We start from the raw sequence: 142,958 nt of genomic DNA on the forward strand, positions 1-142,958 counted from the left end.
GACAAAACGGCCAGCATCGGCTGAACTCTCCTAGTTTATTTCCCCCCATGTTTTGGAAAAACAATCGCAAGTTCAGAGGCTAAGCAACTTGCTTTGGTCAGCATACCTAGCGTCAAGGTATGTTGTGAACAAAATCCAGTGTGGAAATATTAATCTGAGTAAACGAAATAAGTCATATTGGTTCATGAGCTCGTGTTTTGCCTTACCACCTGTCTCCCTCTCCCTTGCCTTTCCTTCTTGTAAGCCTTGAGGGAGGGCCTGTAAGCCTTGAGGAGGGGCCAGCCCCCCCGACTTCTGACCCCCGGCCCCCACCTTGTCCTGTCCGCTGGCAACGGCCTTTGTCTCTGCGCCTCCCACTCTGGACCCTTCAGGGTGCTCGGGCGAGCCCCAGCGCAGCAAGGTCCGAGTGCCCGGGAAACTAACTAGTAGGTTGTGGCTAATAGTTAGTATGAGAAACTATACATCACAATACATCACACATGGAAATGTTTTTTATGCACTACTCTCTTGATTCTCAAATGTAATTATCCTTTTTTTTTTTTTTTAACATTTCTGGAGTGAGGAGGGGATAGGACTAACAACCGAAGGGCGCCGTGCACCTGCTCTTGGCCAGGTGGTAGTTGACACGTGAAGTGAGTTGTGAGCCCAGGTGCCTGACTCCGTCACTGCACCCACTCGTCATGTTGGTCAGCCAAACAGTTAAGACCAATTTAAGGAAGAAACAAGAAGCTCGGTTGTTTTCCGAAAGCCTTCTGTTGACACCTGAGATAAAGGAGGCGCCACCATCAAACCTCGCTGAACGGATGTTTGCGGCTTGGGAGGGAAGCCTGGAGATAATTTTAAAATGCTTCATCAAACATATAGTTGAGGGCACAGAGGGAAAACTTAGATACGGACTCGAAAAGTTAGACGCAGTGTGAAGATGTTTTGGGAACACCAATACAATGAACTTCGCTTACGTTATAAAAAGTATTTAAGTCTAAATAAACAAAATAGAATGTCCAAGTGACAAGAAAGCGTGTTCATCATTTGATGCCAGTTTAAAAAATGGGACGTAAAATAACGGTGCCCCTTATAATCAACGAGTCTTAGATTCACTATAACGCAGTGTATGGGCTTAGTAGGCCACAGTGGAAACACTTACTAGTGTCACAGTGTAAACACAAACGGGCAAACGAAACAGGTCTTTCTTGATTCCAGTCTCAATCTCTGTCCCCTTGCAAGTGTTTCAAGATCTGTCTGTACCTTTAGCTCCACTTCCCACTTCCTCATCAACTTTTTACTTTTAGAAACATTTAAACGCAGTGATGTAAAACTTCTTTGTACGACCCCACGAACAGGGCTCAAGTTCAAACGGGTAACACCCAGGCATCCCTTCCCGGTCAGGAGCCCTACTCCCTCCTTATAGTTTTTTTTGTCTTTGGACACATACTGAAATATACAGTTAGTTTTGTTTGATTTGAACTCTAAATGGAATCATGCTGTAGGAATAACTTGTGTTTCTCATCACTCCGCACTGAAGGTCCCTGCTTAATTCCAAACGCATAAAAGAAACTACGAAACTATTACTCTCGGGAGCATCTGAGATCTTGTTCCCCTGCCCCGGGTTGTCAGTTTGGCTCAGGTAAACTTTTACAAAAATTCTCAACAAAGCCAAACATTGGAGGTACATCCCTGTTGTTGCTTATAGCTCTAATCTGTCCATTTTCCTTGTAGGGTTTGTCACGCTCTGACTACTCAATAACGCGTTTATCTTTTCACGTGCATTTAGTTTGGCTCTGCCTTTGGGAAATGATGGGCAATGTTGCTGTGGATTTTTGTGCGTGTATCCTGGTGAAGGTAAGCGTGTGTTTCTGGGCCTATGGCGGGACTGCTGGTAAGGACAGAGCACGCCTTTGCTCCTCTTTGCTGGGTGACACCACACTGCCCCTCAGCGCAGGTCACAGGTCGACATTCTCGCCTCCGTAGGAGGGTCACGCTGCGCCAGCACCAGGCTTTGACAGGCCGGCGCGATGCTGTTGGTCCGATGGGTGTATCTCACTGTTTTAAATATGCGTTTCCCCAAGTAGGACCAGGTTAAGTCATTTTTAATTTGTTTGTTGGGCCTTCGGGTTTTTGTGAAATGTTTCTTTCTCCTTAATACTTTTGCCCTTTTCCCCTGTTGACTCACTGATTTGTTGTTCTTCCTGTGTTTTAGAATTCTGGAGTCTGTTAGATGCTTGTCTCATGGGGTTAAATTTATTTAGTTTATTTTTATTTTTTAAAGGTTTTTATTTATTTATTTTTAGAGAGGGGAAGGGAGGGAGAAAGAGAGGGAGAGAGACATCAATGTGTGGTTGCCTCTCGCGTGCCCCCCTGCTGGGGGTCTGGCCTGCAACTCAGGCATGTGCCCTGACTGGGAATCGAACCAGCAACCCTTCGGTTCATAGGCCGCCGCTCAATCCACTGAGCCACACCAGCCAGGGCTCACGTGGTTAAATTTTAATGAACAAAATTTAAACAATTCAATTCCTCCAGTACATCATCCGTATTTTGAACGCTCAGTAGCCCCACGGGGCTGGCAGCTACCTCCCTGGGCAGCAGGGAACTACGGAGCGCGTTCGTGCTCACGGCCCTGTCTACCGGACGAGACAGACCGGCAGACATCGCACTGCATGGCCGATGCCAATGCTCAGGGCTGCTCCAGACGTTCCTGTCGCTCAGGCATTGCATCTGTCTTCTCACATCCATGGCCTGCCCAGGACTTCTTTTTGTGGTTCTTCTGATGAATGGATGTTTTTGAATTTAATCTCTTTTGATTAGGGCTTTCTGTTTCTTTTAGGCATGTCTTCCAGTCCCAAGGTCACGAGGATAGTCTTTTGAATGGTTTATACATCTGCCTTTCACACTGAGGACTTTAATTTACCTGAAATTTACTTTTGTGTCTGGCGAGGTAGGGGCCCAATGCCACTCTTTCCTTCCGGATAGCCAGTTGTCTTAGCACTGCAGTAAAGGTCTGTCCTCCCTCCGTTACTCTGCGTGTCACCTGTTGTAAATGAAGTGTCCACATTTATTTGCCTTTCCATTTTTCAGCCCATTCAGTGCATTTTCCATTTCCATCACTCAAGCGTAAGGGCCTGTCCTAAGGTTGCCGGCCACCTCCCCGCTAAACCTAAGGGACATCCTCTAGCCCTTACCTGACTTGAATTCTCAGTACATCAACACAGCAGACCACTCCCATTCTGAAGTACTTCATCCTCTTGGTTCCTGGGATGGTGCCCTCTCATTTTTTCTCTTTGTTGTCTGGCTGCGCCTCTTCTCTGGCCTGTAAATGCTAGAGCACCTCAAGGTATCTTCTCCCCCGCCCCATGTTCTAATCCTTGGTGATCGCCTCTATCCGCAAGGTTTCCAATTCCAACTTCATGCCACTTCCTCTCGCCCTTGTCAGGATGTGTGGTGATTGCCAGGACTAATCCAAGCTGGAGAGGTCTGATGGCGCTTCTAGGCTTTCCCCCCTTACCCTTAAGTGAGAGGAATAGAAAGGAAGCTCACACGCCCCCTAGAGGTGAATGAGGGGTGTCTGGCCCTCGTTGCTATCCGTAGTCCCCCCCGCAGCCATGGGAAACACCGCCTGTGGTAAACCCAATCACATGGTGGGGCAGAGTGGAAGCGCAGAACTGAGAGGAGACCCTTGGTGAGTCACGCATGAAACCCACCTGACCTCTGCTTTGTTACATGAACCACCGAGTGCTCATTTTTAAAACCACTTGGAGTCAGATTTCTGTCCCTGGTGGCATGAAGCGCGCTAATGAACACAGCTCCCAAAGGAGCACGTCAGCCCTGACCCCTCTTCTGAGCTGCAGGAGTGTCTCTCCAAACGCCCATCCAAGTTGGTTTTCCTAAAGCTCCTCGAAGTTAAGAGGTCCAATGCTGAACTCTTGACCTTCCACCCAAACCGCTTCTTCCTCTAGTATTGTCATCACAATAAATGGCAACCGACCCACTGCACTGTTCATGCCAGAAACACATAGGTCAGCCATGATTCCCTTTCTCCCCACCCAGCCCAATATGAAGTCCAGCCCGATCCCCTTCTAAAATAGTCATCGACCTGTCCACTTCAGTTCCACTGTGGCCAGTCTAGCCCATGCCACCCTTGTCTCTCCCCTGGGCAGCTGCGGTGTCCTAACTGGTCTCCTCATTCTCACTCACACACCTTTCATCGGCTTCTCACAGCTGCCAGTGATTTAAAAAAAAACAAAACCAGCCCTGGCTGGTGTGGCTCCGTGGATCGGGTGCCGGCCTGTGACCCGAAAGGTTGCTGGTTCCCGGTTGGGGCACATGCCTGGGCTGCGGGCTGGTTCCCTAGTTGGGGGTGTACAAGGGGCAACTGATTGATGTTGCTCTCTTACATCGATGTTTCTCTCCCTCTCTTTCTCCCTCCCTTCCTCCTCTGTAAAAATAAATATTTTTAAAAAATCAATCATTATTTCATTTTCTATAATGTGGCAGTTAAAAGAATAATCTATGAAGTGGGACAGATGGGCTAATTATCTATTGCTATACAAGGAAGAACTCCAAACTTTAATGACTTTAAACAACATTTAATGTCTCCCAGTTTCTGTGAGTTGGGAATCTGGGCAGGCTGCACTAGACGCCTGTGTCTCATGTCGAGCAGGGCGCCGCCATCGAGACGCCAGCGGGGCCGTGGTCGTGCCTGAAGGCCTGGCTGGGGCAGGTGCACCCGGGCTCATTCGTGCGGTGGCTGGCAGGACTCAGGGAGGCCTGTTGGTTGGAGGCCACTTTCAGGCCATGGCCCCAGGGGATGAAGCGTCCACTGGGCAGCTCAGCACATGGCAGCGGGCTTCCATCACCAGCTGTGCCCTGCCCTGCCTGGCACAGACTGGGTTCAGTGGCTATTGCTGAGCTATTCGGATGCTGAATTCCAGTCCTAGGTGTGGAGTCTACGTCGTCCTGTGGCGACATCCCGTCCTGTGGTGGGAATCGGGCTGCGTCCTTCCCTATTCTACCCCCTGCAATGGCTTCCATCCCGTCTGGACAGCGCCCTGAGCCTGGCCAATTTCCCAAGTGCCCGTCACCTGCCCTGTTCCTTACTCACACTGCTCAGCCCCACGGGACTTCCCTGAGTGTGCAGGGTCTTCCCCTGTTGGGGTCTGGACCATTCCTTCCCGAACTCCGCCTGGCTAACCCTATTCGCCCTCCAGGTCTCAGCTTCACTCTTATTTCTTCGGGGAGGCCTTTGAATGCTTAATCCAAATTAGATCCCTGGATATATTCTTCCATAGCATCCAGCACAGCACGCTCACAGGTGGTTGAAATTCTATAATCACGGTATCATTTGATTAACATCTCCCTCCGTCTCTGAACTATAAACTCAGTCCACGGACTGTTGTCGGCTTTGCTTACCACTATATTTCCATCCACTAACACAACGTGCGAGGGTATGATAGTCATGTTTTTAAGATAAAAATACTTCTTCTTAGGCATTCCAGAGAATCATATGGACGTATCAAGGTTGTCTTTTAATAGATCAAGTTGACAAGGAACATTTGGATTCCTTAAATTCTATGATGAAGATTTTGTTTACCACAAGGCAGTTTCAGAGTCATCTGGCCGCTATGTAGGTGTTGATAATATGAATTTTTGGTGTGGGCTGAGCACAGAGTTAATGGACACTTTTCTAAAACATGCAACTGAAAGCCAAGTTGAAGTACAGACTAAGTTTTTAATCCATATACTTAAATACCAATCTGGGCAATAGCAAAATGAGAAGCCTACATACTCAAATATTTTTTATACAACCAAGACATCTTTAATACACAAATAAAACAAATGAAGAGCTAGTAATCATATCCTTAGAAGCTGGACCTTGAATTTAAAAACGTTAAATTGCTTCCTGTTTTGTTCATTACTTTCCTTGATCCTAATTTTCTTCCTTTCCTTTGACCAGTCTACTGCTAAATGAAAGTTACAGTCAGATTTTCTGAGCCTGACAGTCTAAGAAATGTCAGCTCTTTCCCCTCCCACCTTATTATACACACTGCAGAGATTTATCACTGTGGTTCAAAATAACTGAATATTCTAAAGTTTCTTTATTCCAAAAATAAATAATATAGCTTTCTCAGCTTTAGGTATTTCAAATACAAAACGGTTGCATCGCCAGTCCCGTCTGCAGCACTGGGTCGCTCTGAAGACGAAGCGCGCGAGCGCGTGTGCAGAGGGCGTGCCACAGCCTCTGCGCGTCCTGGGGACACCGTCGCACGCTCATGTCCCTTACAGCACCTCCTAACATTCCGGGGAAGCTGTGACAGGCATTCTATAAAGTTCAATGACCTCACATTAAAATGAGCTCACAAAAGAAGGAAAAAAAAGGCCGAATACACAGATCATTAAGCGCTTCACCTGATTTCACAAAGTATATACATGATCGAGAATGTGAAGACTGACCAATCTATTACATTTGTGTTTAATCAAAGAAATTCTGCATTAAGACAAACACAAAACCTTCCAGATCAGTGATATCTCCACTTCTGAGAATGATTCAGTCCAATCCATAAATTTCATTATTTCTAGCAATACACCATACAACCTAATTAAGAATCCACTTCTTAGAGCTAAGAATAAATTTTAATTCTAGGCTTTTTCTGTAGACCATGTGGAAGGTGACTCTGTCTGGCTAAGCTGCCACGGGATCCTTCTTACAATGCCTCAAATACATGTTTTTATCTATAAGAAACATTTCCTATTATTTAGCACCTTAGGCTCAAGTAAAAAAGTTTTTTGGCACAAAATCCTAGAGTCTTCCTATTTAATTTTCTGATAATTCTGGTGTCCTTGCAGAATATTACATATTTAAGTACATTTTAAAAATTCTGGCATCATTTAAATCTTTGAATGAGTCCATTATCTGGAATTGTTCAATAAATAATCTGAATTAAATATCACAGTTCTTATGCCCCTTGGCGATTTTATAACGTGGCCTTTAAAGAAAACTGGCAGTGGAATCTTATCAAATAACTCCAGATGGCAAAAGATATGTCGTCTCCGGTCAGCAACCGGCAATCTCGGATGTATACACAGCGTTAAATGCTATTAACAATCCACCTGGATGCCAAGGGGATCACAATTCAAAGCCCGCTGAGCGGACTGCAGAAGCAGGGAAGAGCGCGCCTCCTTCGGGGCTGGTCCGACCTACGTCCCCCGCTGCTGCCCAGGAGAGGCACTGCACGACAGGCCACACACCCCCGCTCTCCTCACCGTGTAAATGAGATGCCAACACCTTTTTTTTTTTTTTTGGAAACTAAATACGTTTTAATAGAAAACAAAATACAAAATAACAGAAATATTTAATCCTTTTCCCACAAATTAGAGCTTGCTTCATCCTCAAAGTTCTGTAGGCGTTCATTCGTCCGCACGGTCTGTTTCACGGAGGGCTGGTTAATCTGCTGCTGCAGGAGGTGGGAGCAGGCGAGCGCAAGGAGACAGAGACTCACGGAGCCGCACCGCGGAGTAAATGCTCATTTGGAAGTTCGACGTTTGCTCATTCTGTCTTTTGACCTATCGCCTCCAATTATTTTAATTTCTTTATGACAATATGGCCTTTCAGGGAGAACTGTTCACAGAAGTGTGGCCACGAAGGGGATCTTTCTTTCCCCCCGTCACTGCAAGGGCCCAAGACTTTCTCGATCAGTTTGCCCACCTACAGCTAGAAACACGTCAGCGGGAGTGACCAAGCCGTCCCCCAGAAACTGTCCCTTTCTCACAATACACTGTGCTACGAAATCCTCTGAATTCCCTGAACCTCAAAAATTCCAAGTATCAGAGCCAGTGTCCAGGAGCCAAACCTGAAAGATGGGAGCAGAGAAGACCGCTCTGCCAGTGCTAGGTTTCCTCTTCTCAATAATAATAATAATTACTATAATTATAATAACAATAATAAAAAAAAATCCTGTTCTCTGTAATTACGGGAAAGACTTTTTCCAGGGCGATCCTGGCCCCCTTTCCTTGTCCCCACCTCTGCGCCCCTGCACCAGTGGGGGTCCCCTTCTGCCCGGCGACGGCCCACACGTGAGCCTGCTGCACCGCGCCCCCCCGAGAGCCCGCGGCGACCGTCCTGGGACCACCCCCCCGCACCGGCCGCGGCAGCAGCGTGGCGGTTTCACAAAGCGGGAAACGAGACAGACACGGAGGTGCTCGCGTGAGGACACGGTGGCGTCTTTGTAAGAACCTGCCATCTGACCTCCGGAGCATCTCCGTTCTTGAGCTCAGGTCCACGCATCACCCTCTGTCCTCGCCCCCCTGTCCTCTGACGCTGGGGGGCCGAGGGACGGGGCGACGTGCTCAGGGAGCCTGCACAGGAGGAGGAGGAAGCGGGGGGTCTTTCACAGTCACTCAGTGATTCAATGGTAAGTAAGACTTGAGATCTGGAGGCCTCTGCCCCACGGCTGCCCCAGTCCGTCACAACGAAGGTAAAACAAATCAATGTTCCTGATTTTCTTGCGTGATTCCAGTCACTAGCAGAAGGTTGCAGGCCATGAACTGCACGCTCAGCACGTTGCTCATCTGCCCGGTGTACACGCCCACGAGCTCGCCCGAGGAGCCGTCGGCTGCCGCGCCGCAGTGGGCGTTCCTGATGTCCCAGACGCGCACCGAGTTGTCCATGGACGCGGAGGCGATCAGGCTGCTGTCCGGACTGAAGGTGAGGCTGGTGATGTTGTCCGTGTGGCCTCTCAGTTCTTTGTAAAGGGTCCCAGAGGCCAAGTCCCAGAGCTTCAGCCGCTGGTCCTCACCGGCCGATGCCAAGTACTTACCGTTGGGTGAAAAGGCGAGAGAAAGCACAGGGCCGCGGTGGCCTGTGAAGAGCCTCACCGAGTTCCCCTGCTGAGCGCTCCACAGCCGGACGGTCTTGTCGGTTGAGCCTGTAGCTAAGTAGTTTGAATTAGGGTGGAATTTGACACAGTCCACATCTGCCAGGTGTCCTGCATATATTCTCAGCGGGTACGTCCGATCAAATGACCACAGCCTTGCGGTGCGGTCATGGGACCCGCTGGCGAAATACAGGCTGTATGGGCTAATGTCCAAGTCCCACACGGGGTAGGCATGTCCTTGGTACAACACAGTGTTGGTGAAAGTCCCGAGGTCCCAGTACCTGATGGACATGTCTTCGGAACAAGAGAGCAACCCTGAGCTGTCTGCGAGGAACCTGGTGCTGTACACTGGTCCACAGTGTCCCCGCAGGATCTTCATCTCTGTGCCCGCAGCGTCATCCTCGTCATCCTGGGGCCGACGGGTGGGGGCGCAAAAAAGACAGAGAAAGAACATGGTTAGTGGCCTGCAAGGAAGACAGAACCTCTGGGGGGCGGGGTGACGCTGCTTGGGAAATAGCACTACCCAGTAAATGACAGCGGTCCTGCCCCAAGGGTGACGCCAGGAGACCAACAGCCCCTAACTGTGGGACTGGGGGGAAAACGTCCCTTACAGCTTACACACTGACTTCCTTAACTCCATTCTGCAGCCAAGAATGTATCAAATCAAAAGATACAGTAATGACTGCGGATCTTACTCCTAGGTCGAGAATTACAGGTTTCAAAAGCTGGTTAAAAGGCAGCCATCCCACAGTAATTTTCGTTGTTAATCCTGGTATCTGCCGCTTGAAAAGATTTACTCCTGCATTTCTGTTCAGTTCTTAGATTCTTTGATTCTACAGACTGGTCAGGTTCAGCTGCTTTATAAGCCACGCTGCTCCCCATTTCCAGCCTGCGAAGACCGATCGGACATGCTGACTGCTCCCGAGCTTGGGCTCAGGGGTGAAGAGGGTGAAGGCCGACATGGTCGTAGCTCATGATTAACACAGGACCACTGTAGGCGTTTAGCCGAGATACCGCCTGGACATGACCAGAATAGTAATCAGTAAATTACGCTCCCACCCTGTGGCCAGGCATAAGCTGGCGGTGTCCAAAAAAGAAATAAAGATGAAGTTCGAAAACCATGACTTTCTGGAGGGTCTCACACATTTCCCCGACGTTAAAAAACAAGGCTGGATTCAGAGTTGCTTGAAAGCCAAGTGACTCATGGGAGTCTTAGAAATGATTCCTGTGTGTGGGGACAGAAGAAGAGACAGCTGCCCGTGGCACTGGGGCTGAAAGTCCCCTTCGTCACCCTCTTTCCTGCAAGCACAGTCTGTGTTCCAAGCCCATCCTCCCTTTACCCTCTCACAGGCCTGCTCCCTAAGACTGCGGCCGCCTCTGTCCTGGGACTCATCAGCTAAAACGGGCTTTCATCAAACACTGGAAGAACGAGGAGTAAGATGAAGAGTCTTAAATCAACTGGCTTTGTTGGCTCAGAAACAACTATCTTTGTGAGCTTTAGATTCTCGTCTAGGAAAATGGCATCCTTTTAACTTCTATTTTAAAACTTTTAAATCCAGAACAAAACAAACAGCTCCAATGTGTATGTATTTGAGAGAAAGTTAAGAGAAATAAACATGGATGTCCATGAATATTCAAAATGGTTATTCCAGACACTCGACATTAAAAATACATAAGCATTTGGGAGCTGAAGGCTCTACTGAGTGTTACCAAGAATATTAGTAATTTTCCCTTCCAAAGAGGTTACAACAACACTTTAAAATCTCAAGAATGACTCATTGCTCTACACCAGAAAGTTTATTAAGACCTGTGGGAGCAAAGAACGACCCTGTGAGGATTACACAAAGGTCCTTTGAAAGGTTACAGTGGAGCAAAGGGCACATTACTATCTCTGAGGCGTACACGGTCTTTGTTTGGAGCAGGTTATGGAAGTGACCGGCAGCCGTTAGTGGGGACCTAAATGGCGTGCTCAGGGATGGGGAGAGGGCACCAGGAAAGGAGGCAAGCTGGCCCTTCCCAAGGGTCTTTTTTTAAAGAAGGAATTAAATAAAATTACTTATTGATTTGAGAGAGAGAAATATCGAGTAGTTGTTTCACCTATGTATGCATTCGCTGGGTGAGTCCTGTATGGGCCCTGACTGGGGACTGAACTGGCAACCCTGGTACATCGGGACGACGCTCCAACCTGCCACCCACTGAGCCCCCCGACCTGGGCCCCCAAGGGTCTTGCTGATTGTTGTCACCAGTCCATGGAAAGATGCCCGGCTGACTCTACAGACCAAGAAATGGGGAAACCAGAACGTTCCTGTTGGCATCAGCTCTTTGCCAGGACCGCAGCTCGAAATAACCAGCTCTGTTTTCTCCTGCGGCTCAACTCAGCCCCATGAGGGCCTCCCTCGGCTCAGTCAAGATGAAGCCCTGAGCCAGTGCCGGTTCACACGTGCCCAGCCCCACAGATTCTCTCTCCCCTTCCTCTCATCTAACCGGCGCTACGCCCCGAAACGCCTGCACCTGGCCGAGCCCTTCCCAGGAAATGGGCGTGCATCCCAAATGGGAATTTTTGATGTGTAAAGTGTGTTCGTGTAATAATAAACTGTATAATGTGCCTTATAAAACATGCATAAAGTAGAAAAGACAGAGAAGTAAACAAATCTTCGAATACTGTTTGAGGTGCCCCTGTGCCATCGGTCGCAGACCCTAGCTCTAAACCACGTGGTCCCTAAAATCTCAGACTAGTGATGTGTGTCTCCTCCTGGGCGAGCGCGGTCCAGGCGCCTTAGTCCCCAGCCTCCCCCAGACCAGGAGTACGTGGCTGGGGCGTGGGAGGGTCTGGGGTTTAGCCTTGGGCTGTTCTCCAATTAGGGGCCAGTGGGCCTGAAGGAAATGAGATGCGGTGGGGCCTGGGCGTGGGCTGAGACTTGGAAGCAAGCGAGGTGCCGCATCTGTGTGGGAGACAACAGCAGCCTGAACTTGGTCAGACGCGGTGGCCACGGCTGGCTGGCGTGGATGGGCGTGCGCTCTACATGTGAACTACACACCAGATTTCCAAGGCTTAGGGCAAAGAAGGAGAAAGTGCCAGGTTTTGTGAATAATTTTTCATACTGCTTATGTGTTAAATGATAGTATTTTTGCCATACTGGATTAAATAAAATACATTATTAAAATTAATTTTGACTATTTCCTTTTACTCTTTTTATGTGGCTACTAAAAATTTTAAATTACATATATGGCTCGCAGTGTAACCTCACTGGCCAACATAGATCTAAGAGACAGTTTTATATGAAAATTAGAGAACTGAGTATGACTGACAACACGGAGTTCTTTATTTCTCAGACTTGAAGATTAGCAGACTGGGGGAACAACAGTGCGACGTTACACACAGGGGTTGTGTCGTTAGGCTGAGGGGGCGGGGGGCGGGCAGTGGTGCGGCAGGTCGTGTACAAAGGACTGGAAAGGAGAGCCAGCCCCTGTGGTTTTGCCACGTTGCTCACACATTAGGAACACGCAGCTCCCAGTCAACGGTGAGAAAAGCTGGATCTCGTTCCTTCCCCCGTTTCGTGTAAAGGCTGGGAGCGCAGGCCTCGTTCTCCCCCTCTGAGCGTCTGCAGAAGGGGCTCCTGGCCCGCGGGGGGCACTGCTCTGCCACCTCACGGATTTTCAAAGGTTAATCTAGACTATCTTCAGGTTGGACACAGCAGGAGCTGTAGGGCAGAGCTGTAAACCCAGTTTTATTTGGCAAAATTAACAGGTTTTTTTTTGTGCTTACATAGACCTTTTGATTTCTCTTCGATTCTTTAAAAAAAGGGAGATACAATCCAAATAGTATTAAATTCAATCTTTTAAAGTGTACAGTTCAGGGGTTTCCGGTGTTTTCAGAGAACTGTGCAACTACTGCCGCCCTCTGGGCACAGAACACTTTCCCCACCTCCAAGGAGGCCTTGCACCCACGAGCCGTCACTTCCTCAGCCCCGATCTACTCTCTCTGTCTATGGATGTGCCTGTTCTGGATATTCCCTATAAATGGAACCACACAATATGGGGTCCTTTGTGATTGGCTTCTTTTCCTAGCATAATGCTTACAAGGTTCATCCACATTATGGCATATGATATATCATGGATCTTCATTCCTGTTCATAGCTCAATAATATTCCATCGTATGGGCATATCAATTTGTTTACCCATTAATAGCTGATGGGCATTTGGGTTGTTTCCATTTTTTGGCTGTTACGAATAACGTCTCCACGAACATTTGTGTACAAGTTTTTGTGCGGACATACGGTTTCAATTCTCCTGGTTATATACCTAGAGATGGAACTCCTGGCTCTAATCACTGTTTTAAATGCCTACTGTTAAGATCTTTTGTCCGCTAATTTGTGCAACAGTTAGTACCTCCCAAAGATTAGAGCAGAGGCTGCAAACCAAACCGGCTTTCTAACGTGGTTCGCACGGGGCTCTCTTAGTTCCTACCGTCTTCGGTCCCGGCGGCTTTGCCATTTACTTTTACCTGCCTGGCCTCCGCGGGTATGCGAGTTCCTGGCCTTTAAAGGAAGGGTCTGATTTTAATGGTGAATTCTTCAAGGAAAAAATGAAGTCCCAATTCTCATGGAAGAAACATTAAAAACCAACTACCAGAACTAATTTATCCCTTGCTTTGCCACGAAATACTTCTCGACAGAAGCCAGAGAGAAAACTTCCCCAAACTGCTGTGACACAACGGGCAGGCGGGGGTGTGGGAGTCACGAACAGGAAGCTCCTCAGGACCAGAATAGGAAGGTCTCAGCTGTGGTTCTAAAGTTTAAAATAAAATTTGTTCTCAAGGAGAGAGGAGGCTAGAATCTTCACCACTTTCAATATGGATAATGATGAATAAACCAGAAAGATACTTAACAACTAACTGCTTCTCTGATGTCCTTTGTGGCCACCCCCCTGCCCCCAACACACTCAGCAGATCAAGCCTGAGACACGGCCGTCGTCCTCGACCCTTCCTTCCCTGCTGCCCCTCCGTGGGCCCGGGGACTGAGCTCTCGCCTAACCTGCCCGCTGTCGCTGCCCTCGTTCGGGCCGCCATCACCTCCCGCGTGGAGCGCGGCACCGCGTTGCTTCCTGCTCTACCCCTCCCTACTCCAGCCGCCGTTAATTTGTTTTGTTCCTGGAATTCATCGTGTTCTTCACTTCTGGGTCACCACATACATGCCTTTTGATGACTGGAAACCTTCACAGAACAAGTCACAGAACCAGCGGAGAACCGTACAATTTCTTATTTTAGGCTAATGCTCTTTCCATCTTTGTATCTATCTTTGCTATCTTCTTTTCTATAAATCTTTAATGCCTCAAATGTTCCCTAATTCAGTATCATCAAAACTAATAAGCGGGTAGAAATATACTTTTTGTATTTACAGAGAAATGCAAGTAAATTAGGACAGTATTCCTCAGTTGCATGTGAAGAGCCCCCAGAGGCTAGAACTGTCTCCAAGGAAAAGAGAAATCTGATAATTCGATACGGATGCCACTAAAAAAAAGGTATTTTAAGGGTACTATAAAATCCTAGAAATCAAAGTTCGTATATTGAAATTTGGACTCCTTATGCCTCTTAACAAACTCTTCTAATTATACTGTCTCAGTTGTAATAAACAAAATTGCAAAGGATATTACTACTAATTGGAAGGTGACAAAGAGAACAGGAATTGGAAAAAGAGTTTAATTTGTGCATCCAATATTCTTAATATCCTATCAGCAACTGCAAATTAACTCAAATGATTTAACAAACGAAAAATCCTTCGTTTTTCAATCCCGTGCAAAGAATTTTCCATCCAAAATGAGTGAGGCACAGCTACGTGAACTGTGACCAAAATAACATTCGGGCCCTCAGCGTGTGTGGGCCACTCTCAGGGACAGCGAACTCTGTGAAGTTCAACTGCTATGTCCCTGCACCCACATGTTCTCTAAGGCAGCAATTCCCTGAGACCCGAAACTCAGGCCGCCCGGCCTGGCCCTTTCAACGACCGCCCCCACACAAAGCGAACGGGACCAGTATACTGACTGATGGGTGAAACGTCACCTATACTTTCTGTGCACTTTTCAGAGCGGGGTTTGGAACAGCCTGGGCCCATGAAGCCAGAGGGCGCACACTGCCTCGCAAAGGGGCAGCCCCTGGGGGTGCTGGGAGCACAGAAGCTGGGGTCTCCTTCACCATGGATGAAACTGGAGAGTGGCGCTCCGTTCACGGCAATTGAACAGGCATTTACTTGTCATTGTTTACATTTGCACAAACGCATGCGCCCATGCGCTAACTGTAAATCTCTCAATATTAGCTAAAGGCCTTCAATTAGCCTGAGCAATGCTATGCACATTTCAGATAATAATCGACTCTGACCATTCATTAGTAACGTTCAGTTAATGTTGCTAACACTAGTTTTCACCTTTTCCGAGGCTGGGCATGAGCAGGAATTCAATGGCTACGGGTCACGTGGCATTAGCCTGGCATTAGCTACAGGATGAAGGACATAAAGAAGTCCATTCTCCACCAGGTCAGTCAAGTTCAGAAGGAATATTCTAAGCAAATTAATAGGGCAGGTGTAAGGGGAGAAAAAAGGGTATTCATACCTCCTCTTCCAGAATATCACAAGCCAAGTGGATGCGGGACACGTCTACTTGATGGGGTTCTGATTTTAACTTCTTGGATCGTAAACTCCATAGTTTTATGCAGGAGTTGTCAAACCCAGCAGCAAGCAGCTTGCTGTCGGGGGAGATTTCTGCAGTGTTCAACAGCTGCTCTGTGTTATAGAAGGCATAGAAACAGATGGTGGTGAGGGAGGGAGGGCCGTCCTTGACGCGCTTGATGCTCTCCTGCAAGACCTCCAGGGCAGCCTCGTTCTGCAGAATCGGGGCGGGCACGTCAGTGGGCTCTAAGCCGTTGCCCTCGCTTCGTGAGGAGCTGCCGCTGGCGTAGAGCTGGTAGTCTGTTCTCTTGGCAGGCTGCACGTCCAGATGGATATGCAAGGTGAGGACTTTGCACAGGGCGGTGTTGTTGTCACTTTGGAGGTAGCGGATAAGGTAGTTGTAGCTGTCTTCTTGGAGACGGACCACGTACTTATGATCTAGGAATGCTCGAAGCTTGAAGTTGGACAGGATGTCTTGGATGGTTTGAGTGGTCTGGAGCTGCTCAATGACATCCTTCTGGCTAGCGTTCTGCAGAAACATTCCATGGAAGCGACTGTAAAAACTTTCCACTGTGCTCTTCGGACTGTTCTGGACCAGGTTGAGGTGGAGGTAGACAAAGAGAGGATAGAGGAGAGGCATCACTTCGTGGCTGTGCTGGGAATCAGAATCTGCAATGAGAAAGAGCGAGGGCTTCATAGGCAGCATAAGCTCAGAGAGCAACGGGACCCCCCCCACCAGGCTACGCGGTCTTGTCAGGATCCTACTTTCTGAGGCTAAGGACCAAAATAAAAGCCCAACAGAGAATTCTGGAAACTCAGAAGGCTGAGCCCTTTGACGGAGGAGGGAACAGCATGGGCCCTGAAGCCCAGCAAACTTGGTGGTGACATCGGCCACGAATCAGGAATGTGATGTTCGGGGAGGTTAAGTGATTTGCCTAAGTCCTCACAACAACTGAGAAACTCTTACCCAGATCTTCAAGGGGTAGTATTTTTTTCACTTGTGTTTCTCACCTTAGGCCTCTGAAGGCCTGCAGGCGCATTCTTGGGAGACTACCACAGAAACTTTTGCACTTGAAAATTGAAAAAACAAGTATCTGCAGAATTATCTGGGCGGCGCTTTAGCAGTTAAGTGTTGACATGAGATTTTAGCGCTCCATTTTGTTCTGCGATGACTTTTGGCATCCAACACCGAGCAGTATCAGCTACCAAAGTACTTATTTGAGTGGGTTCCTGTCGGGTTAACCCCGGCGGGCGTGTCCTGACGCTAAGATGACAACATTCACTCACAACTGCCCCGTATCTGGACGTGTCCTCCTTTTGATTTTGGTGGCTAAAAAGTAAAACTTCTCTTCTGCAGTGATCAGTTACAGACCAGACATTTTCACATCATTAAGCCTAAACTATTTGCTCATGTGAGACTTTAACACCATGAAACTATGGGACAAAGCATGTTCCCAAAAGTGTACAGCTTCCATTGTCATGGGCTGATGAGAAAAGCACAGAGGTGTGTTTGACACTTTAAATAAGTGGCAGAGAGCAGGGCCACCGCGGGGCACAGCCAACAGCGCCATCCCTATGCCCCGCAGCAAGTTAGTTCCGGCAAAATCCATCCACCACACTCACTCACTGCTAACTTCAACTTTATTGCGTTTGTGCGTTTTGCTTATGCTTTATTTGTAAGTGTTTAGGTTTCATACAGAAATGTAGTAAGCATTAAAGGTTTTATATCTGGTGTAATGTTTGCACATATTTAATTAAATTAATAAAAGGTGCTTTGTCAACACTTAGCACTTCTGCTGGTATTTTTTGTTTTTTCATGAAAAGAAATTCATACATTGCCCAAGATCTAGGAACGCTGCATTAGGGAATCCTGCCTCCCTAATTTGCTGATAAATGTTACCAGCAGCCTATCTCTGCCTAGTACCTATTTTATCTTATCACAGGTGAATTGTAGAATATATGCACTTTAGAATAAAATTGTCCTCACTTAAATGCCTATTTAGAGGATGAACTTTAACAATGATTCAACTGGACTGGAAGCTGAGACTGTCACCCGGCCACTTTGGGCTCCTTGTGCTCCTGAATCAACAAAGGAGGGGACGCTGCGCTGGCTGCTGTGACCGCTCCTGATCCCCAAGGGAAGCTGGGCGGTTCCACAGCGGCGGCGAGGAGGGGGGTGGCTGGGGTACAGGACATCCCCGAGGGTGTTTCTTAGCACCAACGTGCCCTGCGGGTCCGGTCAACGGGAACTACAGCAACCCAATCCAGGCAGGACAGCACTGGCCCAGACCCTTCCAGGAGAGGGGCCGAGTCACCCAGCAGGGAAAGCACCATGACCATCTGAGGTGCTCGCTGGAGGCGAAGGGATCGGAAGGGGTAGCAGAAAAAGGGAGTTATAAACACCAGCCAGACCATGACAAAACTGATCATAACTGATTTTGTTATCAATGTATCTTTGTCTATATCCAAATATCTTTGCTCTTTCCCCCCGACCCCCTTATTGTGTCACACAAGTTATACTGACTTCGTATTGCAGTACTGAAGTACTGCTGACTTGACAGCATAGCATTTAAGTAAGGGGATATCGGGAGCAGAGTAAGCACCACCCGAGGACTCCGCTCCCTCGTCTGGGGAGGGGTTACCGCACTTCCGGTTGCGCTCAGGGGAGCTGCGCTGTGCTTGGGGAAATCACAGCCTCGTTAGCTGTCTTTCCTTCTAGAGCGAGCACGCTGCAGGGAGATGGATGCGGGGGCCACATGGACGGGGGCTGCCTCGTCATGGTTAACTTTACGTGTCGGCTTGTCTGGGCCACCGCGCCCAGACACTTGGTTGAACATTCTGGATGTTTCTGTGAAGGGATTCTGTTTTACTTGAGATGAACACTGAAATCAGCAGTCTTTGAGTAAAGCGGATTGCCCCCCCATCATAATGTGAACGGGGCCCATCCGATCGGCTGCAGGCCTTAGAGAACGAAGGCTGACCTCCCGGGAAGGAGCGGGGACCCCGCCACCCCCGCCCCGCCTCGCCCTTGGATTGGGGCGGCAACTCCTCCCTGGGCCTCCAGCCTGCAGGCTTGGACCTGCTAAACTGAACAATCCCCCGAGCCAATGCCTTAAGATAAATCTTTCTAGTTCTCTGGAGAACACTGTCTAATACAGATTTTGATATTTCTTGAAACACTGTAATTTTTTAGACGACCTCGGAAAAATTTCTTTTCCAAATGCTAATTAAAAAAAAGGACTTTATCCTTACTGATTAGACTTCCTATAAATTCTATTGGGTTGAAGGGTTGTTTTCAACTCTTTAAAACCTTAGTCTAGGCTTATTTTCCAAACGGGAGGCGCTTTACTTTGGTGAATGAAAGGGGGAGGCCAGCTTTTCCCACCGCTAGGCTGCTCTTCTCGCAGTTCTCCCGGCGGCTTGCGAGCTGCCGGCTTGCAGACACTCCCATCTCGCCCAGTAGACATCTGGCGCCAGCCACCATGGCCGCCGGTCAGACTGACCTTCCAGACTGCTCAGGACTCAGTTATCCCCATTCACTCGATAGCTCGTGGCTTCATCGAAGTCCGCTCCCATCTTGCGCAACAGACATCTGGGTCAGCCACCATGGCTGGGGGCTGCACCTGGGGACAGCCTGGCCCTTCGCTTAAGCCCCTGCCCTGACGCGCATCCTGAAACCCTGAGGCAACAGGAGAACAGGGGACTAACCCCGTCCTTACTCCCTCCAGCAGCCTCAAACTTTTTCTTTTAAAAACCCCATTCTTGCTTCCCTCTGGTGCTGCAGCCTGCCCAGACTCAGCTCACCAGTGAAGGCCCTGGACCTGATCATCTGGCTCCTCGTGTCTCTATCTCTCCGCATTTCTAACAGTGACGTTTAGGGGAAAAACCCTAGCCATCAAGAGATAGGAATGCATGCTTTTAAAAGTTACTGAAATTCACTGTTTCAGAATGGTTTAATTTTCTCTCTTGTCTGAAGAGAACGGCCCATTAGGTGTAAAATAAATTTCAATCCACCTATCCTATAGGGGGAACAAAGTGAAACTTCCACAGGGAGCCTTAATGAGGGAGTCTTAACTCTCATTTGGCCTCTTGCTTCAAGTATGTATTCTTTTTCTAATTACAAAGTAACACTTCCTCTGCAAAGTGTGCTTTCTCTTCCATCCGCCCACCTAGACACTGACTATGTAATAAATGTCTACTTGGCGCTCTACTCTGCTGGTGGTAAACCTGAGAAAGATGGAGTTTTCATGGAGTTTGTAGAAATTCGTAGGGAAAAGGACACAAGCTAAATGAAAATGGAGCTCGCCAGCCCATTTCGCTTCTCTGCAGGGTTGGGCCTCACTGAGCACACGTCCTGGTCCTTCCATCTAATACCTACACGCCCCCTTGAGCTTTCACCTTCCCTGCCTCCACCTCTCCACTTTTGGGCTCCTTTTCATTCTAAAGAACGAGCACTGAGTGCGTGCCCCCCTCCTCGGAGCCAGACACTTGGCGTCCACGGGGTCTTCTTTCCATTCGGCACACGCCCGCCCCCTCCCGGAGCCTCGGAGATTCTGCCTCAGTTGATTTACAGGAAATCCAGACCCTGCTTTCCATTCCCATGACAGGGCTGGGTTCTGGCCCTCATTCACCGCTGAGGACCGCAGCGGGGTGCAGGCTGGCTTCCCGGGGAACCCCTCTCCCCAACGCTCTCACAAAGTGCTTTCGGACCAAGAGGTGCAAGGCTGTCCCGCCGTGCAGGATGAGGTCAGGCTGCAGTGAGGGTGACGCTGTCTCCAACCCGGAAAGGCCCGTTCGCAGCACACCTGGCCCCTTCCCTGTCCCCGCAGAGCAGAGCAAGCGCCGCCTCTGCCGGCCGGCACTCTGGCTCCCACCTTGCCCTGGGCCAAGCGCTCTGACTCCCCTCCGCGCCCACAGTTCACAGAAATCCAACCCCTCCTGCAAGCGCTGCCTCAAAGCTCCCCTCGCACGCAGGGGGCCTCCCGACTCCCTCCACCTAAGCCATTCTCCCCTTTCATTCCTAATGCAGCTCCTCTATGCGCAACGTCCAGCAACGGATTTCTTCGCACTAGTCTGTGAAAACACTTCTACGTTCAAATTTACATTTTATTTAAAACTTTCACTTTTAGACTTCTTATGCTAGAGTTAGCGTCCAATTTAGGTGAGCGACTACATGTTACACTTTATCTTGGTGCTCGGGAAATACTTGTTCATTTGACTTGGCTGACTGCACCTCACAGGCCTGAGTGCAGAGCCAAATGTCCCGGGAAAAGCAGTCTGTAAGGGAAAAACATATATATTCACCCCTTCCCAATAGCCTGGGACCAATGGGCTAAAAAATGAAATTAGCGAGACTGTAACAGACAACTTTCTCAGTTTTTAAACAAGACATGAAACTGCAAAGAAAAAGGCTGACATTACAACATATTGAAATGTAAAGTTCTGGGTAAGAACAAAGAGGGGCCGCATGTTAGGAAAAACATGGCACCATCCCCTTCACTGTAAGAGCTCTGCCAAATATTTAAGAAAATCATCAAGAGCCCAAAAAAGAGAAATAGGAACAAAAAAACTTCACATCAGGATAAATCCCATTAGTGATCAATATACTTTATTGCAGCATCTAGCCTGGCAGGTGGTCAGCACAGACATAAATACAGGCTGAATGAATGAATGAGAGAGAAAGGCTGGCAGGGGCCAGGCCTCCGTAAACTCTCTCCCTCCTACGCCCGCCTCCCCCGCTGGCGCCGTGAGAGAAATCGATCGTGGAGACACAACAATCATTTTTTAAAAACTAAGTAAATTAGCGCTCTAAAAACGGCTTTAAAAATTTAAGAACTGCTTAAAGCTTTAAAAACCGACGTCAATGATTAAAGATAACTCGTTATTTTCCAGTTCTTGCTTACCTCTGAATGAAATCTTTCTTACAAATTCGATTTTTCTTTTTTTACCCTTAGTGGGGATGGAAAGCAGCTGACCACTGTTCTGAGACATTTAACACTCATACAATATGAGGATCTGGATGGGATTTCCTTCTTTCCGGTTCAACATAATCGACTCTTTTTTATTAAGCCTTTAATCTCTATGATTTTGTTTTCATTTTTGTAACTATTTAACAGTCTAGCCTGTACTTATTAATCCCATCACTTAACAACTGTGAGATTGGTGAGATAACCCTCTCTAGGGTTCTATTTTGCAATTTATTTCCTGTAACGTTTTGGTGATTTCCCCCAAACAGAGAAATGCAGGTTCTTGCCTTTAAAATCCTAACCTTCATGAGGGTCACGTAAAATTAGGACAACTCTAAACATGTGTAAAACTAGGTACACTATTTTGGTTTACATATTGACACCTTATATACATCTTTACCATTAAAAGTTATTAATATAAGGATTACTCAAGTAAGAAAAGAAAAAGAAAACTCAAAGTATTTTAACTATAATTTCCCACTAACCGACACATGCTAATTATTCTTAATCCTTTGAGGGCAGAGAGTATTTTGTATTTCTTTCACCTCCAGTTGCTCTATATAAAGAAAGTGCTCAACAATAGACTCTGATTAATAACTAGAATCAACATGGTCTCTCTTACTGCAATCATCTTTCCAGGATTAAAATTATAATCAGTCATTTTAGGACTGGATGGAATCAGTTGGTTTCCCCTTTGAAGTTCCTTCTTCATTTCACATACGAGGAAGCAAAGGCCCCAGAGAGGTCGAGCGACTCCAGTTTTTAGAAAAAAGCGATTAACTTAAAAAGTCACACAGTGATCGGAAGCACTGATTAGAACTCCTATCTCCTCATTCTGTGTTCCAGTGGTCATTACACCAACAAATTGATCTGAATTACATCTTCGAATTTCTTTGTCCCGCCAATTCATGAAGACTATTGTCTTGCACTTTTGGAAATAAGGGGAAAGGCCATTGTGACATATCCTACATCATTATTCGTGACATCAGTGTCCGTTTCGAATATGCTGCACTTAAACATGCTTCTCTACGTGGCTGTTTAAGCTTTCACTGACTCAACACAAGCCACAGCCACTGTGAAGGCCATGGATAAGACAGCGAATAAAATGCCCAGAGCTCTAGTCCTTGCAAATTTCAACCTTGTGATTGAACCCCACCCCAAATTCCCACGGACCATAAGTTTCTGGCAAGAACTGAGTTAAACTACCTTTGAATCTCTAGTACCTAAACACATACCTGGACTAGAACAGGTTCTGAGGGAAATTTGCGTTACTCCTTCTTAATAAGAAAAGGTTCCAAGTGCTGGGTACTTACCGGTGAGAAAATTCCGCAGTCGTCCAAACTGTACTTCATATTGCTGGGGCTCTGTCTGACATGGGGCTGCAGACACGATGTTGGTACAACCAGATTCTGTTTGGACTAAGGAGGGAAAGACACACAGGTGGGGGTGGGAAAGAGAATTATTAACCCAATATATGGCAGGCTGGATGCGCGAGGGTGTCGAGTCTACATTAGTATAGCAACTGACATGCCAGCAGATTTTCAAAGTATGTTGGGCTTCTCGTTCAATATGCCATACCATGATACACATCTATCTCCTCTCCCCCTGATAAAATGATAGCAGGAGGAGGAAAAGGTATAAACTCATGGAATAAATTAGTTGAATGAAAGAGGGCAGGCCCATAAATTCATGAGAGACTTATCCAGAAGCATCTGAGCCCCCGTTCCGACATCTGACAGGAGCGTGCCTTGGCACAGGTCTGTTTTCAACCATTGTGCTGGGCACTTACGGGCCCCTCTCAGTCTGGAAATCACGTCCTCCTGTTCTGAAAATTCTTCTTGAATCATTTCGTTGATTCTCTCCTGCATTCTCTTTCTGGTGCTCCTACTGCTGCTCCAGGTTAAATTTCCTGAACTGACCCTTTAATCTTCTCTCCCAAATTCCGTTTTTCTGCTCTGCTTTCTGGGAGGCTTCCTCAACTTTCAACAATTCTGACTTTTCAGTTTTACTATTATGATTTACATTTATAATTTTTTTTGTTCTATGAATGTTCTTTGTTTTTTAAAATAACATTCCCTCCTCATGTCAAGGCTACCAGCGATGGTATTTTTGAAGTATTCGTCTATTTGCTACTTGCTTCCTGCAAGTTGCTTTTCACCGTTTCTTTCCATCTCTGCTTTTCACACTAAGTAGGTTAGCTCCTTCCGGGCCCGATCGTGCCTAGCCATCGGCATGGAGCTCAAAGGCACCGCAGAGCTGACAGGACCCCACGTGGGTGCTCATCACCCAGGATGGCCCAGATGAGCAGTTTCCCAAAGCCAGTGTCTTCAGGTTTTTCTTTTGGGCAGGCCACACTCTCCAGGGAAGACTCTTATAAATGTCCCCCAGGAGGTGCACACCCAGCTGCTAGTGTTCTGGGAGGAGGGGTCGGGGGGCAGGACTGGGTTCTCAGTACTGAGTACATACACAGGCACTTAGTGTCCGTCCTGTGAGTTTATGCTTTCAGAAGGGAAACACCTGACCGCCTCACCCTCTTTGCAGGGGAGAGGAGTGCTGGGACTGAGAGAAGCCATCTTCAATAATCTGGATGAGACACGAATACATTTTGGAAGACAGGACTCGGAAGCAGGAATGGTAATTAGCGCGGCAGGACTGAGGAAGTCACGGCCTACGGGGGAGGGGGAGGGGCGCCAGAGAGACAGCCGGACACAGGAGACTGTGCTGGAAGGCTGTGCGCGGAAGGGGACCCCTCCCGCTCCCCTGCGCTGCCCCACCCACGTGGATCCCTCACCCAGGCCTCCACTCCGAACCAACGTCTCCCCTCCACTGCTGTGAGCACATCTTGTCCTTCGTGCAGGCTGCTCGCATTTCAGGCTCCCCTGCTTCTTACCTGGTGTCCCCATTCAGCAGGGTCCTGAGACCCCTCTGCCATTCGCACAGGACACCCTCCTCCAACTGGCCCCCCTGGTCAACAACTAGTCATTCCTTTGACTCTTTACTGACTTGACTGTGTGCGAGGAACAGGAGACCTTTTGGGAAACCCTCCTGGACCTGCCAGGCTAATTTAGATCCCCACCTCCTTTGTTCCTAGAGAACCTGAGGCGTCGCCCTGCGCTGAACTTCCTCCCCCACACCCTCCTAGGATGGCTGATTTATCTGCCTCATTTCCTACTGCCGCGTTAAGCTATTCAGGAGCTGGGATCACATCTTCGCTCTCTCTAGAACTTTTCAGTATGGCCTACAGCAGATGTTCAATAATTATCTGCTGAATGCATAATTATTCAGATTACTGATTAACAGAAAGACCTAGGACAAGAAATTACGATACATTTCCTGGTGGTTTTTCAGGAGCAACAATGACTCTCTGAATAAGCCACTCGAAGGAACTGAGGCAACTTGGAAGACGGAAGTTCTGGACGCCTGCTCAGCAGCGCTGGCTCCGGTTTCCCATCTGCACCAGCAGAGTCACTGTCCCCAGGTTCTAATGAGCGCAGGGCAGCAGGAGATCCTTCGTGCGCATCAAAGCCATGATGGCAGGTTTAGAAGGAATCCCTCTGGCCCTGTGAACTGGCTGCCCCACTGGAAACCATGAGGCACTGATGAACTTATCCCAGGCCCATTGCCTGGCCCTGTTCGTGGCGAGCAGGACAGGACCCAACGGAGCCTGAAGAAAAGGAGGAACGAGGTGGCTTCAGTGTGGAGGGGCACAGCGCAGATGCCTGACTGCGCTCCTCCCACTGCCTCCGGGGGTCAGGAGCCACCCTCCTGAGGACTCCCTCGGGTGTGCACTGATCCTGCGCCTCTCTGGAGCCGTGGCCACACCCCACGGAGCACAAAGGGTCTGGGCGCAGGACTCCGAAGGTAACGAGAGGCAGCTGCCGTGTCAGCTGCTACCAGCTCGGAGGCCAAAACCACTAAGAGGCGGCGAGAGGTACTTAGAAAGGCAAAGTGAAGCACGGGAACAGAGAGAGGCGGGAACAGTGAGCAGATGAGAGGAACCAGCGCTGAGCTGGAGAACGCACGGCTAACTCAGCTCCGCACATTCCCGCTGAAGGAGGTCACAGCCACCCCAAAAGCATTGCAGTGAATTTTTTTCCCCAAAATCTCCAGTGCACAAATTCATATAGGAAAATTATATCCATGTAAAAAAGCTGAACTCACGAAATAGCTCAGTGACAATTATTTGTTACTCCAGAGCAGCGAGTTTCGACCGGTGCACCGCAAGAATTTTGAAACCATGCACTACCTATTTAGTCAGGGCTGCTGACCTCTTTTCCCTTAGATTGTCAAATAAAAAATGACAATAGCCAACACAGCAATAGCCATCTGGTGTGACTGAATAAAAAGTATACCTTTTTTTTTTTTTGGTCAGGTTGGCAAAATATATATTTTTTGATGTTCTGCAGAATTTTAGTAATTAGTTCATGTGTGCCATGGGATGAAAAGGAGTTGGAAATCACTGCTCCAGATGAAGTCAAGAAAAACTTTTCAAAAAAAAAAATCCAATTTCCAGACAAAGAACCAAATCCCCAAATTAAAAAAAAAAAAAAAAAAATCTCAGGAACGTATCAATGTTGCCAGTACGTCCAAGCGCTGATCCCAAGGTCGCCAGTCATTCGCCAGGCCACCTGACTTCTGCAGGCGAGGCTCTGGGCCCCACACAGGAGGGGGACAGAGACCCCGGCCCTGTCCGGCTTGTAGGTTAAGAGTTTACAGGAGGAACATGTTGCACAATACATCAGGCACGGATACAATTATTCCACCTTCTGAGGAGGGATATACTGCGACGGAGGTTTGGAGAAGAGGCATTTGAGCACAGCCTTGAGGGACAGATAGCGCCTGGGGGGCCAGCGCTCCCCCCAAGGTTCGGGGCAGCCCGCCCTCCGGGCGCGCACCCCAGCACAGAGCAACAGCCCCTGGGGCTGGGCAGCAGGTCCCTGCTCGGGCCGGCCCGGGAACGGCCCCCCGCTTACCTGTCAGGTTGGCTGCCATCTCCTCAGCAGTCTGTGACAGCCGCAGTCCTTGCTTCAGGGGACCGTCCGAGTCCACGTATTGCCGGCGTTTGAGGTAGCAGGACACTGCCATCTGAATCTGCTCGGTGCGCACTCGTTTCATGACCTTGGGGGCGGGCGACCACAGAGCACAGAACTGTAAGGGATCAGGGGAGCGTGCGCTCTGCCAGGACACCACACCCGCCGGCGACAAGGGGCAGAGAAGGACGAGCCCTGTGCACTGTGAAGACGCAACTACGTTTCTTAACTATCAACCTGCGGCTCTCCTCCACTGTATTTATTTTCCCAAAGACAAGCAAGCCAAGGTCAATGAGAGGAAACAGAAACATAAACAACGAACCCCAAAGATCAGCCCCCAACTCCAGTTAAGGCCAAGATTTCAATCAGCCCCATTGAACTTTCTGTCAGAGATGCTATCAAAGAGCAAACGCAACGGACCAGTTGAATTCCAGGGTCTTTAATTTCTCCTGCCTACTCTGTGAGACAGGTATTGATTAGCAGCGAGCCAGCCAAACAGCAGGCAGGAGGCAGTCCAAAATCAAAGACCTGAGAAATTCAGGACCTGGATAAGTAGATGTTGAGGAAGTGAGAAGTTAATAATAGGGAAGGAAATGCTATGTTATCTCTTGATAGCCCGGAAAAGGCTGCCAGCACGAGCCAAGGACTGGAGCAATGTGTTCTCATTTTACTCATATTATTTACCTCTTTTGCTCTATTTGCAACTGCAAGGACAGAAAAGCACTAAAGCGGTAGGAGGGTGTGTATGTGTTAGAATATGTCTCATAAATCTTTATTCTTTTTTTTAAATCGTCACGCCAGGATGTGTTTATCAATTTTAGAGAGAGAGGAAGAGAGAGAAACATTGATGTGTGAGAGAGACATCGATCAGGTGCTTCCCGTACACGTCCTGACCGAGGATAAAATACACAATGTTTTGGCGTAGGGGACGGACATTCCAACCAACAGGGCCACCTGGCCAGGGCCGTCTCATGAATTTTTGAGAGAGAGAGAAAAGGGAAATGGTAGGGAGCATTCAATGGGGGCAAGTTATTTTTGATAATTCAAGCTAATTTGAGGATTCCCCTGGCACAACAGCTATTTTCCTCAACTACTAAATTTATTATCAAGAAAGACAGGAACCCAGATACTGCAGCAAACAGATTATTCCAACATCACTGGCAAGTAATCTTTCCGACCTGATTGCTGGTGGCCCCTCTAAAATACACTTTGCAGACCTACTTTCCAATTCCCTAAAAGTCACTGACCAGAGCAAACAGTGAGGGCTGGAGACACACACACACACACACACACAGAAGCATACAATGTTAGGTCATCGTAAATACGTTGTTTTAAGCTATGTGTATAGAAAGAATATGTTATCTACGCGTTTCATTTCTGGATTACCAACGAGAGTATGCAATGCTTGTTTAAAGCTACAATGGAACATATTAATAAGTTTCCCAGTACTGAAGCAACTTTTCATTCTGCATTTGCACCACTTGGTTATAGTGTATTGGTCTCCCACTGCATTGATAACATTTTTAAAAAATAAAGATTACTTAGTTGCTAATAGAAGGATTCGGATAATTTGAAAGAGGGGATCCCTGCTCCACGCATTCATCTGCCCACCAGCGAAGACGGTTTGATTGTAGCGTGATCCTCCATGGCTCTCTAACCTGGCTGCACATAAGAACCGTGTGTGTGTGTGTGTGTGTGTGTGAATTTCAGCCCCGAGATTCCGATTCAATATTGTATTTAGAGAAAAAATGAAATGCATACAGAGACTGAGACACTGCTGCCCTTTCCCAGTGTGGCCTGAAGTTAGGACTAGTCAATCCACGGGCTTTGCTCCCTCCCACTCCCAGAGCTAAAGGTGCTTTTAGTCTCACTTCAAGAGCTCTTAGTCCCCAAACTCTTCCCAAGCAGCCTGATTCTCATATTTTAGCTGAGACTACAGCTTATCCAGATTTCCTACTGCCAATCTCTCATTGCCATGGGAAGGAATGCTTGTATCAACGTGTCTCTCAGTGTTCCCAGTAAGAGGGGAGCAAGAGCTCACTTCTCTTACGGAAGACAGGGAAACCGACAGAAGACAGACCTGCAGCGACACAGTGTCCTCACGCGGGACAGCGTGCATGCACGTCTGAGGAGGAGGGAGACAGGAATGTCACAAAAGAGTAAGCAGAAAGGAGTAAAAATGAATGACAGTAAAACCTGGTTTGTAAATATTAACTCTAACAAATTTGCCCAAATTAGTTGCCCCAAACAGCAGTCTCTCTGGATCCATTCCATTGCTTAGAATGGGGATCTTCCCCAAGAGTGGGAGGCGAGCCAAAGGCAGGACAAGGGTCCTAGGGCAGGAAGGCTGGCGTTAACTCTCTTTTACAGCCACGCTCGCTCGCCTAAAGCACCAGAGGCTGCTGCAGCTGAGCACACCTCTCTCCAGTGAAATGACTCACTAGCGAGAAGAGCTCGGCAGAGGGCGCCCTGGAGCGGGTTCCCCCTGAAAGGGGGCGGGGCCGGGGCCTGGGGAAGGGCCTGGCTCTCGCGGGCCCTCGCTCCGCATTCCTAGGTGACTAAGAACCTTCGCGGGGTTGCCCGAGGAAAAACTTTCCCTAGGGACAGCAACAGCATCGCTCATCTGGAGACCATGCACGGAAAGGCTGCTTCTCCCTGGAAGTTTGCTCAGACTGCAGATCCCAAAATTCACACGAAAAACCCTGCCTGTGGGGCCAACAAGGACCACCCTGTCAGCCTCCCATGTATAGCTAAGATGGCCAAAAATAAGGATCCTCTGATACTTCTAAATTAATCTCTTGCATGCGCAATTAGAAAGAGCCAGCTTTAAAATTACGCAGAATGATTGAAAAAACCTATTTAACTCGTCTCTTGAAACTTCAAGAGAGGATTTAGATCAATTAATCAACCAATGATGTCCTTCAGGTAACGACCCAATTCTTTGAGGTATTGAAAATGGCTGTCCTTATTTTAAAAGGGGAAGGTCACTTGAACCTTGACTTGACAGGCGCAGATGTAAACTGTAAATGCCTGCAGGGCAAAACCTGCACCCAATTGTTGCTTTATAAACTGAGCTCCCAGGAGACAAAAGGCTTTAAAGATCATCTGACTACTTACCTGGACATTCTGTTCATTGGAAAGGACATCAAACAAAAGACACTCTCCAACCTCATTGGAAGGGACCTAATTGCATACGGACATCTACACCTGTCTATGGACATACCAACTCTAGGCTGAGAAGCCGCTGACAGCAGAGGTAGGCAGCTACCCCAAGACGTCAACAATACACCTATGGTACTGAGATACTGAACTCCAAATCCATTCTGTTTGATAGTCTTTACCTGCCTGCTAATGATCAGCCATAGTAATAGTTATACTTGTCCTTTGGGTTTTTCTATATAGTCCAACTATTTATGGTTGCTGAACATGTGTAACTGTTAATATTCTTTTTGTGGCTTATGTAAATGTAATACTGATGCAGAGAGACCCGATCAGATCACTGGGGAGAAGCACGGAGGGGCCGTAGGAGGGTGTCCAAGGCTGAGGAGCAGATGCCCCCAGAGCTCATGGAATTATGGGTGAGGAGCTTTGGAATAAAAGAAGGGCTCTCGGGCTCTTTTTTCTCCAGGATGCCTAGAGGATCACGCTGCAGCTGCCTGCGTTTCCCAAGGGATGTATTTTGAATGGGAAGGAGCTCCGGGCTCAGCCTAGGATCGGGCTGGCCTGGCAGAGGGGGGCAGGGCTGTCCTTCTCTGGGTGTTCTAGAGGGGACAACCTCTGAGGCAGGAGCCTGCCACTCTTCCAAAATTGTGTAGCTTTTGTACCTTATGTTGTTTTAGTTTGTAAACTAACACTTTAGCAATCAGATAATTAAATCTAACAAGGGGAATGATAGAGAACTCAGGTATTAAAGAGTTTAGCCTTAACTGATAGGCTTAAGTGATTAAAGCTGTACCTAAAGAATTAAAAAATTTAGCCTTAATTGATAGGCCTCAGTGACCAGGTCATGTGGAAAAAGCTGTTATTCCAAAACTGTGAAGCTTTAACACAAAGACCCCTTTCCTTTATCACCAAATGTTGGCCTCTGGAGTTTTGCCCAGAGGGTGGTGGCAGGCAGCTGGACCCTGCTCGTTCTTCTAGTACCACCACGTACAGAAATTTGAGCCAGAAGGCAAAACTCGGGTCCCAACAGTTCATAGGACAGAAATGACCCAGAGTCATGCCCCCACAGCCCCCATGAAAGCCGTAAGCCCTGGCTGCATCCCACCGGCCTGCCCTTCCCATTTCGGAAGAACTGAGCCTCAGTTCTGATCCTAGGGCTACAGTATCACCCCATCCAACGCCAGTGGTCAGTAAGATGCCGTGAGGACGGAGGCTTCCTAGGAATGAGCCTTCCCGCCGCTGCGAGGCCACACTCTCGGACCAAAAGGTTGTCCATCCGTGCGCCCTTCAGACCCATTTATGATCAAACGGGGGAACGGGGGACAGAAAGAACAAAAAGGGTTCTACAGGAAGTAACCTCCCGGGTGACCTGGGCAGGTCATGGGGCGTGTCACACCCCAGGCCTGTAACTTCTTTAGAGAAAGGGTTCAAGCCAGTTCTGCCCACTGTTCTGGTGCACCTAGGTGAACACACCTTCCACAGGCCAGGAGCGATCTATCCCTTGAAGTGGGTGTTAAGCTCCCAGAGAACACTTAAATCTCCGCAAATCCCTTTCCTGCCTGGCCTCCTCCCGCCTCTGTGTAATCTTCCGCACGTCCCCTCCTAAAATTTGAGATGCAGAAAAGAAGCTGCAAAACTGTTATTTTCCAGAGCATCTGAGATCTTCTTCCCCTGGCATATGTTGTCAGTTTGGCTCAAATAAACTCTTATACAAATTCTCAAAAACAAACAAACAAAAAAAAACAAAAACAAAACAAACAAACAACAAAAAACCACCAAACCCGAACTGTGCAGTGAAGTCAGCTCCCCACCCCCAACTGATTGCCATAGTACTAACAGCCGTAAGGGAACACATTAAAAAAAAAACAAAACACTCCTTCAAATACACCTGTCTTTTGAAAGACTCAGACATGGGACAAATACTGGAATTTCAAGTTACCTGCTTAGCTTTTTAATTATAAAAGTACTTTAAATTTAAGTTGAATTTGGATATTATATCTTTCTGAAAATCTCAGGATTTCCCATAATTTTCAAGTTACACGAAACACCAACCTTTAAAGGTAAAAATAGGTGATCACATACCTTGTTCTCTTTGTGTCACATTGTTAGCATTTCTGGAATTGAAAATGAGGATTTGGGCACACCACGTCTCTCTCATGTATCAATAGCTGCCTACTGTTTCACTAAGACTTCAACAAAGTTACTATACAAAATCAGGACAAGATTATTTTCCCATTTCGCGGTAACAACCGTGCAGAAAAACCCACAGCCACGCTCTCAATATTTCACTACAGAAATATGGGGATGCAAAGACAGATGTAAACCAGGCACATGTCAAAGGTGATGATAACAGGGGACCGCAGCTGCGGAACTGTGTTCCTCTTCCCTGCATCAGAACCCCACCTGCTATGTTCACGTGTGTATGACCCTGTTGGTGGAGAGGCGCTGGGCGAGACACCTCCGCCCACGAGCTCAACGGCTGGCTACCGCCCAGCTCCACGAAATGCCGACAGAGCAGTATAAGGCCAGCACCTGCGCGAGGCAGGGTGGCGGCTGAGTATGGATGAGTTTAAAACAGATGCAGCAAACTCGCCACCCCCATCCTTCAATCGGCATATTGACAAGAAGCTAAAATTCTCTGTTATTGCTGTTTTGTTTTTTGAAAGTAAAAAAGTATTTTTTTCCATTGTAAATGCATGCTTAAAAACAGATTCAGGGCAGGGGAAAGTGGTGGCGGGAAAAGGGAGACAAATGATTTTGAACAGTAAAAAAATTTAAGAAGAAACAGATTCAAATTATTTTGTATTTTTTGTTGCTAAATGAGATGTCACGCAAAGTGCCTACGAGGCACTCAGATACTAGTTCTCTACTTTTTTCTTGTAGTAGTCTAAATGGCTGAAATAGTTATCGGAAGGTCATTTGAAGTAGGACCTAAAATCCTAAGCTTTTGCATTAATCTTCATGATAAAGTGTATTCAATTAGCTTTGTGAAAATATAAATCACAGAAGAAAGCTAAATGAGCCATACTGTTCCAGTTTTGGTCATACCTCATATAATTTTAGAATTATGATGGCTTTTTATATTCAATCTTCCCTCAGACACAGAACGCCATGAATACATGTGTCCTGACACATAAATGGCATGTTTGTAGCCTCAGCACTGGGGGCTCAGGGTGCAATGTAGAGCCTGAAGGGTTTTCTTCTGGGGGGGAGGGTAGCGTAGGGGGAGCAGAAACCATCCAACCAGGCAGACAGATGCCACTAGAAGTTGATTTTTCTCCAACATCAGCTGCAACCTGTGATATCCCAGGAGTAAAGGCTTCCTGCTCCAGCCATTGCAAACCTGCGCTCGTCTCCTCACCCAGCCAGCTGACCCTTTCTCTGACCTCAGTGGGCTGTTTACTAAGAACTGAGCTTTCTCAACTCTTGCCAAATCTAACAATCACCTTTCCACTCTGTCCCAAGGCCTCCCTCCCTAAAACTCCCTCCCTCGGTCGCTCCCCCTGCAAGCATGTCTTCTGTCCCCCCGCCCCCATTCCTGGTCTTATTCTCATTCAGGTGACCACATTCCCTTCGTCATGGCACTCCTCACGCAGGACGTACACGGCCCCTTGTCAGGTCACCTCCCTGAGCTCAGATCTAGAAGGCATTTGCACCCGGATGTTGCAAACACCTGCAATTTTATGCTGCTTTAAAATCTCTCCCTTCTCGTTGTCTTGTGGTGCCATCATCTACCCCTACAGCAAAAGTCATCGTCTTATGATTCTTTTCTCTCTTCGTTCTAAGAGGACACCAACTCCTTCTATCCTACACACGATTCTCTGTCAGAGCCATTGCTGCGCCTGACAGTCCAAGTCACTTCTCGAATGGGCCGTATGCCAGTATCTTCCCACCTGCAGCCCTACCTGAAACACCCTTTAGAATGCAGCCGGAGGAAAGGACAGATCTGACTGTTTTAGCCCCAAGATTAAAATCTACACTCCCCTGCAGCGCAGACCAGCCTCTCCTGCCGTCCTCGTTCCTCAGTTTCCCGGACACTCAGTCCCCAGACAGACGGAGAGTTCCAGGGGACAGGGCTTCTCTTATCTTTGAAACTCACCTTGAAAATAAAGTGAGTGTTGTCCAGCTTTTGTTTGGAACTGACAATTGACTTGAAGTTCATAAGTTCTCTAGATTTTTATGAACCAAAAAGCCACACACATTTGATTCCTGCTGCAACACTGTTTCACGGCACAGAAAATTATTTCTGTACAAAACCTCATTACCATGAATGAGTACAGAATGATCTATCTGCAAAATGGACATCTATGTTTAATGTGTGTTGACCTCATAAAGAAAATTTTCACGTTTGGTCTATTTGCAAACACCACTGTAGACAAAAAAAAAAAAAAAAAAAAAAAGGATGTTTTATCCTCAGAGAATAAGGGAGAATATATCTTCCTATGTCTATCATTTTCCCTGAAACTGATTAAAAAGCAACAAGGGAGGATTTGGAGATACTTTAAATCTCTGAATTTTGTAGGCACTTTACGTGACATCTCACTTAACAAAAAAACCAAAATAACAAAAAAAATAAAATAATTTGAAATCTCCACAGTGTAGGGGTGGGGAAAGGAGAGAGGAATGACGTTCAATTTTTCATAGAGCAGTACTGTCCAATGTGACTTTCTGCAATGATAAAACTGTTCAAGGTCTACACTGTTTAGTATGTAGCCAACAGCCGCAAAGTGCTATTGCAACAGGAACTGAATTTTTAATTTTAATTAAATTAAATTTAAGTAACTACATGTGGCCAATCGTTACTGTATTCAACAGACTTCTGGAGCATGGTATTACTTTGTGAAACGATGCATCAGCATTCTCGCTTACAAATGTTAGCTCACAAAGTTTTGCAAAAACACTTCTGATTACTACATTATCAAATCTCCAAATGTGAATGCTTAGTTAAAAAAAAAAAACAAGAAAAAAAACTACCTTTTATTATTAACAAACACTGTAAGGTTACTAAGATACAGATACATTTCAATACATTTTTCCAGAAGGATATTTATTAGACTGCTAAACAAAGCATGAATGGAAGTTCTCTGTAGTGTTTTCTAAATCTTTCCAGTATACATTCTTTAAACCTCCTTAAAGTTAAAAAATGAGACAGGAAAAAGGAATTTGCTTCAGCACAGTGACAGAGCAGCAGTTAATTTCTGTAAAATGTCCAATGAAAAGGTAAGCTCGAACCTAAGACAATTTCACCCTTGCAATAAGGAAATTAAAAAGAAAACTTTAATAACAAGAACATATTTAGGATTGTAGATAAAATAGCCAAATGTCTGCCTTAATCTTTAATTGGTCAATTTACATATATGTATTTTAGAGTGTATTACATAAGGCAATACGTATATTCATTCATGACAGAGTGTCTAATGACACCTTCAACATCAGGTTGCTGAAGGTCTTTGAGGTGACCTGAGCCACTGAATCATCAAATTCCATTTTCCAAAGCATGTCACCTCTGCATCTACCAAGTCAGCTATGACAGAGCATTTCCCGAATCCACACAGATCCTCAGTGGAAATCTTACCCCAATTCATCAATACCCGTGCAGGTGGCATAACTTTTTTCATTCATCACTAACTAAATCAATTGATTGCATAACTATTCCAGACTGGCACCCACTGAGCTTGTTTTAGCGCAGTGTGTATTTCCCAAAGAGCGTCTTGTCGGAAACAGGATAATTGAGAGAGTGACCTGTAACAGGAGAGACCGGAACATGTGGGGACATGAGGGATAACTGTCTTATATTCAGGCATATACAGTAGACACGGGAAGATAATTCTTAAGAGGGAAGGCTGCCTGCAGTGGTCTAGGGTTTCTTCATGCCTTCTGTAAGCGCTCTCGAGGCTTCCGTGTGGATTAAAGTGTCTGTCTCTGCTAAGCAGTCATTTTCCTTTAGGGTCACAGGCAGACACGAAGCTGCCAGGACATGCGGATGGGCCTTCTCCACTTTCAGTCCCATCTCACACGACTGCAGGCACTATTTTTCCAGACAGCTAATCTAATGTCATCTGTGCTCCTCTTAAAAACTTCCTGCAGCTTCCACCACTGTGCAGAATGAAAAAAGAAAACCAAACTCACAAAACTCAACCTGCATTGTTCATTTGCTGGCCTGGCTGGTGGGCGCCAGCCGGCACTCTCCCTTCAGGGACTTGGGTCAGGCGCCTGCACTCACGGAAGGCGGCCCCACACTGGCTCCAGCCTGGCTTAGCTGCGTCCTGCTCAGGCTTCGCATCTCGGCTCAGCTGGGCCATCGCTTCCTCCCAAAAGCTTCCTTGAATATGGCCTCCTCCACCCACAGGGACAAACGTCTCTCACGGTATTCGTCTGTTTCCTACAGCTACCAATACCTAATGCTTCCCGGGTGTACACCACTGGGAAGAAACTTCTTTAGGCGCCTCATTTGCACACCTCACTACCACCCTGTGAGCCAGGTACCTATCTTCAGACGGGAAAGGTGAGGCCCAAAGAAGGCAGACAGGGTGCCCAAGCCTCCACAGTGCCCCAACGGGAACTCAGGCCTCCAGACCGCTGGGTCTGAGCTCTTACTTACCTCTTCGTGCTCTGCTGCTCAAAGGTTTCTACATTAGATAAGGGGCTTTTGGGGGTGATGCAATAGGGAAGGCTTTCCGGGTGCTTGTGAAGAGTGCTCAGAACAGTCACTACCTGAGAAGCTGCCTGTCACATGAAGAGAGGCGGGAAACCTGATTTCTAGTACAGTCCACTGAGTAATGCTGGCTTGACAGAGGCTCCCCAGAGCTCCTTCCAGTTAAAGTGAATTGTCAAAAACGAAACCCCTTCCTTTTCTTCAGAGATGCTCTTCATAGGTTTGCAAAAATACCCCCCCGCCAACATCCCCCTAAACCAAAAATAGTTACTGACAAGCTAAGACCTTTACCTAGTTTTGGAGTGAAAGGAGCACATGTAAGTAAACCTCACATCTAGAGGCAGGAGCAACAGAACTGTTCCAAAATGCACTAATATGTTTTACTGTTGATCACAAAGAAAAATTCAAGGCGAACTCTTCTCTTGGTTTTCTAGTTTAACACTGATTTTCAAAGCAGGAAGAATTTGTTGTTTATAAAGAAAAATCAAAGTTAGTTTGCTTCACATTTTACACAAAAAATTTAGGCCTACATGGACACTTGAAGGCATTTTGACAAAAAGGAAATTGTAATAGCTAATAGTTTATAGCTGCAGAGTGCTTCCTATATGTCAGGCATCTACACACACAGCATTCCTATTTCTTTCTTTGGTGCCTTTTAAAACCTCCACCTAAGTTATCAATTACTAATTCCCTTTTACAGAAGAGGAAACTAAGGCTTAGAGCGGTTACAAATAGTTACATGGTTTCAACCTCAGGTCTCTGTAGTTACTAAGCCCCCATCCACTACACTAGGTTTCTCCGAATTCAAAGGCATGGCACAACCTCCCCTCCCCTCCCCACTCCCCCGTGCTAGCAGGACTGTCACCTGGGCTGGGGAACCGGGCAGCGCCCGCCCCCCACCCCACGACTCAGGTGCAGGACACACTTGTATCACCTAACAGAAGACAAACTCCGCCCTTGCTGTGCCTCCCAACAAGGCGTTAGCGGGAGTTACCATTCCAAGATTTCAATTTACAAGGTCAGAGTTTAGTTCATTGAAGACGAGCGCCGCATGGGATTTGGCAGACTTACCTTCTGATCCTCGAATCAGACAGGCTGCGAGATCCGCATTATAAGAGCACTTTCACAACTGACGGGAGAACCGCATACAGCTCTCCTGTACCCCACTTCCGCTAAGTCTAAAATGACACCACTATTCTAACCATCAACTCACTTTGGACCAACGCCTTCCCTAATACATGTTCAAAAGCCTCGGAGCGTCGCGAGTGCCGCCTGAGCGCCCAACTCTTCCATGGCTGTCATGAATTAAACCCCGCAAAAGCAACCTTGCAGATCGGTATCCTCCAGCAACAACTACTCTAACTCGAGCTCTCCCCTGTCACAAGCAGAGGTCGATTTCTCATCCATCCGCCCACCATCACCATGTGCGAAGTTTAATCGTGAGTTCGGCCAAAAGACATTTCCTTTTTCCGTAAATGAAAAAGAGATCTGGACCGGTGCCCCTGCCTGGCTGCCCAGCGCTAAGGATCCCTTCCCGGCGCGTGCCCCGGAGCCGCCCCGGCAGGACCCACCCGAGCAAGAACGCAGAGCCTCTCCAGGTGTAGCCGCCGAGTGCAGGCCACGCCGCCCGCGGCCGCCTGGGACTCGCAGGCCGAGGGCGGAGGCGCGGCCGCCGCGCCCGCGCACAGCCGGCCCCACCCGCCCCGCCCCCACCGCCCCGCCGGCGGGAGCTGCGGGCGCGCGCCCCGCCTAGGCCTCGCCGCGCGCCGCCCGCGCTCCCTCCTTCCCGGCCCCCGCCGCCCGCGCGCGCTCTGCTCGCGACCCCCTCCCCAACCCTCCCCTCCCGCGCGCCCCGCACTCACTGAACATCCCAGGCGGCTCCGGCTCCTCCCGCCGCCGCCGCCTCCGGGATCGGGTTGCTTCCGCCTCCGTCGTCTCTGCGGCAGGGTCTCGCTCCGTCGGCCGGCTCAGCCGGGCCCCCGCGCCCCGCGCCTCGCCGCCCCCGCCGCGGCTCTGGGCGGCCGCTCCATGACTGACTGACACGGAGCGGGCCGCGGGCTGGGCCGCTCGGGCCTCCAACGCGTAACCGTCTCCACCAATGGGCGAGGCGCCTCGGCGCTCTGCTGGCGATGCCTGGCGTGCGCGCCGCCCCGCCCCGCCGCGCCGCCGCCGTCGGGCGGAAGAAACGCGGGGGCCGGTCCCACGTGGTGGGGCCACCGGGGAGCCCCGACTAGTCGCCACCCTGCTCTGTCCCTGCCCGCGGTCCGTATCCCGGCCGGGCTTGGTGGTGAGCTCCCTAACCTGGGAGCTGCTCTCCGTCTTCGCCCGCCGTCCCTATTGGCGGCGAGATCAGAGGCGAGCCCCTTACTTGGGGACCACCTATAGGTTGGTCCCTACTCGGGATCGGCTAGAGGTGAGCACCTAACGCGGGGACGACTCTGCGCCCCCGCCGGCGGCCCCTACCCAGAGTGGACCCCGAGGTGAGCTCGTTCCCTGGGGGCGACCCTCCGCCCCGGGCCCAGCCCCTCCCGGAGTTGTGCGCTAGGCAAGAACCCTCTGGGCTCGTCCTTCCGCCAAAGTCCGAGAGTAGCCACTCTTAAGCATCCTTTGCGTGAGAAATATCGGGGCTTTGCTGTGCGCCGTGTGCCCTTCGCACCCCGTGCTGAGACCGCTCGGGGGCACCCTGGGCGGGACGCGGGTAGAGCCGGGAAGGTGCCTGGGGCATCTTTGTAGCCAATTCTGCAAATACTTTTTAAGTACTTTGTAGCTGTGGCGATGGCTACAGACATACTGAACTTAGAAATTAAGTAACTAGTTGTTAGGTATTGGACATTTTGACAAAAAAGGAAAATGGCAGCGCTTGACTGTTCCTGGTCTCTGTAGTAAAGCGAAGGATACGATGCTCAATGTAAGAGTGCTTCACCCGGTGTTTGCTCATTCCCCGAATAGTCACCCGTTTACGTAAGTTTCGAAGGTGGGTCTGTAGGATTTCAGGCCCCGTAGATTCAGAAAGTGCGAGCGATCCCAGCTGAAAAATTTTTAGGTTTGACAGTTTATGTTAGAATCATGGGACTGCGATTTTCTTTTGCTATTTCCGTTATCTTATTTATGATAACTTTATTTCAGTATTAAGTATCATGAAACATTTTTCTCTTTTGAAGAACTGACGAGTACTTTCATGTAATGACAATGGCTTAACCAGATATGTTTCCCCTTTTTACTATGACTTTTAGGAAACGCAAAGCTACATTTACCTCAATTATGTAGAATTACAGGTTGTTAGTATGTTTGCTTTCCTTCTTTGTTCATGATTTTATTGTATTCTATATTTACAATCTTAGTTATGTAGCTGTATTTTGCAGCCTTTTTGGAAGCAGTCTTTGTAAATTTATACATTAACAAATAAAGTTATAGTGGGTAGTTGCTGTTGCAGCTGAAATAACAGTATTATTAAGAGTGGGTTTATAATACTATATTTCTTTTCCACTTGGAATCTTACTTTTTCTAAATACTGTTTATTTAGCTCTTTGAACTACTTAACGGAGCTGTTTCAGTACATAACACATAGTGTATTTTAGGAGACTTGTACAGAAACTTAACCTTTTCAGTCGAAGACCATGTGTGAATGAATCCTCTTTTACAAGTAATTTGAACCCTTTGCCCAGTTGAATTCATGCACATTCACCTTTGAGGATGTGATGTTTAAGCACAGCAGGAATACTTGTACCCGTGTGTGTAATCCATCTTCTGCCTGCTTTTGCCTGAGTTTCTTGGACCCTAGCAACTTATGTATAGATTTATGCCCAACAATTCTGTTGATGTGTTTTAATTCATTAAAGGAATACACACACACCCCTATGTATGAAAATAAAATGTGTAGTGTTCATTTTCTGATGCCTGTTGAGTTTGACCTTAATATAATTTTTCCATTGTTTTATATTGTAGATAAAGTGTAGCAATGGCTGCTGTTTATTCCGGCATTTCCCATAAGCTTAAAAGCAAGACAACTTCCTGGGAAGATAAACTAAAGCTAGCTCACTTTGCTTGGATTTCCCACCAGTGCGTTCTTCCAAATAAAGAACAAGTAAGTTTAATGGGACCCTTACATTTTTATTACCTAATGTTATTTATCATTTATGTAGATTGCATGTTGACATTTAGTTAAAATTTTAAAAGATTTAGAGGACAGGTTGGGGAAGGAAACATGGCTGGAAGTTAAAGTAGTGTCTGAAAAAAAGTAATGTCAGTTGTTTTATTACCAAACTTTTTCTGTTACAAAACCTCAGTCAGCATCTCTTATAATCCAAATTAAGTATATACATTAGTGAACGAATTGGGAATTAGGTTACAGAAATTAGCTTGTGAGTGTGTTGGTAGGTCCATTTGTTTGTAAATCCAAAATGATGCTCCATATGCATCTGCTTGTTGGAATTTGATGAGTTCAAGGTCGGGAAGTAGAGAAGCTTTCTTATTTGTATGAAGCCATTCTAGAAATGGATTAGGGACCAAGGAAAGCATCGTCTTTTACTAACATTTCTCAATCTCAATTTGGCTAAGTGCATTTGGATGAGCTCGTGAAATTGGGTTCACGTACACCCGAATGCTAGTTTTAAAGAAGACAGCACAAAACGTGTCAAAGATGCGTTAGGTTACATCTGTTAAAATGATGATGAGGTACAGTAGGTAGAACACTAACACATCTAGTAGTTTCTAAAACCAGCTGCACCTGAGGTTCTTGACAGCTCGATAGTCACGTGGCAAGTGCTACATGAGGTGAGAGGAAAGGGGAAGTGATGGCAGGCACTTTGAAAATTTTATGTCTCAATTACAGTTGACATTCAGTATTATTTTTTTATGTTAGTTTCAGGTGTACATCTCAGTGGTTAGACAATCATATGATTTGCAAAGTGATCTCCCTGATATTTCAAGTATCCGCCTGGCACCATACATAGTGATGACAATATTATTGACTGTGTTTTCCATGCTATACTTTGCATCCCCGTGACTGTCCTGTAGCTACCTGTTTGCTTCATCCCTTCGCCTTTTCCACCCAGTCCTCCAGCTCCCCGGCCCCCTCCCCTCTGGCAGCCGCCAGTTTGTGCTCTGTATCTATGAGTCTGTTTCTTCATTTATTTTGTTCTTCAGCTTCTGCATACATGTGAAACCGTAGGTATTTGTTGTTCCCTCTCTGACTTCTTTCACTTAGCATAATACCACTTAGGTCCACTCACACTGTTGCAAATGGTAGGATTTCATCCTTTTTTATGGTCTCGGCAGGCAACTTGACCAAGCTCTCTGCTGCCCTTATCCTGAGAGGGTTTTCCCTTTTAGCATCTGTCATTGTTCATACTGTTGTTGCCGGTTTTGGTGCTGTGAACAGAGGCCTCGCCACCTTCCCACGCGTTTACGAATAAGGAAGCACGTCACAACAATGGAAATGATGTATGTCCAACACGCCTTCGCGTAGAGCACTTGTGCGTTGTTTCGCAGGAGGCACTCTCTGTCTTCTAGATGAAGTCAATAGGTTTTGAGATTAAGCTGCAGATAACATGGGAAGCCAGAATGCAAACTCCTCTGTCTTTTAACTCTGCGTAGTTGCTTCATTTTGTTGCCATTCTGAGCAACTGTTGTGTTTCTAACTTTTGGAATTTAGTATAACTGTATAGAAAAGTTAGAAGAAACCGTCAAAGTTTCACTTGAAACTTTTGATTGGCTTCAGATGAAGACAAAGTTGTTTCTACTCTACAGTAATAAACACTTTAAGATAACAAAACATTTAGGTAATGTAGCATTACCAAAGGTGAGTTTTAAGGGAAAGTTTTCTCCCTGGCAATTGGATTTGATTGTCCATAGAATATCTCTGTAAATGTCCAGGGTTTTTATTTATTGGTCAATAAATTCATTTATTTTCAGAGTATATTTCTTCCAAATTTAGGTACTACTTGATTGGGCAAGACAGTCATTAGTTGCATTTTATAAGAAAAAACTTGAACTGAAGGAAGACATTGTTGAAAGGCTTTGGAGCTACATAGATAACATTCTGCATAGCAAAAAATTACAGAATCTCCTCAAGAATGGAAAGACAATTAACCTTCAGGTTTCCCTAATCAAGGTAATAGTTTCTTGTGTTGTCCTGTATGTATTACATGCACTGCTGTTGATTTCCTGTCAGTGTTGAACGCTTACTTGTTTTAAGGTTAATATGTGAAGATGGAGGAAATGTCAAGGTAGAGAAGAAGGAAATAATGTTAGAGTTAAAATAATGACTGGTATGCATCGAGTGAGTATACTCTGCACTGTGCTAAGTACTTTGTTATTTCATATTCAAGAAAAGCTCTTAGACCTTTTCACGAAGTGGTTGTTGGTTACCTTTTTAATTGGAAAAGATAGCCAGCAAATGATGCTACTTTGTGATTTTCCCTCCCACCGCTCTGTTGGCCTGAAGGGGGATCAGAGGCCAACGTCTAGATAGGCATTGCCCTTGATTCTTGACTCAAAGTGATTTTGAAGCCTCAAATCGGAATTATGAGCTTCATTGTCAAAGCTGAGTATTTGGAAATACTCTGAGAATGGCCGGTGACAATGAAAAGCACTAATAACGAGCACTGAGCCTCACAGAGGATAAGTAACTTGCTGAAAGCCACCCAGCAGGTGAGTGGCACAGGCGGCCTAGTAACCGCCTGTGCTCTTCACCGGCACGCGGCCTCACCCACACGCGTGCAGGAAGAAAGGGAAAACCAGTACACGCTGGGAACAGAAGAATGAAATAGTTGAACTGCCTGATGGTTCACAGGCTTTAGTGGTTCTTGAAATGATGTTCTAAATTGCATGTCACTTTCTAGAAGAATAGACTCGTGACCACTGAAGTGGTCATTCCGAATGGTCTTTTGGGAGAATGGGGAGAAAATCTTACAACATCTCTGCATGTTTTAACAAAGTCATTTTAAAATTTATGTGTGCTTTATAATTACATAAGATATTAATTCTGTAGTACATGCATTCATTGGATAAATAAACTACCCTTATTTGGGTATAAATGTGGGCAAAATGTTGTAGTTGAGTCAGGTGATCAGAAATATTGAGAGGTCACTGTAGCAGTGCATTGGCATTTAAGTATTTGGCATTTTCGTTCCAGCAGTTACTTGAATGGAGATGATCATACTTGTCATTGGGCTACTGATAATTTAGCACCTAGGATAAATTTGATTCCCAGATGCTGTAAGGCTGGGAGCAAGTTACTTAGCCTATGAGTGAATTTTGGAGTCTGTTCAGCTCTTATAATCTCTGTTGTTTGGCCCTGGCTGCTGTGGCTCAGTGGATTGAGTGTTGGCCTGCGAACTGAAAGGTCGCTGGTTCGATCCCCAGTCGGGGCACATGCCTGGGTTGCAGGCCAGGTTCCGTCTTGGGGGAGGTGTGAGAGGCAACCGATCTGGATGTTTCTCTCCTTCCTCCCCCCCCCATAAATAAATAAATAAATAAAGTCTTTAAAAAAACTTGTTTGTGGATTTCAGAATTTTGGAAGCAGTACACTATGGGTTTGCTGCATAATCTGTAGTAACTGAAAACATTTGCTTTCCTCTTTAAGAGTGCCTTTTGCTTTGGCCCGAAAAACTACAGGATCACAACACAGGCCACTATCCATCCACCTGTAGTGTCTATGCTGAATTGCAGGTTTAAGATCTTTGGAGTTTAAGCCTTATAAAACCCGGCTCTTTAAAAAGGGGCAGCAGATTTACAGAGGCACTGCTCTGCTCCCTTTTGTGAATTTATATTGGTAGGAGAAGGATGTGTGAAGGACTCTGGCATTTTTCTTTTATCAGGATGAGGGCAAGGGGTGAGTTGCTTGACTCTGCTGTGTTTTTTGTGTGTATGTGAGGGTTTGGGGTCAGTAATGAGTTTTCTTCCTGTCTCCATGCTCAGGTCATAAATGAGAGAATAGCTGAGCTCGCGCTCTTGGGATCCCAGGGAAACATCTCCGCTGTGCTTAGCTGCTGCCAGGGCATCCTCTCGACGCCTGGCCTTGCTGTCATCTACACGGCCAGACAGGAGCTGATGGTGGCCTTGCTGAGCCAGCTGTGCTGGTCGGCCTGCAGGCAGCCAGAAGGAGCCGTGGTAGCCCTGTTATTCGAGGTCATTCACCTGGCCCTTGGCCATTACCTCTTGATCCAGAAGCAGCAGGTGAACCCAAGGCGCGCCTTTGGAGAGCTGACCGGGCATCTGCTCCAGCCCTGCCTGGTCCTGAGGCAGCTGCTCTTGGGGGGCACGTGGACGCAGGCCGGCCAGGGCCAGCTGCGGCAGGCGCTGAGCCGGGACCTTCGGAGCCAGATCGAGGCCGTGCTTCGCGGTGGCGCCTTCCAGCCCGAGCTGCTTTCCTCCTACAAAGAGGAGCTCCTGGACCAGCAGCAGGGTGACACGAGGGCGGGGGCCATGAAGAACCTCCTGGCGCCCATGGGCACCGTGAGTGCCGGGCTGCTCGATGCCGGCTACTGCGAACCGCCCCTTCATGCTGCGGTCGTGGCCAACTCGGTGGCCTTGCTGTACAAGCTCTTTCTAGAGTCTTACTTCAAGGAGGGGAATCAGCTTCTCTGCTTCCAGGTGCTTCCCAGGCTGTTTGGCTGCTTGAGGATCTCCCGCCTGCAGGGGGAGCAGCTGCAAGCGCTGCCCACAGCGGACTGGACCACGGAGCTCCTGGTTGTAGAGCAGCTGCTGAGTTCCGTGGCGAACAACAACATCTACAACATTGCGGCCGATAGGATCCGGCACGGGGAGGCCCAGTTCCACTTCTACCGGCGCGTGGCCGAGCTGCTGATAAACCACTCGCAGGCGTCCGTGCCGGCCTGGTTCCGCTGCCTCAGGGTTCTGATGTCGCTCAATCATTTGATCCTGGAGCCGGACCTGGACGACTTGTTGGCTTCGGCTTGGATCGATGCAGACGTAACAGAGCCTCGGACCAAAAAGGCCCAGGAGGCCCTCATCCACACTCTCTTCCAGACGTATGTCAAACTCCGACAGGTGCCACGGTTGTTCGAAGAGATTTTGGGGGTGATGTGTCGTCCAGCTGCCGAGGCGCTGAGGCAGCCCGTGCTGGCCGCGGGCCCCTCCGGGGTGCTCTGTGAGTGCCTCCTGGAGTTGCCGCCAAGTCAGATCTTGGACACGTGGTCCCTGGTGCTAGAGAAGTTCCAGTCACTGGTCTTGCCCTGTTTGCGGGATGATGCCGACATGCCCTTGAAGGCGCTGTCCCTGAGCTCCCTGCTGCACTGTATCATGTTCAATATGAGGAGCCTGGACAGCAACACCCCCCTGCCTGTCGTCAGACGGATGCAGGGCACAATGGAGAGGATGCTCCGGGAGCTCGTGCAGCCCCTGCTGGACCTTCTCCGGGACCCCCCGCGCCCAGAGCCAGATCTGTGGCTACAGAAGGTCAGTGACTCTGCGCTGCTGCTCGCCCACACCTGGGCGCAGGTCGACACCATGCTCAGTTTAAACTGTAGCCAATATCACGCTGTGTCTGGGGCTCTTACAGGTGTTACTCTGGAGATCTCGACCCTCCCTTTGTTGCTCCCAGGTGTAAAAGTACACCATTGGAAGAAGATAGAAAAGGTCGCAGCTCAGTTTGACTCCCTCGGCAGGTATTGCTTAGAACAGCTCTACTTGCAGAAAATGAAAAGGACTTTGATGCAGACTGGTTTCCAGTCTGAAGAAGCCCTCCGTACATTGAGGAATGATGCCGCCTACATCCTTGCTTCTGGCAGAGGAAGCTTGACCCAGGGGATGCCAGCTTCCTGGGATGGCCAGGTGGGGACAGTGAGTGCCACCACCTACCCCGTGGCTCACTGGCACTTGATCGTGTCGAATCTCACCATCTTAATATCCTATCTCTGTCCAGATGATGTGAGATACCTGGCCAGTGTCCTCCTGAGAACTCTGCCAACGAGCAGAGGCCAGGAAGGCTCGGCAGACGAAGAGCCAAACATCACACTTGACAAGATATCCGAGGCCATGTTTCGCAGCCCTTTCTTTCCAGAGATGCAGTCCCTGTACTCTGCGTTCTTAGGGTGCCTCACGGAGAGGTGCGCCAGCATTCTGGGTTCTGGCGCGCAGAGCGGCCCGAGGCTTCTCAGTCGGCAGCTGCCCTGGCTTTTTGAAAAGGACCCCATGGATGTGGCTCGTTGGGAGTCCAGATTCGCCAAAGTTGGACCGGAAGGTGCAGAGTCAAGAGGAGAAATTGCCCAAAACTTACTATCCTTGGCCAAGAGTGACTTCCCTATCGAGCTAGAGGAAGAGCAGTTAGAGAGCATCCTGGGGCTTTTGGAAGTCGTTTCTGCCCTGCAGCTGGACTGCCTCGCAACTCCCCACCACGTGCACTGTTTCCTTCTGTTCCTGACCACGGCCATGGCCAAGCTGGGCCGCTCTTGCTCTTCCTCACAGACCCTTAAGTTTTTGGTGACTTGCTACCAGCTTCTTGGTTACCTGCAAAGAGGGAAAAGTGCCCGCTCCGTGCTCAAGGTCATGTACGTTAGTGATATTTTTGAAATCACACTGACCTCACTGTTCAAAGCCAGTAGTGGGTTTCGCATTTATAGGGATGACCCGTCTTGGCTGGAATTCCTCCAGGTGCTGGGGACGTTCTTAGAACAGCTCATGCAGATGCTGGTCCAGATGAAGCTCAGCCTCGTGCTCAATTTTGGGAAAATCATTGAATTCCTCACAAGGTGCAAAGTGCACACTGAAGCAACGTCAGGCCAACAGGGGAAAACCCAGAATCCTCTGGGCCGGCAGCTTCTTCTGGTGCCTTTAACTGCGTTGTGCCAAGTCCTGGGGCCTTTTGTCAGGGAGCGGAGGCAGCAGCCCGAGGCCCCGGAAGTGCTGCTGGGGCTCCTGCAGCAGGCGGTGCTCCAGCTGGGTGCCCTGCTGCAGCTGGGCGCGCCTCGCGGGGCCCGGGGGCTGCACTCCGCCTTCCTCTCCTCGGCCTGCACGCTCTTGGAAGCGGACGCGGGCCAGCACTCCAGGCCCGGGGGGACAGAGATTTCACAAGCGACGGACAAAGCGCCGCTCTCCCATCCCGCGTTCTACCAGCGGGTTTATTCGCAAGTACTGGCTGCGTTGCCAGCCCTGGCTGGACACTCCCAGTCCTTCCAGGCAGCTGTGCGGTTTTTAACCCTCTTCTCTCTGAACCCAGAACTGCACCCCAAGAAGGAGTCTGTTTTTACCTCCATGTTCCATTCTGTGAGAAACGTCCTCGCAGGTAAGACATTTTCTCTCGAGCTAAATCTGTACTCTGCGGTTTTTGGTAAAAGCTGGCAAAAGGGTCCTCACGGTGCGTCGCTGTCCCTCCGCTTTTAGGAACAGGTGTTCATTTCCAAAGGTGTAATGTGTGACTGGTGAGGAAATCTCCCTTCCAGGCCCTCAGCTCCCCTCCCCGCATTCCTTTCCAGTCTGTGTGTTCTCTGCGCTGATTAGCGTCACCTTCCTAGTGTCCCTGTGTTCGACACGCACAGTAGCCTTCTAGGTATGGGCCTTAGTGTCCTGGTTTTTCAATGATTTTGGAGAGAGTTCTAGTTTTTAGTTTTGAAATCTCTGCTTCTCTTTCCAGCTTTTATCTGTTCTGGCCCTGGATGGTCAACAGAGATCATTTCATTCTTATGAGCAGACTCTTTATAGCAGATCCTCAGTGCCAGCAATTGAGTTAATAAATACACAAAATCTGCCCACATCTGAAAAGTGACAGTGACTTAATTTATAGGAAACCTCATAAAATTAAGCCCCCTGGGTTTCACGGTAGTGCTGGCCGTCGTTGGCACCGTGGGTGCCAGTTGGCTCCGGTCGTGATGTCATCGCGGTGTTTTAGAGGGATGCACGGGACTGCAGCGCCAGCCAGGGTCTCCCTGCACGGGGATTCCGCATCTGCCGTCCCCGAGGTCATACGAAGGTTAACGGGCCAGATTTTTTTTTTTATCCCTGTTTCAAGACAGCACATAGCACGTGCTGCAGCTGGCGTGCGTTTGTTTTCTTTTCGTTTTGGTTGTTACTGGGGGTTGAGGTTAGGACGGATCTTCGGAGGTGAGGCTGGGGAGTCCGTCGGCCAAACCTCACCCTCAGGACGCATGGCAGCGCCTCCGCTTCCCAGTGGAGAAGCCGCGATGGGTGAGGAGGAGCCCCAGGCGCGCTCAGATACGAAAGTGGCAGAGGGGGCCTTGAGGAGGGGCAGCGCCTGGGCCAAGGCCAGGCTGAAGCGCGGAGGCCTGGGTAGAGCTGCTGGTAGCTCCCTTTCAATGGCCTTTCTGTCTCTGCCTTGATTGTGGGTGGACTGAAAGGTGGGGGCGACATCGCCCGTCTTGTTCTGTCAGCGACGCTTCGGGAACTGTGCTCACCTTCTGAACGGAGGCTAAAATTCAGCCTTTTATTAACACTCAATGGACGTCCTAAGAAATGACAGCTGGTAGTCTGAAGCTCTGGCCCTGTGCCCCTCTGTTAAATAGGACACTGTGCCCTCCTGTGTCCCTCCAGCCCCACGAGTCCAGGTGGTCTCTCAGCCCTAACTGTGTGTCCCAGGACTTGTGGTACCTCTGACCTCAGGCATGGAGCGTTGTTCAGGGTGGCCCAGAGGCAAAGCCAGCCACTCCGCTGCCCCCTCTGACCATGGCCAGGCCTCACTCCTGGCTGCTAGGCTCCATGTGGGGAAGGGACCAGAGCGGTGAGAGGTCTGGACGGAAGGCCAGCTGAGGAGCAGCCCGAGGCCCGGGGTGGGGAGAGGGAGTGTTAGGGTGTCTGCGAGTGCCTGAGGGGCGGCGACCTGTGTCCTCGGGTGATTCCGCTATGTTTCACCCCTAGAAATGACAGCAGAATAGACTACCTTCATTCCATGACAAAAACCGTCACTGTTAAAAATGCTTCACACATGGAACCAGATCCTATTTGGAGATGAAGTATTGATTTTGATCTAAGTAAACAGATATTTACACAGATCGTAGGAATGACTCAAATTATGTGACGTGAGCCAGGCTGGGATGCGGGTGGGGAGTGTGCCCGCGGGCAGAGCCCTGGGACGCGGCGGCGGAGGAGGGAGCGGGGCCGGGGGGCGCCGAGCCTTCCACGTGGCCCGCACTCCGGGGCCAGCCACTGCGGCTGCTGCCGTTGGGTCCCTTTCACTGGTGAGGGAGTTGGGGCTCAGAGAGGCCACGAGTCCAGGATCTCACAGCTTTAGGAGACCGGCATCCAGGTCTCTCATGGTCTTTGGTCCTTCTGCCATCAGTGCCACAGACAGTGAGTCAATACTGAGGTGTAGGGGACCCTTGGGAAACAGGCCACCGTCTGGGAGCTGAAACGTGGCTGGAGAGAGAAGCTGTGGTCAGATGGTAAAGGGCCTTGGGTGTCCTAACTTGGGGGTCAGTAACGGAACTGTGGGCCAGGGGACCCAGGGACACTTAGCAGGCTCTCCTGCTTTGCGTGGGAGACAGCCGGGTGGCCACCATCGGCAGCGCCCGGACCTTGAGGGTTCCTTCATCGCTTCAGCACGCCCGTGTGTTTTAAAAGTGCGAGCCTGCCTCTGCTGGTTTTATAAGAGTTCGAGGAAAGCAGAAAAAGCCAGAAAGCGAGCAGCAGCCCCCTGTCTTCCGCGGTCCAGAGGGAAGCCCGGCTGAGCGTTGTTGCTGCCCTGTCCGCTCGGCTCGCCTCTGCTCCGTGTGCGTGAGAAGCGTCAGGCTGCGAATGCGGGTGCCCTGCCCTGGGGGCATTTCCATGTCCCGGGAACAGTGCTGTGCGCGGCTGTGCACTGTTTTATCCCGGGGCTGCTCCCATTTATTTCACCTCCCCTCATCCATCCCATCTTAACGGTTTTGATTTCTTTTCCACGCAGATCCTGCAGTTCCGGTTCAGGTAGTTCAGGATATTGAGCCTCATTTGGGAGCCTTGTTCACCCACATGCTAGAGGCAGGGACGACCGAGGACTTCAGGACGATGATGCAGTGTCTTCTCCAAGGGCTGGACGTCAGGAACGCGTGGAAAGCGGACCAGCCGGTGGGTCGCCCCGCCCTCCCCTGTCTGGCAGGCGCATGAATGATGGTAGCAGCTCAAGCGGGAAACCTGAGATGCGTGTCGCCCCTGTAACCAAACACAAAACCCAACAGAGACTCCCGGCAGAGACGGGTTCGTGGAGGGAGCACAGGCTTGGGGGCCCTTGTTTCCAAGGGGGACGTTTTCAAATTGCAGCTGTGTTCTCATTACGTGAAGCACTAAATATTGCATACTCAAAATAAACGCATGAATACAGTTAAGTCCTGCTCATCCTTTCCCAACATACTTTTTGGAAATTTTACTTGATTTGGTCAACAGTCCAGATCCCCTTTGAGAATCACTCAGGTTAGCAAGCCGCCCTTCTGTGCTCTGCACCTCTGTTCATTTGGTATGAAATACGTTCAAATGGTAGAAGCCCTGTGTTGAGGCATTTGGGAGAAGCATTTGGCGTTGGTGCTGTGGAGAGCCTCTGTGTAACCCATGGGATGGCATTTGGTCCTGTAAGTGGCCCTGAGCACTGGACTGGCCCGATGTCCTTCTTGCACAGGAGGAGAGGGTCACAGAGCCAGCTGTCACGGTGCCAGAGTTACAGGCCGGGTTTTCTGCTGCTGAACGTTCTTTGCCTCCTGAGCGGCTTCTTGCTTCTTGCTTGTAATCGGCACAGGGACTGGGCTTGATTTGGGTGGGAGGGGAGCTGGAGAGGGTCCTCGAAGTGAGACTGGGGCCGCAGAGAGAACTCTCATCTCTTGCATGTGAGTTGGAGGCCCGGGCTGGACCGGGCCAGCTTCTCTGCCACCCGCCGCCCGGGCCCGTCTCTGGGAGTTTTCGCTGTGCGTGTCTGCAGTACGATTGGGCCCTGGCTTCGAGGAGGCCTCTGGGCCTCCTTCCGGCGAGTCAAGGAAAACCAGACGACAGCTTCGCATTCAAACCAGTTGGGTAGTCAGAGAAGAGTCATGGAGGCGATGGTGAGACCTGAGCCCAGCAGTTAGAGATGGAGGCGATTTGGGGGGGTGGCCCAGAGCGGGGGGACGTTGCCAAGAAGACAAAGAGGAGGCTGGTGTGGGCACCACACGGTGAGCAGAGGATGTGTGTGCGTGAGAAGACGGGTGGGCACGGGAGGTGCGGGCGGGCGGGAGGTGGGGGCTGCCTCTGGTGGAGGAGAGTGTGCCTCGACCTGTTTGCCTTCCCGTCCGCACCCCGACTGGGGATCGAACCCTCAACCTAGGTATGTGCCCTGGCCGGGAATCGAGCCTGCGGCCTTTCGGTGACTGGAACGATGGTCCAACCACCAGCCGGGGGTGACCCCTGGGCTCTGCTCTGTGCCTGCAGCACCAGTGACTGGCTTCTTCCCAAGGTGGGCTTCTTCAGAGAGAGTTGACTATTTCTGCTAAGTTTTTTCTCTTTTTTCCTTAGGCCATTTTGTCATCTCTGACACTGATCAAGTTGCTCCTGAACTGCCCATTCGGTGGTGAGAAAGCAAGCCTGTTCTGGCGCGCGTGCCCCCAGATAGTCACGGCCCTGATGGTGAGTGCTCCGCCCGCCCCCTCCTCCTGGCAGACACGAGGCGGAGCTTGCTCCTGCCGCCCTCGGGTTTGTGCCCTCGAGTGTCCCGGGGGCTGCGTCCCGAAGGCGGCTGGCAGCCGAGGGCGCTTCTGCCCGTGGGTGTCCTGCTGCCTGTACGCGTCAGGGTCATCGTAGCAGACGCGGGTACAAGGGGTGTGCAGGGCCATCGGGGAGCCTTAGGAAGCATTGGCTTTTGATTTGTGCTGGATGACAAATCCAGTGTTTGTTGGTTGTAACGGTATTAACCCCCAGGAGGTGACGCGTCAGTTCTGGTTGGTAACTGTCCAGGGGTGAGAAGCCCCTGTCTCCCCGGGCCAGGCCGTGACCCCCCAGACAGGCAGCAGCAGGAGGGATGTGGTGACAGATGAGGCTGCCGGGGAGGCCTGTTTACATTAGATGAGATGGGAAGGAATTCTGGAACTTTCTTTGTCCCTACAAAATTTTGTGATCAGGTTTGTGCATTCATTTATTCTAGGCATGTGTGCGAAGTCTGATACAGTGAGAAAAAGAAGGCTCTGTAGATCGGTATAGTAACGTCGTAGACAGAGTATTGTTACGGTCCCACCCAAACATTATGTATTGGCCTCTGGTGGCATTGCACAGTGACCAGAGGACTTTTTGTTTCACTAGAGCAAAAGCTGACGTGAGATTGGGACTGTCTCAGGGTTTCTGTCCTCTGAGGAGTCTGGTATCAGTATTTTACTTCAGTTCAAAAGATCAACATCTATTTTACCATTGTTATCAGCTCTGATGCCAGCTTCTGCTACCTGAGAGAATTGTCCTGGGTTAGCATATTCTTAGGGAATGGGGTCTAGAGAATAGACTTACTCTTTCTTTAAAAAAAAAAAAATTATTAATTTTAGAGAGAGAGGAAGGAGAGGGGGGAGGGAGAGAGAGAGAGAGAAAGAGGAATATCAATGTGTGAGAGAAACATCTATCGGTTGCCTCCCATATGCACCCTGACCAGGGATCAAACTTGCAACCTAGGCATGTGCCCTGACTGGGAATCGAACCCTCAGCCTTTTGGTGTATGGGACAACACTCGAACCAACTGAGCCACGCTGGCTGGGGCGTGACTGAGTCTTCTCTCTTGTTCTTCTGTTTTGTTGCTTAGTTGTTTCCCTGGGAGTCTATGGCAGTAGGCAAATCCCTTCTCTCCCTGTGTGTGTGTCGGGGCGGGAGGGGCGGTGGGTAGAGTTGGGGAAGAGGAGCCGCGTGGCTGGTGGTCAGTGCTGGCTGTGTGCACAGTAGGTCTGCACTGAAACACACGCCAGGCCAGAAGTGGCTTAGATAAATCTAAACGGGGTAGCACGGAGCCAGCACAGCCAGAGGACCCAGGAAAAGAGGAGCGTCGTGAGAGACGGGTCCCAGGAGGCCTCAGCAAAGGCGCTGTTTACAGATGGCTGCGTAGGAGGGGCGTGGGTCACAGGCGAGTGCTCCCAGGTTCCCAGGGAAGAATGCGCCAGCCCTCGTCTTGAGTCTGTTCTCTTTGTGACCTGGAACAATAATGGAACATCTTCAACTAGAGCTGATTGTTAAGAAATGTAACAAATGGAGTTTAATTACAGACACATAGAACTGGTGCTTTTTTTAGGAAAATACTGTCCTGTTGTGTCTGATGTGAAGTTTTCTTGTTTCGAGAAACTAGATGAATCAGTTCTCTGATAAATTACTTCTCATGGTAGACGAATGCCACCAAAAGTGTGGCCCCAAACGGGCAAGTCCATAGTGGTCACCCTGGGAGACGGGACACTGGCCTCCTTTTCACCTCCAGCTCCCCATGGATCACGTCACATCAGTGCGTGTGGCATTTTGGACATTCTTCTGTCACTTCCGCTCCTCCCTCTGTTGGCTTCAGTTTTTGTCATTTCTTTTGAGGATCGCCTTCATTTCCTCTTTCTTCTTCCTGCTTGGCCTGCAGCTGCAAAACCGAGAGGCTTGTCACGAGCAGCCCGTGCCCTGGGCGGTGGTGGAGTCCGTCTTGGACGTGCTGGCCGCGCTGCTGCGGCAGGGGGAGGAGGCCATCAGCAACCCGCACCACGTCAGCCTGGCCTTCAGCATCGTTCTGGCAGTCCCCCTGGACCACCTGAAGCCCGCAGAGTACGGGAGCATCTTCCCGAGGGTGCACAACGTGCTCTTCTCCATCCTGCAGTGCCACCCGAAGGTGAGGGGGCGGAGGAGGACCAGGGTGCGGGCAGCCTGTCCTTGGTCAGCAGGGTAATTTTGCTTGCAGAAAAGCGGCAGTAAAACGTCACTGTTGCAGGATAATAAAAATAATGATTTGCTAGGGGAACAGTCGGTTCCAGGAACTTCCAGGGCCAGAGTGGTTTCTCAGGCACAGGAGTGCTCGACCTTCCCACCGTGCTCTCTGAGTGAGTTTATCTTTGTTGGATCTGATGCTTTGAGCAGCATTTGTGCGCTAGCAATTTAAGGAAGCTCATTAGAAATTACTCTGTTTTTGCAGGTCATATATTTAAATGGCACTCACTTGCTTAGCTTTCTTCTTGGGCCTGCAAAGCAGATGGGTCCCAAAAGTGAGGCATCCTGACTCCCGGTTTTCAATGTGCTGCCGAGCTGAACGGACGCTAGAAATGAATGCCTCATAGAACAGAGTCCAGCTCAGCCCGCGTTCATTGAACATGCCCCGCTACAGCAAGTTCAAGTGGGCAGTAATCCCATTTTATGGATAAAGAAACAGAGGTGCAGAGTCGCTAAGAGACTTGACCAACGTCGTCAGTCTAGTCTAAGTCTTAGATTCAAGACTGGACTTCTCTGGCCAGGTGTCCTTTTCACTGCACCACCTCCGTCCTGTGGGATGCACAGGAACTCATAAATAAGGAGAGGGACCCACAGCCACGGGCACGTTCACATCGTTGTAAGCGTTTTAACGTTCTAAGGTTAGAGACCTGCCAGCAGTGCAGTTTTGAAAACATTTATCCTCTGGCAAACTAAGCACTCATGATACTGGGCCTCATTCCAGTGCCTTCCGCATGTAACAATTGCCTTTGGCCCTGCCCGTCCTGTCCACATCTTTGTTATTAAATCTCTCTGCTGATTGTTAGTGTTTTATGTGACAGTACAATATAAATGCAATAGCAAGCAATTACAAGCTGGAATTGCAGGTCTCACAGAAGATGCAGGATTTCATGCAGCTGCTGAACGTAATGTTAACTGTGTAAATCTCCTGCCAATGACCAGGGAGCAGAAGCAGACTGTTGAATGAGAGCACTGGCCAGGATAATGATGTGGTTTTGCAATAAGGGATGATGTGACTAGTAATAGTTGCTCCCCTCATATAGCCCGTGGGGTAGAGAGCAGGAAGAGGGGCTCCACGTGGGGCGTGGTCAGTGTTGGCTGTGTGCATAGTAGGTCCGAGCTGATGAAAGCATTAGGCTAGACTCTGCGTAGGGAAGTCTGGCGGGGATGGATGGCGTGACGTGGGCCCAGGCAGAGCACCCAGCAGGACGAGCAGCGCTGGTGCTGTTCCAAGCACTTCACGTGTTTATACGCATTTGATTGTCATGACCGGTTACTCTCACTTTGCAGATGTGGAAACAGGCACAGGAAGGTATAAGCCAGGGCTGAACTCAACAGTCCAGCCCGGGATTTGTGCACTTTTAATTATATGATAGCAGAGGATTAACAGAGATTTCTTGGAAGATTTAACGAAGGTGTGGAATACTTCTGCAAAAATGACCTTTTTCCGAACACACTGCAGAAGCTGATAATTTGATGAAAAGAATGTGATGTTATGTTACCAAGAGCTTGGTTGGATAAATTATACCGAAGGGGAGAATTCTGGCCCTGGCGGCTTTATTGTTTGTCCGTCCTCAGGATGAGAGCGGTGCTGCCGGGAGGGTTGTCAGCGGTGGGGACACGCTCTGGGTTTGCACCGTCCGGCATCATAGCTTCCGGCCACACGGGTCTTGGCCACTTGAAATATGGTCTAGGAACTGTATGACTAGGAAGTGAGTTTCAATTTCAGTTAGTAAGTAGCTACGTGTGGCTTGCTCGTGGCCGCTTTATTGGACAGTATGTTGTTTTGATCATGATCTAAGGATGGTTGATTATAAAAGAAGCATGTTTTATAATTCCTTATCATTTTTCAAAATAAAGTCCCAGCCAGCCCTTTTCATCACTGAAAAAAAAGGCATTTTGATCCTTATTTTAAATGGATTTGCTTTTATGGAGTCTTTTTTCAAGTGCCAGTTGTCCTTAAATACATTGGCTGTTGTTCTTTTTATTTTTTATATCTACCCATTTCCAGAATTCACTAGTAATAGCTTACAAAGACACAGATTTGGCACATTCTAAAGTAGGATCACCCCATTACATTCCTAACGTTATACAGAATGGAAATCCTACCTCCGACCTTAAATGTTAAAGAGTCAAGTACGTTGGTTGAGCAATTTCCCCGGAAAGTCCAGGGAAAAAGAAGTTGCCTCCAACTGTTTTGAGCATCCTGATAGATGAGGTTAAGAAGGAAATAAAGATGAGCTCCTTGTAAGAGAAGTTGAAATAAACAATTACCTATATATTTTTATATTCTCTTGTCTGTTACCATTACAGGTAATGCTGAAAGCCATCCCTTCTTTCTTGAACTGCTTTAATAGGTTGCTGTTTTCAGTTATTCATGAAGGACGGCAGAAAGATAAAGGTAATGTGGACCCACGGCATCAGCTACATGATTTCAAACATGTTTATCTTGTGTTTCTGGCCACGTATGTTACTGAAAATAAAACCACCCTGTTGAGTTTAAGTAAGAGAAATTTTCAGATATCAAATGAATACTCAAAGCAATTTTTTGAGAAATTTCAAACTGTCACTGTTTTTTTTACTGTATCCCAGAACAGTGAATGCATTTGATATCTCCTAATTGAAATAGTCCTTTTCCTGGAAAAAATAAGTATCTAGATTCAGGAAATATTTGCTCTCATAAAGGGGGTATAAAAGCGACTGCAATCCCATTGGGCCTTAAGGACTTCATGTTTTAATGGGGACATTAAAAAGGAATGGGCGGGTGTAGAGCTATCTCATTGCATAAAAGGGCGAATTCCTCCGGCAACGCCATTCCAGCCCCTTCTTGGCCAAGTCCTGTTTGCTCACCAGTGAAGCAAGCTGCCACTGGCAATAGCATAAATCACACGCACAGCTTGTTTTCCAGCCTTGAAGTGTGTTGATTCTTGCTAAATTTCTAATTTGGGGAAGAGTCACATTAACTAAAAATTTGCTTATGAAGCGAGACTGTCTCTTGCGCTCTTTCTAATTTGCATGGCATGGACCGGCCTCGTGCCGCCCGCTGCGCTGAGCGCGTGGCCGGGGTGTGTGAGAGCCCTGGCAGCGCACGGGAGGGTTTCTAAGTCGCCTTGTAGAGCGGCAGGGAGGACCCTGGGCTGCGGTCCCGGACGGACTAGAAATGCTTGAGTGGGGCTTGACTTCTCCCCGCTGCCAGTATGAATCGCTTTAGTAGGTTCATTCTTGTAGCCCTAAGCTGTAACTACTTAAACCAGCTAACGTTTGAGGAAAGAGAAAAGGTAATAGTTACCACTGCACTGTAATCCCCAAATTATTCTGCCTGGTTTGGGGGTTAGTTGGGGATTCCACAGTTAGGTGTTTGGCTTCCTCCCGGCTGGGTGCAGAGCATGCCCCAGTGAAATACTGTGAATATATTTAGGAGCAGGACTGGGAAACAGGTTCCGGGTGCCCTGCTGGCCCTGGTCCGCTGGTGGCGCTAATGGCAGTTCCGTGTCGAGGCCTCTGATGTCACGTGTCAGGTCGGCAGGCCAGAGTCCCTGTTCCAGCTGGCCAAGGCTGCCATGGCCGGAGTTGCGACACGGCAGCGAAGGGGAAGCCCTGGGCCCGGCCTCACCTGGAGCAGAGCGGAGCCCGGGTCACACGCTGGCACAGGTGTGTCCTTCGTCCCGGGAAGCCCAGGCGCACGTGACTCAGGCGTGGCTCTGTTCCGCACGGCCCCGCTGCCTCCACGCTGGAGCAGCTCGGCCACCTCCAGTCGGCCGAGACGCGGCGCTCTGATGCGCTTGGCGCCTGGCCGAGTGGAACTTTCACTGTGGACTCTCTTGGTTGGTGCCCAGTGCCCTCTTTAACGACCGCACATTACGCCTGGCATTCGTGCTGCGAGCTGCGTGTGGAACAGTCTCAAAGGAGAGAAGGGAGGATATAGTGTGTATTACCTGTTGGAGGTAATTTAACATTGCCTGTTGCCATAGCCAAGGGAATGTGAGCAATTAACAGGATTTCATGAAATTATATTGATCTAGAAAAATTGCACATACATATTTGTATGCATAATCGAGATTTTAAAAAAGACACTGTATATTCTAAGATTCAAATTTGTTAAGGCCTAATATATGGGGAACAAACTGCATTCATTTAAAGTATATGATTCATTGCGCTTTGATAGGTAACTACACACAGGGCATCACCCCCGCAATCAAAATACAGAACATTTGCCTCCCCAGAAGAGGCCTCCTGCAGTCCATTCCCCAAGCCTGGCGCCAGCCCCAGGCAACCGCTGGTCTGTTTGTCGTCACTGCAACCGTTTGAAGTTTCTAGCATTTTGTGAAAGCGGGTATAGTGCTCTGGCGAGTGATGAGAGCCAGGGCAGGCACTCCGACCGGTGCCGGGTTCCCGCCTGGGCGCCGTGGCGAAGGCCGGGGGAGCCGCTGAAACCACGCTGTGGGTACCATGCCTGCTTAACTCCCTTGGCTGGTCTGAATTCTCGAGTGGGGTTTCTTAAGAAGGGCCTGGATGGCCTGGCACCTTAAGGTGGAAAGAACTAGGGGCCAGAAAGAACCCGGGGAAGGCAGTGATGGTAGCTGAGTCTTATGTATATGTATGTATCTGCCTAAAAAAGAAAAATCCTACACAGTTTCTAAAGTGTAAGGAGGCAATGACATCCTTAGGCCATCTGATCTCTCAAATCATATGATGTTAGAAACCATTTTCAAAGAGAATTTTCCATTTATTTCTCCCTTTTGAAGGCTTCCTTGTAGAAATCCATCTCCTTTTTAAATACAATAGCTATTCTTTCATCCTAAAAAGTCTGGATGATTCTCAATAAACTCTTAATAAAAACCATGTACTCTTGATTATTTTAAGTATTCTTTCCCTTGTTATGTAGATAAGTATTTGGACATATCCTCTCTCATTCTGTCTGCAAAACAAGCTAATTAAAGAGTGGGAAAAGTGGAAGATTTGAATAATTTGGGGCTACAGTAAAAGTATAAAATGAGAAGAATTAAGCACATGGCTTGGAAGTAATCGGTTTGGAAACACGTTGCTCCTGTAGGGAGTGCGGACGACCTTCCGGTGGTCCTGGAGTGCGCCCGCCTGGTGGAGAGGATGTACAGCCACATCGCGGCTCGGGCTGAGGACTTCACGGTGTTCGCCCCCTTCATGGTGGCCCAGTACCTGACGGAGCTGCAGAAGGTAAGCCAGGCGGACGGCCTCTTGCCGCGTGCCTCCCTCCGGAGTCCTCTGCAGCGGGGCTTCTCCGCCCAAGGGGCAAGCGCCACTTGCGGCTGCTCCTCCTCCGTTGTGGCGGGGTGTCCTGCCGGCCCCCGGGTGTGGAGCAGGGCTGTGGGGACCGGGCGAGGTGACTGTCGGAGGGCTGTGGTGCTGGGACAAGGAGAGCACGCGGTGACCGCCGGGCCTCCTTCCTGCCCCAGCACACGCCTCAGGGCCTGCTCTGGTGAGGCTCTTGGGTGCTCAGGGAGGTGAAATGCCCCGGGCCTCAAGGGCAGAACCGGGCTTATTGGCGACCAGAAAGAGCGGACCTGGGGCCCCTGGACAGCAGGAGTTAACGGACGTACAGTCGTCAGGCCTGTTGTGCATGTGACTCAGCCGCCCTCGGGCCCTCAGAGTAGATGACATGGCGGAGACACCAGCAGAGCGGTGTTAAAGCCATCGGTGAACTTGTGACACCGGAGACGCTGCGTTCTCCGAGGGCCGGGAGGCTGAGTGCGCTTCCTCAGAAAACCTGGCGTGGTGTCCTCGTCCCCCGACCCTGTTTCAGGATGGGCCTGTCACCGCCAGTTGTCAAACCCACTGGCCCTGTCCACCTCGGCCAGTGGAGATGCCCGTCACGTGTGGGCAGCGGGCCAGGTGGGGGACGGGGGCGCACGCCGTAGGGGCGGCCTGGCCCCGAGGGTGCGCACGTGGTCCCCGCCAGGGCCCTTCACCTCCTCCTCTGACGTGGGCTTGGAGTGTGCTTTCTTTGGAATTATTTGCCGTTTTTAGAGAATCTTGATATTTTTCCAAGCACTGAAGTCATTAATACATAAGCGTTTGCTGAAGGAAAAGCTGGCATTATTTTCTGTTTCACTGAAGAATAAAATGAGGCACAGTGATATCCCTTAATGAAGGGCCAAGAAGGGAGGCAATAATTTTTTGAACTCTTAAGTCATTAATTATTACTCTGAGATTTATTTCATGAAAAGTCACTTGTTTCCTGGCCTTATTACTCATGTCTAATTTATGTTGATCAGTTATTTTCTTCTCTGTAATCTTGGGAGCCAGAGGCCTTGGGAGTCATCTGAGGCTCTAGTGTCTCAGAATCCCTTGGCAGGAGAGCCCGTGTCTTATCTCTCATTTGTTTTTCGATTTAGTAATGCAGAAAGCATTCCATGTGCATCTACTGAGGCGTCTACTGAGAGAGCCATGCATCTTTCTAAACCAGAAAGACGTTTCGAAGATTAATTGCGGGATAGCGTTGTAGCTAAGCAAGCCCCCTCCACGTTCCCCTCGTAGTTCTGTGGAGTGGGGCATTGGGGGGGTCTGGCAGTCTTTCGAGCAGATGACCTGGTAGGACCGCGTCGTCATTCAGCAGAAGCCGCAACTCCTGCAGATCTTGTTCCTTCCGTGCAGCAATGTGTCACCGTGGCAATGAGTCAGGGAATTATGGTCACTTTCCTCTCTTACCCGTAGGTGAAATGTACAGCTGCCCCTCTCTGATGGCTTAGAGCGGCCGTTCGGCCTGCTCCCCCGCCCACGGTTCTGTTAAGCCACTCAGAGACGTTTCAGCTGTTGGCCAGTGATCTTTGTGCTGTAGGACTTGGCTGTTTTCTCTTGCTTTATAATACGTTGTCTGAAGCATGACACTGTGATAACCGCGTGGTTTTGGTGCTGCTGGCCCCCGGTGGCTCTGGGCCGTGCTTATGGGGTCCCGCCCGTGCAAAGGAATTGTGACGAGTGTGGCTTCAGGCCCCAGCTCTGCAACTGGGGAAGTCACTTCACCCCTTTTTGCCTTTGGAAGTGGAATTATTTGTTTAGTGTGTGGTGATTGAATGAATGAGTGGTCAACTTAAAAAGTCCTCACCCCACTGGTAAGATTAAAGACTTCTTTTGTTTTTCATTAGTCCTTTTTGTTTTTTTCTTTCTTTCCCTCTCTAATGCCCTACTGGGAAGTCACAGACAAGGCGGTGCACCTCCGGCCTTGGGTTCTTATTTATAAAACAGTACGATTTAAGCCGATCATCTGCCACACAGTTTTTGAACTGTCATGGGAAGATGATCATGACTTTGAAGAACAGTATCTTTTTAGTGCAGACACAAATAGTCTCCTTAGGAATCTGCCTCCCAGTGGTTGCCTAGGTGACTCAGACTCCTCCCAGTTAATAAGATCCTTCCCCACTGGAGGCTGTGGTTTGCAGAGAGGCATTGTGGTTTGCAGATGACCTCTTCTAGGTCACCAAGGACATGCGTAAAGAATCAGCCACATCCCAAGCCTCTCAGCTGGGACCTTTCGTCTGCTTTTTGTTTTCAGCTTTGGGGCTGTTCACACTCTGCTCAGAGCCAGGTTCGGCCGCAACCCGAGTTTCTGCTGCAAATGCGAGTGGGGCCTGTCTCCTGGCCTTTTGTCCAGATGTTGGTTCGAATCTCCGATCCGAAAGTTCGTGCATGATGTCCAGTACAGCCACGTGGGAGCCGGACCGCCCAGCCCCCTGCTGTGCTCCCGGTTTCGGTTAACCCAGAACTTCAGGAAAGGAATTGGTCCCTTTAGGTGCAGGGACCAGCCCAACCATTCTGGAGCAGTTAGGAACATAGGGCCAGCTGTGCCATTGTTGATGGAAATAAAAATGCCCAGTAAGTGGTAATCAAATCACACCTGATGTGGGGCAGCGTAAGGCGATCTGGTTGCTAATCGCCTGTCAGCGATCTGTTTGCAGAGCGTCAGAGCCCGCCTGTCCCGCTGCCCTGCCCGCCTGTTCGCCCGCCCGCCCGCCCGCCCTGGGGGCGGGGTCAGCCACGGTTGTCAGCTTGGCTGCTGGTTAGTATAGCTTCCAGCGTGACTGACCGTCTCGGGGAATTTCCCACCACATGCAGGCTACTCTTGCTATGATTTTTAAATGTAGAGTCCAGTTTTTAAATGCCCCTGTTAAACACATAGGCGTCTGTGTTCATTTTTCCAAAGCTCTCCCTGGGATGTTTTATTCCTTGGTTTTGTTCACTCGAGTTGGCTTCTATTTCCCCAAAATATAAACTTTCAAAATGTGAATATTCAGTTATATAAATTGTGTGCAGCATGATATTTTAAAAGGAGTGTCTTTCCTGAAGTTGGAGGCTGAAGTTCCGTGGCAGGTCTCCCGCGGGCCCGGCCTTGCCGTGTTTGCGCTCACAGAGAGGTGTGTCCTTCCCCAGGTCACCCTGTCCCCGGCCGTGAAGGACCCCCTGCAGGAGGGCATCTACCTGGTCCTGGACCTCTGCATCGAGCCCGACGTGCAGTTCCTCCGGGTCTCGCTGCCCCCGGGGGCCAGAGACGTCTTCAAGGAGCTGCACAATGACTATGTGAAGTACCACAAGGCGAAGCACGAGGGGGAGAGGAGGTACGCCGCCTGAGGCTGCGCCGCACCGCCGCCCTCGCCCGCGGGGAGAAGACCCTCAGGGGTTCTCGTCCGCCACGGGGACCATGCGGGAATCCTCCGGGGGTTATTTAATGTACATATTGTACTTTACAGTCATGTTTTCAACACGGAGTATTTTTTAACGTATTTTTAAAAATGCAGTAAATACTGCAATAGGATCCTGAAAATGACACCTTAGAATGAGGTGGACTCAATAAAAAATTGCTGAGCGTCTCTCGTGGCCATTCCAGATGCGGTTCCTGCCTCATTCCCTCTCTCCACTAGGAACTCTGTAGAACCTGTTGTTTTACTTCAGACCCCTGCCTGTATAATTAAACCCATTTAAATATCTTGGCCTTTTATCTTCCTCAGGTAACATGGGGAGCGCTGTTGAAATGGCACTCTTTCTGAGCCTGCCTTCTGCCGGGGCTGGGAAACCCTCCGTGGGGGCTGGGGGGCCGCTCCGGGCGGCAGGTAACCTGCCGTCGGTGCGGGCGGGTCGGGTGATCCGCTCTCCTGCCAGCCTTTCTGCTTCAACTCGGGGTTTATTTTAGAAGGTTTTTTCCATTCAGTCTAAGAAACACTAATTGTTTTTTTCTTATTACCTAAGCAATATATTTCATTGTAACAATCTCAGAAAAATAAAACTGAAAGGGTAAATAATTTGGTTTTTCATTTTTTTAAGGGAAAGAATTTTAAAAGCATTTAGTTTCAGCCTCTTTGCTTTCCTTGAAGTACTTAGTTTTCATCCCTTTGAAATACACACACACACACACACACACACACACACACACACACAGGTAGTTGCCAAAATGGATCATAAATCCAATTTCTTTTGTATTAGTTACCTAACTTCTTTTCCTCTATAAAAGTTCCATAACATCTTCAGGTCTATAAGGCATTTGAAATACTTTTTAATGGCTTCATTAAAAATAGTCCATTGACTAGATGTAGCTGTTTCATTTCATAAATTCTCCCATAGTTAGATGACAGGATCTGTCTAAATTCCCATGCACACATGGTGCTTGCATCTGAATCTTTCCTTCTGTCTTTTTTTGATTAAGATGAAGTCCTCTAAGTTGTATTGCTGGTCAGAAAGTCCCATCGGTTTTTAAGAATTTATATAAATATTGCCAACTTGCCCTCTAGAAAGTGTACTAATTGATTTTCCCACTACTGAATCAACTTCAATATTGATTTTCTTTGTTTTATGCTTCCTTGATGATAAAATGTTAATTTGTTTTGAATTTATTTAATTACTAAATGATACATTTTTTATATTACCACTTTTATTTCTTATACAAATTATGTCTTTGCAATTATGTTGCTTATGTAATGTTAGTCTGTTTCTCAATTATGATATTTGCTTATTTTCTTGCTGTATTTGTGGCATTTATGTTGGAATTCTTATACCCCTTTTCTGGTCAAAATGTTGACTTAAATTATTTGAAGGATCATCTGTAAACAAAAGGCCTTTTTGAACACAGTTTTTTTTAAAGCACATGAACACATGTGTTTGGAGTGGGTAATACAAAAACGGATTTTTTGGACTGCTTAAGAGAAATAGCCCATTTTTCATGCCCCAAATTTGATTTTATGTCTTGCGTTGGCGGACTGAGTTGGGGAGAGACACTTCTGCTTCGCCTGCTGCGTGCTCTTTCCGTTTCCTTCCCTCTGTCTACCCAGTGTGTGTGTGGAGGCTTTTTTCCTAAGCCCAGGTAACCAGCAGTGGATTCAGGCGGTCTGGCATCGTCTTTTTGCCTAATGCTCTGTATTGACAGAGTTTTGTTTCTGCTCTGAATTCCCGCAAAGGTCCTCTAAGAGGGGTTGATGACGGCAAAACGTCACTCCCTGCTCGCACCCAGAGAGGGTATGCTGGAGCAGGCAGGCGACCTTTCAAGGACACAGGCTGTAAACAGAGATGGAATTAAAACCACATTTTTGGTTTTGCTCTTTTGGCCACGTGCCCAGACAGGAGGGTCACTGTTTTCAGAAGCTCTCATGGCATTGGGCCATTTTTTCCTCTGCTGGAAGTTCACGGAGGCTGAAGGTTAGCAGGCACTCGTTCCCCCGGCTTTTGGCGTGTTCTGGGGTGCCGACGAACACGGAGCAGTTCCTCAGGCGTCCTGACGGTGGCACTGCAGGGCCGCCACTGGAGGCCCTTCGCTGCTGGGAAAGGGAGCTCAGCGCCTGCACAGGGAGAGCCTGCAGCCTTGGGAGAAGGGGAACGAGGAGGGAAGGCTGTCCAGTCCACATCCTGCCTTCAGTGTCCGCTCTCCTGAGAAGGGCTGTTCTAATTTCCTCATCAGCGTGGCGGTTTGAACTCTACACCTTCCTCAGGAAAGAATAGTTTTTAACTTTCGGTGAATAATGCGGAAGAGGAAACATTTTTCTTAGTGCTGATAATGCTGTGTTAATTTTTATTTTGTCAGAGCAGACCTCACGGGCCAAGAGAGTTGGCCCGGGCAGGGTGGGGGCAGCAGGAGCGGCAGTGAAAGACCGGACGTGAGCGCGACCCACCCGACCTGCCCGGGCACCAGGGCGCTCTGCAGTGGAAGGCCCGCCTTCTTTCATTTGACACGTAGGCATCACTGTGTACTGTGCCAGGCTCCGGGGCTGCACTCTGTCCTCGTGGGCCTTCTTTCTGGCCGGGGACACTGACAACGAGCCCGCCACCAAGCAAGCGTGGCCATTTCAGAGGTCGGTCCCAAGGGATGGGGAGCAAAACAAGTGCAGAGGCAGGGAGCAGGGAGGCCATCCTGGGAGGGGACGTTTGATGTTTGAGCTGAGACCTGCCTGAATGACAAGGGCGGATCCTCGGGGCTACCGGCTGCTTTAGGGCAGAGGGAGAGAAAAAGGAGCCGATGAAGGAAAGGAAGAGAATTGAAGGTAACCGGGACCCTAGAGATCGAAGAGTCAAAAAAGCCAGTGGTGAGCCAATAAAGGAAGGTGCCTTGAAGTGAAGATCAAGGACCTCCTGGCCACCGCCACAAAGCTGGGCAGTTACAACGGGTCCCATTGTCTTGCAGAGCATTTTCCCAGGGGAGGATGACCCAAGACAAGGGTGGCAACGACTGCAGGCTACTCCTCGTGGTTAAGGGGCTGGTGGTTTGAGAGGATAGCAGGACCCAGACTCAATTTTTTTAGTTCTTCAACCTCCTCTCCTCCTCTCCCTCCTCTGATGTCACCAGCTGCCTCTGCATGCGCCTCTCAAACTTCCCGGTTCCCCTCATTGAATCGCCTTGTCTCATCCTGAGTGGACAGCTTGCAAGGACACACTGATCTGTCACATCCATCCTCCAGAGTGTCCAGCGCTCCCCTCAGGCATGAGCTCTCCTCACCGCACCTGCGGTGCGGCGCCTGCCTCCGGCGCCCACGCCCACCCTGTTTGTAATCAGCCCCGATGGTTGCCCCTCGCCCTGCTTCAGTACCTTCCGGGACTGATCCCAGAGCCCGAGGCCGCCTGTGCTCTGACTGCGGCCCACCGACAGCCCCTCCAGCTGTCAGGAAGGACCTTCCTCCCCAAAGTGGACTCCGTGTCATCCTCCAAACACGTCCTGCTGTTAAGTCGCCTCAGAGGCCCGGGGAGGTGCAGAGGCTCGAAGGGGGCCCATCGGGGTCCCACGCAGATGCTTCAGCTCCCTGCCTAGCTCCGGATTGCCGTGTACACCGCCCGGATGCTCCTGGCTGAGGGGACAGGTGGGACCTGCCACCTGGCCTGGCTCGCTGCCCACCCAGGGACCTGCGCCCTCCCAGAGCAGGTGCCTTTTTCTGTCGGCTCTGAGGGGCTCCTGCTCACCTGCCTTTCCAAAGTGGCCAGTGGGTCACGCGTCCCACCCATGCTGCCATGTCCTGCGACCCAGCCAGGATGCTTTGAAGAACACTTCAGGCACCTGCTCACGGCGGGGTCACCGCTTCTGGACCCCCTCTGCTCCCCACGTGCCCCAAGCCTTGTTCCCCACCCTGTTTCTCAGAGGCAGGCGGCGTTGCCTTGGATTTCCTGTGCCTGCTGAGGCGTTGCTGTGGGCCCGGGGTCTCCCCCTTCCCTGTTGGCTCCCTCAGCTCCCTCAGCTCCCACCGGGCGCCCCCTTATTGTCAAGGCGGCCTGTGTTGGGACAGAATTCTTGGGCACTGGGCCGCTGTTCTCCTTTGGCAAACAAGGACATGCAGCGCGTGGAATGTAGGACAGCCTCTGCATTTTTATTTGTTAACTTAGGAGACGATATACTTGTGCTTTCATTTAGCAAACATGGACTAACTTTTTCTGTGTAGTAGGAAGCACTTCCTAACTGTCGGGCTCAGGGAAGTGACTTAATTTCCCCGCGTTTCATCTTCTCCTCTGTGAAAGGGAGATGATCACTAAGCACCACAGAGTGGTCCTGCATCTTGCACAAGATAATGGATTTGAAAGGGCTTCGCCCAATCCCAGCACGGAGAAGGTGCTGGACAGGTGTGAACGGCCTTCCCTGCCGGCGCTCCCCCGCCTCCCCCGAGCTCCAGGATGGCGCCTCCGATCCCGCCATGCCCTGGCGGGACGGGTGCCCTGGGATGGTACTTTCTCCGCTCGCGCCGTGCCTCATTTTCCTTCTAGACCACACACCTCTCAGATATTTCGGGAGAATTATGTGAAGTACTACGTGAAGAGCACTTGGAACAGTGTCTGGCACATAGCTTGTTCAAGGAATAGCATCTCTTATTTTCATCATCGTTATTCTATAACCAGTGAGAGAGAAGTCTTTGCAATGACTTGTGTTGGTCCTTCGCTTGTGGGTGGTTGGAGGAAGCCCTCCTTGCTACTGGAGGCGTTAGACCGAGCGCGGGTGAAGTTCCGATGATGTGAGGAGACGCCCGGTCTGGGCCTGGGAGGAGGTAGGTCAGCGCCCTCGGCTGCAGTCTTGGTGGGTGGGCGCTCCGGTGGGGTCCTGATCAAGGCTCTAGTTTCTCTACATTTACATCCCACTGCTGCCAGGTCTTTAGAATAAAGATTGTGCTAATAAAGACCTAGAAATGACTTTTCTGAATGTAACTCTTTCCTTTGCTGAGGATGCCATATACTTTTGTGATTCACAACCAGGATTCCGAGTCAGACACACTCGATTCGAATCTTACTTGCCTTTCACTTAACTACCTGTGAGGCTTTGTGCAAATTGCCTAACCTCTCTGTTCCCTGGTTTCCCTTTCAGGGAAGGTGGGACAGTTTCAGCACCCACCTTGCACGGTGTTTTTAGGGACTAAATGTGATAACATATGAGACCTTTAGTACAGTCTCTGGAAGAGAGTATAAGTGTTATTATTCTAAATTTAAAAAGCTGATCCTCCACTTTTTATTATAAAAAGTTTCAAAATTATAGAAAGATTGAAAATATAACACAATAAACACCCACATACTCTGCACCTAGGTTCAAAAATTCGAAATATTTGATGTATTTGCTCTCCATCAACCTATTGATACCTATATATGAAATTTTTGCTAAACTATGTGAAAGGAAGCTGCCTACATCATGATGTTTCACTCCTAAAAACTTCACCCTGTTCCTAGTAATAAGGACATGCTCCTCCATAGCCCTGCTGCTCTTATCACATAAGAAAAATCAAAATAATTTCATAAAACTATCAGATGTCCTGTCTCCAATTTTTCCAGTTGTCCCAAGAAGAATAGTTGCATGGTGCCAAAGTGTCACCCTGGGTTCACTGGGCTTACTGAGTTCAAATGGGGGCAGAGAGGGCGGGAGCTTTGTTCCCGAGAGATCTGGCCACATTAGCACAAACATTACGCCACTAGATGTAGCCTGCGTACATGCCATCGCCTGGAGGTATTGTCACCAAAATTTCTACCCGCAATCTAGTCAAGCCTTGAGATTTATGCTGCTCAGTAAGGTAATCACCAGCCAGCCACGTGTGGTCCTTGAAGTGCAGCTGGTTCCAGCTGAGGTGCGCTCTAATCATAAAGTACGTCCCAAGTTTGGAAGACTCAGTATGGAGGAAATAATGTAAAATATTGCATTAAGAATTAAAAAATATCGATTGTGTTGCAATGCTAAGATTTTAGATATGCGTTAAATAAAGCATGTTATTCGAATTAACTTGACCTGTTTTTAAATTTTGAAAAACGTGGCTACTAAGAAATTAAAAACATAGATGTGGCACACACCGTATTTCCGTCGGAGAGCACTGCTCTGGACCGCACGTCCAGCGAAGCAAAGAAAGGATCGAGGAGCACCGTAAATGACATTACGGGGAAGTCATCTGCTAAAACCAGAAACTTGGGACATTCGAAAAATCTTTCCAAACCATGTCGTGAAAGAAAGAAAAAGGGGAAGGGATCTTTCTAGATTAAGTGCAGAGATAAAGCAAGCAATACTTGAATCTGGATTGGATCCTTAACAAAAGTAACCAAACATTTCGCTGCATTATCCCCAAATAAAAACATCTTGAGAGACCCTCTTAGGAGCTGTCACTACTAAGGCTAAGGGAGAGCTGGATGGTGGAGGGCAGCTGGGCATTTGATGAGGACCATCCAGGCAGCTTAGGAAGACTTATTAGATGTGGTTTTTAGAGAGGTTTCCATGGAAATTGGAGTGCTGACATTTTAAGATGTCACTAGGTGATCAGACGAGATCCCTCCCATCCACTTGGGACAGAGGGGCACAAAGAGAAGGACATTGCTGTTGAGAGATCACATGACGTGGAGATGGGGTTTGGTCAGTTTTCTTTTTTTTCCTCCCCCTTTCCTGAGGATGTTTTCATTTGCTTTTTTAAGAGATGAGAGAGGAAGGAAGAGAGAGAACCATTGATCCTGAGACTGGGGATTGTTTGCATCGGGATTGGGGGTCACATGCGCATGCACCCAGACCAGGGTGAACCCGCAACCCAGGCGTGTGCCCTGACTGAGAATAGAACCTGCAACCCTTTGATTATGGGACAGAGCTCCAACTAGTGAAAGACACTGGCCCGGGCGGTTTTGATCGGGTTTCTTGTGAACACTGATCTCAAAAAAATCAGAAGTCGGGCCTATGACAGAAACAGAGATAACAAAATACATAATAAAATTTAAGAAAAGTCTTGAACTTCTTAGCCATTGTCCTTTTTGAGTCTTTGCCCTTGGGATGTTAGACTTAGTTGATAGCTCTAGTTTGGGGCAATGAAGGATAGTTTAACATAGCAAAAAAAAAAAAAAAAAAAAGACTTTTTGGGTTTCTAAAATGGACATAATTCTACTGGAACCAAACTATCCTGGGAGGAGGCTGGAGACAGATGACGCCATAGATGTTTCTCTGAGGGTTTTCCGGTGTTTCCTTTGTATTTGTTACCTCTTCGAAACAGCTCACTTTCTCAGAGCTTTGAAATCACTTCTGCTGCATTTTGCTTTAGAAACATCTAAAAACCAACTGGCAGAGATGAATTTTGTGGCAGCCCTGGGCTCTTCTCCATCCAAATGATACATTTATTGAGAATAGCTATGTCTGTAATTTCCACAGAACATGAAAAAATTACTTAAAGAAATTGATAGGGCAGTGTGTACCTTTGATTATATTTACAATGTATTTCTGATGTGGGTTTCTGTAAAGTTTCATTATTATATTTCCACTGTAGCATATTGTCAAGAGATCTGTTCCTTTTTTCTCCCTTAATATACGCATCTTAAATCAGAGATGTTAAAGGAGAAATATGGGAACTGTCTTAGTTTTCAGTGCTAGGGAAGGCATTTGGGGGTCTCTGTGTGTTTGCCCTGAGACTTTCTGTGGTTCTTGGTGATTTCAGGAGCACCTCCTGTTGCCCGTGGACAGCTGTGTGGACATGTCCTGCGGTCACATTGCATATTTAAGCCACAAGGCCGCACAGTGTCAGACTGACCTTCTGTTGCCTTGGAGATGTGCCCATGGTAGAAATGCTGAGGGGACAAGTACCCACAGGGGCAGCCCCCTCACACAGGGTCCCCATGTTCTGGTGACAGCATTCACTTAGCGGTTTCAGAAACTTCACTGTGTCCATGAGCCCAGCTTCAGAGCTAACTCACAATGTCAGCATCACCAAACTCGAGAGAGCTTTACAAGGGACAAGATCCGTGGACAGTGAAAACTACATTTAATCTATTAATAAAGGCACCAAATTCCACCCAGTTTCAGGGACCTTCGTCATCTCAGGTGAGAACGATATTCGTGTGTAGGGAGATGCATGGCCACAAGGGTATTTCACACAGGTCTGTCCACGCCGTTCCTCCGCACCGGAAGTGACGACAGAACCCACCTGCTTGGACTTGACACACGTGGCTTTCCAGGCCACGCCCCTGCGCCTGCGCCCAGGCTGGTGCGCTCTAATCCCAGAGTGGTTCCGCGCCTCTCTCCTCCCCGCCCCCTGCCTGGCGTGCTGCCTGCCGAAGTCCATGGCCTACCAGATCTATGCTCACTGCCCAGGTGTCTAGCTGCAGCTCTGTACCTTGGTCTTCACTCAGTATCGTGTTGAAAGACAACGAGGGAGAGATGCAATTTGCAATTTGCAAATTGCAAAAAATCGTTCACAAACTTCAATGCTTTAACTTTTATTGGTGCCAGATTAGCCGGAAAACACCTTACGGATGATGCCGACGCCCCTAGGATCGAGTTCGCCCTCTGACCCCAGTAGCTGTCCCCCGCTCCACAGTAACAGAGTTTTACAAGGTGTGTGGCCATTGACCACAAGGCTGCACTTCGTAGCCTCCCTCGTGTGGCCGTGTGGCTAGCGGGACGCCAGCTGGACCAGTGCGCTCATTGAGCCTGCTCCCTCCAAAGAAAGGGGGAGCTCCCTCTCCTGCGGACCAGACGGCAGCTGCCTTGGGCCATGCAGACAAGGCAAATACCCTGGGGACAGTCGGTGGCTGGGGGAAGCCTGGGTCCTGTGCCGGAGCCTGGCAGGCCTGTTGCCCTTCACCTGCAGCTCCAGCCACCGCTTTCCTGGGCAGCCGGGCAGGGCCGTGGCCGTCTGGGACAGAGGCTGCTCAGGGCTGAGGCGCGCACGGCCTTCCTGTCTCTGTCCCTCCCTCCGGGCAGGTGAAGGTGGAGGTGCAGGTATAGGGAGCGGCACTGTGCGAGGCTCCGTGTACAGTGAATCAGTCTCACCGGCACGCCTGGATCATTCTGGAATAAGAGAGGATGCAAGGTTTGTGTGGAGCCCTCTGAGGCCCTTGCCCAAGGCCCCCCGACCCCCACTGGGTTGTGAGGTGGTTAACCATCGATCCAGGTTCCAAGGGATGGGGTTTTCTGCTGCTGCCCCTCAGTAAAGCTGGGGACAGAAAAGCACTTGGCTCCTCAGCCACTGGGTGTCCCACACCTTGTGCTGCAGGCACCTGGCCTCTTGTTTCAGGGTTGTCCCTGCTGCAGGGCAAGGAGCTTGGGAGCAGGCACCTTTGGGTCTGCCTCCTCCCTGTCCCTGTGAGTAGCAAATGGTCCAAATCAAAAAAGGCTTTTGTTGCTTTATCGGCGGAACCTGCCAGGCCTCGGGCCTTGCCTGGGCCTTGTGCTTGATAAAAAGGCTGATTTGTCTGCATCCTGGGCCGCTGCTTGAAAGAAGCTTCCCTGGAGAGCAGACAGACCTCCAGCAGCCACTTGCTCTGGGAGAAGGGAAAGAACCAAAACCTATTGAATTCTTGAGCCACTGAGCTTTCAGTGTCGCTTTTCCTGCAGCATAGCTTAGTCTAACCCGAATAGTACTCTGGCTTTTTATGGAGCAAATCATTCAAGCTGAGCTGCCACGCTGTCCAGCTGTGTGTGTTTGAGAGAAATACAATTCCATTCTGTTTAGGCCTCTGTTCCTTTTGGGTTTTTATCATAGCCAACTGATCGTATATCCTCGTGAACATCCACGAGTCTTGACATCTCTTTTGAGAACACTGTGATGGTAAGTAGCGAAGAAATGTTTATTAACTGAACAAAGCGAGGCTAGAGCCAGGTGACCGTCTCTATTCCAAAACAGAATGTGTCATTTTGGGAGCCAGAAGCCTTGTTTGACATATTGGCTGATTCTCTCTCCTGAGTCATGCTGGATTAGCATGGACAAATTCTTTAATACAAGAATAAATGAATGAATGAATGGTCTGCCTAGCTCTGCCTTCCTTCATTCACAAATCGATCCATCCACCCATTCCTCCATCTGTCCATCCACTCATCCATCATCCATCCATCCATCCATCCATCCATCCACCTACCTACCCACCCATCCATACATACATCTACCTACTCATCCAAACAGAAAAAAAAAAAAAAAATCCCTGCCCTCATGTTGCCTATTTACTTACTAGTAAGGGAATTAGAGAAATTGAAAATTGTAATCTCTGGTGCCCTATTTTCCAGATCCTGTCTTGTTACATCATTTTTTTCCCCAGCGACATATAAAAAATGAGTCTTCTATTTTTGTGGTTGCGATCCTGTTTGTACCACAACTCGCGACACTGTACCCCATACCTCGATTATAACTTAGGAGGCCCAGGTATCTTCATTCCCACATATATAGGCAACATTTGGGGTTCTTATGACAGATAACTATGGTCTTTTAGTATATCCTCCTGTTGGCTGTACTTATTTATTCACTATAACCCACAAGGTGAACTTTCAACTAAGTTTTGGGGGCCATTGACTTCTGCAGCTAAATGGTCTTCATTCATTCTTTCAACAAATGCTTCTTGAGCGGCAACGATGCGCTATATGCTTCTGGGTGCTGGGGTACAACAGTGAAGGGAAAGGACAAGGCTGCCTCGTGGAGCTTGCACCCCATGGATGCAACGGGCAGTAAGGTGTCTTCAGCCCTGATTGCCAAGGCATGTGTGAGTGAGGCTGTGAGAAAGAGGAAGAGTATTTTGACCAAAGTATTTTAATTCCAGCTGATACTGAAATTGAGCAATTCACCTAAAATCAGTGTTATCTCTTAAACATCAATATATAATTTTTTTTTTTTTACCAGGTGTCGCAGCAGTAAAGCGTTTACAATTTTTTGTATTGATTTGAGAGAGGGAGGAAGGGGGAGAGAGAGAAACATCGATTTGTTGTTTCACTTAGGTTTTTTAAGTGACGATGAATGTATTATTTTTTTTAAAGATTTTATTTATTTTATTTTTAGAGAGAGGGGAAGGGAAGGAGACAGAGAGGGAGAGAAACATTGTTGTGTGAGAGAGAAACAGTTGCTTCACGCACGCCCTCAACCGGGGACCCGGCCCTGCAACTTAGGCCCGCGCCCTGACCGGGAATGGAACTGGCAACCCCTCGGTTCACAGACCAGCGCTCAGTCCACTGAGCTCCCCAGCCAGAGTTGTCCCTTATTTGTGCATTCATGTGTGCGTTCCACTTATTTGTGCATTCATGTGTTGCTTCCTGTGTGTTCCCTGACCGGTCGAACCCACGACCTTGGTGTATGAGGACCATGCTTTAACCAGCTGAGCCACCTGATGAGGGCTAGAGTATCTTTTAAAAAGTTGATACAGGTCCACATTTTTCTTGAGTGAATTTTTCCTGGTTTCTGTAATTTTGTAAAGACATGAATCCTTTTCAATAATCATCATCCCATTTTTTTTTTCTTGTTGAGATTTGTGCTCAATACATTCCCCTTTTGCAGAGCCCTTGGATTGTAGCCACCATTTTTTTCAGTCTGTATTATGAAAACCATTTTTGGAGCAAAAACGATCACAGATAATTCTCATGTAAATTTAATAGTTTTACTTTTATGTTGAAATCCAGGAATATTTTCTGATGAGCCACATTGTACGTTTTGTACTTTATGGCAGCAGGTACCTCAGTGTTTCATTTTATTCCTGATTTAAATAGAAACATCTGAATATTTTGTTCTCTATATGAAGCCGCACGCTGGCTGACATCGCGAGGAATATTTTACTTGACATCTTCATATATTTTGATGTACGTTTTACTAATACATCTACTTCACCAATTCTACCTCATCCCAAGTTCTTTTTATTCCCCTTGTTTTCTTTCAATACCTAATAAAACCTTCATTTATAAGGTACTTTATTTCCATTGTAAAGAAGAGAGAGAAATCTTTGAACAGTTTTGTGTTGCATGATCAAAACTAAGCTTTAAGGGAGATGCCTCATTTGCCTCTGTCTATCTGATTGCAGATACTAGTCGCCGTTTATATTAGATTATTAAGTGACTTTTAAATTTACAATTAAACATTAATGATCACTGTTTTTATTTTCAAAACAATTGAGGGGGCACAAGATAGTATTGGTGTATACATTTGTATTTCGCATATTGTTCTTAGAGTAATTTTTCATAGAATTTTGCTCAATATTTAAAAATAATATTTGAGTTAATATGAATCAAAACCAAATTATCCCATGTAGGTAGGGTGTCTACCCATCTAGGCAAATCTTTCTTTGTTCCTTCATTTGAATCCCCATCTCTCTGTGGGGCTCTGTTTTTAATCAGCAACATAGGCTTTCTGCTCTCCAGGGTCGTCTCTGAGAGCAAAACTCAGACTCCTGCTTAAACCTCATTCAAACATGTACAGAGGATTCCCTGCAGGGAGCGCGTTGCGTGTGCACATGCGCACTCACGCAATGCCCCCTCGTGGTCTTGACCGCTCTTCTGAAAGCTGTGAATTGGGCTGCATTAGTTTGGCCTCACACAGAACATCCTAAACTCACATGTTCTTTGGTTTTATGCTGAATGCAATAAAGTACGTGAATTGCAAGCCTCTGAGGTAGAAAACTCATCATTGTGTTTGTTCTAAAGCTGTTGTCGGGACATGACCTATGACATCACACAGTATTATTGTCTTTATGGAGGCTTGTGGGTAAAATCCTCTCAGCATCAGAAAAATTGGGCTATCCTAAATTTGTTTTTATCCAAAGAGTGTCGTGACTCTTACAATTAGTATTCCATATGTATGTATGTATGTATGTATTGCTTTGCCTACTAGGAACTTGCCTACTAGTAGCTTGGGCTCATTCCTGGCTTCCAATCATGACAATATAGGATATAATTGTAGGGGATAATCAGGCTATAATTTCTTAGTCATGTTTTCCTTTTTACTACCTCAACTTCTTAGCCAGAGCTTAAGGACTCAGACCTTAATTCTAGCTTTGCCATTTCCCCGCTGTATCACATTGTGCAAGTTACTTAGAGTCTCCCTTACTCCCAGGTTTTCATCCAAAAAAATGTAAATAATACTACTACCTACTGTAAAGGCTTAGTGCAGACCAAATGCAATAGTGTAGGCAAAAATTTTTGCATGTCCCTGCCATGTGATAAATGTTTAGTAATTTTTGAAAAATATGTATTTTTGCATGCATCTCAAAACTTTATAAAAAAGTATTAAATCAGCAAACAAACAAGTGAATAATTTTGTGAACTTTTCTTTTTCACACTTGCTTAGAATGGCAAAGACCTTTTTCCGCTTGAAGAATTATAGCGATGAGAACAGGAAGGAGCATGGGCTTTGGAACTGGTGAGACTCGGCCTGCAAGTTACTAGTTGGGTGATCTTGAACTAGAAATCTTTCTGGTTCCTCAGGTCCCGAGTTTCCCTTCTCTGCCTTGCTAGACCTGTCTTTCGGGGTTTTGGTTTTAGGAACTAAAAACAAACAAAAAATATGGCTCAACTTTGTGTGTAGCAGTTTAGTTCGCTACACTCTGTGCTTACCACCAACCTGAGAACACTGTATTATTGATCCCATTCAGAGGCTTCCCTCTCGCCAGAGCAGCACCTCTTGGTTTGTCTGCTGTTTCTCCCCTTATATCTGCACAGAGGCTGTGGCGATCTCTTAGTAACTACCTGTGCTTTATGACCTTGTCCCCCTGGTTACAATTAATTGAACCAGGAGTAGGCAGCTAATACAGGCCAAATATTGTCCCTTACGTAGGCCTGAGTTTTAGAATTTATGAGTAGAGACTTGTCCTCAAACCTCTCTTCCTAGGATTTGGAATTGGGACAAAAACAGAGAGAGTGGTGTTTAGACCAGGAATAGGAAAATGCGATTAACATCATAGGCCATATTTTGTACAATATAGTTGGGAAGAGCTGCGAAGCCAGTCCACAAGCAGAAGAAGGAAGCAGATGTTCAGAAAGAGAAAGGCCACTTTAAGACCACCGTGACATAGGGGAAGGGGTGGGGGAAGGGCATTCAGAATAGCTAGAAAGAATTCTGTTTTCGGAGGCCCTTTTCTTGATTCAGCACTGCCCTGGTGGCTGTAAACTTCTGACTGGCTTCCAGAGTCCTTAAAAAAAAATATGTTCTGCTTGTATTTTTGTTTTAGTTATTTATTTTATTTTTTAAATCCTCACCCGAGGATATGTTTATTTTAGAGAGAAGAAGGGGGTGGGGGAGAGAGAACTATAGAAGTGAGAGAGAAACACTGAGTGATCAGTTGCCTCCTGCACACACCCCGACCGGGGATCGAACCCGCAGCTTGCGGCTTCCTAGTCTGCCTCCTTGCTGACATCATCCTGCCACTTCTTGTTACACCCAGGCTTCCCTTATGTAATAAATTGTGCCCCGAACAGCATCTGCGTGGCATGGCTATACTGATTTCCAGTTTGAGAATATGCGGTTCCTTCTAAAATTGCGGGCGGGGACATCCGTGTCCCAGACAGGGCTGTCCCCGTGGCCTCTGCCGTGTGTGTAAGGTGGTGACCCCTCTGCCATCACCAGGAGTCTCAGGTCTTCAGCCAGACAGCGATGCACGTGCCTTTATTTGCAGCACAGACAAGCACATTGTAAAATCAGCGCAGTGCAGTTGAAAAACATTTTCCGAGCGCCTGCTGGATGTCAAGTGCTGTGGAAGGCGGTGGGATTTAACCAAGGACAAAACAGAGGCTTTGTGCTAGAGAAACTTCTAGTGAGATGGGAAGCAAATGGTTTCGGGATACTGTGAAGTTGTCATGGTGGGGCGTGTGGAGAATGCCATGGCAGGCCAGGCCAGGGACTTCTGCGGCTGACTCTGGAGCGTTAGCAGTTAGCTACGCGGCGAAGGAGCGATGCCGGGCGGAGGGTTCGTAGCAGCGCTTGCACTGAAGCCGAGGTTTCCTGCGTCCCATTCAGGGCTCCTCTTCTCCACGTTCCGGGGTCCCCTCCTCTTCTCCTTGAATCTGGTGGGGCCTTTTTCTAGGGAGGCTGTTGGCAAATGAGGCCCTTGGCTCTGCTTGAAGTATCCTCTATTAAAAGTGATGATACAATCTGCTCTAGATCAGCACTTCCCTGTGAGAACGTAGTCGCACAGATTCTGTGTTCTGGTTTTTGCCACACAAGCTGTCCATCATTCTAACCCTTTTTCCAATACACAGGAATAAACTGTTTCGTGGCTTTGAGAAGTGAGGCCTTGCCTTTTTTCATGAGATGGACTCATCTGAGCGCTTGCCTAGGCTCAGTTCTCAGGGATGGGCTCTGCCGGAGGGGGTATGATGCAGGCAGCCTCCCACCTGACTCAGTCCCCCTGGAATCCGAGGAGCTGAGCTGCGGAGGGACCCTTCCAGCCCAGCTGAAGTCCTGCCTGCTAGCGCCTGGACTTGGTACACATCCAACTCCGGTGTCTGATTCGGCTAACTGTACATCCACAGATAGACTCGCGGTGGGGCTTAGCGAGACGTGAAATAAACAGGCTGGGGTTCTGGGGGAGCAGAAGACCCGAGCAATCAGGGAGATGAGGGGAGCAGGCAGGCAGAGAGACGTGGAGATGAGAGAGAGAGAGAGAGAGAGAGAGAGAGAGAGAGAGATTCGTCCACTCATTCTTTGGTTCCCTCGAGGCCCAGCTGCCCTCTATTTGTTCACTTACATCCTAAATAAAAAACATAAAGCCTTTGGCCTGAGGCAGCTTGTGTGGGTTTCTGATCCCTCAGCCAAAACGGCCCCTGGCTCCAGCAGTCCCAAATCATTTTCCCCCCGGACCCTTCAGCTGGCGTTTCCTCCCAGGCGCTTTCCCTTTCCTGACCTGATCTAGGAGATTGGTAGGAGATGCTGTCCGCCGCTGCGGCCCCTCCTCCCAGCTCCTCTGAGGCAGTGACCCCGGTTTCTCCCGTGGGGGCAGAGAGGGCGATTCCACGGATGCGGTGGATTAGCCACTGGACAGCTGGTTACAGACGCTGCCATTCACCCAAAGCACAGCCGTGCTAATAGAGCCTTCGCGAGGCTGTGTGACGGACAGGCTGGGAAACGCACCAGGCCAGGGGCAGGGACGCCAGATGCCCCTTCCAGCTCTGCCTCCAAGTGGCTGCCGAGCGCAGTGGGGGCTTGATGCCCGCCTTCCTCCTGCACAGGATCACACGGGACAAGTGCAGGAAAGAAAGCTCTTTGGAAAAGCACGGTGTGCGTTATGCTGAGATACAGGAAGCGCTGGATTTGGCTCGCGGCGGCTGCAAGGGGCTTTCGCAGGGCAGCCGGAGGGGACTGCGGCGTTGGTGAAGTGGGACGTCTCAGTCCTGGCCTTGGTGCCCGATGGACCGGAGGGGCTGGCTCCCCCAGTCTCCTGACCGGAGCTCCGCCGGCCACACTGGGCGGCCAGGGCTGGGAACCTGTCGCGGGTCCCAGCTCTCCACCAGGGCGACTCTGGGAGGCAGGCCTGCGTTGGCTGCCGGTGGGCGGAGAGGTTGGAGCTGAATGGAGACGCGGCATGAGTCAGAGAGCCAGGCCGGGCGCAGACGCGTGCTCCTGCTTCCCTTTCGGGTCACGCCGTTGCGGGGCAGCAGGACAGAGCTGTTATCAGGACTAACAGGCTGCAGCTCGGAGGAGGGGGGTGCATGGCTGCGGGGAGCCCAGAGTTGCCATGGTGATGCCCGGGTTAATTTGCATGGGTGCGGGGCCAGAGTGTCTCCCTTTGTCCCTGCCTTTGTCCCTGGCAAGACCCTGCCCCTCAGTGAGCAGCGCAGCGGGGACAGGCGGTCAGATCTGATGGACATCTGGTCTCACAGAAACAGAGTACGTTGGGTTTTTCACTAAAGCCAAAGGCAGGCCTTTAGCTTCAAGATCCGCCCCCAGCGCCTGAAAAGACAAGCAGTGGGAAGCTATTCCTTTTGGTGCAGTAATGTATAGAAATGCAACAGAATTTTGTATATTGATTTTGCATTCTGCGACTTGACTCAATTCATTGAGTTCTAACAGGATTTTTCGTGGCATCTTAAGGGTTTTCTGTATATAAAATTATGTCACCTGCAAAGAGACAGTTTTACTTCTTTCTTTTTGATTTTGATGTCATGTACTTATTTTTTTTTCTTGCCTAATTGCTCTGGCTAGGAATGCCAGTACTTCATTGAATTAAAATGGTGAAAATGGTCGTCTTTGTTTTGTTCCTGATCTTAGAGAAAAAGCTTTCAGTTTTTCACCACTGACTATGATGTTCACTAATGTCTTGTCATATATGGCCTTTATTGTGTTGAGATACATTTCCTCTAACCATCTTTGCTGAAAGTTTTAATCATAAATGGATGTTGATTTTGTCAAATGCTTTTTCTGTGTCTATTGCAATAATCATATGATTTTATCCTTCATTTTGTTAATGTAGTGTATCACAGTGATTGGTTTGCAAATGCTGAACCATCCTTCCATTGCTGGAATAAATTCTACTTGATGATGGTGTATGGTAGTTTTAATGCATTGTTGAATTTACTTTGCTAATATTTTGTTGCAGTTCCTTGTATCTATGCTCATTAGGGATATTGGCCTGTAATTTTCCTTGACTGCAGTGTTTTGGCATCCAGATAATTCTGGCCTTATATTCTCTCCTCTTCTATTTTTGGGAAGAGTTTGAAAAGTATTGGTATTAATTCTTCTTTAAATGTTTGGTAGAACTCGTCAGTGAAGCTGTCCAGTCCTGAAATTTTGTCTGCTGGGAGGCTTTGTTTACCGATTCAGTCTCCTTAATAGTAAATGTTCTGTTCAGATTTTATATTTCTTCATAACTCAGCCATTGGAGGTTGTATATTTCTAGGAATTTATTCATTTCTTCTAGGCTGTCCAATATGTTGGCATATAATTATTCATAGTAGTGTCTTATAACCCTTTGTACTTCTGTGGAATCAGTTCTAATGTCTCCTTTTTCCTTTCTGATTTTACTTATTGTAGTCCTTTCTTTCTCTCTTTTTAAATGAGTCTTTATCTTTTACTTTTGTTTTAAAAAACTAACTCTTAGTTTCATTAATCTTTTCTATTGTCTTTTTAGTCTTTCTTTCATTTGTTTCTACCCTGATCTTTGTTATTTCCTTCCTTCTACTGACTTTGGGCTCCATTTGTTTTTCTTTTTCTAATTTTTTGAGGTGTAAAGTTAGTTGTTTATTCGAGAACTTTCTTGATTCATGATCTAGGTATTTATTGAGATGAACTTTTATCTTAGAACTGCTTTGGCCACATCCCATAAGTTTGGGTATGTTGTATTTCCATTTTCATTTGTCTCAGGTATGTTTCTTTATTTCCCTTTTGATTTTTCTTTACCTATGGTTAGTTCAGTAGCATGCTGTTTAATCTCCATTTACTTGTAAAATTGTCATTTTTCTTCTTGTAATTGATATCTAGTTTCATACCATTGTGGTTGGAAAAGCCACATGGGTCAGGGTTCACTCCACTAAGGTTTTTAGAAAATGAAATAATTCTCATATAACCTCTTTGGAGTATTGTGGAGATCAACTAATGAAAAATTATGTAGTTGTTTAAACAATGCTAAAAATTACTATTCTAGGAGGGCACCAGCACAAAGTCATTAAGCTACACTAGAAATCTATTAAAGCCCGTAAATGGACTTGATTGAAGGAATTAGACAATAATTACAAGGTAACAGAAGCTCAGGTTTAATGTATGCAGCAATGCGTTCCCTAGTGGAGGGTTGAACTTAAATCAATTCATCATTGTTTGCCTAGTTAAGTAGCAAAATGTCTGTAACCTTTGAGGGAAGGAAAGGCACCAGACTTTTTTTCAGGTTTTTATGAATAGAAATAATTTAGGCCTCTTTAAATGGGACAAAAATTCTTTAATTTTATTAATTAATAAAAGTAAGTTATTCTTTAAATTAATTCTTTAATCCTTCTTCTCTTGGTGTCTAGGTAAATTTTGTACACTGTCCTTTTTTCATACATTTAAAACATACATACAGGGTCTGGCAAAAGTAACACTTGCTTGAATATGGTTGGTAGGGTAATAATATGGATGTAATAATTTATAATTTTAATTTTAACATCTCACCTAACATGTCCTAGGGTGTGCTTGGGTGTGAAATTATCATGTTACAGAATCACATGCTTATGATTTTGTAATAAAAGACTTTGTAATTAAAAAAACGATTGTTATTTGTGCCAGACCCTGTATATCACACCAAGGGATCTAAATTAAAGGCAGTGGCCTGATAATTACTTGGGAATATTCCCTGCCTTCCCAGGGGTATGATCCTGCCATGACATTTTCAGGTGAGCTGGGAAGCTGGTGTCATTTTCTTGTGCCCGCATCTGTCTAAATAACAGGTAGTTAATCTTGTGCAGAAAGGTGAGGACAGCACATACTATAATTTTTTAGGGAGGCTTAAGGGACCCGCTCCCAACCCGTCCCCCCAACTAATGAGAAGTGTTGTTATGGATCAGGAACTAGCACATGGCCCAGCTGCTGGGGCGGGGGGGGGTCAGACTTCCCCAGCAGAAACAGAGAGGCTAACACAGCTTGTTCCTTCAAAGGGAGGCCCTCTTTTGTGAGCGCCCCTTTGCTGGTGTTCCTGAACTGCCCTTCTGCTTTGGAACGCTGCTTTCTCTTCCCTCTCATGGGGCCTGGGTAATAAGGTATACCCAGGATGTCTTCTAACCAGGAAGCAACCTCTCTTCTCATGTTCTTTATTTCTTTGTTGTGGTTCTGCCTGGGTGTTTCACCCATGATTGAGTGTAGGTTATTAAACTCTTTGACTATTATTGCTGAATTGTCTTTTTTCCTTTCAAGTCTATCAGTTTTCCTTTATGTATTTTGAAGCTTTCTTATTAGGCGCATACAGGTTTATCATTATTATATCTTCCTGGTGGGTTGTTCCTCTTATCATTATAAAATGTTCTTTGCTTCTACTAGAAATTTTTGTCTTAGACTATTTTGTCTGCACACACCCTTTGGGGTACTATCTCTGTGTTATGCCTTTTTTATCCTTTTACTTTCAACCTGTTGTGTCTTGAAGCTAAAGGAGTCTGAACAGCCTAGTTCTAGGATAGGAAAAAATAAGGATGCAGGGTTAACATGTGCATGGGTCTGAACTGTCTTCTAAAGAAACATTGGGGAATCTATTGAGAATGGGTTTTGGGACTGTGGGCTTCCCAGTTTCAACCAAAGGTTAAGCCACCTTCGTCCTATACCAAGGTTTCCTTCATACTTTACTCTTCATTCCGTCTTCCAAATTCCTTTAACATGTGAGTGTGAATCCTGGCTCATTTTCTCAACAATACTTCCACTGATCTGTCTATTCATCCTCCCCTGCCATCCTTTCGTATTGTTAACTGTGCTGTTCCTTTCTATGTCATAGCTACTCAATTTGAGTTCTAATGTTACCTTCTAATTCCGAAGACCACCACATGGGTCCAGTGTTACCATGTAGAGCCAGGATAGATAATGTCATTATTCAAAGCCAACTTATTAGTCATAATGTAATAATCAGTAATCTTGGTAACTGCAACATTTTTTATGGTAAATGTCAACTGTACAGTGGTAGTTCACATGGAGCCTAGACAAGGATTTCAGAAGCAACGAGTTTGTGTTCATCTAGTGCTGTCTGATGGGGAGAGGAAGAGACTTGGGATTTAGAAGAGATAAAAATTATAGTTACTTCAACAGTAAACTCTAGGGTAACATAGATCATTCTCCATGGTCTTTCCTAGACTGGATAAAATAACCTGCAAAACTCTCTTTGCTCTCATTTTCCACTTAATCTTCCAGTTACTATTTCAGATAACTTGCCAGTGAGGAAATGCAGAGTGGCTCTGAATGTTTCTGTCTGTCCAAATGCCAATTTCCCTCTCTCTTCTCTCACTCCCTGGTGGGGTATTAGCGGCTCTGTCCTTTATAAGTCAGCCTCCTGTAGCCTTAGTGGGTGTGACTTAGTCCCCCCAGAGACTGGTCCGAGATCTGCAGAATCCCTAGACACCTCCAGCTGAACTAGCCCTCCAAAGTCTCTCTTTGCTCTCCATTCAACATTGTAGAAATCCAAGATCACAACCAGAAGCATAAAGAAAAAAGACGCTATGAGGACGCACTGCATCTCTTTCGACAAAAGTGCACATCAGTAACCCTGTTTGCAAATAACTAGGAGAATTCAGAAGAGCTGTTGACGTGGACAATTACAAGCACCTAGCACCTGTCCCCAGGATCTGAGCGGTCCGTGGGCATGCCTGCGAAGGGAGGCCTCTCATCTTACCTATAACGCTTCAGGTCTCATTTAAAAGCACGCCATATCCCTTAGCCTGCCAAGTATAAGCCACGCTCATTTACAGTAGCAAGGATTTTCAGCGCCACTGGGTCCCTTTCTGGTGTCTCTCAAGACAGCTGCTCCTGCATTAGCCGGGCTGTGATAGGCTTCCACGCCAAAGGAGCCGCTGCACAGAAGCAGATGTTCACACCCCGGGCATAGCGCGCCCCTCCTGTGATCCTCTCTCCAAATCTGCATTTGTGCCGTGGGTGACGATTGCGCAGAATGTGAATTGGAGAAAGTTATAATAGGAATGAGAGATGGGGGAAGAAACAGACTCATTAATTAATGGCTCCAGAAGGGAGAACGAGGTCTCCCAGCCCACAGTAGCTGTTTGAACTCAAGCAGGGTTAATTGTTTTCCATGCAAACCCCCTGTAGCTTTCATCTGCGGAGATGGCAGTGGATGAGCCTCAATTAGCAGCTTGGCCTAATCTCATAGGCAGTGACACGCGGGACATCACTTGGTTTGTTCTCAGTTTCTGTGGAATGGACACCTCCCCCCAGCCCCCAAGCCAAACCTAGAGAGCGATTAGTCATCCTTTCAGTGACAAGTGCAGCAGGAAGGGTCTGTTGTCACTCAAAAGCGCTGGCGCGGAGCTGGAGCTGGGCCTGAGGCAGGCCCTTGTGGGGGTGAGGCTGGGTAGCTGCTGAGAGACAGGCTCAGAGAGGGAGACTCAGAGCAGGGGGTCCCCTGGGGGTGTGCTCTGGGGAGGGGACACCCTGCGGAGGGGACGGCCCGGGGGAGGGGGTGTGGGGGGCGGAGGGGGAGTCCACCCATGATGCTGTTGTACCAAGGCCTCAATTCATCTTGGGAGACTGCAACGGGGGCCACCCTCTGGGTTTTCTTAAAGTGAGGCCAGGGCCTGGGCTCTTGGACCCGCAGGACAAGGCTGTCTCCCGGGAGGAGGAGTCAGCTGGGTGCTCTGGTGCTTCCTCCACACGAGGGCAGTTCTCGCGGGGGGGTGGCCTCCGCAGGCAACCCGGAAGCCTTGACCCTGATGGTGGGCCCCGGGGGGCACCGCGGCCGCCATCGCAGTGCTGTTGCTGCTTTAAATCGAGGCGACAGAAGGGCGTGCGGGTGGCTCCTCACCACAGCACCAGCGGCTGGCTTGCCGCCCGAGCAGTTGAGACAACGGTTCTGGCCCCACACCTTCGGAGATGCACACCCCGTGTACGGGGGTAAAATAAGCAAACTGAGGCCTGTGAGTGTTGGGAGGCAACTGGCCCCAGACTCACCTGGGACAGAGATGGGATTCCAGGTCTTTTTAAGCTTGAGAACAGTCAGGACTTCATCAGCTTCCCCACACGGGCTTCAAAATGTGGGATTTATTTTTAAAGACTAAAGAGGACACATTTGTCAATGCTAACTTTCTGTGACCTTTCTGCAACACGACTCACTCTGCTTCCCCTCCCCCTCCAGGTTTGTGGAGATATAACTGACATTTAACCTTGTGTAAGTTCAAGGGGTACAATGTGATGATTTGCTCCATGTGTATATTGTGAAATTATCTCCGCCATGTTAGTTCGCGTCACCTTCCGTACTTAACGATATTTTGTTGTTCTTATGCGAACACTGAAGATCTACTCTTGGTGACTTTCAGGTGCCTAACACAGTACTGCTACCTAGAGTCACGATGCTGGACCTTGGGTTGCCAGGACGTACTCATCTTACCGCTAGAAGTTTGGACGTTTGGACCAATGTCTGTCCACTTCCCCCCCCTCCCCAGCCCCTGGCAGCCACCAATCTGCTCTCTGTTTCTGAGTTTGGGTTTTTTAGAGTCCACGTATGCGGGAGATCATATGGTATTTGTCTTCCTACTTCATTTCCTATAATACCCTCAAGGTCCATGTGTGCTGTTGCAAATGGCACGCTTTTTTATGGCTGAATAATGTCCCTGTGTGTGTGTGGGTTTAGCTCACATTTTCTTTGTCCACTTAGGTTGTTTCTATGTCTTGGCTGTTGTTAATACATCTACAATGAACATGGGTGTGCAGATATTTCTTCAGGATACTGACTTCATTTCCTTTGGACAAATACCCATAAGTAGAAGGGTGGTTCTATTTTTAATTTTTTTGAGGACCCTCCATACTGTTTTCCACAAGTGGCTGCACCAGTTTACATTCCCTTTTTCTCCACGTTCTCACCAACACTTCACTTTGGTCTTTTTGGTAATACCGATAGACTCACTCTAAATCCACCTCAAACTACAAGTAGGCCATGTGCTGCCTAGAAAATCAGAAGTAACTGAGAGACAAAGTAGTTGAGCTTCATCCCCAGTGTCCAGCTCCCAAGACCAGAGTGAGGGATTTTATTCTGTTCCAGCTCGTTCTGTGCGGCGCAGACACCAGCCTCCCTTGTGGGGTGAGGCCGCCCCCTTTGGAAGGGCTCTGAAGTTTGCAGAGGGAAGCAGAGTGCAAAGGAGCTGGAGGAATGGGTGGAGCCCTGGGACAGCATGCAGTGACATGCCAGCCCAGTGACTGCCGGTCAGTGCCAGGCGGCCACAGAGGCTGTACCGAGTTCAAATGTCGCCTTCAGCCTCTGCTTCATACAGTTTCCTAGTCTGTTCCCACCCTTCTCCTTCCTTCCTCTGGTTACTGGGGTTTCGTTCTGGGTGCTGGCGTCCAGAGCCTGTGTTGGCGTTTGGTGCTCGGTGCCAAGTGGGAGCTTGATAGGCATTTGTGGGTGAATGACTGTTGGCCCCAGAGGCATAGGGTTGGCCCTGGAAGAGGTGACAAGATCTGCTCAGTCTGTCCTGTCTATAGGCTGCCTGTGGCCAACCTGAATTTGCTCCTCGGACTGACCTGATGTTTTTATTACTTTTCCTCCAAAAAAATGCCTCCTGCCACGTCCCAGTTTATGACCCACCTCTCCTGGTGCGCGATGCTAACCGTGGCAGGGGAACAGTGGGTGGGGTGTGCAGAGGCACCGGGGAACCCTGTTTTCTTACAATAGGAGGTCTGGGAATTGCCGAGGGCGCAAGAAGCCAGGTCTCCTGGGGACTGTCTCTCTAGGGTGTGGTCCTTCACCCAGAGGGGCTGTTCCTCCAGGTTCCTCCCAAAGCTGTGGCCAGGCTGGGACGCCGACAGTGGCCCGGCACCTGCTGCTGCTTCCTTTGGGGACCAAGTCCTCCATGAATGCAGAAAGCCTGGGGGAGAACTGAGCGCATCCAGTCAATGGAGGGACCAGAGAAGTGTGCATGATGAAACGTTACCCATGCAATTTCTCTTCCTGGCTTTCCCACGAAGCAGCGAAGATACAGATATCTGCATAGGCATCGGTGCACATGACCACACACATTTTATATACAGGAATCACTGTGGTCAGCAAACATACATAAGCACTTGGGGCGGGAACCGAACCAAAAAACAGAGGCCAGGGCAGTCAGTTGGCAACTTCAGCAACTGGAGGTCTCACCTGTCTCCTCTGTTAACTTGTGATGCTGACTTAAACAAGTCTCTTCACTCTTCCGTGTTCCATTCCCTAAGCTTTCTAAGTGGGAAAGGGCACCTCCGACCCAGCTCTGAAGGGGGCCGGGAGGTTCGCCGACATCTTCACAAGGTTCCCTGTCATCAGAATGCTGTGTGAAGCCTCCGTGGTCTGGGGGTGCTATTTTCATTAGAAGTTGGGTGACCATTCATGAGTGCCCCCTGCACCCCGCCTTCCCCAGGTCTCCCTGGATTTTGCGGAGCTGAGGGATGAGGCTTCTGGAATGTGTAAAATGGAAATGTCCTGCGCCTCAAACGTCCTCCGCAAATAGCACTCATTTGGTGCCATGTGAAGACGCTTCAGCAATGTGTGTTTACTGGTGAAATGTTAAAGAAGAGAAATGGCATTTGGGTGTGAAACCAAATGGAACTTCTAAGGCGGTAGGGGTAGGGGGGACGAGGAACTAACATTTAGCGAGTGCCAAGTCCTGCGAGCATTTCTTCCCCGAGGTGAGTAGGGCAGGTCTTTGGGTCTGTTAAAAAATCCATTGAAGTGGGGAATCCTGCAAAATGACATACTCAGACCTGAACCATTTTAGTTTAACTTCAAACATGAATGTGAACATTTCTTTGCTGATCTCTTGGTTTAAGGCTGAGAGCCCTTCTTGGAAGACGGTCCCTGACCGATGTTCCAAATCATTAGTCTTGCAGAACCACACGTGTGACCTGTTATCTAAGATTTCCAATTGAGAATCTTCTAAAGTGGAGCAAAGTCTTAAAGGTCTGTGGAAGCAAGGGAGCAAAGAGTTTCTAGATTTTTATCATTCGCCTCACTCTTTCACATGTACGTAGCCGGATAGCAATTTATTTTAACAACTTGCCTTTCTGGAGATTTTCCAAGGCATTCAAATTATTTTTCATAGAAACAATAATGTTCTTCCGTTTTGTGCTCATATTTCATGGATTTAAGTAACATTCAGTTAAATCTTATTATTACAATATAAAGTACAACTAACAAGCAGGTTTGGTACCAAATGCATTTTGGATGGTCTTTGACTCCGCTTGTCGGGACAGAAGTATGGGGTGGGGCTTGTGGGTTGTGAGCGAGCTGCCAGCTTCAGACAGTGGGCTTAGGTCCCGGGGCTGGGGGGGGGGAGATGGTTAAATTGGCAAGCTGGTGACCCTCTCTCTTCTAATCTTATGATGGCCCCATTAGTCTGCTACTATCATTTCTATTTTAGGGGTACAGTATTGGAAGTCTGGAGCGGTTAGGTATTTCACCCAAAGTCACACAACTAGCGAGCGGCAGATTCACAATTTTAATGCACTTGGGTCTCGCTGGAGACTAAGTTTCTTTAGGAACTGGTTTCGTTACCTGTTTTACTGAGTAAAATTTTAACATCTACATACTAAAAAAAAAAAACCCTATTGCTTTCTTTTTCTTAAAAATAATTAAATGTAGTTTTCAGCATTCCACATTAGGGGCGGCAAGACATTTACCTTATTTTGCCGTGCACAATGTGCACAAAAACGTGGGTGCACATTATATACAGGATTATTATACCCAGTATTATACCCATGGTATGTTATCATTATATCCATGTAAAATGTGCATCCTTATTTTTCTCTCAAAAGTTTGGGCAAAAAGTGCACATTATACATGGCAAAATATGTGTAATCTCAATCATGTTTAGGGCTCCTCAGTTTAGGATAAATATAATTATCGACAATGTTGAGATTAAGCCTACCATGTTGCTGTTTTTTTTTAATCCCATATTATTCCCTTTCTACGTTTATTTTGCTTTTTTTGGGGAATAGTTGGTTTTATTTTTTAAGATTCCATTTTATCTCCACTATTGGCTTATTAGTTTTTCCTCTATTTTGATTTCTATTGTTGCTCTAAAGATTAAAATATGCATCTTTAACGTATGACAGTTTATTTTCAAGTAATATTATACTGCTTCAAGTATAGTGTAAGAAACTAACCAGTAGCTTACTTCCATTTTCCTCTTCCTATCCTTTATGCTATTGTTTTCATAGATTTTAGCTTTACATATGTTGGACTTCCATTATATTATTGCTATTATTTTGCTTTAATTAGCCATTATCTTTTAAGGAAATTAAAAGTAAGAAAAATGTCTATTTTCCTTACACATCACCATTTTTTTGGGTATTTTTTGTTTCTTTGTTTAGACCTAAGTTCCATCTGGCTTCGTTCTGCCTGAAGTTCATGAAGAACTGCATATCCTGTACTGCATTTACTGTTGAGAAATTCTTTTAGCTATTGCTCATCTGAAAGTCTTTCACTTTTGGTTTTGCCCTGGGCATAGAATTCTAGGTTAATTTTTTTTTCTTTTAGCACTTAAAAGATATCACTTAATTGTTTTCAGGCTTATGTAATTTCTGACAGGAAGTTTGTAGTAATTCATAACTTTATTCCTTTATCTGTATTGTGACTTTTTTCTTTACTTTTAAGATGTTTCTCTTTGTCAATGGTTTTCATCAATTCAGTTATAATGTGCCTTGATCTATTTTTCATTGAATTTATTGTGCTGATTGGGATTTTTTAAGTCCCTGGAATCTGTGGGTTTATAATGTTCATGAATTTTGGGAAAATTCCAGGCATTATTTCTTCAGGTAATTTTTTTCTACCCTCTGCTTTCTTCTTTGGGTTCAACTTATAGTGTTTCACAGTTCACTGAGGCACTTTCCATTTTTTTCAATCTTATTTTTCTTCTTGTGCTTCATTTTGAATTCAAGTTTACTGATGTTTTCTTCTAGGATGTCTAATCTGTAAATTCCGTGCAGGAAAATTTTCATTTTAAGTGTTGTATTTCTCATTTGCTTCCTTTTGTACCTTTCCCTTCTTTTCTTACTATGCTAATATTTTTTTGAGTCTCTTTGAACTATCACACATTTATAATATTTGTTTAATGTTTTATTGATAATTCAATTTCTCTATTATTCCTAGGTCTTTTTCTATTGACTGATTTTCCTACTGGTTATGTGTCATGTGCTTCCTGGAAGTCTAGTAAATTTTTTTTTTTGGAATTTTTATGTGAGTTTATTTGAGCCAAACTGACAATATTTGCTAGGGAGCAAGATCTCAAGTGCTTCCTAGTAATTTTTTTTTTTTTATTGTACATAGGACATTACAATTTTTTTCATTGTTGAGTGCCAGCTATTTAATTTTTTAAGGGTGTTAGAGTTTAAAAGACAGGCAATTAAGTTACTTGTGGATAAGTTTGGCCCTTTCAAAGCTTGTTTTTAAATTCTTATAGAGTAGCCTTTATTCTGGGACCAATTTAGTCCCATTTCTAAGGTGTGGCCCTTTCTGGGGTCTGTGCTGGGTGCCCCGTGTATTTGGTGAGGTCTCTCCTCTCCGGATGGTAGTTACTCAAATCAGTTTTATACTCAGCTTGTGCACATTGAATTTTTGGTCAAAGGCTCAAGACCCTTATTCAGCTTTCTGGAACTCTTTCTCCATGTAGCTCCTCCAGTCTGTGCTCCGGCCCCCTGAACTCTGACCTCTGTCATCTCGATTTGATGAGGCTGCCACGGTCTACGGTAGACTCTCTCCCTGATCTGCAGTTCAGGAATTGCCTCGGGGTAGGAAGCCCGGAGGATTTAGAAGTCACTTCACTTGTTTCCCTTCTCTTAGGTTTCACAGTCCTGTTGTCCATTGTCTGGAGTGGGTGGAAAAAGTCTCTTTGGATGAAAACTAAGTAAGACTATAAGGATTTGATGTGTTAAGTTCATGGGATTTTGTGAGTGTGGGGTAAAGCAAAATTACAACAATGTATTCATAGTCAGAGCTTCTGGGTGGGAGACAGGTGGGATACTCTGCCCTGTGTACAAGGCTTTCTAGAGAAACAGAGGTTAGCTGAGATGACGCCCATTGGCCGGACCTACGCATAAGAAGGGCTAGGCTAGTGGTTCCTAAACTCTAATGCAGAGAAACCATGTGGGTGTTTGTTAAAGGGCAGCTTCTAGGCCTCCTACAAGAAATCCTGATTCACAAGGTCTAGGGTGGGACCTCATTATTTGTATTTTTAACAGGCACCCTAAGGTGATTCTGGTGCAGGTGGTCTGTGGACCGTTCTTAGAGAAACGGCAGCTAAGGATCCCAGTGGGCGTATCCTGTTGTAAACCTTTGCGATTCCACCTCAGGCACGAGGGCAGTGTACCTGGGGAAAAGGCTAGAGGAGGTGACAAGGGGCCAATGAGAAAGCAGGTGGCCTGCAGAACGGGGTGAAAGATCAAAGGAGTAAGAGGGTGCGAGCCAGAGGTGACAGGTCTTGGTACAAGGCCTGCTCTCCCTGGCAGGCGGCCTAAACCGTGCGTAGAAGGCACCCCCCAAAGGCCAACAGGGAGAGGTGCAGGCCGAGGAGCTGGGGAGGCCCGGAAGGAAACAGAGTCCCAGCCGGCTGACGCACTGGCGACTACAAACACTGGAGGCGCCAGCCCGTAGCCCTCGCAGTGACCGGGCCTTCTTCCTGCGATGCTCATCTCCCTCTCGGCGAGCTCTCTGGGGGCACAATTTTCACTTTGTAGAGATTCCTGCTGGGTTGTTACATCGGCCAAATTGCCTCAGCGCTGTATTGAAGTGCCAAGTAGGAACAGAGAAAGAGGGGTTGATCTCTTCATCGGGTTCCTAAAAGCCCCATCTCAGCAAGAATTCAGGAATTCAGGTCAACCCAGTGTGGCTCAGATCCTTTATTAATTTTCTTTTGATGTATCACCAGTGACAAGTCAAATCTTCCCACCTTCTGTCCAGACCCGCTAACCGCCCCTAGTGCAGGAGCAGAGAGAGAAGCCTTTCAGCTACGGATAAAGCGACCACCCAGGAGGCGCCCCTGGGGATACGGGACGCTCAGTCCGACAAACAGGCCCACTGCACAGACCTCCTCCGAGCAGGCGTGTGCCCCGGCCTGTGAGCCGGGACAGGACCACTGGCCTTTCACGTTAGGTAACGACGTTAAGGGTGATGAGAACAGAGGCAAAACAACGGGGAGCTGTCTTCCTGGCTTATTTTATGATCTTTGGTGGCTGAGGGCATCTCACAAGGCCAGCAAGTGACCCTGTTCCGAGGGGACTGGCACAGAAGAAAGAAGATATCACATCAGGAACCAACCTGCTGTGGGAGAAGTCAAGAAATGACAATGGCCTAGTACCTGGCCGTCACAGGTGCAAACAGTCAATCCCAGCTCCGTGGAGGGGTCTTCTCAGGAGAGGCACAGAAATCTAATTCCCGCGCAGGGTTGATGAATTGAGGAGGAGACTTTATTAAACGAAAGACAAAGAGACCCTTTCACTTTGTGGATAAGAAAAACTGTTGTCATCTAATCTGCACTTATTGGCACACACAGGTTATTTTTCTTCTCTCTATGACTTGTAGCAGCATTTCCCACACGAGGTTTGCCTAATATTTACCCTTCGGGATACTCCATAGGAAAAGAGTTTCATTGTCTAAATTCGAGGTGACACTGTGCACTCTATCTCCCTTGCAGGCATATGCAGGAGGCTATTCAACCAAGGACAGGGGAAATATAAAATATTTACACATAGATGTGTAAACAAGTTTATATTTAAAAAGATGGAAGGAGAAAACATTATAAATGGTTATCTATAAGGAAGGGAAACAATAGGGTAGAGGGATCGTAGAGAGAAATTAGACTTCTTCAAACATACCTTATTTTGTATATTTAACTTTGGAATTATGTAAATGTCATGGTGAATTCTAAAACAAAGCTAAATTAATTTAAAAAGCAATCACTGAAAATTGAAACAAATGAACCTCTTCCTAAGTGGTGAGACATAATTCTAAAAAGAAACTATCCCAATTGTCTTAAAAGAGAATAATTTGACTACGTATTTTTTGTGGGGCACATATCCTAAGGATATAAACCAACCCAGCCCAAACCATCCACCCAAACAAGATGACCCTTAGGACATCAAACTGTTTTCAGTACTCATATTGTTGGTGGCAGTGTTGATATTTTCATTTGGAGACATGTGTGTGTTATTATAGGAAAAGTAATTGTGCAGGCAATGTTGAAAATTGAGATTATTGGCATGGTCAAGAAATACAAATATAGAATTGATGGGGTTATGCGAAAATCCTGAAGTCCCGAATTTGAATTGGAAATATCAGTATGAACTCATGATGTATCTTGTCTCATCAACAAAACAAAAAAATATCTTGTAGCTCTGTCCTCCAAAAATGCCTAAGGAACAATGATCGACCCAGTGGCGGTAAGTGAGCCTACAATCTAGATTTCGTTTTGTAAATGTCACTTACCACTAAAAGGGACCAGGACTCTAAAGAAATGGCTGATTCCAGGCCTGGGGCACAAATAAACCTGGAACTTTTGTCACATCAGAGAGAAAAGAAGCCATTAAATACTACTAGAATGGTGTCCAAAGACTGAAGCACTAACCTGAATAAGTTCTCATCGGCTGAATTTGAGACAATTGACAATTTAAGCATCAATAAGATTAGTAACCACAATGTTTAAGTCTATAGGTTCATAATGATAGCAAAAAGGAAACACCTTCATTGGATATCTTTGGAGGGTTTTGAAGAAATATCTAATTATTTTGAAAACAAGTAAATTAAAGGAAAATGCAGCAGTCTATTTTGGTTTTCTTGTTCGATCTGTATTTCAGAATAATGAAATAGTAGATAAAGGAACGATTGTCTTTACAGGAATTTTACTGAAGAGTGAAAAAGAAATAGCAAACTTGATATCATCAGGCAGGAGCTCTCAGTGAGCACTGACATGATGCAGAGAGAGACCATCAGACATTATATACCTCGCAGTGACGTTGTCTTCCCCAGGAAAGAAAAAAATCCACCCGCATCTGATCAAGACTCTAGCTCTTGTTATTGATTTGTAAGAAATACATGTGACAGAGGAACGTGTTAATGATATCACAGAGATATAATCAATAAAGCCAGACTGTGGGACACTTTACAGGACAAATGAGACTCTGTAAAGACCCTTTAACAAATATTTTAAGGAAGAAAAACAGAGATGGAAACTAAACTGTAGGTTAAAATAGATGTATAGGGCATAAGCAATTGGAATATGTGTGTCTTATTTTTATTCTGATTTAAGTAAACTGAAAACAAGATTATGACACAATAATGGAAAAGTTGACAGTGACTAGACTTGATGATATTAAAGAATTATTAATATTTTTAGGTTTGATGATGTTAGGAAAAAAGAGTTCTTTTAAAATATTTTATATTTATTGATTTTTAGAAAGACAGGGAGAAGCATCAATTTGTTGTTCCATTTATTTATGCATTTATTGGCTGATTTTCCTATGTGCCCTAACCAGGGAGCAAGCCTGCGCATTTGGCATATTGGGACGACATTCTAACCAACTGAGCTACCTGGCCAGGGCAAGGAAAGAGTTCTTCATTCACATATTTTTAAGTTATTTTTGTATTAAAGAAAAAAGTGCTTATCTTTTATTTTTTACAAATTAATTATTTATTTATTTTTTGAGAAAGGGGAGGGAGAGAGGGAGAGAAACTTCGATGTGTGAGAGGAACATTGACAGGCTGCCTCTAGCACATTCCCAACCCGGAGAACTTTGACTTCGCAGGACGACACCGGTCAGGGCAAATGTGCTTATCTTTTAGAGCAGAGGCTGCCTCTCTGGCTTATGGGCCAAATCTGGCCCCCAGCCTGTTTTGTAAATAAAGTTCATGGGAACACAGCCACCCCTGGGCGACACAGGATCTGGACCGGTTTCGCACTGCAGGGGCAGATGGGAGGACTTACGGCGGAGACCTTATCTGGCCCTTTGCCCACTGACCCCTGGTTTTGAGCCACTTACTGATGTAGTTACAGGTGGAATGATGTGATGCCTGGCGTCTGTTTCTAATTATCCCAGGGACAGGAGAATGGGTGGTGAGAGAGATGAATCAGAATTGACCGTGTTGAAGTTGGGGTTGCAATTTTGGTTCATTATACTATTGCGTTTACTTTTATGTATTTTTGAAATTTTTCATGAAATATTTTTTAAAAATAAGGTAAATCTGTATGACTGATGGTAACATATTTTCATGATGGGTTGTTAAATGAATAAAGTAAGTTGTAAAGTGGTATGGCATGATTTTATTTGAGTATAAAGATATATAATACATACGTATATGCAGAGAAGTGTGTGAAACAACACAGACAAAATTCATAAGAGTGGGAATGGCAATGGTTGGAATGCGAAATAGGTTCTTTTTTTTTTTACTTCATATAATTGCGTCTGATATTTTTCTTAACAATGAATGTGTTTTTAAATAGTAATTTAAGAAAGTGATGGACTATGTCCCAAGTTCCCTATATTTCTAAAGGAATTCCTAACAATGTTGATGACGAGCTCTTGATAAAAGATTTTCCAAAGACATTTTCTTACACACTCGTTTTATTTACTTATTATTGGCCAACATTTCTTAAACATCTTTTTTTCTATTTCTTTTTTAATCATTGCTGAATTTGGGACCTCACTTCAGACTTTTCTTTTCTTTTTTTTTTTGGTAATAATCCCTATATATGTTATTGTTTCATCCAATATATGAATGTGTAAGGCTTTCATCTCATAAATCTAAATTCTCTCTACTTAGTTGTTTGGGTTTTTTTCTTTTCACCTTTCTCCATACCGCCCTTCCCTTGTACAACCATCAGCTTGTTTGTTGTATCTCTGCGTCTGTGTCTTGCCTATATTAAGGAAAATCCCACATTATGAGCCCCATGTTTCCAAAGTCAAAGTCAGGGCTCAACACCCCAGCCTCCTTTGTGGCTGGTGAGCACCCTGAAGCTCAGCCTCGGCCTTCGACAGGCCCAGGGAAGGGGGAGGGGCGGGGCGGGGTGAGAGAGGAGGAGCACGTGGCATTCAGCACGTGGCTCAGTGGTCAGTGGAGGGGCAGCCTACCCCCAGGCAGCACCCCACATGCCACCGGAATGAGCTGTGGCGCCCACTGCGTAGTGGATGCTGCGGGGGCGCTTGGAAGGGCCTTCCTGGAGCGGCCTGGTCAGGTGGTTGGGCCTATTCCCAGTTGCCAAGTCTGCAAGCCCTTCACATTGTGTAACGAATCCCTTTTTTTTCAAACAAGAATCAGTGGATTCTTCTGTTTGCAACTGTGAATTCTGACTGATACTGCTGCACATTATTTCTATATGATCATAATAGCTGCTTTCTTTTCCTTATCTTTTTTCCCATTAAAAAATTGTAATCAGTGCCTAATAGAGATTTGTGAATGAATGAATGAATGAACAGTTAAGCCTGTGAATCCTTTTGTTACACGGGGCCCAACACAAGGGGGGTTTGACATTTAAGTACAGGGAGCGTTGGAACCTCAGGGGACCTGTCTGGAATTGCACAGTGAACCACTTCTGAGCCAGGCCCATGGTCCCCGGACCACTTGCCAGGGACCAGGAAGCCTGTGGTGGGTGTACACCGCAGGTCTGGAGCCTCCTGCTTCGTGAGCCCAGTCTCTCTGTCCTGTTCCTCTGTCTCGCGTCATCAAATGATTCTTCCAGGCTTTAACCATAGGGCCAGGAATGGACTAGAGAGGAGAGGAGAGAGAAGTGAGGAGAGGTAGACAGAAAGGCAAAATGAGTTATTTTGGGGTACTCAGTTCCTATGTTAGCAAGTCCTAGACTTCTATGTACAATTTTCTTCTGTACCAAAGGCCTTTAAAAGCAGTAGCAACATTATCATTTTTGTCCCTGTAACACCCAGTATAATCCCTATAAAAAGAAAAAAGTTCCATTAAAATCAGCCAGCGGGCTCAGAAACTCAGACAAGTTTCCTAAGAGGAGGAAGAGGTGTCATGCCGTGCTGACTCATTTTCCACCTTCAGCCTATGCTGCGAGGCTTTCTGTCCCAGGAGCGACAGATCTTCGATAAGACAGAACAAAGAAGCCACCCTGAGTATCAGACACTTAGTCTGGGAGGCTGAATCAGCTGCCTGAGAAGGGCAGCGGATGTCACATCCCCCAAGGCAGCGCCAACTTTCTCAGAGACAATCCATCTCTGGGGGGAGGAGACCCTCCCCCCGACTCCACCCGCACTCTCTTCAATCTCCAGGCTTTGGGTCACGATGCTACAGTTCACTCAGGGACATCTATTTGGTTTGGCAGAGTTTTTTTTCCCAGATCTTGGTTTAACATTTTGTTGGTGGTCTTTAAATTCTAAAGAACCTAGAATAACCTAGGGAAAAAAGTGCCTGGAATAATCTAAAAGTTTAAAGTACCTAGAACATCTGGGTTGAAAAGTTCTAACAAAAGTTGCTGTGTAGGTAGGCATGATGTTTCAGTTCTTTAAGTTTCTAAATTTCATCTTGGCCCATGCTGAAGCTCCTTGAAACGCGTTTGTTTTTTAGCACGTGGTTTCAGGCAGCGTGTGAGTGGTCTTCCGCAGAGAAGACCCTGGCCACCTGTGGCAGGTAGAGGCACAGCGACTGAACCTGAAGCTCCTGAAACCCATAAAAAAGAAATGTGCTCTGAGAAATAAGTAAATTTCTTTCCATGGGAACCCACTGTCATTTTTTCCTGATGGCCTTTCTAATTTATGATGGCAATTCCGTGGCAATTCCTCTTTGTTTCCTGCTATGGGTAATTTATGTTTTACCCTTGGAACATGCATTGTAAGTTTTTATTGCATACATAAGCGAAAAGGAGACAATCCCAGACACTCAGCTGATGCCAACTCAATGTCTTGAATTGCCCTTGGACGGAAGCTTTTGTAAAAGTTAATTAGTTGAAAGGCTGTACCGTGAGAACGGTTTTGATTAGAGCCTCTATAAAAACCTCACATGCAAGGGAAGGTTTTAGCTGCCGCTATTTTTTAGGTGAAAAATATTGGGGAAGATTAGGGCGCCCTCCACCGTAGATTTTGAAAACAGAGCCGCACCATTTTCAGTCGTAACCAAACGACACAGCCCACTTCTCTCCGCAGTCCTGTTCCACCGCTGAACGTCCAGCCCCTGCCGCTGTTAATCTAAACGTTGTTGGGTAGATGAGGGGACAGGACAGCCATCGGAACTGAAGAGGAGCTCAGAAATGGGGTTGGTTGTCTCCTCGGTGGAACTCACAAGGCGGGACCCATCTGCTTGGCCCAATCCATAGACCTTTCCTTTGGGGACAAAAGAATTGCAGAGAAAGGGCTAAAGCGGTCAAGGGGCTGCTTCCTCAAGACACTCCTGAGAGTGGGGCTGAAAGGACACATGGCGGCAGTTTGCAGGATGGAGGAAGACACTGGTTCACATAAGCAGGCACAGCCAGCCTGCCCACTCAGTAAACGTGGGTTCCGGAAATCTGACTATCTGGTCCAAGAAGGCTGAAACTTTTTTCCCCTCCCAACCAGCATAAAGAGCAACTATTTACATTTCTGACACAACTGTGAAAGGACAGAGATCTCGGAGCTGGAAGCCCTGGATCGAATGCTGGCTGCATGATCTTTCACTGACATTGAACTTCTATTTCCCATTTGCCAAATAGTCCCGTGTTAGAATGAGAGCTCCGCCCCTGAGAATGCTGGGATGTGGGCAAACGCTTCCCTCTCACATCTCTCCACGAAGCACCATTTATCATTTGTTTTCGGCTTTTGCTACATATATTGTCATTAGCATGCAATTTAGTTCTTTACTTATATCTTTTCTGTCTGTTTTTGTTTTGTCCTGAGCTAGCGTAGAAGCCTCTGGAGAGAAAGGCTCTCATCTTAGGCCTCCCCACTGTGTGTGGCGCTGGGTGCGCAGTGCTGGGTGCATACAGAGTAGGTGAGAAAATGCTTGATGATTAAGGAACAGACCTTCGTCTTCCTCACCTGTAACTCCCCATCGTGGCCTCACATGTCCACTGACTACTCCTCTGGACTCTGAGACAGCACAGACTCGTGGGGTATCCACGGGCATCGCTGAGAAAGCATAGATATGAACCACGAGACAGGACTTTCTCCCTCCGCTCACCAGACTGTGTTTTTAATTAGTTAAAGTTTGTAGGCTTTGTCATAACAAGACGACTCAAGCTGGTTATAGAGCAGTGATTTAAACGTAGGTACAACTGTGATGTGTGAATTACAGAAGGTGAGATTGCGGCGCCAGGCCGTTTCCCAGGGGCTGGGAGCCCGCCCAGGGCTGCCTGGCTGCGGCTGATAAGAGGAGAGGCGGTGGGGCAGGCCCCGCAGGCTGCCAGGACCCCGCGTCCCGCCCCCGCCCGCACGGGAGGAGGAGGAGGAGTGATAGTTGGAGCAACAGAGGGCCACCCCGAAGCTCGACATTTGCTGAGCAGCACCGTGGCATCAAGCGCTTCGCTCAGCAGCGGGAATTCCGAAGCAAGAAGACAGCGCCTTGGAGATTCAGTTGAGACGTTAGGTGGGTGTTTGTCTGTGTCACGCACACACCAATCAATCAGCACGATAGAGGATAAGCAGTGGCACTGACGCTGGGGCTGGACGGGGAGACGCCGGAAGAGCCGGGAGAAGCAGGGCTGACATGGGCTCCCCGCGAGGAGGACCGGGCCGCGGGCGACTGGCATGGAAGACCTGCCTTGGAGCCGGGCAGGTAACTGGAGGCTCAGCACTTTTTTGCACTTTCGCAAAGCAAAGCAAAGCAAAGCAAAGCAAAGCAAAGCGTCATAGACCCTTTAGCTTCTGCCAATGGTATTTCCCAGAACGGCTCTGTGAGGACCTGCCCCCCATCCCCCACCTGCTATGCGGAAGTCCAAGGCCAGAATCCCGGGGCTAAGGGTCGATCCGGTTCATCCGTGTAAACTCCCCTTGTCACACTGGTACTGACATCGCCGTCACCACTTCTTGGCTAAATTGTTGGCATGGTCCCTCGCAACCCTTCTGCTTACACAGAATTAAGTCCTATGGCCACACGTCACCACTAGAAAGTGGACAAATGTGATCTTTTATCTTGGGCCCAGCATGCTAAGCCGGCATTGGGATTCTGTTCCTAAGAAAGGAAAGGCAATTGGAGGGCTGGCTGAGCGGTGAGGGCCGCACCCCCTTCAGGGCCCCCCTTTGTTTCCAGTGTGCGTGGGGCTCCTGGAGGAGCGCGCCGTTCCCCTGGGACTCCGAGTCCATTCAGGCTGTTCCGTCAGTTCGAGATGTTGCCTACACCCAAAAAGACAGGTGTCACCCCTTGTCAAACCAGCAATGGAGGAGAAGGAACCGGAAGAGCATACACCAAATGTGTATTCAGAAAAGGAGAGGGGGTACCCGCTGGGTGGGATATTGGAGGTCCCTGCCTCTGCTCTCGGGCACCCCCTAGCTCCCCTGGGAACTCTTTCTAGTCCCCCTTTCTTCTGTGGCCCAAGGCTCTGCTCTTAGGTTCGAACCTGCACAGGCTGTTGGCAGCCAGGTTGCAATTCCTTTAAAATGAGATTTCTCTGAAAAAAATAAAAACCAAAAAACCTAGGAGCATTTTAGTTTGCCTTCTTCCAATGAGTTCTGTTTGCGAATAATCAACCGAAGATCTTTCCCATGCAGTTTTTAAGCCTGAAGACTCTCCTCTCTTACTTTTTGCTCTGCCCTACAACTTCAGGTCTCCGGCCGGAGGCCATCGGAAAGAGTGGGCTTTCGTGTGAAGGACGATGTCCTTGCCAGAGGGCTCTCTGCCTTTATGTGAAGGTCACCATCTCATGTCCTCGGAAGGGCTGTTTTCTGGCTGCCACTTGTCATACTTCTGATGGGGATGCGAAAGCAGAGGCTGCAGGCAGACAGCCGTCCCCCTTCCTTGGAGCTTTGCTGTCTTCTGTTCTCTGACCCAGGCTGGAGCAGCCTGTGCTGGGCTCGGTCTCTCTCTCTCTCCCCCCATCTCTAGGACTGGCTGCATAAATTACCGGACCCAGTGTAAAGAGCAAACGCAGGGCTCCTTGTCCACAAATCAAGAATTCCAAGGTGGGGACAGCAAAGCAGGGTGCCGGTCACTGGGCATCCTGCGGGGACTGGGCACCTGTGACGCCCGAGACGGACCATCTGATGAAGGAGGGTCCAGGTGAAAGCAGATCCGCTGCCGCTTCACACGGAGGAGGTGCGTCAGCGGGTCAGTGGGACATGTGTGAGCCTCAATACGGCTGCTGCCCCGGCCTCCCTCCAAAGCAGCCAGGAATCTCTCTGGTGGCCCATGCTAAGGGACGCCCACAGGGAAGGCATTCTGGGAAACGCCGTCTGGCCTGGGCCCATGGCAAAGCCTCCGCGGTCACACCTGTCAGTATCCTGACGTCTCCCCCTAACCCTTCCATGCCCAGAACTCAGTCTGTCGTCCTTATCCAAGGAACCGTGGGCGACAGTTTTCCCGAATGTTTGCCACGGCGTAACAAGGCTCACCCACTTTTCAGCTTACAGTGTGTGTCCTTGTCACCTGCCATCTGACCTCTCCTGATATAATTGCTGCGTTTTAGGATCTCTTGCCTGTGGCACGCCACTTCAGTATACCCCCACTATTTAACAGGCTGGGTCAAACTGACTGTGACCTCCAACTCAAAACAGCGGCGGTTTAAACAAGATTAGTTTGTGTCTGTCACATGGAGAGTCTAGAGATACATTCCAGGCTGACAAGTGGCTCCGAGGTCACCAGGGACCCAGGCTTGCCATTCTGTCATTCTAGCCTGGGTCCTCGTGGTATGAGATGGCTACCGAGTATCAGACGCTGTCCCTTTGTTAAATTAGCACCCCCAGAAGTCCCAGACAATGCTCTGCGCGCATCTCGTTGTCTAGGATCTGGCCACTCGGCCCCTTGTGGCTATAAGCAGTCTGGGGAATGGCTTTTATTCTCAGTGGCATGTGCTGAGTTACACAATGGGATCCAGTTACTGAAGAAGAGGATAAGTATCTAGAGGCAACTCACTCACAGTCCAGGAAGGAAGACCAGCTCCTATCTAACTGAGCACCCCTGTCCCCATCACAGGCTGGGCTTACTCCTGGCAGAAGTGCCACGTCCCTGGGCCCTGGGCTGTGCATTGCCTCAGCCTGAGATCCTTTCCCGGCTCCCCACCTCCTGGGTCAGGTCCCCTGGATGTAAATTTCTGCTTGAAATCATGTGGGTCTGCGAAGTGCAGCTCCAGAAAGAACTGCTCCTAGAATAACAAATGCTTTGCTGCAGACAAACAGAAGCTGCTCAGGGGGATGTAGAAAACAGGCCAATAGATTTCAGGCATTTTTAGCAATGGGAGCGTTTCTTCCATTCCATTCTGCACACGAAGCCCAGGGTGAGGAAGAGGTCGAAGTGGGCCTGCTCCTATTAGAGATGGGGATCGCCCAGGCCTGCAGCCCAGCCCTGCTCCTTCTGTCTCCAGGGCAGTTCCACAGCCACCTGCCCGTAACCCCTGGACTCTCTGGTGCCTCGTTCGGATCAGCTGTTCTAGTCCATCCCTTGTTTTGCTGATGGAAGCGGGGCCCAGGGAGGTTGTTACCTGGACGGAGCTGGAGGCAGGCTTGTTTTGTCCTTGCTGGTATCGAAGTTAATGGGGCTCACTGGGGGTGATGATCTGAGAGGAGAGAAGTGCTAATGGTCTGCAGACACAAAGGTTGCTGGGACACGGCTGCCTCTGACCGAGTCGGCTCTGTGTGTTACGAGCCGTCCCGCTCTATCTGACGGGGGCTGTGGGCACCGGGATCATGCTCGATTGGCCCTAGCTCTCAACTGGATTTTTTTGGAGGGTGGGAAAGGTAGTGAGGAGAGCAGGTTTTTAATCCTTCTGGTAGACTTAGAGGTAGTAGGCTGTGCTTTACTTTGTAGTAAAGTAAGAAAGAGGCAGGTGAGCAGCTGGCATCAGCGGCGGGCGGGGGCGGGGGGCGGGAGGTGGCGGTAAGGGGCTGGGTGAAGAAGGGAGAGGATCAAGAAGTATAGATAGGCCGTTCCAGAGCAGTCACAGGGATGGAAGGTACGGCAAAGGAAACAGCGTCACTAACATTGTCCTGACTTTGTGCGCCGTCATGTGGACGCTGGAAATACCGGAGGGAATGCTCTGTGAAGTACGTATATGACTGTCTAACCACCACACTGTAGACCTGAAACTAAGACAAAATAATACTGAGTGTGAACTGTAATTGAAAAGCTAAAAATACAAAGAATTTAAAAGAATGTTTCCCAAGGAGAGAACTGTCTTGTTGAGGAAAATGTGGTTTTGAGTGGCGGCTTTAAGAGGTGGAGGAGGGGCCGAGGCTGTGGCTCAGCGCTCCGGCGCCCTGAGCAGCTCTGCTGCCTGCCCGCGTCCCGTCCCCACTTCCTGTGGGGACCCAGGCTCCCCTCCGACTACCGACTGGCCTCCCTCTGCCCTCCCGCGCCCCCTGCCCAGCCTGAGTTTTAGTCTCTGGTAACTTGCGCTTGCTTGTGGCCCACCATTGTAATGTTTTGGTTTTCCTCGGCTAATAGCTTTTCCCTGCTAAGCATTTCTCCCTTCAGATTCCTGACAGATGGGGTTGGATAGAACCAGCTTATCCTTTTAATTAGGTCAAAGGTGGAAGATCAGCCTGAAGAATCGCTGTCACTGGGCGGGTGCTACTTGGAGCTCTTGGCCAATGGAAGGAGAGGGGCCACATGAGAAATCATGGCTACCCAGGGGCTGTGGCTTTTTTTTTTTAATATTAAAAAAAGTTATCATCTGAGGATATGTTTTTATTGATTTTAGAGAGAGAGGAAAGGAGGGAGTGGGGAGAGAAACATCAATGTGAGAAAGAAACATTGATCAGCTGCCCCTGGTATGCATCCCGACTGGGACTTGAACCTGCAACCTTTTGGTGTATGGGACAACGCTCCAACCAGCCGAGTCCGGGCCAGGGGCTGCTCCTTTAGCAGCCGTCACAGGCAGGGTCAGCATCCTTCCTGAGGGAGAACGGTCCCCATGACCGCTATTTTTAGTATCTGGCCAGGCTGAAACTAGCATTCTATCGTCCCGGATTCATTTGTTTAGGAAATTGCTGGTCTTTTTGTGTGCAGCCATATAGTAAATTCCCCCACTGCACATTTTTCTGATCATTGACTTCATCCAAAAGTGCTTTCTAAGCATCCAATTGCATGCGGTGCCGGAGCTGTTGTTTTGCAGAGAGAATGAAAGCCCTCTGTATGTTTGAGCCCTTTGTGTGTCCGAGGATGCTGATCATAAAAGCCTCCTTCTCTGGGCCACGCCCCAATTACTCTCTTGGTTGTTTTATGAAGCAGGAGCCAAGGGCTCAGAATACGGCACCAGCATCAGGCCAAAGACCTTTCCCAGTTCCCTTTGAATTTCTACTCAAGGTAAGTTTGATGGATAATCAGGTAGTGAAACTGGTTCCCCTTTGCAGACAGATAAGTGTTCTTTCGACTCAAGCACTGAACGGTGGAGACCCTCCCTGCGGGGAGCGGGGTCTCGATGACAGGGTGGTCCATATTTTATCTCTGAGAGCATGAAGTGATCACTGTATCAAGCCTGGCCCCCTTCTTCATAGCCAAGGTGAGCCTTGCGCATGATGACACTGTGGTTAACTGAATTCTGACCCCAAACATTCTGTGCCCTCCCAGCAGCAGGTGCAAGGAGGGACCCAGGGCATGTGAGCAGAGGTGAGATAGGGCACTTCAGGGCAGAATCCCTGGGAGCCAGCAGGTTTTGCAGAGCTCCCTTTGGGGACTGCCTGTGACACAGAACCTCTGTCGATCTCTGTCCCTGAACCGCTCCCAGGAATGAAACGTATTTTGTGGTTTAAGCCGCTGACCTTTTCGTGTAGTTTGTTACTGCAGCACAACCCACCTTCCCATTAACATAACGTCCGATTACAACTCACCTTGTCTCATTGGGGTGCTCCGGGGTGTCCAAACTGTCTTACAGAGAAGCCACACCATTTTCCGTTCCCACCAGCGGCGTATTGGTGATTCAGTTTTTCCACCTCCTAACTAGCATTTGGTGATGTCACTATTTTTTTAGTCATTCTGATACGTGCGGAGTGATATCATGTTGTAGTTTTAATTTACATTTTCCTAATTGTTAATGTTGTTGATTATCTTTTCATGTGCTTAATTGCCATCTATATATCCTCTCTGGTAAACTGTGTCTTATATTTTTGGCCATTTAAAATTGATTTGTTTATTTTCTACTGCTGAGTTGGTGAGTTCTTTATATATTCTAGATACTAGTTGTTTGTTAACTGGGTGATTTCGCAAATATTTTCTCTCAGGTTGTAGCTTGTCTTTTTACCTCTTAACAGGGTCTTTCACAGAGCAAGAGTTTTTAATATTGATGAAAGCTTTAAAATTTTATCAGTTTTTCCTTTTATGGCTCATGCTTTTAGAGTCAAGCCTAAGAACTTGTTGTCTAGCCCTATATCCTGAAGATTTTCTTCTCATTTTTTCCTACAAGTTTTGTGGTATTTATTATATTTTACATTTAAGTCTAGGATCCAGTTTGAGTTCATTTTGTATAAGGTGTGAGACCAAGGTCAAGGTTCACTTTTTTGCTTACAGTGGAAATGCTTATATGCCCACCTGCTCCATTACCCTTTGTTGAAAAGTCTGGTCTTCCTTCCTCACTGAATTGCCTTTATACCTTTTGTCAAAGATCAGTTGGGCGTATTTGTGTGGGTGTGTTTCTGGGTTCTCTGTTCTGTTCTGTTGATCTATAAGTCTATCTTTCCGCCTACACCTCGGTCCTGATTACTGTAGCCTTGAAATGAACACACTGATCCCTCCAGCTTTATTCAGTTTTTTAACTATTCAAGAATGTTTGCCTTTTCATACAAAGTTTAGCTCCTGGCCAGGTTGCTCAGTTGGTTCGAGTGTCGTCTGGATACACCAAGGTTGTGGGTTTGATCCCTGGTCAGGGCACATATAAGAATCTACCAATGACTGCATCAATAAGTGGAACAACAAACTGATGTTTTATTTTTTTCTCTCTTTCGCCACCTTCCTCTCTGTCTCTCTCAAATCAATAAATAAAAAAATTAAGTTTAGAATCACCTTGTCTATACTTATAAAAAGTCTTGCTGAGATTTCGCTAGGAATTTTGTATCAATGTGGGGAGAACTGATATTAATATGTTGATTCTTCCAATCCATGAACACAGTATTCCTCTTCATTTATATAGAGCTTATTAAAAAAAAAATTCATCAACACTGGGTAGTTTTCAACATACAAGTCCTATACATGTTTTCTTAGATTCACACTTAAATGTTTCATTAAAAAATATGTAACTTAGTGGTAAAACACACATAACAAAAAATTGACCATTTTAAGTGTATACTTCATTGCCAGGAAGTGTACTCACAATATTGCGTGACTATTACCACTATCTTTTTCAAGAACTTTTTTTTCATCCTTTCATACAGAAACTCTGTATTCATTAAACATTAGCTCTTCTCTCGCCCCCACCCTCACCCCCGGCAACCACTGTTCTATTTTCTGTTTCTATAAATCTGACTACTTTAGGTACGTTCGATAAGTGGAATCTGTCCTTCGTGACTGGCTTATTTCTCTTAGCATAGTGTCAAGGTTTATCCACATTGTGATGTGTCAGTGTTCCCTTTTTTAAAAGACTAAATAATATTTCGCTGTATTATAGAATATATTAGAACCACATTTTGCTTATCCATCCATCCACGAAGGACTGTTGGGTTGCTTCCGCGTTTTCACTCTTGTGGATAGTGTCGCCATGAATATGTGTGTACAAATATCTGTTTGAGTTCCTGCTTTCACTTCTTTTGGTTATGTGCCCAGATGTGCTAATTGCTGGATCATATGTAAGTCTATGTGTAACTTTTTGAGGAACCACCAAACTGTTTTCCAAAGTGGCTGCACCGTTTTACATTTGTACCAGCAGTGCGTGGGAGTTCCGGTTTCTCCATGTTTGCCAACGCTTGTTATTTTCTGTTTTGTTTTTAAATGCAGCCATCCTAATGGGTATGCTATCTCCCTGTGGTTTTAATTTGCATTGTCCTTGTGATTAAGTGACTTGGAGTAACTTTTCACGTGCTTTTTGACCATTTGCAGATCTTTGAAGAAATGTTGATTAATTCAAGTCTTTTGCCCATTTTTAAATCAGGTTAATTGTTGTTGAGTTGTAGGAGTTCTTTATATATTCTGAATATGAACTCCTTATCAAATATATGATTTGCAAATATTTTCTCCCATTCAAAGGATTGCTTTTCCACTTTTTTGTTTGTGTCATTTGATGCACAGAAGTTTTAAAATTTGATGCAGTCCGGCATATCTATTTTTGCTTTGTTGCTTGTGCTTTTGATGTCATATCCAATAAATCGTTGCCAAATCCAGTGTCATGTAGCTTTCCTCATGTGTTTTCTTCTAAGAGTTTTATGGTTTTAGCTCATACATTTATAGTTATGATCCATTTTGAGTCAGTTTTTTTATATGTTGTATGGTTTGGGCCCAACTTCACTTGTTTGCATATGAATATCCAGTTTGTTAAAAAGAGTGTTCTTTTTTTGCCCTGGCTGGTGTGGCTCAGTGGATTGAGTGCCAGCCTGCAAAGCAAGGGGTCACTGGTTCAATTCCCAGTCAGGGCACATGTCTGGGTTGCAGGCCAGATCCCTAGCAGGGGGCACTTGAGAGGCAACCCCACATTGATGTTTTTCTCCCTCTCTTTCTCCTTCCCTTCCCCTCTCTAAAAATAAATAAGTAAAGCCTTAAAAAAAAAAGACTGTTCTTTTTTTCATTGAATAGTCTTGGTGTCTTAGTTAAAAATCATTTGGTTATGTATATGAGTTTATACCAGGGCTGTCTATTCCATTCCATTTGTCTCTAAGTCTGTCTTTTTGCCAGTATCGCACTGTTTTGATTACTGTAGGTTTGTAGTAACTTTTGAAGTGTAAGAACTCCAATTTTGGTCTTTTTAAAAACTGTTGTGTCCCTTGAGATTCTATGTGAATTTTATGATGGTTTTATTTTTTCCTGCAATAATTGTCTTTGGAACATTGATAGTGATTACATTGAATCTATAAGTCACTTTGGTTAGTATTGACATATTCACAATATCAAGTCTTCCGATCCATGAACACTTTATGTTTTCATTTATTTGTATCATCTTTAATTTCTATGAGCGACATTTTGTAGTCATCAGTGTTTAAGGCTTTTACCACCTTGGTTAAGTCTATTCCTAAGTATTTTATTCTTTTCGGTGCTCTTGGAAATGAAATTGTTTTCTGAATATCTTTTTCTAGTTGTTCCCGTTAGTGTATAGAAATGCAGTTGATTTTTGTGTGTTGATTTTGTATCCTACAACTTTGTTGAATTTATTTATTAGTTCTAACAATTGTGTGTGTGTAATCTTCAGAGTTTTCTGCATACAAGAGCAGGTCATCTGCAGACAGGTCATTTTACTTCTTTCTTTCTAATTTGGATGCTTGTTTTTTTCTTTTTCCTGCCTAATTGCTCTGGAAGAGGACAATTTCCAGCTTAAATTATACACAGAAAGCTTTCCATGCTCTGAGGAAGCCCCTGGTGCAGGACGTAGCCTCTGGGGCCTCCGCTGCCTCCCTCCTTCATGCCCATGGTGTGCGGGCTCTTGAAGAAGGAGACCATCACTTCCAAAGTGATTTTCCCTCCTGGATTTGACTTCTTGAAACTTCCAGTCTTAGCCAGACATTAGGACAAGAGCACGGATGGAAGCATTCGGCAATAAACAGAGAACTGTTGAATGCCCACGTCCGCTCACCAGAGGCGTTAGTGTGGCAAAGGAAGCCTTCCGTTTGCCTAACAGGAGTTTCCCCAACAGGTGGCGTTTCTGGCTGTGGACCACACCTGGGCCCTGTGGAGGCTTCCTGGTTGCCTTCCTGGGACGATCAGGCTTTGGTCTTCTCAGAAACGCATTTTTCTTCAGTTTCTTACTGTCTCAACATTAACCCCTAGGACTATTCCCCCAGGGTATCTCTTGCAGTTCCCAAGGCTTAGAGCTTGCCTTGTTCTTGCTTTGTTCTTTGGCCCGGTCTTGGGTTGATGTGAGACATTCTCCCAGGTGCCATCTCTTTCCACATTAGCTCCTTGTCCCTGATCCAACCCAAAGAAAACCTCCCCAGCTTTGGCCCCAGATTCACCTTGCGTGGGTCCCATTGCAGCTGGAGTGGGGAAGAGGGAGGCCCTTGAATGAAAACTTGGGACCCCAGTGGGAGGAGGGGCCTTGCTAGTCAGTCTCTCTGCCTGCCTCTTCGCTTTTAACTTAACTCCACCCATATTCTCAGGCTTTCGGATTTCTTGCTTAACTAACTTGACTGTTTGTTTACAACTCTAAAAAAGAAACAAAGAATGGTTGATTAATATTAATAGATATAAATATTGATATCAACCACCCTATAACAGGTATTTGGTACAGACACCAGGCTGGATACATGATTTCTTTTTACTATTTACTTGTATAGTTGAGTTATTATTCCTAGTCTACTAATGAGAAACCAGGTATATTCAAGGTTTCTTGCCGAAGTCTCTGTTTAAATACAAATTGTGTTTGACTGACTCCAAATTCACCCTCGTTTCTTTAAGTGCCTACGCTATGTCCTTTGCTCTGGCTGCAACTCAGGGAGCAAGAAACAAGAGATACAACTGGGAAAATCCTAACCTGAGTAATTTACTCCCCGGAAGTTGGAATTTTCCCCCTAAGGTACCAATAATCCATATTTGGGTGTGATGCAAAATATGACTTTTTCATTCACTCTCACTGGGTGTTTATGAATTTAGCTACACAACTTTATTTTTAAATGTCCCTCCCCCACACAATGGAAAACAATTTTTTTGTTTAACTTCACAGCATTGGCTTACATTGTGCATTGCTAAGAGCTTTGGATTTTTCTGCAGGGAAAGTAATTCACAAATGCAAATTGTTATGATTATCATTCCCTTCTCTGCTCCTGACTCTCTAACCTTGGGCAAGTCGTGCCACATCTATTTGCTCCCAGTTCTTCATCTGAGGAGTGGAGATAGTAGAGACTGCTGAAGGCTGGGGCTTTAAAACAAGAGGTAATGAATGAGCATATGCACTGCACAAGACCTAACTACTGTTATTAGATTCCATCAGGATTAATATCAGTTATACACAACTGTGAGTTCCCCGGACACACATCATGAGCACTATACCTTGGGCAATTCTAGGTATACTACTGATACTTAGAAATACTGGTGAGGCTAAAAAAATATGGTTAAAACATTGAATGCAGAAATCAAGAACAATGTATTTAAAGGGTTCAGGTTCATTGTGTGAACTTGGTTGCAGGAATAGATTAACAACAGACCCTCATATCTTTTCTGATTACAGCCTCCTGGGAAGCATGGTCACCATGCCCATTTGATAGAAGGGAAGACTGAGCCCCAGGGTGCGACCGCTACAGGCATCTTCCCAAGGCCATGCCATCCCTTTGAAAACACCTGCATTAACGCCGCGCTGTGGCAGCTGTGCCAAGGGCTAGGACAATAATGCAGAGCAGAAAACGTGAAGACACAACCTCAGTCCTCAGGGAGTTCGTAGTCTACCAAGGAGACGGACAGTAATTAAAGACACTCAAATCCAACTGTGATGGGTTACCGAGGGAAGTACAGGGAGCCAGGAGAGCCTAAAATGGGGTGATTGACCTCGTCCGGGGCTCGGGGAGGGCTTCCCCGAGGAGAGGGCATGGACCTGCGATCAGAAGGAAGGATAACCCAGAGCAAAAGTAGGAGGGTGCAGAGAGCCCTGGCATAGGCAGGCAGCAGGCTCTAAAACTCCAAGGTGGGAAGGGACATGTCTGGTCGGAGGGGCTGAAAGAAGGCCAATGTGCTCGGAGTGCAGGAAGGGAGGCCGTGGTGTGTGAGGAGGCCAGGTAGAAGGGGTCTGTTTGCCACAGGGACTGGAGTCCCAAGCCCTGTTAGGGATTTTGGTCTCTCTCCTGCAAATAATGGGAAGCTGTTGTTATCTGAGATCACGTTGGTGTCAAGTGGCAGCCGGCGGACGGGTGTGAGTTCGGAGCAGGGGCTGGAGAAGAAAACTCCTGAATCATGGGGGTCTACCCGTTCGCCTACCCATGGGGGTCACTGAAGCCAAGCTGTGGGGATTAGATAAGCTTTTATCTAATTCCAGGCCTGTTTCCTGGCTTCAGCGGGCACACTTTAAAAGCCCATCTTCCTTTGTCGGAGCTTTTCTCTTTCTTGTTTTGTGTGCGAGGTTTGTCTCCAGGATTCCTGTTCAGACTTGTAGATGGAGTTCAGCGAATCGCATTAATCTTGCCATTTCTTAGCCTTTGGAGGGAAAAAGGGAGGATGGGCCAAAGGGTGGTGGGGAGAGAAGGGGAAGGAGAGAGAGGCTGGTGGAGGGGACCTAGGAAAAGGACTCATCTTCTTGGGGAGGGCCCGCGTAACCTTAAGCCACGCGTCAGTCTGTGCTGGCCAACTCTTCGGCTCTGGTCACACATGGGGTTGCTTTTTCATCTCGCGATTTCCTTCCAAGCTAAAGGCTCCATAGCCCGTAACATTGCTTCCGGATCATCCCAGGGAAGTTCTGCTCCGCGATCGGCCTGCAGGTGTTCTGAGTGCCTGGGATGGCGGGCCCGTGTCGGGGTCAGGATGTGTCTTGGGGGACAGGGAGGGACTGAGCCAACAGGCAGGCCTCTGAATGGACAAGCTGACCGCAAGGACCAAGCTGACGGCATGGCTTGGGAGGCAGGAGGTGGTGTGGGAGGACCTGTCCCCGGAGCAGGTCAGATGGCGTAAGAGGGCGGACTAGGAAGAGAAGTGGCCACAGAGAAGGAGGAAGCCGCAGGAAGGAGACGGTCGTCAGAAGGCAGGGCTCAGGTGGCAGGGCGGCCGGCGAGTCTAGGCCTCGCAGACAGAGCAGGTGCGCACAGAGGGTCACTGTGGAGCGTGTCCATTTAGCACGCGCTTCTTGATTCACAGGGGCTGTGTGTTCCTGAAACGGCAGGCAGGGTGGCACTCGGTCCCATGGCGACGGCGGCCGCCTTTCCATTGGTTCAAGACGGGAGGGAAACACATCAAAACACTCATCTTTGTTATTTTTGAAACTGCAGTGCTTTGTTTTTCTTTAAGCCGGTCACTCAGCACACCTACGGGGAGTATGAGAATCAGAAGCCCATAGGCCATGAGAGATTAGGAGGCTTTTGGTGACTTCATTAGATGGCCATGTTTTAACACAAGTTCCTGCATTAGCAACCCCCTTTTCTAGCTGCGTTCCTCACGGAGGAGGTTTTAAAGAGTTGGCCGCTGGTGGGGTTCCCCTTCTGAAATATTTATTTATGCTCTAGGTCAGAAAAAGCTCCGAGAGGATGATCATCTTTAGCAGCTGGATGGATGGGCCGAGAGTGGCTTGAAACGACGTGAACTCCGGTTCTGGGTATGCCACTGGATTTTAAATGTCATCTCAGATGTTTCACCTCACGCCGGTGAGGACCAACAGGTGCATGAGGTGCCCACAGTTCTCGACTCCTCTTACAGCCTGCGGGGAGGCAGGAAGTTTGTGTACGTGTGATCATCACTGCTTTCCACAGCCTGTCGAGATGCGACAGGGCTGCACTTTATAGCAAGTCAAGGCTCTGATCCAAGCCATGCAGAGACGTACCTGCCTGGCCTTGGCCGGGGGGCTCGGTTCGTCGGAGCGGCGTCCCATACGCCAAAAGGTTGTGGGTTTAGTTCCTGGTCAGGGCGCGTATGGGAGGCAACTGTTTGATGTTTCTCTCTCTCTCTCTCCCCTGCCTTTCTCGTTCTCTAAAATCAATAAATATCCTCACGTGAGGATTAAAAACGATGTAGCTGCTGGGATGCAAGTTTGAACCCAGATCCGCTGACCCGGAACCTCGTGCCCTTCTGTCCCCTCTCCCTCAGTTCTTTTTGTTTATTAATTATTTGAAACGGCTCAGAGGTAAATATGGCCACCTTAAGTCGAATGAAATAGAGCTTCTTGTTTTCTTTTCTCCCCTAAAATGAGGGAAAAGAAGGACAGGGTTCCCATGGGCAGCCGCCCCATCATGGTGACCTTGTCTCGGTCTGCGCATCTTCACTTGCCTCCTTCAGCAATGGTGGCTCCCCCGTGTCCCCACCGGAGATGAGACGCACACACGGCGCCCTCATCAGCACCCCACTGTGGGGCACTGTGTGGGTGCTTTTACAATAGCTTTTATCTGATTTGATTAGATCGGATTATATGGGAGGAAATCTTTACTGGGATCACGGGAGCAGCATCAGATATAATTTTCAGCCCCCTTTTTTTTCTTTAAAAAACATTTTTTATTGTTATTCAGATACTGTTATCTCCATTTTCCTGCCGCCACTTTCCTCTGCCCCATTAGCTCCTTTTTATAAAAAAGGTACTAACACCCACACATATGACTTATTGTTGTCACTGTTGTGAGGCAGGGAAATAGATCGACCTCTGTGGATGCATTTGGTACGTACGAGTGTGTGAGATGAGAGCTTCTTTTTTTTTTTAAATCTTCACCCAAGGATATGTTTATTTAGAGAGAGGGAGAGAGAAACATCTGTGTGAGAGAGAACCATCCCCGACTAGTGATCAAACCCACATCGCAGTATGTGCCCTGACTGGGAATCGAACTCGCAGCCTTTTGGTGTACGGGACGATGCTCCAACCAGCGGAGCCACCGGGCCAGGGAGAGAGGACTAAGTTTTGTTGTGGCCACGCCCAGTGAGGGCCACTTGCTTCCATTAGGAAGTGAGGAATGCAGGTGGGGAAGGGCGCATCCTCCTCCTGGCTGGAGATTGCGCTGCGGCGCTTCTTCCTGTGGATTGAAGGCAAGGAGCTAAGGAGAGGGAGCCAAGCAAGCCAGGCTGCAGCGTCGGGTGAGCGTGTCCGACCGTGGGCTTGAGGACACCTGAGCCCTACTGCAACGCGAGCAGGTCGTGGGAACAGGAAGTGGCGCTGTGATGGTTGAGCAGGGAGGGCTGGAGCTTATTGGCGCGTGGCTGGAGGGGAGCCAAGGCTTGAAGCTGGGTGACGGGTCAGCTGAGCAGCTGGGGTGATCCCGTAATGGAGGTTGTGGGGCGGTGGCCTCAGCTGGGACTTTCTAGGGTATATGACTGATATTTAGAGGAGGCGGAAGAGGGGCTGGGGCAGGGAGAGGGGCGTACCAGGTACAAACCGTGTGAGGGGCTAACCAGTGAGCGCCCCCAGCAGACCTGGGCGGCAAATGCCAGGGGGATGTGCAGTGACTGCGCCCAAGGAATATCCCCGAGGAGCCCCACGGGGCCCAGGGAGCAACGCGCCTCTCCTGTGGGCCCACGGCCTGTAGGGACCCGCTCCCCGAACGCGCTCCCGGATGGGCAGGAGAGGGACGCTAAAGACGAGACATTTGCCTCCGAGAAACAGTTATCTGAGAAAGACGGCTTGAAACTAACCAGACTGCGCTCCCTTGATTGGGCGAGTTTAAGCCGCCTGCCCTATGACTCCCAGCCTCAAACAGGAACAGGGGTGTCCGAACACTTTCAAAGCACTTTCAGGAAGCTAAGAGTGCCGGATTTTTTCCCCACGCACACCCGAGCTCAGTGTGGAAGGTCTTTGACCCCTGTCACACAACCTGCCATCATTTGGGGCTGTACACAGGAAAAATGGAAAGAGAAGGAGGCAGGGAGGGAGAACACGGATCCTTCCCCCGGAACCCCAGCCGAGGGGCCCCTCTTCCAGACGGTGGGCTCAGGAGAAGCCAGCCCAGAGGCGGGCTCGGAGGGTGGGAGAATATCGTTTGATGTCTCTGGCCAGCTGCCTCTTTTCCAAACAAAGGGGAGACAATGCTGGACTCCCTGAAAGGCGTGGGGGGACAGGGGCAGCTGTGCTGTGCCCTCTCGGCTTTGAGAGTCTCTTTCTGTCTTTGGAGGCCAGAGGAGCGCAAGCGGTGGTGGGAGAGAAGGAGCCAGGTTTCCCACGGCTGCCGGAGCCTCGCCGGGCACTGCATCTCTTTGCGGTTCATTTTCAATGCGCTGGTTCACGGCCAGTGCTTCTGCGGCCCCAGCCCCAAGCCCTCGTTGCCATGGCAACAGGCTTTGCCTCCTGGCATTTGCAGTGTATGTGAAAGGGCCTCTCTTCTGTACTCGTCCATTTCATCTGTTGCGCATGGCTCCTCGTGCATGCTCGGGCCTCTTCCACCTCCGTTCCAGCTGTGACTCCAGTTCCAGCTGTGACTGCAGCTCCTCTTGTCACCTGCTGATGGGCCACACAGCTTCCCTCTTCCCTCCTGGTGAAAACAAAGCCAAACAAAGCACAAACACCAGGCCCTGTCTAGCGCCCCTGTTGGCCTGTGGGGGAGGGAAGGAGGTGGCATGGGGCCTACCCTGCTGGCCAAGTGGCCTCCGGTCGCTCGCTCGGCTCTCAAAGGAGGCGGGCTGGCTTACATCCCCCAAACTGAGATCCTTGCACGGGGTGGCTCAGTCGTCAGGGTTGCCTGGAGGTATTTAAGACGCAAATGAACCACCAGTCTTCCCAGATAGAAAAGAGGCTTATTTTCCTCTCATAGAAGCTCAGGGGCAGACAGCCAGGCTGGTGCGGTGGGACTCCCCCACCGGGGTCCCAGGCACCTTCCACGGCAGCCTCCATGTTCGAGCTCACAGCAGGGCGTGGGTGGGCGGCTGGGCCTCCAGCATTTCCTCTGCACTGGCGGTGAGGGTTTGGGGGTGTAGCTTTCCTTGTCAGCCTGACTCTCTTTTAAGAAGCCTCCCTAAAAGAATTTCTCAACACACCTCCACTGAAGTCTCAGCTGTTGGGTCTTAGTCCCCTGGTGTTCCCACCCCCTGGTTCTCACGGGTGACGGAGTCCTGGTGACAGGAGCCCTCTGCCGGGCACCCGCTGGCCCTGACGATGCAGCGGTTTGCAGGGGACAGTGGGTCTTGGGCAGTAACCATTCTCCCTGCTGCAGAGGAGGCCAGGCGTGTTGGGGGACACCCACAGACCTTCTCCCAGCAGCACTGAGCTCCTCGGCAGGCTCACACATGTCGCCGAGGCTTGTCCTGCGACAGGAGGGCCCCTCACGTTTCCACCTGGAAGTCGGGAGGTGGAGGAGCCACACGTCTGGGACTGCGCTGGGTGCAACGCACCCCCCGCGGGGTGGATGGGGCTCCGCAGAAGGTCCTCTGTGAAGAACCCGAATGCCGTTGGACTCCAAGAGCCGATGGCAGTGTTTTGGTAGAAGGAGCCGAGCTGTGCAGCCGTGACCTGAATGCATCCCAAAGCCAATTATTACCAAGCTGACAGCAAATTAAAGGGTGCAGACCCACCTGTCAGTACTAGAATCCTACATGCCCATCCCCCAGGGCTGCACTTGACTGCACACAGGCACACGGAGCCCCGGAAGGGAGGGTGACCCCGCTGTTGAGTTTGGTCAGCGAGGCAGGAGTAAAATACAGCCTCCCAGACATGGTGGGCGCTGCCTGAACCTTCCTTTCAGCCCAAAGCAGTGCCTGTGATGTAGGACGTTTAACCTGGAGGGGACTCTGAGGTCCTGTGGCTCACCCCCTGCTTCTTCAGATGAGAAACTGAGGCCTCTTTAGGCCACCTGGCTGGCCCAAGGGCAGGGATTGGAGGCGACAGGACCAGTGCTGTCGGCCTCCTGCCCCCTCCCTGTTTGTTCGCTGGTGTTTGTAATCCTTCTGTGTGTTTGGGGCTGAGCTCTGGCTGGAATTTGGCCTTGACCCCTGATGGACAGGGACTCATGCCTTGCCAGCATCATTACGCTGGCTTCTTTATTAGCAACATGACAATACCCATTCTGGGAAGCAATCCTGGAAGAAATAGAAAAAGCAAGTACTACTGACTTGGCCAAACGGACAGCAGCCCTTAAATGCTAAGTATGCATTATTAATTTCACACGCCCGTGGCAGGCCGTGCACCCCGGGAGGTGCCGGAGTCACTGGCGCGCTCGGCTGCGCTCACAGCTGCGAGCAGTCGGCCAGCCTCCATCTGCCGGCCCTGGCTGCAGCCCGGCCGCCAGGCGCCTTGCTTTGGCTCCCCTTCCTCCAGCAGGAAGATTGGCATGTGGTTTGTACAGCTGGACAAGCTGCCAGGTGGCTCCCGATGTCCCTCCGAGGTGGTCCCAGGCCACTGCGTGGCTGCACACAGAGGAAGTTTAATTATCCCACCAGACCTTGACCTGACAGTTTCTGGTTGTCCCAGCTTTTCTTTGTCTTGCCACACAGATTTTTACACATTAATGATCAGATAAATCCTAATCTGCCCGCATGTATACAACCCAGTGCTAAAGAAAAAAACATCAGAAGCTTCTGGATCCTTTGCTCACTTTATGACGGAATCACTGTCTGAGCAAGGGCCTGTCCTGCCCTCAATGCACTTCGCAAAACAGAGATTTGGGGCTCTTCTAGTTCGTGTGCACTCTGGGAGGACGCGTTTGCAAGCGGCCCTTGCTGGGAATGGTCTCTGGCTGTTGTTACGTGTTTATTAAATGCCTCACACTAGGCCGGCCGAGAATCTCTGTCATGGGCCTGATGCTCCAGCGGAGCATGGTGACCTGACACAGGTCACAACAAGACAGGCAGCGCATGACTGCTGCTGGGAGAGAGGGGCAGGGGATGATCACACAGGAGGTGGCCAGCAGATGGCCGAGCTGGCCGAGCTGGCCCTGGAAGCGTGAGTCCGATTTTGACGAACAGGGAAGATGGAAGAAGGTGTTGGTGAAAGGAACAGGGAGAGTTTATTGGTCAGGTTCTCTACAGAAACAGAACTAGTAGGATGTGTGTACAAGTATGGAGGTTGGGGGAAGGGACTGATTTTGTAGGGACTGGCAAGTCTAAGATTTGCAGGGAAGGCCACCAGGCTGCAGACCAAGGAGAAGTTGCAATTCAAGTCCAAAGTCTGTCTGCTGGCAGAATTCTCTCTTCATTTGCGGGGGGCTCAACGTTTTTCTTAAGACCTTCAACTGATTAGATGAGGCCCACCCACACTAGGGAGCATAATCTGTTTTACTCAGTGTCTACTCATTTAAATATTAATCCTATCCAAAAAAATACTCTCACAGAAACATCCAGAATAATGTTTGAATAATGGTTGCTCAGCCTAGTTGATGTAGAAAATCAGTCATCACAGAGAGTACATGTTGTGACGTCAGGAAAGGTGGGCGTGTTTGGCGAAAGTGAGGGATCCATGCAGCAGGAATGGGGTCTGGAGCAGGTGGGGGGGTACCAGGCCTGTGAAGGGGGTGAGAGTGGAGGGTGTGCCTCACTGGGCCAGTTTGTGAAGAGGGGGGCAGATGGTGCTGGTGAGTGTAAACTGAGGGGAGCCTGGGCCGTGGTTAAAGGAGGAGAATTAGGAAAGGTGGAGGCTAGAGACAATCTGACAATCTGCAAGAGAACTAGCCTTTACCAAATAGCGCTCCCCCGTCCTGCCACGCACCTGCCTTGCGGGATGAGAGAAACAGTCTTCGGCTACTTCCGGTTTCCCCTCATCAACACATGCTCTCAGTCCCAAACTCAACATGCTCGTCCTTGGTACGAGGGATGGCTGTGTTCTCTTGAGCAAGGTTTTGTTTTCCTCTGCTGAGCTCAGTCATCAGAAACACGGAGTATGGCTTCCTGTCTGTGTTGGCGGCTAAGCACCTTGCAACCCAACTTGGAGAGCTGCTTGAACGTGGGCATCAGCACACGCAAGTTTTGAACTGCATCCCTGGCTTTATCTTATTTTTCTTGTCCCATTTCCTCTCCCCCTTCCCCCACTTACTTGCTTTTAAGTCTTGTTATAACATTATGAAATTTGCAAGGTACTGTAAATCCTCTTTGGAACGAAGGGGCATATACCAGGGTTAACAGCAACCTGGACTCCACAGCTGGTGGACTGAAGTTTCTGCCTTGGAGTCTAAGATGATTCCAAGTCTCCATCAGAGAAAGAGAAATCTGGAGGCAGGCTGGCCTGGGCATGACTGTGAAAATGAGGTGCATTTTAGAAGGGAGAGTCCCGCCCAGCCTTGCCAATACCTGCTGCCCAAATGGCCTGCTCCCTGCAGGCTTGGCCCACCCCGGGCTTGGAGAACCGACAACAGGTTGGTGCCCGCGTGAAGCGGCTCCTTGCCAGTGAGCGGTGTCCTGGCTGATCTGCTGGCTGCCTCCCAGAGTGCGGGTGCCAGGTCCCTGTGTGAATACAGCCCTTCAGTCCCTTCGAATTCCCCCATGACCGTGGCTCTTCTGCCCCGGTCCTCCTTGGTGCGCTGTCGCTCTTGAGGAGTTCAGCCCCTTTACCTCCTGAGCTGGGAGACTTTGATTCTGGGGTCCTTCAGCTCGTCCCGAATGACTCTCCCTGGTTCGGGACCCAGGTGGACCGAATATTCTGCTACATCAGAGTTTCCCAGGCTGTGAATCCAGGTGCACGCCAGACTTGAGTTTTCTGTGCTGGCTTTGACTTGGCTGGGGATTGCCAGCTCCCCTGAGGAGGGGCACCTGCCAAGACAGCCTGGTCGGGTTTTCCAGCCCGCCCTCCATGGTGGCTGCAGAATCATACCCCGTAGCCGCCTTCTTCCGAAGGGGAGCTCGCAGCCTCTCTTGCAACCAGAACCAAGCCACCTGTCATGAGTTCGAGACTCCAAAGCCAACCCAGGTTGAGATGGGTGTCAGACACGCAGGAAATGCGAAGCTACACAGGCTGGAGGGAGCAAATAACGCAAACAATATTGACTTAGGAGATTATTAATTCCTCATGGATGGAATTAGCTGCAGGCATGGGCAAGAATTAAATCACCCCAAGAGTGATACTGGGGTAAGAAGGGGAGAGAGCAAAGAGGTAGCCTTGGGGGTGGTATTTTTGTGACAGGGACAGGACAGGCAAGGACGTCAGTGAAGTAGCCAGAGGGGGAGGGATTGGGAAGACCCCAGGGAAGCAAGGGGAACAGAGGACACAGGAAGCTGAGGGGGGAGGGAGTTTCAGGAAGGAGAAAACAGGGAATAGTGACAAATGCTGCAAAGAGATTGGGGAGGAGGAGGAAGGGGAGGAGGAAGAAGGAGACAGCACACTGTCACGGCAACACACGGCGCTGGTGAGTGTCGTGGGAGTGGGTTCTGTTGAATTGTGGGAGTGGATAGAACTAAGACATGAGGAAGAGGTGAAGAAATAGGGGGTTTATGGAAAGCCCGCATTTTAAGAACTGCTCTGAGGGGAAGAAGGAAAAGTCCTTTTGCTATGGCGGAAGACACGTGGAGGCAACGTCAGGAAGCCTCTCGTTTCTGGCTTATTTGGTGACAAGTTGAACCTGCACCAATCAGATAGCCTATATCTCCACATTCTTCCTTTTGGGAAAGAAGCAGCAAATCAGTATTGCTCCCTTCAGTAAGCCTTCAGGGACATCTCTCACAAGACTGTATGTCCTTCCAAAATCCCATGATCAAACGTACAAATCTCAATATCCTTGAACACTCTACGAGGGGACTTAGGGCAGATTTTTAATGCATCAAAAAAAAAAAGATAGCTTGGAGCTGTTAGCAGTGCCAGCCAGCTGGGCAGGAGACACATTTGTGATCTCGAGGAATTTGTCATCCAGGACCCAGGTGGGATATCACTTAAATATTTTCTGTATTCTTATATTGAGTATATTTATGTGGACAATGGGACAGAGTGTTGGGGAAATCTGTGGCATATGGCTGTTAAAGCAGAGGCCACATCGTGGAATTAGAAACAGGCAGTTTTTGACCGCACAAGAAGAAAATTTGACAATTTAAATTCTTATCCAGAAACATAAGTAGTTTTATCCACTCAAGAGCAATTTACTTTTAGAGTGACAGATTAGCTGTGGAAGCCTCAGCTGAATACAAAGTCTCATCTGTCTGTAATGCTCGGAGATGTAAGTCACAGGGAAACTGGGGTTTGGTGCTTATAAACAGTCTCTCATGTTTACTGATCAAATTACAAAACAAACTTAATTCTGAAAATATTAGCAATATTTTCACATTTGGGGCTTAGTTTGTCAAAAATAGAGGTCCAGGATGAATTTTTTGAAGTTGAGAAACGAAAAACATATTTTTCTTCCTAAGCTGTGTGCTCTCAATCCAAACTCTGGAAGTTCAAGGCTCCTCCCAATCCAGCCTTGTTTTCAGCTTGATGTCCCCACGTCCGGTGGGCACGCACGTTGCTGTAGGACACGCTGTCTCCCACCAGGCCCAGCTGTGCTTTGCGCCCCTGTCTCTGTTGAGTCCAGTCCAGCTGTCCGTCTTCAGGTCCAAGACAAGCAGGCCCAGTGACCCGTAAGGGTAAGCACCTCCCCTTTTGCTCTATTGGAAGAACTTCACTGTAGAATCTTTTACTCACGACCTCGCTCCTCCTTCAGCCTGAATGTCCTCTGGCCCCATTTTGGCTTCTGTCTGGTTCCTGTCTGCCCTCTGCTTTTTATACCTTGGGCTTATTTAACTCGCCTTTATTTTCCAGTTCACCCCTTGGCATTCGCCAGGTAGCCGCAGCTGGGGATTAATTCTCTGGCTCTGATTCTCTCCAACAAGGCACCCCCTCCTAACCCCATGCCACTGAGCTCCAAACCAGGCACTGGCCTGCTAGGCTAGTGCCCCAGACCCCCAAGTGCGCGCATGCGTGTGTTTGTCTGCCTGTGTGTCTTTGTGTGTGCTCAGAAGTTTTCCCCATTAGGAATGACCACCTTCTTGCTCATCTAACCAAAGTCTTTCCTGGGCAAGTTGGCTAACCTCTAAGAGCCTCAATATTCCTATCTTTAAAAGGAGGATAATGATAGTTTCACTCATATCTTGATACTCATCAGCTTCAGAACGCGTCAAATCCAGTACTTGTCGCATTTTGAGGAGAAAAAAAAATGTTTCAGCACTTAGTGCTTGCTTGGGACTCATCATATTTGCTAGAACTTGTATGAGTCACAACGCCAGCCCGCAAGAGAAAATGTTTCACTGTTCAGCATTTGGGTTCGGCACTTGCCACAAGTTTTGTAATGAATTAATGATGATACCGAGGTACCAACTGTATCTCCAAGTGCTGTTGTGAGGATTTGAATGAGAAGGCCATTCCGATGCAGCTGGCAGAGTCCTGGCCCAGGCATCGCGCTCAGCAAATGGTGGGCCCTCAAGTCGTAGCGCTGCTGTGGTGGTCAGACCTCTCTGTCCAGCCAGGTTCCTGGGGAGCTCTCCCTTCTCCAATGTTCAGTAGCACTTCAATCTGAACCCCGTCACTGAACATCAGATCTCATATGAACTCGTGTTATCTTCTTGAATTCCAAACCAGGTTGTAAGGAGATCAAAAACAAGGACGACACACTGCGTTTGTCTGGTGTCTCCTACAAAGCTGAGTACACAATGAATAATTTTTGACCACAGAGAAGCCGAGACTGAAAAAGATAAGAAAACCCAGCGAGGTCTAGGAGAAGCCATGTTTGAATGGCACCTGTAAAAGGGATCTTCCCTCAAGAGAGAAGCAAACCCTGGTGCAGCTCTGAACTCAGCGGAGGAATTTTTAGGAGGGGTCCCCTGAGCAACAAATCTCTATTCAAAGGGAGGTGTTCATCCTTCTACACCAAACCTGTCTGTTCTTCTCCCCTCCCACTGCCTCCCTGCTGTAGGCACTGGATCTTGAGTCATAAAACAGAAGGCAGGACTTTCTCACAAATAGTGGGGGGGCCCCCAGACCTCAAAATGCTGTTCATGCCCCACATACTGCTATTGGTAGCCAGAGGGCTGAGGGCGAGGCTGACACTTGTCTGGTCTCGACAGAACAGGATTCCAGGGAGCCCTCCCTTCATCTTCTCAAGAACATCCCTGTCCCCGTTGCTTGAGTTAGTCTGCGGGTTTCCGCTCCATACCTGGAGCTCCTGGGAGCGGGTATTGGGGAGCTGGAGGGTCTCTTCTGGAGGCTGAAAAGCTATGTAGCTGAATATTGGATTCCTTTAACTGTAGAACTGAGCGTAAGCCGCCGAGAGGGTCAGACTTACTCTCCAGAACACGAATGCCATGGCGTGAGCCCTCTAAAAGTAATGGTACCGCACAGAACGAATACTGGGAGGTCGGGCCACGGGGGTGCTGGGGGAAGCCTTCAGAGTACTGCACACCTGAGGATGGTGCTGAGGACGCCCGCATCACGTGTCCATTCGAAGATGTCTCTTCTTCCTCCTTTTCACCTGATTTGTCACCATAAATAATATATTTGCAAGAAGTTACCCAGGGAAATGACAGTAGGAAGCCATTTGCAGGAAGCTTCTGTCAGTGGGCTGCCCTGGCTGGGGACCCATTTTGTCACAGGAGGGACTCCACATTAGTGGAGATCTATGGCAGTTTTGAAAGGCATCAGAACGGGCTCTTGATTAGCTTTGAAAGGAAGCCAAGTGAATGCTAACCACCATCTGGTCTAGTCGTGGGTTTAAGTTTTCTTTCTTTCAGTCAATCTAATGACCAGCATGAACAGATTAGTTAGTACAGCTATTCTGAATATTTCTAGGATGTCTGCCACTTTTTTTTTGTCACGAAAAGCCAGAAGAATTGGGCCGAAGTCATTATTCCTGCTAGAGGAAGGCGGTGTCTGCTCTCATCTCTTCTCCGGAGTGGTGATTAGTTGCGCCATTGACTGCAAAGCCTCTCAGCAATTACAGCACCTGCGATTATGAGCTTGTTGAGAGTTGGGTTGGGTGAAATTTTGCTTATTTTTTGCTCCAAAGGAAAATCAAATTCTGTTCCTTTGCCCAAAGCCACTGCAGCTCTAAACCCGTCCCGGGCCCCTGGCTGTGGAGATCAATGGTGAGACAAACACAACTGGACCGTGTTTCTCTTATGAGCGAAGCGCTGCTGTTCACAACCGTCCGCAGTGTCTGATTAAGTGAGCAAACTGGGCAGGGTGATCCATCAAAGCAAGTCAGTCAACCCATAAATAAGCTGCTGGGCTTCCTTGGGGGACTGAGAAGAATTTATCCCTGTCTCATTCTTCGGCTCTGTACATAACTCTTGTGACGCACGCAGCGGCGTACCCTGCCGTGGCAGACCACTGGAACGGTGGCCGTGGTCCCTGCCAGAGGCACACACGGCTGCCTTTCTGAGGACACTTCCGTAGCCGGCCCCGAAAGAAACGGTATTTCACGGGAGAAGCCATCTCTCAGTGCTTTCTGTGTGCAACAGAAGTGGGGACCATATTTCCTCTTCCAGTGCAAGGGAATAGTGTCTTACACAATGGAAGGGTGCTTATGTGGACCTTCCCCAGACACGTGGTTGCCGTGGACATTGTGTACAACAGGGGACCTAGTGGTTGGCTCCGATCCCAGTTGCATCCCAGGTCTTGTCTCCGGTGTGTTGCCCTGTGTGGTTGGTGAGTTTGTAGAAATTCTTTTGTGAAGGTATCACACTTCCCTAATTAGTTGGCTTGTTCATATGTCAACTCTTAAAGAAAGGGAAAGAATCATGCCTCTACGTCTATGTTGTATTTATTCACGGATGTTTGTTTGCCTCATGTGGAGCATGTCTTCTCCACTTTTACCTGCCCCATGTCTGACTTTATGACTCCCGTGGGTTGTCCAAAGAAAATAACGAAAGGGACCCAGAGGTTAAAATCTTCATTCAACTTACATGTCAGGGAGCACCTGAAGGCCAAGTACCATATTTTCCCATGTATAATGCGCACTTTTTTGCCCACGTTTTTGAGGGAAAAATAAGAATGCCCATTATACATGAGTATAAGGATTACATACTATGGGTATAATAATCCCGTGTATAATGCACAAAATAACATGGGTGCGCATTAGACACAGCAAATACAGTGGATCCCCAGTGAAAGCAGGGTTGGAGTTCTACAGGGTGCAGGGAGGGTGGGGAGGTGTGACCTGGTAATGCGGGTCAGGCGAAACTTTTTGTCTTTAACTGCTGTGAAACTTGCAGTTGGAGGTTGTTCTGGTTTCTGTGCATCTGTGTTCAGAATTGTTGATGTGATGTCATCCTGCTTCCTGTTGGAAGAGTATTCTCAAGAATCATTTTTACAAATCTGTTCAATTTACTGCAATTAACTTTGCAGGTTAGTCAACACTCACAGCATAGGAAGGTAGAGAAAAACCGACGGCCCTCTGTTATGCCTGTTTGGAGCGTGTTTACAGAGTAAATGTCTGATAAATGTTTGATGAATGTATGAAGATAAGGCTGAAAAGGTCTAGGGTCCATGTCTGAAATGCCTAACTTTTTTCTCATGTAGCAAGTGTAAAATCACTTGTGGTCAGTCTGCTCCAAAGTTTTCCTCTCATCGGGGCGGAGGTGGAAGAGGGGTAGAAATGTAGAGGAATGGGGCCCATCTGTAGCTTGGTGAAGGAGGCATCTCAGGAGGTCGCAGAAGAGAGACGGAGTCTGGTCTTCCAAGAGCAAGCTCCCCCTTTGCCCCGCTCCCACGCCCTCTGGCTTCAGCAAAGTTCGTAGAAACCAACACCGGATCCAGAAATTGTAACTCTGAGAGGAAGAAGAACAAACTGGTTTTAGATAAGGTGGAATGTGTACCAAGGAAAATTTACTCTTACTTTATCAAAAAACAGAAGATTTGGACAGAACTGCCTATGTTAAGTATGAGCAAGATGAAAAGAAATGGTCTGGTAACTATGCAAACTTGCCAGCCTCACCCACTCACCATGAGTGAAAAGAGTTGTGTTTGTCTCACCATTTCCGTTATATTGCAGGAAAACACAGAAGAGGAATCCAGCGTGGAAGAAAATACAATCCTTAAGCCAGAAGCTTATTTGCCATTAATGCTTCAAACTACAGGTGAACTTACTAAGAATATAAACTCATTTTTAAAGGAAGAGCATAGAGAAGACATGAAGCAAGATCTATAGCATTCCAGCAAAATATTGTCCCGGTTGTTATTTAAATGTAAAGACAGCAGGCGAACACTCTCAAACATAGAGAATTGAGAGTATGTGACCCTCATAAGCTCCTTGATAAAAACTTCCCAGCGATTAAATTCAGCTACTTGAGAGATGCATCAAAATGATGAATTTGGAAATGAAAAGGCTGAATATTGAATTCCTTTAACAGTGGAACTAAGATTAAGCCCCAGAGGGAGACAGACTGCATTCCCAAACCCTGTATATGTGATGTCACGGGCCCTCTAAAAGTGATGACAATGCACAGGACAATATTGGGGGACTGGGCCAAGGGGACACAGGAGGAAGGCTAAGTACACTGGCTCCCCCCTTGCTCACAGCCTGAAACTGGAACATGGAGTTTTAGAAAAACGATTGCAACTTTTCAATGCTCTTGTACAATAGCCCCCCTTATCCATGGGGGATATGTTCCAAGACCCCCAGCCTTGAAACCTTGGCTGGCACCAAACCCCATATATAATGTTTTCTCCTATATATACATACCTATGATAAAGCGGGATTTATATATTAGGCACGGAAGGAGACTAGCAATAACTAAAAATAAAACAGAACAATTGTAACAATGGGCTCTAACAAACGTTGCACAAACATGGCATTCTTAAGTACAATGAGGGTGACTTGAACGCAAGCACTGCGATACTGAGACAATTGCTCCGATAACTAGACGGCGACTCGCTGACGGGCGGGTGGGGAGTGCCTGCGTCGCAGAGACGTTGGACGGAGGGAGGACTCACGTCCAGGCCAGGGCAGACGGGCAGGCGATTCCGCCACTTTACTCTGAACAATACGCAATTTAACACTTATGAATTGTTTACTTCCAGAATTTTCTATTTAATACTTGCAGACCGTGGTTGACCTCATGAAAGGAGGACTCTTACAGTCTTTTCTTTTTCTTTTTTTCTTCAACATGATGGGATATTTAAGGAACAAAGATCTTGGGAGCAGGATTTTCAAACCACCTATCAACCTATCTACCTATCCGCCCATCAAACTGTCCTTTTATATGTTGGCAAAGGGAGGTGTTCGGGTGATGTCAGCAGACGTTCACACTGATTGTTCCTGCGTATGATGACTTTGGGTAATTCATTATTTCCTCCTTTCCACTTTGCTTTATTGATTTAATTTTTAAATAATGACCCAATGTTTATTTTATAAGAAAAATAAATAATTATTTTCAGCAAAGAGTAGACAGTCACATTCTTTTAGGATTCTTGCCGCTTCCACTCATCGACCCAATTTTTCTTGTTTGTCAGCTCCAGGCCTCAGGTAACACTTCTGTTAACTATATACATCTTCAACTTCCGGGGACGCAAAATCATAAGCAAGGCAAACCAAGGGATTTCAACTTTCCTTCATTTAAGCTTATCAAGTTTAGAGATATTACCATTCAGGACAGAATTTAAGGAGAGAGAGTTAAATGAAAAAAAAAAAGGAGATAAGGAAGCAAATTACTTTTGGCCATGAAGACGCTGATATGAGTTTAAGGGCTAAAGATTCAAGACTGAGAATGAGCCACAGAAAGAACAAGAGGGAAGACGTGGTTTGGAGTGGCGGTAACAGAGACTTTCAACATGTGACCGCCTGCGAATGGATGTGAGGGGTAGGGCGCAGCCGCAATGAGGGCGACAAGGAGAGCCACACAGATGTGTTAGGAGCGCCAGGTGACGAGCCCGTGCAGAGAGGACACGGGCTGCCAGAGGCAGGTGAGGTGGGGAGAAGGCAGGGAGCCAGATACAAACTTCTCCAAGCCAACTGCGCGCAGCCATCTTCAGCACGAAGAACGACGATAAATACACAACCAAAGCTGGGGGAGGTCTGGGAAAATAAGACCCTTACATTTCCACATACGATCACTGGAAAACTAATGGAAACATTTCATGGCCCAAAATGCATTCTGAGAGGCAACGAGCATGGGTGAGGTTTGTGTTTTATTCACCTTCCCTGGTGTCCAAGTGACGTATGTAAAATCCAATGTAGATCTAGTCCCTGGCGGGAGGGGGGGAAATACCAGTGCCGACAACAATATCAACCACTACAACCAAAGTGACCCCGGTCTAATCCTAGATTTACTGCCAGAAAGAGAATCCAGAGCAGGGAAAATGCCAGAGAAAAACTCAGGCAATTGGAGTTTAACCTTTGGTTCGATACATCCTGTCTTGTGGCGGGACCCAAAAGGGCCAAGGCTGCTGTATTTGAAAGTTGTGTTGATGACTTACCATCCACAGTTCTGTCTGGGAGATCATTTGGGTGAGAGGACCTGAGAGAGCAATTTCTGTCTCCTTAGCATTTCTATAGCACAGAGAGCTGCGCGGGGGCATTGGTATACACCTTGTACTTTCAAAGCAATTTGCCATCTTTCTGGGCGGCAGCATCTGTGCGGGGAGGGGAGCGAGCAGTCGGGCGGCTTGCGACGCCTGCTGCTCTAGAACCGTCTCTTTGCTGTTCCTGCTGAGGGTGGGCCCGTGGCTCGGATGTCAGTGTCCTCAGCAGCACTGTCCTCATCCATGAAGGGACTTCCTCTCACAGTCTGTCGCTGGGCCAGATGGACCAGTTCCTGTACAAGAGACAGGGAAAGACACCGGGGACACCCGCAGAGAGCCACTGTGTGACCCGTAGACAAAATAGGGGATCGTGTTCATTCTCCTCTGGCACCGACCACTCTACTCCCTGCTCTGACCAGGACCCTCGGGACCTCCCGCTCCCCCGTGTTTGCTTGGGACCCCCCCGTGCTTCTCTGCCCAGGGAGCAGCAGCTCTTCCTCTGGGGAGGAGGATGGGGCTTCTTCTCTTGCCCTGGAATTGGGGCCAAATCCCTACAGCCGGAGACAAGCGGTGCTGGGTTCCCCACGCCCACGGAGAGCTGCCAGGGACGGCCAGCGACCGCGGGTCTGCAGCATGGCTGGCCCCCACCCCACCCCGCTCCCTGCAGGCTGTGGGAGACGATGCAGAAAGGAGCACCCGGGGAGGGACAGGGGCCCTGGGTTTGGTTCAGAGGTGAGTCCCTTGTTTCTACTGAGCCCATGAGGGGTCTCTGAGACAATTACTGTATTTTTCCGTGTATAATGCGGACCCCACATTTCTGGCCCAAAATTTCAGAAAAAAAAAATCTTTTGTTTTAATTTTTAATTCAATTATGTATTTATTTATATTTAGACACTTGTTTCTTGAATTATAGAGGAATTTCAGCATTTATTTTTGAACATATTATGGTGCAAGAAAGTTTATGTTACAAATAATTACAAAACACAAGGACAGATACAAGGTACAAGAAATTTTTAAAAGGATTAAAAAACATTTATATCCATATGGAATTAGTATTACCCATGTAGAATGCACATCCTTATTTTTCCCTCAAAAATTTGGGCAAAACATTGAGCATTATGCATGGCAAAATATGGTACTTCTCAAGATTGGAACTTCCTACCAGAAGGGGAGATGGCTGGGTGGTCCCCAAAGAGTGTACAAGCCCAGGGCTACCAGTCTACGGGTGCCCTAATGAGGAAAATACAACATGTCCTAGGGCTTTGCAGTGTCCCCTGCCCCAAGCACAGGGCTGCAGGCACCCTTCCCAGGAACAGAGCCTTGTTCCCAGCTGGGCTCTGCCCCTGGGCCCCCCAAGCAGGGGTGAAGAGAGTCAGAGAGAAATCAGTGGAGAGAAATTAGTAGAGAGAAGGCGTAGGGCCATGGGGCAGCCGGCTGGTCAGAGTTTGGGGCCCAGGATCCATCTCCCTGGGTTGAGGGGAAACCGTACAACATGGTAGGGCTTGGCTATCTTGTTATGCTGTGTATTGGGGGGATGTTGGCTGGGTCGGGGGTCTCCACTCCAAGAGGACAGGAGACGGAGGGCCAGGGGTGGTCTCTCCAGGGGTCTCCACCATTAGGGGTACAGCTATGGTGCCGTCCAAGGAGCCTGCAGCGGCAGACACAGCTGCACAGAGGCTCCGGGGCTGGTCGGTGAAAGTCCCAGGAGAAGACCCGCCCCAGAGGGGGGTCCTGAGGGTGTTTCTGGCCAAATAGAGAAACAAACCTTTCCCTCATCCTTCCCCGCTGCACAGCCAGTGACGTGTTGGACAGCGGTGAAAAAATTGAGAAGAGTATAACCTTCAACCTCTCTACTGCTAGATCTAAAGTCCAGTCGGAAGACCATGAATGGTGGATAGCTTGTTTAGATTCCATGGTGACTTTAAATCTCACTTAGCATGCGTAAGTATTAATAGCTACAAAATGTACACATTAAAATAACTTTATTTTGGGGTTTAAAAAGTAACTTTATATTGTTTTATGTCTCATTGCAAAAATACATATCTTCCACAGAAAATTTAGAGAACACAGATAAGTTTTTTAAAAAGAATTGTTAATGTGAGAAGACACAATAGCTCTATCCCCGTAAACAGGTAAGGTTTTAAAAGCTAAATATGAGCTGGAAATCTTGCCCTGAGATATAACCATGACTAAGCTTTGGAGCAGTTGCTTTCCCGCCATCCTTGCATGTGTGTGCTTGTGCGTATGTGTGCGTGAGTGCATGCATGTGTACATGCACACGTGTGGTGGTGCAGGTGTGCATGTACATGTGCGTACATGCACACGTGGGCACGAGTGTGCATGCATGTGTGTGGCATGACTGTGCATGCATGTGTGCGCGTGCGTGTAGAGAGGTGAGACCACACTTTATGATGGATGGCAACCTGCTCTTCTATCCTGACAGTATATGATGAACCCTTGCCCTGGAATCTTCCTGTCGTGTTGTTTGTTGGAGGCCTGCTATTTTGTGTTGGAACTTATCACGCACAGAAACCCACTTGGAAGGGCCTCGTTATTGCTCTAACAGGGTGGCCATTGTTAAAAGTTTGCAAAAGGAGGTTTCCTTTGGAAACCTCGAATCACGACGTGAATAAACCTAGATTCAGGGTTTCTCACAGCCCGTCAGCGCACCGAGCACTGGGGAGGTGGGAGGCCATGAGCCGGGGCGGCAGGGACAGCGTCAGCCAGGACGGTGGGACTGTGAAGGCCTGGCACGGGTAGGTAGAAGGGAGAGGCCAGGTGCGGGTCTGTGGGCAGGGGGTGGGCCTGGGGGTGCTGCTAGGAATTCCTCAGAGAGGCCCAGCGGGGGTCAGGTGGCATGGAGGGCTACGGGCGAACACGGCCGGGGGTCTGCAACCCCCGCCCACTCCCTCTGAGCTCCTGCTCTGTGCCAGGCGCTGGGCCACACTCTGGTGCCAGAGAGCTGAGCAAAACTCCACACCAGCTCCCAAAATCCAACAGCCCAGCGGCAAGGGGTTCACCAACACATGAGTAGTTCCACGGAGGAAGTTGGAGCAAGTTGCTGCAAAAGGAAAGGGGAACCACGAGAGTGTGGTGAGCCTCACCGAGGGGGTGATGCCCGTGCCAGGTCGGGGTGTGGGTGGCGGACAGGGGGACAGCGTGAGTGGGCTGGGGGAGGCACTGCCACGTGGGGTGCTGGGCAAGGCGAACAGCTCGGGGGGCCAGGTGTTTGGAGACAAGAGGAGGTTCTAAAAGTCAGATCCCACACAACCCGTTCAGGATTTGCTCTAATTAGCACTAATAGAATGGACACACATGGCTTTTGTACTCAGGTACCTTAAAGCGTCATGTTTAGCTCTGCTGCATTTGAGCGGTACGACGGGGGCAGCGCCCCCTCACTGGGCTCCCCCCGCCCACCCGTAAACACTTGGTGAGAGGGTGGGACCTAACTCTCCAGGCTGTGCCGTGGATCAAGCGAGAGAGGCCGTGTGAGAGCGCCTCACCTGTGAGAGCGCCTCACCTGCTGGATGCCGGCCAGTACCCCTCCCCTGCAGCCCCCAGGAAAACCCAGCTCCCCCAGAAGACATGGCCTGCTGAGGGCCTGGCTAGAAGGCTCCGCACCTGCGTGCCCGGGGCCATGCTGTACCTCCTCTGCCACCAGCATGGAGCTCGGGAAGCTGAATTGGGATGAGTGTGCAAGGGCTTGGGTGAGGCCTGGGGCTTGGACCACCTCCACCTCCATGTTCGCAGACCCGGGGGCTCAGGACACTGGTAGGAACCCTGCTGGGAAAGGGTTAACAGAAGACCGCCAGCCTTTGGCACCGCCTACCGACCCCTTCCGCCTCAGAGCATCACTACAACTCCTCAGCCACTAACAGAGCCTGCTGCTAGAGCAATGGCTGAGTGGTGTCCCCTACAAATTCATAAGCTGCAGGCCCAGCTCCCAGTACTTCAGAGTGCGGCTATATTTGGAGATGGGGTCTTTGAAGAGGTGACACAGTTAAAATGAGGTCATTAGGGCTAATCCAACAGGACTGGGGTTCTAAGAGGAGGAGAGTAGGACACGCATAGAGGGAAGACATGTGAAGACACAGGGAGAAGACCGTCATCGGCTGGCCAAGGAGGGAGGCTCAGAAGGAACCAACTCCGCTGACACCTTGGCCTGGGTCTCCAGGCCTCCAGATCTGTGAGACAATAGCTGTTCGTTGCTGGAGGCCCCCCTCCCCACCTTCCCTAAGTGTGTGGCCATTTGTTACAGCGGCCTCAGGACATGAATACGTAGTTTTTGCCCCCTTGTTACCATGAGCAGGAGCGTTGCACAGCAGTGTGTCTGTGGCTCCGCACCTGCCCTCTGAGAGTGGCCAGAGTTCTGAGGAGGGAAAGAAGCTTCTTTCCAGCTCATTCCAAACCACCTTCATCAGCTCCTTTCACCCCGCAGCTCTCCCTCCCCTGGACCCCGCCATCTGCAAACCTCCGTGTTTTCTCATGGCGTCACATGTGCTTGGCTTATGGCCTCGATCAGGGAATAAACCCTCATGTTGCTGGAGGCGGCGGTGGCACGGTTTGGCTTTGGAGTCCTGGAAGCTGTTTTGAAGCTCAGCTCTGGCTTCCTGGCTGTGTGACCTTGAGCTTGGCTTCCCTCCTGTGCTGGCCCTGCTGGATGAGCACCCAGACCGGCGTGACCCTGGACGCCTGGCTCTGCTCTTGTCCGTGGTCACATATTCTATTACTCCACGCCACCCCTCCCTGCACCACCATTGGCACCATGCACGGGCTGCCTGCCCCACGTTCTCTCTCTGGGGCAGGAACCCGCCCACTGCCACCTGGGGTCCGGTTTGGGCCCCCAACCCACCCAGGCTGCCCTTCACACTGTGCAGTTGCCTGGCTGAGGTCCAGCTACCACATTCCACAAGAGGACAGTGATGATGAAGTGGGTCTTTATCTTACCTAAATACCTGAAGGGATTGTCCTCGGGCTGCGTTAGGTAGCAGCCTCCCTACAGCCAATGACTGCTGGCCATCCTCTCTCAGCTACCATTCCCGTGGGGTGGGGCGGAGCTTCTGCCCCCGCGACCCTGGAGAAGCTTGGATGGCTGAGACCTGCTACAAACGGCAAGGCGAAGGGCCACCCAAGCCCAAACATCACTGCTCTGCCAAACAGGGGAATGGGCAGAAGTAGGGTAAGGAGGCGTGACTGCACCAGAAGCAGGTATACTCTTAAACGACACGCACACACTTAAAATGTAGGGAATGCATGTTGGTTAAAAAATAAAATATCTATGTTTTCAAGTGGGTCAATTGCAATTATTTTTATTTGAATTCAGAAATCCTCAGCTAAATCTTTTCTACAACAACCTGTGACAATCTCCGTTACAGGAAGTGAAAAGGGCAGCTTTTTCAAGGCCAATTAAGGAGCATCACGAAAATGTCTGCACATCCCGAGGGAGCAGCCCTTTGGGGTCGGCCGGCTGATTGGCATTACCTGCGAACACCTACGCGCTGGGAGCCAGGAGTTTTGGTCATGTGGTGACATTAAAAACGCTTTTTGTTTAACCTTTTTCCCTGTCATAATTTACTATTAAATTCAGGAGCAGGCGCCCGATGTCCTTTGGGAAATGGGATGTGGTGGCAGTCTGGGCTCTTTTCAAAGGCACATGCCATCTGCCCTTATCCCCGGCCGTGAAATGCAGTAGGAACCTACACGGTGCCAGAACCTGAATCCTGAGCAGTGCCCCTTTGTGGAGGTGTGCAGGGCGAGGAATCTCAGACCACGATGTGGAGGAGCAGGATTTGAACCCAGGACCCCTGCTGCAGCCCAGCCAGCTCCCAAGGCCTCACAGCCCCGCCCACTGTAGGGTTGAGAATTTCCACTTCAGCACCTCTATGAAGTCTGTGAGGCTTGAAGCAGAGAACAATCACGGGGATCCTTTGTGAGAAAAGAAAAAATTAATCTTAATTTGGAAAACTTTACCAAAACATATGAGCATGTGAACACTTTGCAGGGGACCATCCTGGGACCTTGGGAGGGGCTGAGGCGCTCGGGAGTTCTGCTGACCAAGTGTTCCCAGGCAGATCACAGGGTGGCTTCTGGGTCACAGCTGCCTAGGGGACTTTGTGTCTTCTCCCCTCCCCACCTGCCTGAGGCTCTTACGCCTTTTGTCCTCCAAGATCCAGTGTCGGATACAAAGGTAGGCTGGGCTATTTACTCTAGGCCTCAGTTTCCTCTTCTGTGGAGTGAGGGGTTGGGGTTTTATCTCGTATAAAGTGTTGGAAACATCCTTGGCTCCCAATAAATGTTATTCAGTGCCTGTTTATCAGACCTCTGACCCAAATTCCTGACCGGCCAGTAGCCCAAGTTTCTATGTCTGATCCCAGCACAAGATTTTGGGATGCTACCCTGGAGACTTGTTTGTTGTGGGAAACAAACAAACAAACAAACAAACAAACAAACAATCAAACCATCGATCTTAAATAGTAAACCAGAGAAGGTTGGTGAAACAAGGAATCATTATACATTGCAAGCGCCAAATTCATTTTAAATGATAGCAATGGATTTTCATAACATATCGTTAAGTGAATGCTGGCCATGAGACTGTATTTATAGTATTATTTTATTTTTGTAAAATAATATACTTTTCACACCCACATACATCCATATAACTGGAAGCGTGAATGTCAAATGTCCTGTGTCATCTCGGAACGCTCTTGAGGAAAGGAGCCTTCTTCTGGTTTTGTTTGCTTGTGTTTCTAAAGAGAAGGCAGCTGAAGAGACGGCAATGCAGGCTCTGCCCAGGGCGCAGTGGCCCACTCCTGGGCTCAGCCCAGCCAGCTCCGAGCTTATAATCAAATTTTAATAAAGTAGCTACGCTTATTGCAAGACACTTTGGGGCGCACACGGTGAATTTAGAAACAGCAGGCGCTTCCAGCCAGTTATTGCAGTGACGCTAGAAGAATGATTACTTTTTCCATCTTGTGGTTCTGATGGTGCTTCAGGAAATTGAGCTGAAAGTTTAATGTTAAGTGGCTTCATGAACAGCATTTTTATTGGAACCTGAGCCTTTGATTTCTGAGATGTGAAGCGACACTATTCCACTGAGCTGAGAATTCTCTTGGACCGTTAAAGATGTCAAATTTGGTTCAAATAGAAGCTTGTGTGGGGACCACATAGGCAGGTGACCCCCTGAATTGCAGCCTTCTTGCATTTAGGCAGCTTCCTTGGGAGGAGTTCATTTCATTTTTGAAACTGTACTCCTGAACAGCAACCTATGGAACAGCTGAAAAATGATTGCCCCCCACCAAAAAAAAAAAATGACCAAAAGGTCCTAATGTTTATGTTGTTTTACTACCAACAATAGTACGTTTTTTAAAGTTGGCTTTGTTTTAATTTAATCGAATTTTCTTTTAATTTAATTTTATAGTCAGCAAAATTTAAAAAGTTTTGTTGACCTAGAATTTACATAACCATACACCTCACCCACTTAATGCGTACAATTCAGAGGTTTTCAGAAATGCTCAGAGTTGTTCAATGGCCATGACGATCTAATTTTAGAACTTTTTTTACCCTAGAAAGAAACTCTGTAAGCAGTCACTTCCCATTACCCTCCCAAACCTGCGTCCCCAGACTTAGCCGACCCCTGATCCACTTTCTGTCTCTATAGATTTGCCTGCCTTGGACATTGCATATAAATGGAATCATACAATATGTGGTCTTTTGTGCCTGCCTTTCTTCACTGAAGTACATAACGTTTTCAAGGTTCTCCATGCCGTAACATGTATTGGCTCTTCATTCCTTGCTATTGCTTGATAATATTCCGTTTTAGGAATATAACACAGTTATTTGCCCATTCATCAGCTGATGAACATTGGTGTTGTTTCTACTTTTTGGCTCTTGTGAGTAATGTTGCTCCGCACAGTTGTACACACGTCTTCTGTGGATATGTGTTTTCATTTCTCTTGGACATATATCTGGGAGCAGAACTGCTGGATCATATGATAGGTTTAGCATTTTGAGAAACTGCCAGATCCTTGATCAAGGTGGCTGCACCATTTTGCCTACCCATCAGCAACGTCCGAGTGCTCTGACCTCCAAGTCTTCGCCAATACTTGTTACTGTGGGTGTGAGGTGGCTTTGGGTTGTGCTTTTTCGATTTGCATTTTCGTAATGACTGATGATGTTGAGTATCTTTTTATATGTTTATTGACCATTTGCATATCGTTTTTTGGAGTACTGTCTATTCACGTCTTTTGCCCCCTTTTTCACTGGGTTACTTGTCTTTTTATTGCTGAGGTGTAAGAGTTCTTTATCTATTCTGGATACGCGTCCCTTACAGCAACAATTTGGAACCTTTTCAACTCATGGCACACATAAACTAATTACTAAAATTTTGCAGCACGCCAAAAATATATTATATTTTTGGTCAATTTGACCAAAAAATAGGTATAATTTTGATCCATTCACACTGGGTGGCTCTTGTTGTGTTGGCTGTTGTCATTTCTTTGTTTGACAATCTAAGGGAAGCGAGGTCAGTGCACCTGATTAAAGTCAGGTGTTGCATCTTTTCATAATTCTGTGGTACACCAGTATGCTTAATCTACTACAAGTCCAGTTTATCTATTGTTTTCTTTTGTTGCTTGTGCTTTTGGTGTTGTATCGAAGGAACTGCTGCCTTATCCCAAGTCCCAAAGATTTACTCGCATATTTTCATCGAAGAGTTTTATGGTTTTAGCTCTTACGGTTGGGTTTATCATCTATTTTCAGTTTATGTGCATTGTGTAAAAAGAAGTACAGTTTTATTCTTCTGCATGTGCATATACAGCTGTCCCTGCACAATTTGTTGAGAAGTTTGTTCTTTCTCCATTGAGTGGTCTTGGCCCCCTTGCCAAAAAGCAAACTGACTGTACGTGTGCCTCTATTTCTAGACTCTCAATTCTACTCTATTGATGTATGTGCCTGTTATTATGTCAGTACCAGTGCTGGTTACTGTAACTTTGTGGTAAAATTTGAAATCAGAAAGTGTGAGTCCGCCTACTTTGTTCTTTTTCACTAGTATTTTTGGCTATTTTGAATTCTTGCATTCCATACAAAATTTAAGATCAGCCTTTCAATTTCCACAAAAAAAATCCAGTTGGGATTTTCATAAGGGTTGTGTTGAATCTACAGGTTAATTTGGGGAATATTGCCACCTTAACAGTATCATCCCTTCCAATCTATGACCACGATCGCCCTTCCATTTCTTTAGATAATTCTTTTCAACCCTGTTTTGTCATTTTCAGTGCACATGCTTTGCTCTTCTTTTTATTAAATTTATTCCTAAAAAATTCTTTTCTTTTTATGCTATCATAAATAAAAATTGTTCTCTTAACTTTATCTTTGGGTTGTTACCAATGTATAGAAAGACAATCGATTTTTGTATGTCGATCTTGTATCATTCCACCTTGCTGAACTTGTTTATGAGTTCTAATAATTTGTTTCAGTAGATTCCTTAGGATTGCCAAGTACTCTTATCTACATCATTTCATTGAACCCACAGAAAAGGGCTGTGACCTGGGTAAGACAGGCATCAGCCTGCCAATTTTACAGATGAGGAGTCAAGGCTTCGTGTGGCAGATAACTTGCCAGAGACCTCACTGCTGCTGATAGAGTGCAGAGCCTTGGCTAGTTCTCAGGACAGAGTCAGAAAACAGGCAGCCTGACCACAGAATCCACTTCCTCGCCATCCCCAAACTCTGAAAGAAAGAAGTACAACCTATAAGAAGAAAAGAGGCAGGAAAAATCAACAGTAGCTACTAAGAAGCTCCAACAAATGTTTTCAGGAGAGAAAATAAGGCAGTTACTGGCTTAGTGGAATAGAAGGAGCCTTAGCTTAAGTGTCTGTGGAAGTGTTTAAAAATTAACGTACTTATAAAATCAATTTGTACATATAAAATGAAATGATCTGTCCGAGTCCTAAAAATGCCTCAGGACTTGGGAACTACAAAGCCCCACAGAAAACGAGGGTGAGGCATGGAGTGGGGGCTCAATGGGATTTGTACACAATGTTGTCAAATCCCTACGCCTCCTCTCACATCTGCAGCACGGTGCCCCTCTGTCCTCCTTGGGAAGGGTTTCAGTAGAACAGTCAACTGTCCTATAGGCGTGTTCTTTCAGGGTCGTGGCCTCCACTGAGTGGTCAGTGGCAGGGCAGGGGGTCTTTAGTCACTGCGGTTGGTGCTGGCTTCGCCCGTCTGGTTTTGCTGTTTTTCTGGGCCTGGAGCTGAAACACAACCGCGGCCTAGATGTCATCTGTAGGCAAGTGACCTTCTGCATCTGGCTGTAAATGGCTCAGCTGTCTCAGTTTCCCTGTTCCACTGGCCAAGGAATTTTCCTAGCTTCTTACCATCCTGTCTCAAGGATAGCATTGAATGTCTTAATAGCAACACTGAAAGACAGAAGATAATGATAAAAGACCTTCAATAGTCTGATGAGCAATGACTTTCAACCACAATTCTATCCTCAGGCAAACTATTAATCTAGGGCAAGGGTAGGAGAAAGACATTTTCAAAAAACCAAAGACTCGAATATTTTGCCTCCTATGTACTTTTCCTTAGGAAGATATGCTTCAGCAAAAGGACAACTAATCAAGAAAGAGGAAAGTGGCGTGGCATGCGGACGACAGATGATTTGACACAAGGGCGCGGCCAGAGGACACCTCAGGGTAATATTCCACCTCCAGACTGGAGCAGGGGCAGAGCATTCAGGGAGGAATCCACCAGCGGAAGTGAAAAAAGGAAACCTCTATGTTCAAACACATATAATAATGTTTATTTTGGATTATTTGGGGGAAAGGTAACTACTGGAACGGAGAAAAAACCTGACAAATAAAACAACAAAGCAATGATTAACTCCAGGCCCAAAGGAAGGATTAGAGGGGAGAGGAAGGGTGATTGAAAAGGACTTTTTGGCTCCAGAGGGAATCGTATTTCATAGTCATTGTAATGTAAACAGTGCTAATTGGCTACATCGGAATTGGGCTCTCTGTGGGCAGATGTAGAAGGCGGGGTGAAAGGTGGAGCTGGGGTCCCACAACCTCATCTCCCACAGCAGGAAGCCAGAGGGCAGTGCCTGACAAATTAGGATTTAGCAACATATAAGCATGTTATTTGGAAATGAAGGGGTTAAAAGCACAGGGTGGAAAAAGCCAGATCATCTGAGAGGGCTTGCTTCTGAGGAGGAGCCTGGGGGTCACAAAGCGGAGGCCACTGATGATTTTTACTGTTCGGCTTTTGGTAACGTTTGATTTTTAAAATCATGTACCTCGATGCGCACTGAATTGCGAGCGAGAATATTGATTCTAGGTCCCATGTCGTCCATGTGCCACATGACTGAACCACAGTTTCCTCTTCAATGTGTAACTTTCCATACCAGGATGTCCCGGAACTGTGCCATCTCCTCCACCGGCCTCGCCTGCTGCAAGCCACCGAATGCTCTAGAAATCTCTGTTTTCCTTCCCTCAGACCCCCGCAGGGAGCTCAGTTCTAGGTCTCGCGGCCCCTATGGGCAAACTCAACAGCAGCATTCAAGCCTCTAGGGGCCAGTGCTTTCCCTAGAAACCACCTGGCTTCCTGATAGCGAGGCCTCTCCAGCTTGCCTTTGACTGTACTTGGAGACAGGTGTGCACAGGAAGTCTGAAATCAACAGTCTAGGCTCTGTCTTTGGGCGAGACTTTATGCTTTTGCTTATACAGCTGTGGACAGGGGAGTCGTTGCAGGAAGTTGCTCTGCTGAGCTGCAGAGCCGGGATCCCAGGACTCAAGGATCCCAGGACTCGAGGATCCTGTCTGTGCCCGGGAGCTGGCTTCACTTGGAGTCTCCCTTGACAGCGAGTGATGCAGGCTGGCCGGAGGGACTAGCGGAGGTCCTAGTGGCCTGTGACATGTCTGGTTTGCTGGGCTTTGGAAACTTCCTCTGGACTCAGAATCAGCCTGGGGGTTGCCCTGATTACTCTCCACAGAACCGCGCTCTCTCCCAACAAACCAGACATGTCACACAGACATGTTTGGTATCCGGCCAAACCAACCTGCCCCACCCCTAGCCCGGCCGCCCTGTTAGTGCCCACATTTGAGGACTGACACCTGGACCCAGCCAGGCTTGCTTTTACTCCCTTTCTCCATAGTGGCTTCTTCAGATGGTCGCCTATGGTGTCTGAGCTTCCTACTGAATTAGGAATAATTTAGACGTTCAAAATAAAGCCTATAATGCTCCTAAGAGATGTTCCCCAATATGTTGTATTTTTTTTTAATGAGGCACAACTAGACATTTCTGCAGGATTCGAGAACAAAAATGGAACCTCCCTCTTACCTCCAAAAGGCTCCACTTTCTACCCATTCCCATTCTTCCCTCAACATGTGTGAACCCAAATAAGAAGAAAGAAAACTCTTTCCCAAGCCCAAAGATCAACTCTGTACTCATACGTGAACACTGACTAAGCTCTCCTGTGGAATAATCAGGAAGCATCCTCATATTTTTATATTTGCATCCCGCTGTTCTTTTAAAATGTATTCAGTGGTGGAAGTTGTTTGCCTGGATAAAAACTTGGGAAGTCCCATGACTGTTTGCTGACCTTGAATAATAAAAAGTCCTGTCATTACTTCAAGTCACATGCAGAGTCTTGATTCAGAAATTAGAATATCCAGTCCCATGTAATCCTAAAAAATTCCCCGTTTAATCAGAACCGTTGGCCACTCTGTCTCTCCACCCAGGTCATGCAATGGACCATCGGGACAAAAACTCTCTCCATTCTCTCTGCCCCCTCCCAGGCCCCTCAAAAAATGGGCCATTGCATAGTCAGCCCGCACAGAGGCTGTAGCTGCGACAGGTGCCTTCTTTTCCTAGGTTCCCCGCTCCCACTGCCGACCGCAAACATAATCTCTGCTTGCTTCTCTCTCTCCTTCTGACTTACGCCATTTGCCTCTGCTGTTGCAGGTCCTCCTCACAGCTGGCCACACTAGAGGCAGGGATCAAGTCCAAGAGACAGAATGGAGCTTATTTCCCGGACACCATTTCCTCCGCTCTCCCCCATCACCCGATGGGGCTCAGCCTTGAATACTCCTCTACGCCTGGAATCTAACATGCGTGGGCCAGGCCCAAAGCTTTGCTGCCAGCCAGGCTCAGGACAGATGCTCAGACTCAGGGCAAAGCCTCCGACTACCAGCTGCACTATTTCTTCTGTGACTAAGCAAAAGAGAGCTGATTCCAGCCCCTGAAATTTTCCTTGCTAGTTCTGCTACGATGTTACCGACTTCGTGAACAGAACGAGTCATTGCCATTTGCTCGGTATGAGTAATAATGACGGCAGAATGAGGGCATCCATTCTACGCTGCTCCCTTCGGCTGCCGGAGGGGAGGCCAGGGAAACAGGCCGAATGAAATAATGGGTGGTAAAAGGACTTTGTAAGCTCTAAATCAATATATGCACCAGAGGTTACTGTAGCGAAGGGTATTCTATATCTTTTCTTGTTTCCCTCTTCTCTCTTGGGGGAAATGAGTTTCTGTTCAGTAACAGTGTGAATGATCTAAACGTGTTTGGGACACAACAACCCTCACCAAGTTGCTGGCTGGGTAGAAAACAAAGAAAAGATGTAGTGCACAGTAGGCCCTCAGTAATAGCGTTTGTTGAGTGAATAAATGGAGAGAAACAGAAAGGCATTTCCTGAGAGGCCTGAAGGCCCGGCAGCCCCGGGCCTGGACAGCAGATACCGTCCGCACAACCCTGGCTCGGCGGAAGACGCCGGGCCCCGGTTCAACGTCCGCGTTGTGGACAGTGGACCCCAGCTGACTTGGCAAAAAGCACTTGGACTGCAACAAACGAACTGACTGTGTTTAAAATTCTAATTTAAGTTTAAAAATAGAATGAAAAAGAAGATCTGCAGCTATCATGGCTTGTTTGTTTTCCCCGGTGCCCACATCTGGTGGTTCTACCGCGGCTTCCTCCTCGGCACTCCCCTGGGCTGATGGGTGAGGTAATGAATTTCAACTGGGCTTTTCAAAATCTCATCCAGATCGTTGATCTTAGAAATAACGAATCTCTAAACAAAACGGTGAAAACCTTCAGGTAGGTTGCAGCATTATTATGACCGGCTAGGCTTTCTGAGCTCCTCAGCGGGGCCAGCAATGGCATGAAGTGAATCATGTCCACTATTGTATTCATCTTCCCAAGACCTCCAAAGATGTAGCTACTCTCTGATTTCTCACTACCAACAAATATTTTAAAGATGAGAAAACTAAAGCTTAGGGAGCTTAATGACCTCTCCCAAGGTCCCCGAGTGTGTGAGCCATGGAGCCCGCAATGGGCCCATCTCCGAGCCC

General features: G+C 48.0%; 2 protein-coding genes across 2 annotated transcripts; one reads left to right on the forward strand and one right to left on the reverse strand.

The window, feature by feature from the left end:
• Positions 1 to 7,327: 7,327 nt before the first annotated feature.
• Positions 7,328 to 38,424, reverse strand: TAF5L (TATA-box binding protein associated factor 5 like). The gene is made up of 5 exons (XM_054576725.1): positions 38,199 to 38,424; positions 26,463 to 26,607; positions 22,803 to 22,907; positions 15,468 to 16,192; positions 7,328 to 9,273 (listed from the first exon to the last, which is right to left on the reverse strand). The coding sequence occupies exons 2-5, from the start codon at positions 26,602 to 26,604 to the stop codon at positions 8,476 to 8,478; spliced, it is 1,770 nt and encodes a 589-aa protein (XP_054432700.1). The 5' UTR covers positions 26,605 to 26,607; positions 38,199 to 38,424; the 3' UTR covers positions 7,328 to 8,475.
• A 97-nt stretch (positions 38,425 to 38,521) lies between these two features.
• On the forward strand, positions 38,522 to 63,109 carry URB2 (URB2 ribosome biogenesis homolog). Its single transcript, XM_054576726.1, has 10 exons — positions 38,522 to 38,816; positions 40,282 to 40,420; positions 42,272 to 42,448; positions 44,257 to 47,581; positions 50,192 to 50,352; positions 51,763 to 51,873; positions 53,834 to 54,076; positions 56,482 to 56,569; positions 59,222 to 59,361; positions 62,572 to 63,109. Exons 2-10 carry the CDS (start codon positions 40,295 to 40,297, stop codon positions 62,767 to 62,769), a joined length of 4,569 nt encoding a protein of 1,522 aa, XP_054432701.1. The 5' UTR covers positions 38,522 to 38,816; positions 40,282 to 40,294; the 3' UTR covers positions 62,770 to 63,109.
• The last annotated feature ends 79,849 nt before the right edge of the window (positions 63,110 to 142,958 follow it).

This window comes from Pteronotus mesoamericanus, unplaced genomic scaffold (assembly GCF_021234165.1).
Source record: "Pteronotus mesoamericanus isolate MK-2021 breed Mesoamerican mustached bat unplaced genomic scaffold, CSHL_Meso_final contig_347, whole genome shotgun sequence".
Classification (NCBI taxonomy): Eukaryota; Metazoa; Chordata; class Mammalia; order Chiroptera; family Mormoopidae; genus Pteronotus; species Pteronotus mesoamericanus.

What these genes read in the sequence shown, in the direction of transcription:
- TAF5L (XM_054576725.1), bottom strand. Translation starts at nt 26,604, where the DNA reads ATGAAACGAGTGCGCACCGAGCAGATTCAGATGGCAGTGTCCTGCTAC. An exon ending in ACTGCGGAATTTTCTCACCG is followed by an intron (nt 16,193 to 22,802) that starts GTAAGTACCCAG and finishes TTCTCATTGCAG; the next exon opens with ATTCTGATTCCCAGCACAGC. An exon ending in GTGATATTCTGGAAGAGGAG is followed by an intron (nt 9,274 to 15,467) that starts GTATGAATACCC and finishes CGTCGGCCCCAG; the next exon opens with GATGACGAGGATGACGCTGC.
- URB2 (XM_054576726.1), top strand. Translation starts at nt 40,295, where the DNA reads ATGGCTGCTGTTTATTCCGGCATTTCCCATAAGCTTAAAAGCAAGACA. An exon ending in TCCTGCAGTGCCACCCGAAG is followed by an intron (nt 54,077 to 56,481) that starts GTGAGGGGGCGG and finishes TTACCATTACAG; the next exon opens with GTAATGCTGAAAGCCATCCC. An exon ending in ACCTGACGGAGCTGCAGAAG is followed by an intron (nt 59,362 to 62,571) that starts GTAAGCCAGGCG and finishes GTCCTTCCCCAG; the next exon opens with GTCACCCTGTCCCCGGCCGT.